Source organism: Synchiropus splendidus, chromosome 1 (assembly GCF_027744825.2).
Source record: "Synchiropus splendidus isolate RoL2022-P1 chromosome 1, RoL_Sspl_1.0, whole genome shotgun sequence".
NCBI lineage: Eukaryota > Metazoa > Chordata > Actinopteri > Syngnathiformes > Callionymidae > Synchiropus > Synchiropus splendidus.
In genome coordinates, this window is record NC_071334.1 from 60,871,981 (window position 1) to 60,998,072 (window position 126,092).

Consider the following 126,092-nt stretch of genomic DNA (forward strand, 5'->3'; position numbering starts at 1 on the left):
GGTCCATTTTAAGCAATAGGGGTCAATAAACTACAACATGGATGCATGGATGGTTGCTTTACAATGGGCTGGTGCTGAATCCACAATGTGAGGTATGAGGCAGCAGACAGAGTCAGAGACGACCAGAGCGCCAGTGATACCAGGGAGCCTGGGTCACACCGACTAGACAGACTAAAGGCCAGATAAATTGTTATTATTATTATTATTATTATTGTATAGAGTTAAAAATGTACAGTGGAAAATGGTATTTTATTTAAGGACATTGCAATTTTACTCAAGTTTAAACTTGTAAAACAACATAAATTAACAATAAAAATGTGAAAAAACAAGTTACAAGACACTAACCTGAAGATGGCCAAGTGAAAATGGGAAAAGTGTTGAGAGGCAGACACGAAAATCACACGAACAAGGTTTATTAAAAAAAATGGCGGAGCCAAAACAAATGGGGCGCAGCCCAAGTCCAAAATGAATAACTAAGCAAACCAAATGGATTAAGCACAACCAAAGTCCAAAGAACAGTCAAAAAGGTCCAGTAACACACAAACAACATGTGGGGCACACGTGACAAAGAACTACGACACACGAGAGCATACATTAAAATAAAGGTGCAAAAGTTCTTGGGCAAAAACAGGGCAAACAAGGAAGTAAAAACACGACAAAAAATTCAAAATGTTCCCAATGGGAGTCCAAAGCATACTATGCTGCAGAAACATTCACGATCAGGTTCAATCAGTCGGTTTGGTTGCAGCTGCCGATCGTGAGCAGACACCGTCAAGGTACATAAAACTCAAAGAGGGGCAGAAAGTAGCTGACAAAATTCAAAGCATGGCGGGATGACCGTGACACAGTCGGACATGCTTTGTCCAAGTGATTTATTTGGTCAGCATTCACTTATACAAAGGCATATACTGTAATAAAGATCCTTCATTTAACTAGCAAACATAGTTTCAAAACAAGTTTCAGAATCAGAATCAGATTTATTGCCATGGTCAGTGGGGAGCCCACTGACTAGGAAAGTGTCTTGGAATAAAGTGCAACAAAAAACAAATAACAAATAAAATAAAATAAATAGAACAAGGCTGTATATGAATTCACTGTCAATTGAACAAGTTCCAGAGCGACTTGAAACTGCTCAAAACTTTTACGTTTCTACCTTCTGTGATGTCCAGGAAACATGGTGTTGGTTATCAGTATACAGGATGTAAATGTTCTCCTTTTCTTGGAGGTTGCCACTCGAAATACAAGTGCTACAGTCTTTGACCACGGAGCTCTGAATTTCTATCATCGTAAGATTCATTCTCTTTTTTTGAGGACTTTTTGAGCACTCCGGGTCTGTGATATCGTCAGATGCGGCCACTTTGGAAGACAAAATTCCAAAATAGGAGCCACCAACAAGAATGTGGAGAAAACAGGGAGCGATAAAATTAATTTGTCAGTGAAACCAACATAAATTCTCAACTTTTTCCACACGTATTAGGGGAAGTGAGATAGGAAAGAACAGTGCTTCAATAATTCACAACTCGCAACACAGTCCCTGAAGTAACAGTCAACCGCTGCGATAAATTCTGGATGAGTGTTGGCCTTTGATCGCATATGTCTGCCCAAAATCTTTGCTCACACGCATATGCATAACATGAGCACACAGGTTTCTCTTGTGAATGATTCAACACTATATTGATGACTTCATGCCACTGCCCACCTTGGATATAACACCAAAAAATATTGCCTTTGATGTGGATGTGTGAACTGCTGAAGCATGGCAACTAGTATTGAGACTTTATTTTTGATCAGTTAGTAGTTGTATATACCTGTAGATATGTGTCAGCAAACAGATTTCACATTTGAATGGAATAGTTCTTGTTTACTGTGCAGTCTGGAGTTCAGCTCCACACACTGAGAGCAAAGTCTCCACACCTGGTCCTGGGTCCGTCCCACAGTCCGAGCCTGTCACGTCTGCGGGGTAGGTCACAACCTTTCAAGACCTTTCTTTCCGTGAGAAAACTTGTTTTTTTTTTTCTTTTTCTTTCAATATTTATTTCATAAAGTAGACTGATGCACTAATGCTTTTCAGACCAGCTTCCTGGAATAGCACTTACTCACGAGTTGCAAATGAATATTTCACATTTTGCTTTCCTCTTTTAACATTTGCTCTAACCAAGGTTAAGTCAGAACAAACATGAAGAAACAAATGATTTTCTTGGCATAATTATGTTAAATAAACACAGGAGCTCAGTGGTGCTTAAAAAATAATGAAGCCAGAGTGCATTGTCTTGTTGTCTCGCTATTAAATCGATGCTCCTAATTGCTCGCTTGGAGTGTGTTGTTGGCTGCTGCAGCGCATCTTGAGGACTAACAATGTCATGTGACTATCTTATATTTAACATATATTCCAAAGCCATCCTGGTCAAAGAATCACTGAGTTCATTTAACTGAGTTCAAACAAAGGTCTTGACAACGGACACGCAGAGGTTTAACAATATTTATCAATAACATGTACAAGACTGTCTTTTTTATGACCAAGCACAGAAGAGGGATCAACTTAACTGGACCAGTCCACTGCAAGGACACACAAGGCCCATCCAAACGTCTGCACAAGGAACATCCTTTCTGTCTATTTTCAGGCAATAAGAGAACAATGCCCCAGAGACAGCAGGCCAACACAAAGATTTGGTGTGTTATTTGTTGCTCCTAGGCTGATTTCATGCTACAGACAGAAACAGGTGGGCAATGTCCACAAGAGCTGTGTAGCCACTGGGTGTTTTCGATATCATCTAGGGAAAACAGCCTTATGTGTTATCACAACTGATGTGTTATCTCGTGTGTTTTATCTATTTTTTTAAAATGTTTTATTATTCGATTGTTTCAGCTCAGTTTTATTCAGGTCATTGGCTTCAGAGGATTTTAATGAGGCCACTGAAGTTTGTTTTTGTTTGTTTGTTTGTTCATTTTCTTACTGCAAGTGAGGGCAGCGGAACCTTAAGCAGGTGCAATACAAAAGCAAACAACCGTGAAACTGAAAAAGGCGATCAATGTCATTTTCTCTCAGACATTGATTGTTCAGTTGCATAAGAAAGGCCTCTCACACTGTGTCGTTGCTGCCAAGGTTGGACCGAGCAAGACGGCCATCTTACACTTCTTAAAAGATCCCGAAGGTGATGGAACAAAATTGTAAAGCGGTCGGCTAAAAACATTTATTTTCACTGAATCGGAGCCTGGGGATTCACCGGGCGAACCTCTGCCCAGGTGGAGCTTATTACTGGAGTCCAGTGCAGTCCAATAATCATCTGCAGGATAAGGGTTTTAAGAATAAAAAAATAAAAAAAGATCATGTCTCCTCCAGTGCTACAAAATAGCATGAGACATGAGACACTGAAAGCGTAATTCTCTTATGAGAAAAAGAGTACCCCGAATATCCCGATGGTTTCCAGTGCTACTGGAATGACAAGATGTTTTTTTTACATGGCGGAGTGGAGGCGAGACCATCATGATCTGAGGTGCATCATTGGAAAAGTGGAGCTTCAGGTTGTGCATATGCTGCCTGTGAATGGCACTGCGTTGAATGCTGAACTTCTCTCTGACATTTGAACAAATGGAATTAAACAACTAATCTTTCTCAACCTTCCATCATGCTTTATACACGGCTATTAAAGTCCCAACTCAATGGACGGGTGGAAACCTGCGGTTTCCAAGGCAAAGCGGTTGTGCTGTTTGTGCTTTTTGCACTTTTCTGCAGGCAGCGCCTTGTCGAGATCAACCTGCTTTTTTCTTATTCTCTTCAAGTTTTCTATTTAAGTGTTAAGTGACTGTATTCTGCAAGCGGTATTACAGTTAAAAGTAGCATTCCATCTACAGCGCAGCTACAGAGGTCTGCTTTTTACATAAGATGTGAGTTTTCGCTCAAGGTAAAATTCTCACCTCTCATCCTGCTCATGTGCAGGACCCTACGGAGCGTTTTGCTTGTTATGTAACCAGAGATAATCACAGTGGCCTTTTCAGTGTTCAGGAAAAGTAACATCCTGACAGTGAGTTTATGAAGCTATTGCTGCTTGCCACCGCGTTAACCTCACTGGTCACCCTGTCCACAGATATGCACACGACTACATTTTTATCTTTCACCGCCGTGTTTTCTTTTAAATGAGTATGTGTTCACACAGACAGAAGAGTGACGTCACTGCCGTAACCAGAGCATTGTGACATACAATAAACTTAAAATAGTGAGCGAGGAGGCAGCAGTGACAGGATACAATAGGTGAGAGCTACACTAAATATAAAGCGTAACGTTTTGTGTGCCATGATAACACAATAAAATAACTTATGATTTAATATAATTTGCATTTGTGAATGGTCACGAGTTAGAAATCAGAGTTTCATTTCATTTTCATCATGTAAACAACACCAAAACTGTAATGAAATTTTCTGATTTTGCAATACAGAAAAATACAAAAAAAGTCTTTAAAAAAAATGACCATACCTGATTTTCCCCTCGAGTTGACCAAAGATCACTTTGTCATGTGGCGTTAGTCAAGAATGTGTATAAATAAATACTTTTAAAATCTGCCTAAGACGATGTGTGGAAAAGCGCTTTGTGCTCACAACAAAACCAACCCACAAGAAGTATCGATCCCAGTGTGTGGGACTCGAGGAGTGAGGATTAAGCAGCATTCATGTATAAATCTGCTTCTCCAAAACAAAGTTATGACTAAATAACCCAAGCATTTAACCTCTCTGATTTCAATTGAGATATTTTGGTGAGAAATCGGATGCACATCTTTGAAGACTTAATATAATATGCATATTTGAAAATGTGTTTTGTTGCACGTAGCAAACATTTCTCCAATAAGTCAGACAGGTTATCTAAATTTCAAACCCATGATTTGAAGAGGAACATCGACAGAGCTTGTCTTTGGAGTGATGCGTGGGCGGTTGCAGTTCTTCCTTCTAAGATGAGGGGCATCTAACAGCTTTGATTTGTGCCCTCAGGCCAAGAGCATTGTAGAGCAGGAGACGAGCACATAGGTACAAGTGCTAAATCATCACTAGGTTGATAATCGATACGTTCCGCTCGAAGCCAATTTCACCTCAGAAACTCTGACTCCTGCATCAAAGAAAACACATTATTTGACTTAATATAACCTCAATTATGAGGACCATGTTCTTGCCATTCAAAAAATTAAGTATTTTTATGAAACTTAATCAAAGGTACACGAACCAAAACACTCTTAAAGGTCAAATACAACAAACATGCAGAATAGTAGCTGGAAAACTGAAGGACATGTAGCAAGTGAAGTTCATTAGGTCCATCCAGTATAATAGTATAGAGCCATGTTAAATTGTGACGGTTTGATAAAACTATTGCATGTGTGAACATTTTACTGCATCCACAAAATTATTACATACTTTGCCAGGATTGACAACCAGTGAAACTGACGCCTATTCAACCTCCCTTAAATTGGAGGCTACAGAGCAGAATTATGTTTTTCTTTTTTTTTCTTTTTCTCCTGCCTTTATGAAACTCTCCTGAGTACAGCAGTGAAAATACACACGTGTTCAGTGAGCAAACCACTGCAGGCTGCTGGCGACCTGTTCACATCCCTGTTTCTACACCTTTTGTCAAGAGAATGCTCCAGGCAGCGTCGGAAAACAGGGCAGCGCTTGTTAATAGAGGAAAGTGCTGACTAATTCAGTGAACAGATTACAGCAGATATTCGATCCTGCCCAGCTGTGATAGCATGACTGAGGCTTGTTATTGAGACGTCAAAACAAAACACACACAAAATGATAACATTCCCGATCACATGCGATCACATTGTGCTTAATGTTTTGATCTGCTTCTCAATGAATCTACGACTTTTGTTGTTGTGTTTAATTTCCCTTCAGTGACCCGAGGGTGTCTCTCAATTGCTCTGTTTACATGGACCACTCCAGTCAGAATAAATGCCTGACCTGAGTGAAGATGATTTATGAAAATGCATCTTTCCGAAGGAAATGACCTCGTTCGGAGTTAACTTTCCTTCAGATTGAACGGGTTTGTTTATGCGTTTGTCATATGGGGGATGCTATATATATATATATATATATATATATATATATATATATATATATATATCTGTCTGTCTGTCTGTCATCCATCCATCCATCCATCCATCCATCCATCCATCCATCTATCTATCTATCTATCTATCTATCTATCTATCTATCTATCTATCTATCTATCTATCTATCTATCTATCTATCTGTCTATCTGTCTGTCTGTCTGTCTGTCTGTCTATCTATCTATCTATCTATCTATCTATCTATCTGTCTATCTATCTATCCGTCTATCTATCTGTCTATCTATCTATCTGTCTGTCTGTCTGTCTGTCTGTCTGTCTATCTATCTATCAGTGTGATCATTGGACCAGGAACTCCTGCACTTACAAAGGTTCCCAGTTGTCTGGAGAGCAAACTGTTCAATGAAATTAAATATAATATTTTTGTTATATATTTTATATATGCTCACCTGGTCCATTAAGGGTTTTTTTTTTTTTGACGATGTTGCGATATTTTGTTTTTGTTTTATCACGTGAGTACCCAAGATTGCTTTTTTTCTATGTGAGTGGACTCACATAGTGAGATTCAAAAATTCAGAAACCGATGCTCTGTGGACGTCTTTGATGTTCATTGTGTATCTTTAATGTCTTTGATATGCGTCAGTGTCTTTGTTGTCATTGGCTGTGGTCACATGTTGAATTTCCCCACTGCAGGACTAATAAAGGCAATCTAATCTCGTCTCGTCTGGTCTAATACAACAGAAGATTGTGGCTAATTCAGCAGCATAAAAATTCATTTTCAGTCAATCATCCCAAGTATTTTACCAGAGGTCCGCTATTCCGTCTTGGTTATGTTTTGCAGAAGAAGGTCTGTGCTCCCCGAGTGCTTCAGCCGAGTACTGGACAGTTAACTAGGCCAGAGATAAACACTGGATTTTTCAGTTACAAGCTGGACAGAACTGAATAATGAGGGGGAAAATAAGATGGATGTGCATGAAAAAGACAGAAAACCAGATGACCCACGGAGCAGATGCTGAAAGTACCTCACCAGGCTTCAGTGGAATCTTGCTGCTCTACTTCGACACTCGAGGGGAGTGTGCGAGATTCAGGCCACAGCTGTTCAGCCAAGAACATGAGCCAGCAACTTGAGTCTGTCGTCTTTTTGTAACAATTTCACAGACTAATATTCAGTCATTCGTAAGGTTGCCATCCTCACGTCAACCTATATCACAATACAGATTGTATTGATGGTGGAACTCCAGCTACTTTTGAGCTGTACAGTCCCGGTGTATTCAAACAAATGGGCTAATTGCAAAACTAACCTGCTGTTTACTTCCATCTGTGCAGGGCAGCTCATTCCAGGCATTTCCTCCACCAATTGGCTTTTCCGACTCTTTGCTTGGCAGCTAAGCCCAGCGACTCCTGGGGATGGGATCTTTCTCCCATTTTGAAATTGGCTTCTCTTGTCAAACTTTTCTCGTACCGGTTACACAGTCAACCATCCTTTCAAAGTCACTCAAAAGCCCCAATGATACAGGACTTATGTGTTTTACCACACTTCCTTAATAATACAACACAATGAGTCTTTTAAGTTTCAAGCTCATTTTGCGCATTACTCATTCAAACAAGGCGTTCATAAGCTGCCCGTAGCTCCAGCCTCACATCATTGACAAGTTGGAAACGCAGACCTGTGCTGATCATGATCATATTTTCAGCAATAACAGGCATATGTACTGCCATATGCATCATTTGTCTTTCTTTTCAATATGTCATTAATATTGTGAGGAAATTATTAACAGCTCGATTGATTTGTTGTGTTTGTTTAGAAAAAAAAAAAATCATAGACTGTTGGGTTTTGTGAGGCTGATGTGCATTGATTTCAATTTGTGCCTCATAAATATAAATTGATAATACAGCAATGCAAATTACTCCGAGGAATCTCCCAAATGCCTGCATTTTTGTTGACAAAGAAAAGTCTTTGAATGAGGTTTATTTTATTTTGTTTTCATTTGATTTCATTTTATTTTATTTTAGATTTGTTTCAGTCAGATTAGTTCAGTGTTAGGGTTTTTGTTTTCATGTTTATTTATTGTTTATTATTGTTTTTTGCAAACACCAGAATTTGGAAGAAGGAAGTTGTGACTCTGTTCCCATTTATGACATTCAGTTTATGTGTGTTACAAGAGCAAATTAAAATTTTGTATTCTACTGTGCATTGTTTTGTGTCTTTCAAATCTCAACGACCAAAAGTGTAGCTTTCCATCAACATAACATTTTAGTTTATTTTGTTTTTTCAAAGTTACATACAAAGCACTTGAAATGCAAGGAGTTCAATATATATATATATATATATATATATATATATATATATATATATATATATATATATATATATATATATATATATATATATATAAATGATGCGCTGTGCCTGAGACCCAGGTCCAGTTTTAACTGTTCAAAAATATCAATCATTGAAGTAAATCTTTCAAAGGGAGCAAAACAGAAACATACTGTTCTGCTCAGTTGGGCTTCAAAAGCATTTTGAAAGACACTCAAACCGCTAGGTTTGGTCTTCTTCTAACCAAACTGACTCACGTGTCATCTTGGCAAGACGTGAGTCGCTGAATTTCAGCACGTGAGTCTTGTAATGTTTTGCCACATTAAGTCAAACTCCCTGCTGAGTTGCAGGTTTGAGGAGCGCTGTCACTGCTTAAGTGTCACGATGTTCTCTCCCCCCCCTCAGCTCATGTTTACCCTCATTCTTGTGGACACCATTATTTTCAGTTCGCTCATTGAAAAGGAATTTCAGCATCCCTTCAGGATGACTGATGGACAGATTATGACCTGGCTATGAAAGTCCTGTTCAACTAGACGTCTTGGTGCATCATCTATCCCATGATCCATTCGGGGTTACATGAACAAGCTTCAGGCCAAGTGAAGTGATGAGTACTGTGGGAACAAGGCATCTTGTTTTGAGCAAGCCATATTTGTCATTTTTGGAAGTACATTGCTTAGAAATGGATGGACACTGTTCCTTCACTCTTCTGTATATGTGAAGGTTCTGACACTGCTGATCTTCTCATTGATCAAAAGTGAGTATTTGCAGGCAATTGTTTATATGGGAGATTAGCTGGCCAGATCATATGCATTGTCAGTGCACATGACTTCTTTGACCACAAATAAAAAATAGATTTGAATGAATAATTCAATGTATGACTGACACAGCCTTGTTGCCGTACACGGTCTCCAGGGATCGTCATTTTCATTCCAGGAACGCTACTTTCAGATTATTATTCCGTTCTCATTTGCAGGGTCATGAGTTGGAAAGGCGCGCAAACATGACATGACAGCGTGACAACAGCATCATTAATTTTTAGGGCTGTCACGAGGTAAGGATTATACCTGATGAAGTCCCAGGAGCTGAGAAGTCAGGTCACATCATCGCTAAATCTTTCGGTAATCTGACCCAGATAGAACAAGAAACTTTCTTTTCTCTCCCTTCAGCACTCATTAACAAATAAAACGGAGACATGAGGATAAACAGCGCGTCATAGCAACAAGCAAAGTCCTGACTTACTTTAAATGTCTCACTATGTTTGAATTGAACAGGACGCTGCATGCATGTATGTACGACAGGAACACAGAAAAGAGGCACCAGCTTCACACAGTTTGTACAACCTACTCACATTATATTCTGTATCATTTTGCATTGCTAATATCCTGAATAAGCTTCACTGACAGAGGAAATCGACAGTGGCTATAAGAGTGTCAGGAACTGTGCGAGAAAGGGACACAAGTGTGAGTGCTAGCCAGTCGCAAAGTGACTTGACAAGCGAGATGAAAATAAACGGACCTAAATTGATCCACACATACACCGGAGACTGAAAGAGGAAACACACACACGCTTGTGGTGTACGACAAATGAGTCCGGAAACACAAAATACACACAGCTGTCAAACTCAATTAATGAAAAAAATATGAAATCCAGTGAAATAGACAGTAAAGAGAGCAGTAACATGGTGGTCGAAAAAATGAAAATGTTCAAATTCAGGGAGAAGAAGACAATGGACCATAATGATCACGCCGATATGCCTTCATGGGTGCTAGGGTTACTGGAAGTCATATTCTCTGAAGAACAGAAGGAGAAGACTAGAAGTCAATGTTCAAAATAAAAGCAGAGTAAAACCTGAACATGACCACAATGTTACTGTAAATGAAGGAATACACTTATAGTCTACTACTGATCAGTACAGATAAATAAATATCCTCAATTGTCCAGTCAGTTTAAGTCGAATACATTGGTTTCATTTCATTTGGTTAAACAAATAAATTAAAAAAAAGACTCAAAAAAGAATCAAAATGAAAATAAATGTATGTTAAACATCTGTTGTAATGGTGTGCCATTTTGCATTAAGAGACACGGGAAACAGGGAAGAAGGGTTTCATTTTCCGAAGCAAACGTCTATTGACATTTAGGAGCTCCTGTTTCTTCTCTCTCAATGGGTGACATTGTCCACGAGCAGCACGGACGCCCTCTTACTTGAAACATGAAGTGGGCCCTGACAGAAGACCTGAAGAGAGAGTTGCAGCAGTGGTCGATTCATTGCTTGATGGTTCATTTAAAGAAGAATTAGAGCAAACTTTAATCCAGGTTATAAAGGACATCTAAGAGCGATAATGCTGTCCTCACATCCTTTACTGAACAATTAAAGGATTTGAATAATTTGCCTCACCGACTTTCTCATTGTTCATTTTCTTGGATGCTCCTGGAGAGAGAAACCTGAATCAGCAGATCTCCAGGAGGCTGTCAGTAAGATAAGCCTGCGCTTTCACCAGCATTAGCAAAGAACAAAACATGGGCGTGAATTCATGGATGGATGGATGGATGGCGAGATCTCCAGCGGAACATGCGAAAACGCTCCGTGACACCAGCCACGTGTCAATGCCAACCATCCTTGTCTGAGGTGGATTATTGCACACCTCGACATGTGTCTTTGTGTAGCGTCATGTCACAGGCAATACATGTGGAGGACGCTTCAAAGTCATGAATCTATTCCCTTCATTAAACGGCCTGGGAGGAGTTCAAGGAACCACCTCTGGAAAAGATTAAAAACACACCCTGAAGGGAAAAGGGCAGTGATTTCACGCTCACTCCTCCAAACTATGAATGACTGCCTTCAAATGAAAACAAAGATTACATAAATGCCTCCAACTTCGAAAGCATTTCCTTCGAAAAACAATTTCACAATTTAACGCAGCTGCAATAATAGGCTGCGGGAATATGTGGATGTTTTTTTCCGCTTGAGATGATATGAGGGCAGTCCAATTAAAACGTTATGTTCCCCCAATCTGCATTAGAGGGAAATAATGATGAAAACTGGAGGCTGAGAAATTAAGGTGTCACCTTTTACGGCTTCATATTTAAGCCATTGTGCTTACAGAAGCACAAGCTGAAGGACTTCTCACAAAACATCTATATTCAGTATATATATATATCAGCATTAAAATCCAGCCATTCACGAAGAATGTTTTTCTTTTTAACCCCTGCCTATATATATATATATATATATAAATAAAAGGAAAAAGATTCTTAGTGAGTGGCTGGATTTTAATCTCTTTAGACATGAAGTTCTGAGACAAGAAGTGGATGTGCATCGTTGCGTCTCCCGTAGCTAGTAATCTCATTCCAGATTCTGGACGTTCATGAGACTGGGGCAGAATGTAACACATGCAAAGTAAGAAAATGAGTTTCCTGAGCAGCAACCAAAAGGCACTGCCGCGGAGTGTTTGTATTCCCTAAAGTGCAGCCGGAACAATAAGAGCAGAGTTAAAAAAAAAAAAAAAAGATTCTCTTACTTGCTGGCCTTTTTGGGTCTGTATTTATGTTTTCACCTTGACAATTGTGACCTGAGGTTAGTGCAGATGTTTGAAAATTGAAAATTGAATTCCCCTCGAACGCTGGAGTGTCAACGGAAGTTGCCAGGGGCTGAGTTGTGGCCATGTTTATTCCAGAGCTGACAGGCCTAAGGGAAAGGAAAAGGCAGGCTACCAAGCAAACTCATCATCCCCCTTTAGCTCATATTTAGCCTCGGAAGGATCTGTGTGTGGCCACAAGCAGACCTAAAAGAAAAGCATGGTCAAGGCAGACATTTCTTGGACCAAAAGCCCAATTCTTTTCAAAGGAAGCTGAAATAATTGCTTGATCCGTCAGCCGGCGGCAAGGCCGTTCAGGAGTGCTATCATCTTTTAGTTGGGTGAAGTAAATCTGACTTCCCTGGAAAGAAGCCATCACCCGGAGATGTGCAAGCTGAGCTCAAGGAGATGAACGTGCACAGCAGTTGGAGTTCCACAGCAGCACATCATTGTCAAAAAGCAACTACAACTTTTTTCTTCACAATATAGATAATTCACGTGAACTAAATATTAGGATTATGATCTATGCTTTGACAGGTTCCTGCTCTCGCACCAAAGCTAGTTTGATGGGAGGAATGACGCGCTCTCTTACTCGCGAGGTGTCAAATAGCTACTATTTCCCAGTGAATTTTTGTGTCGAGTGTTGAGACCGAAGTCAGCCTTCTGTGTTGTGTTGACGCATCAGTGTGCCCAAGGAGTCCAGAGGTTACCCTTCCATGTGACGTTCCAAAAGGAAGGGTCGGGGTTTAAACTGCAATTCATGATCATTTCAGGTGCAGTTTATTATGCCACACATTCAAATTAGAGAGCGCCACCCCGTGGCTTAACCTTCGTCGTGGAGTCAGCCGGCTGACTTCTGCTCCACTCTGGGACGGGGTTTGACAGCAGTTTGACGCATTGGGCGAAACATTGCGGAGGTTCATGGGACGATGAGGTGAAGCCAACATAACTTTGGGTCATCTCTGTGTGGAGCGGTATGTTCTGGCCATTCTTGAATGGCTTCCATGCGACGGTGCTGGTTTATCAAATACCCAGGAGGTACGTGTGTGGGTCACCACCCAATTGTTGCTGGCTCACCAGGGACCTCTGTTTTGCTATTCGATTTTTTTTTTATATCTTTTTGTATCTTTTTCAGTATAAAACTGTCCTAAAGACAAGCTGTCGCTTGTGTTTATACTGGCATATCCGACTGGTCCACCAACGGGATCCCAATGGGACACGGAGGAGGGAGTATTTGACTATTTGCAATGAGAGTGTCATAGTCGCTGTCATTCCCAATGATTTCCATCAGACACTTTCAATAGCCAAGCCAGTGATTATTTCAAAGTGATGACAGTAATATTGGTGTCAAACCTAATTTACATACCAAAAAATGTGGCTTTTCAATGCAGAAATATCATTCGGGTAGAAAACCTCGAGCTGTCTGGCGTATGTGACCTATTTGGTTGTGACCCAAAGGTTTAAGACTTGAAAATAAAAGTGACCATCAATATTTGAGTTCAGCCCTCAGCTTGTTTTAAACAAAATTGTCCTGTTTCTGTACTGAAGCCAACGAACGATCTGTCCCCATCTTCAATATCACACATTCGTACCATTCAGTTTGAAGGTTGAAAGCCAGTCTCCATTCAGTTGCTCTTCACCTCAACATTGTCTCCGCTCTTCCTATTTACTTCAGCTTCATCCAAGGTTCCCAGATTCTTGCATACTGATCAGGAAGCAACAGCTTGATGTTACCTAGCAACAGAGACAGCCACCCTGCATTCTGCCAGTGGACAGACATTTGCAGAGATATACTCCAGTCAAAGCTGCCATTACCATTGTATGCTGGTCCAGACTGAAAACAGTCAGCATGCCGCCTGACAATGTTGTAAGCTAACATGTTTGTTTTCGATGGATTTTCCTTATTTGGGGCAGCCATACACCCAGGTCCTCACAAGGCTGTCTATGTGCTTGTATGGGTTTCCTCTGAACACTGCAGTTTAGCTGCCTATAGTTCGAAGATATCACTGACTCTGAAAAGACATATACTCCCTGATATGTTTAGAAGTGAAAACCTCCAACTGCATTCAGTTCAATCAGCACTGATGGACACAGTTCAAGACCGCAGCATAAAAAAATCTGTCCTCTTGATTGCTTGGAACAAGAACCTGCACCCACGACGGCCATTTGCGTAACTCATTTCCACCAGTCTTTAAATGTACAAAATAAACACTTGTGGATTCCAAGGTTCAGTAGACAGATTTATTCATTCAGCAGGCCTGAACAGCAATAAAAATAAATAAATAACTTCCATTTCTCTGGGTGGGCGACTCATTTTCCTCAGCAGCCACATTGTTTCCTGTGACTAACACGAGGGACACACAAAAGACGGATGAAAACTAAACTTCAATGAAACATTTTGTGCTTGCAATATTATGAAATAGGGGAAAGTGTTATTATGCCATGACATTATATGCTTGAAATAAATTATTCCATAATATAGTATTTAATTTTCCTTAAATATTCACAATATAAAAAAAATAAATAATGTTGAACAGTTTTTTTTGTGAAATTTTCTTTATTGTCGTTTATTTATTTGTTTTGGGGAAAAACAATTTTGATATTTTGTTTGTTTTATTTTGCCTTCACACTACTTCTGTCAGCTTGTTTGTTTTTTGTCCTCGTGTTGGCACCTGGAGGCAACCGGCAATCACCTGCTGAAATCGCTTGTCAAAGAGATTCGAGCATCCTTGAAGACTTTGCCAAAACATGACTCTTCCTCAAACGCAGTTTGTGTCTGGCTTCTATCATCTCTGCGCTTGTCTTAGGTTTAGCGGCCTTTCAGCTATTGCCAACGTCCTTGTGCAGCAACCCATCCTCAATCCCATTGCGTCCTATATTGACGTCATGAAAGTTGTCTTCTACAGCCTTCAGTGTTGCGCAGTGACGCATTGCCGGCGCGACACCTAAAAAAAGTCAAAGGCTGGGGTTAGCAAGGGGATGCTGCTCCATTCATTCAACATTTACTTATGTGTCAGAATGCTATTTATTTGAAGTCACTGTGAAGTTTTCGTCGATTGACTCAGAACCGTCACCCAGGAGTCACATCACGTAAGGGATTATAAATAATGGAAGTAAAACATTTTTTTTCCTCTCCCCAACACATGATGAAACAAAGCAGAATGAAACTTATGGATGACATTTCACACTGAAGGCTGAATCTTTAGTCAGTATAGGATGCAAAAGTCCCATTACGCCATGGGAGTGAGGATGAGCTGTGCTCAGTGCCTCCTCTAAGTTGCAGATCTCTGTTTGTTTTGCTTCCAAGTAATAGATTTATTGTTTCTTGGTTGACCGAAAACACGGGAGATTTATTATGTTTTGGATTGGGGCGCTGTTATTTGTAATTAACTGTTTAAACTGTGACTTCCACATTTGGGTTCACAGCAACACAAGACATGACAAAAAATACTTTTATTACTCCCCAAAACAATCTAATTTGTAAATTAAAATGAAAGAAAAAGTCAGTGAACTTTAGAAAATAGTGTTTTTAAAAAATGAATGGCGCATTTTTAAAATCCAAATTGTAATTGTACTTTAGCTCAGACCCTGTGAGGGCCAATCAAAGGGCAGTATCTGGCCCCCAGGCCATACTTTGTCCACCTCTAATCTAAAGCTTTTTGTGGGAACACCTGCAGTCACCACTGTTGAGATAACTTCTAGAGATTTTATTGGAATGTGAGTACCATCATCTGTGATCACTTTCATGTTTGCAGTGCATTGGAGCCAACAAATCCTGGAAGAATTCGAGAACCAACGCTGTTTTCCCTCAAAGAGAATCCACTACTGATGACATGAATGTCAATGAAGATATGGAATTCCTATGATAATGTTACTGACAAACCTCTGGAACATTGGCCGGGCTGTGGACACCGCCTTTAATCTTGTATCTCTGGATTAGCACATCGCTACAGCGAGGGCACTTTTGGGAAGCTACCCACTCACCTTTTTGATTTGATTTAAATTTGAGAATCTCATCCTCCATATACCAGATCACATAATACCTTACATAATATGTTGGTTATGTGACTTGGAGAAGACAGAATGGGATAAATCTGTCCACGTGTGGATAAGGTTTTTTTCTGTTTTCTCTCCAAAACAGTAGGGACTGTGGTGATACATCTTGAGGAGGCAGGCAGCTCATTCTCTTTGAGCTTATTCTGTCCTGTGGACGGAGCAGTGAATGTGTTCAACTTTCTTCAGTCACTTTCAGATATTTACATATATCTTATGAATACTCTGCGATGCATATCCTTGATAAAGAGTCATCTTATCGGTCTGATCGGAAACTAATCTGCCTGAATACAGCTTGACTACAGCGTTTTGCCTATGATCATATCTGCTACACAAATGTAATTATAGCTGCGTTTATCTCGTCGAACATCTTCAATGTGCATTTAGATTTGCTTCTCATAAAATAGCACACCAACCATCATCCTCGTCTTCTTGAACCTGGAACCTAGGTAACAAGGATTAAACAACAAAGGAGAGTGATGCTGGGGACCAACATATTTACATATATATATATATATATATATATATATATATATATATATATATATATATACCACAGAATTTCATCTCTGCTATTTGCGGACGATGTTGTTCTGTTGTTGTTGTTCGTCCTCATCGGACCGGGACCTTCAGCATGCGCAGAGGCGGTGTGCAGTGTGGGAAGCGGCCGGGATGAGGATCAGCACCTCCAAGTCTGAGGCCATGGTTCTCGACCGGAATAAGGGGGTTTGCTCTCTCCAGGTCGGTGGAGAGGTCTTGCCCCAAGTGGTGGAGTTTAAGTATCTCGGGGTCTTGTTCTCCAGTGAGGGAAAAGGGGAGCGTGAGATTGATAGACGGGTTGGTGCAGTGGCAGCAGTGATGCGGTCGCTGTATCGGACCGTCGTGGTGAAGAGGGAGCTGAGTCACAAGACGAAGGTGTCGATTTACCGATCGATCTACGTTCCCACCCTCACCTATGGTCACGAGCTTTGGGTAAAGACCGAAAGGATGAGATACAAGCGGCTGAGATGAGTTTCCTCCGCAGGGTGGCTGGGCGCACCCTTAGAGATAAGGTGAGGAGTTCGGTCATCCGGGAGGAGCTCGGGGTGGAGCCGCTGCTCCTCCACATCGAGAGGAACCAGTTGAGGTGGCTCGGGCATCTGATCTGGAGGCCCACTGGACGCCTCCCTGGGGAGGTGTTCCGGGCATGTCCTACCGGGAGGAGACCCCGGGGAAGACCCAGGACTCGCTGGAGAGATTATGTCTCTGGTCTGGCCTGGGAACGCTGGAGAGCTGGAGGAGGTTTGTGTGGATCGGGAAGTTTGGGCTTCCTTGCTCCGAATGCTGTATATATATATATATATATATATATATATATATATATATATACAGAGAGAGAGAGAGAGAGAGAGAGAGAGAGAGAGAGAGAGAAATCAATGAAATTTAAAGTTTAAAAACATATATGTTCATCCATCACATTAAATGATGAAACAAACCAAATGTTTCAGTGCTTCAGCTGTCGAAGACTTGCTTGTCCTTGACTATAGAGTCAAGATAAAAACGGTGAAAAGCAGCCAGCGAGGAGCAAAGCTTTGTGATGAATGCTGTTAATGACCAGTTTGTCATGATCCATTTGTGCGCGAGTCATTGCAGCTTTTAGCCTGTCAGGCAGACAGCGGTGCCTCAAACTGTTTAATCTTTATCACTGTGGAAAGGCATGGAATCGCTATGGTTCTGGTTGCAACTTTGGCCTGTGAGTTTGTCTGCAGGAAGACATGTGGATGTGTGTGTGTCGACTGTGTGACTGGATTATGATGGGTTGTCTCCCAGCAACAACCCAAACTGATCATTAATCTATCTCTCTGTTTGTGTAAACTGTTGAAGCAGACAGTGAAAAAAATAGAAATTCTGTGCTTTTTGATAGATTTAATAACTGTGGTTGGACCCATCTGAGCTTCTTTCCTCCCGACGGGGGGCTCTGAATTTACAGAGTAATTAGCTGAGTAGAAAGCTGCCTCTAATTCAGCCGACCCATCCTGCCTTCCTCTGCGGCAAAGTTTACATTTGGTAATGAATTAAAAGCCGTGGACTATTAAAGAGGCTTCTGCTGACATCTCTATAAGCTTAAGATAAGCCGGGCCTAAATCAAGAAATATGCCGAGCAAGCACTTAACCGCCCAAATAAATTGTAGCAAGGAGCGAGGGCTGACATAGGTGAGCGTGCCGCGCGGTGCATGACATGTGGAATATCAACTTCACTGTTGCTGTTCTACTGTAGGGCATGTCAATGTCACCGTTCCTGACAGGACATGTATTACAGTTTTCACTATGTTACTGTTGCCGTGCGGTGACCACATGTCGGTGTTATACAGTATACCCACCTTATTGTACAGTAGCTTATTTAAAAATAGATAGATGTTTGCCCTTTCATCCCCAAAGTTAGACAGGGATTCAAAAGCTGTTATCACTAACAATAATATAACTGTTTATGTGGCCCTCTTGGAGTAGTAAAACTAGTATGTGAAACTATGGAACTGTTTTTTTTGTCTTTTCAGTTCAGTCAATTTTAGGAGTATTCCTTGACCCTTAAAATACATTGGAATTCAAAATCTGAAATATATGAGACGCATCTTTGAAGAATCTTGAAGAAGCTTTGAGAATCTTTGAATTGAATGTGTATAAATGAAAGACACAAAAAAACAGCTTGTTTGCTTCTATTTTTATCATGTAATTTAATAGTTAAACAGTACGGTAGAGGATTAGGGCCAGTGAAGAAAAAAAAAAAAACAATTGGCACAATTCTGACTTTAATCTCAGAATTCTGACTTTAAAGTGAGAGTTCTGACTTTTTTCTCAGATTCATGACTTATTAAAGTCAGAATTCTGGAGAAACTTTGATGCCTAGTACAGGATTCAGTCCAGAAAAAGGAATTATTTTGTTGTCTGGCAAAAAGACCATTATCATTTTAGAAAGAATTTGGGAGATAAATTTGAATTTCTTTTCCTCTCACTACACCACCTGGTGCCGTTGGGCTCGACCACGATCGGCAGTTGATGTCCGTGACATCAATACACGAACCTGATATCAGAGGGTTGTGAATCACGATGACACAGATGTGTAGATTTGGGCTTCATTCAGGTCCAGTTTGGATCCTTTGTACTCCCGAGCACACTGGAGGACGGGACTTGGAAATGTGATTTGGATTATGTTGCTGCTGATTGATTCTGGGGTCATTCAGAGAAACAAAGGTTTTGAATGGAGGAGGTGAAATAAAATATAGGTTGACAGAGAGAATCCACAAAGTGTGTGGGTCATAAGAAAAGAGTACGCAGCAGCTGTAGCGGTATAATCCGCCACCCAATGAAGGCGACTAGGGCTATTTGGCAACATTTATAAAACATAAGGTCAAATGGAAACAGGTGGTTGTGTTGAGTTGTCAGGCTGGCGAGGATAGATGAAAGTCAAAACAAAATGATTTCTGGGAACAGGAAATGTTAAGGGCTGTCTGGAGACTGGCTGAAGAACACACACCGGTCTCGAACACAAACTGGCGAGTGTGTCCGTCAGGCTGAAGCATTGTTCCAGTGGTCGAATAGGCACATCTTTCACTCACATTTGAATAACACAACACTCTCTAGAAGGGATCGATGAGTTCAAAATAACATTTCACTGCAAACCAGGACAACCCAGACTTCCTCCATTCCTCCTTCAGACATCGACCAGGCTCTGACATCATCATGGTACATGCTAAAGATCAATCCAGTCGTCTACTCACTAGGTATCCACCTTGTCATCTGTGGTCCGAGAACAGTACATCGCTACTGCCTGAAACAGAATCTTCAAGATGAGAGAGGACATTCTCACATTCTCACAGGTGTAACACACATTAAGGACTACGATATCATTTAGGAATCTATTGTTCCTGCTAGTCGCTCTGTCTCCCCAGCCCCCACTCGTGAACAAGACCTCACTATACTTAAAATCCTTCACCGAGGGAAGGGTCTCGCCTGTAACCTGGTTAAAACATTGAACCTTTTTCCGACTGATAACTACGGACTAGATTGTGAGGAACTGATTTTCGGCTGTGAATCCTCCCACCAGAACTGAAGGTCTCACCGCTGATGAGATCTCAAGGACCCCAAACCAAAGACCAGGTCCACCCTGAAATTCTATCTGTTAAATTGAGAGCAGAATTATTATTGCCTGTTCAGACTCAAGATGAGACTCATACAAGGTTTAAGACATTCCGTTCTCCACATCCCATCAAAAGATGACCCTAATATCTGGTATATTTGAGGTGCTTTGCTGTTCCCGTCACAGTGAGTAAATCGGATCATATTTGACAACAAATATTTTCAGTTTCACCTGCTCCTTTCACCAACAGATCTCATGTCTTCTGCATGTAGCCCACAAGAGATTATGTGATTGATGACGCACTGCACTGACGGCAGTGACAGACTTGTGGATCATGGATAGTTACTCTCCTGTCTGAGGGAGGGAGTGAACAGCTTGAGAGAAACTCTGTGTGAAAATGCAACCGCTTGTGCAACATCTTACTGAGAGGACTTGAGAGGAGTTATTGCGGATCTATATTAGCTATTGAAACTCTCAAGGTCTTGTTCTTTTCCTTTCGGCTTCTCCCTTCAGGAGTCACCACAGCGGATCATCCTCCTCCATCTCACCCTGTCCTCTGCTTCCTCTTCTCTCAAACCTACAAACCTCATGTCCTCCTTCACCATCTCCATCAATATCCTCTTTGGCCTTCCTCTCCACCTTCTGCCTGGCAGTTCCAACCTCAACATCTTCCTACCAATGTAGTGGCTCTCTCTCCTCTGTACATGTCCAAACCATCTCAGTGTAACTTCTCTGACTTTGTCTCCTAAACACCTGACCACATGCGTTGTCCCTCTGCTCTACTGCTTCCTGATCCTATCCATCCTGCTCACTCCCAGAGAGAAGCTCAGCATCTTCATATCTGCTACCTCCAGCTCTGCCTCCTGTCTTTTCCTCAGTGCCACTGTTTCCAAACCATACAACATTGCTGGCCTGACACCCTTTTGTCACACATCACACCTGACACGTTTCTCCAATGATTCCACCCTGCCTGCACCCACTTCTTCACCTCTTTCTCACACTCTCCATCGCCCTGGACAGTTGAGCCTAAGTACTTCAAATCCTCTGCCTTCTTTATCTCTACATCCTGTAACTTCACCTGTCCACTTGGCTCCCTCTCATTCACACACACGTATTCCGTCTTACTGCGGCTAACCTTCATTCCTCTCCTTTCTAAGGCAAACCTCCACCTCTCTAGCTTATTGAAACTTTCAAGGTGCATCAACTTTTTTTGTAGTCTGTGTCGCTATTTTAATGTAAATTGGAGTGTTTACTCTAAGAAGGCATTTTCTAATCTAATTTACCTTCATAAGATTTTGAATTTTAAAATATTTTATAATTATTTTCATGCATATCAACTCTTTGTATAAGTTCGGTTTGATAAATAAAATAAACAGAATGAACAATCATGGATATAGTCTCAGTGTAAATATCGGCTCTAGAATGGAGTCATTCGAATCATTCCAATTCTTCTTCCACGTAGATTAGGTTTCAGGAAGGAAAGAAAAAAGTATGGAGGAAAATATTGACTTATTGATAGAGCTCCAATCATCTGTAATTGCAGGAAACCCTTACATAAAGTTCATGTGCTATTCTTAAGGTCAGCTCTGCTGAGACAGACAGTCGATGGCAACGTGCACTTTAATAACGATCACAGTCAATGGTTGAGTTTTGCAATGTTTGCTTTGCACAATGCCCACCACAAGCAATTACATTAAAAAGTAAGTTTTCTGTGTGCGTTCGTTGCTCCGACGCAAATGTCACCAGGTCACTCCTTTTGACAGAAGATAAATGTCAATGCACCAATCCAGTGTTATCACTCAAACCAGTGAGTGTCAGCAATGTTTCCGAAATTTTAAATTGAAATCTGAGGGTATTTTTCTCTCACAATAGCTCGATTTCACCCGGGGCACACTTGAAACAAGACAAGGTTCCACAGCTGGAAGCAGGAGATGGTCTCACATCTCCACCACATGGTTCAGGGAAACTAACTCAGCCTCTTCACGTCTTCATTTTCTTAATATACTATTCAGCAATGATCAGCAAGTCGAGCACTTTTCTTCTCCAAGCAGATAAAACTTTTTTTTTTTAATTTTATTCATTCATATTCATATTTTTCTAAACTATCTATGAGCTATTTTGCGTCTCATTTCGTCTCAAACAGTTGCAGTCTTGCTGGCTGTCAATAGTATATGCCCAAAATACGAATACATTTCACTAACCTTGCAGCTTTTACAATGATCCCTGAGTTAATCTTGGAAATAAGACTCACAGAACCCTGGTCTATTTTCCTGACTGATGGTGATATGAACAATGGAGCCTTGTGTCTAGAGTGGCATCTGACATTAAACTCATCTACTGAAGGAAAAATCATAATGCACAGAACTGCGTTTACGCCTGTTGAAGAATAGACCAAGTACAATAATGAATTCAAATCCGGACTTATAAATGTATTTAGAGATCACTTCCAACCATTTGTGCTAATGTGATGCAAGTCTGTTGAAGCAGTTAAGGGATTAGAGAGAGCATTAGCTTTGGAGATCCACATTACCAAAGTGTATTAATTCAGTATGGCGCAGGACATGCAGTTACATGCACACACATTAGTACGCACACACATTAGGCAAGATTAGTTCTGTGCACTATTGAATAATGAGGGCATCGATGCCTTGCCTTGAAAGAAAGTCCATGCGGTGAGGAAGAACAATGCTTACCACTGTTATTTTTACTTTCTATTTCATCTTTTTACTGTATCTTTAGTTTGTGTTTGGGCATCAATGAAAAGACAATTGCTGTGTGACTCCTTATTTTGGAAACCACGTGAGCTCCAAGTGTAGAAGTACCCTTCTACAGGAAAGAGAAATGAAACAGCAGTAGTGCACGTGTGTGCCTGCAGCCCTGGTAAACTGATCAACCCCTGCCAGAGTTGTGTGTTCTTCATCATTAGGGACGTGACCAGAGTCACACCTTCCTGTCAACCTTCTTAATCTAAAGTGTCAGAGTTGCTCCGTTTGATACAAAGCAATGTTTACTACATGAAAAAAGCCACAAGTCATTCAGAAAGGTGGAGATGCAGGAGATTGAGTGGTTTGGCTGCCCGGAGTCAAGATAAACAGAGCCACTGTCTAGACAGGCAAACAGAAAGAAAAGCTCCCGGGGATGAGTGAAAAGGGTTATGATGACCTGAGACCACGTTTGCTAGGGCTAAATAGACTGGACTGGGTTTGTGTGGAAAGTCAAGCACTCAGTCAATCACCATTTATTTATCGGCATTTAATGACAAAAAGTCCCCGATTAAATTCAAAGAAATTTTGAAGCAATTTTCCAACACCAAGACAGAAAGAACAAAAAGACAGGAAGATGCATATTTAAAACAACAAGTCAAAGTTTGATATCAAACATTTAAGATTTTTTCCACTGATTCCAAACACCCCGGAGTGAGAGCAGGAATAATTCAAAATTCGCCCTGCAGGCAGAGAAAGACTACAGTAGCTAGTGATTATCTTCAGTCTGCTGAAAATGGGCACTTTTTCCTCACAAAGGCAGACTCCGCATTTCAACAGGAGCACGTGTATTCATGTGGCTGGCTGTGCCACAGCACTCCATGGTTGACACTCAGATTACCAGTTCCCGTTCACGGGAAACGTGCCGGACACGTGCAAGCAACATGCCACTCACCATGGGGAAACAAAGAGAAAAATCGATCCCCAACAACCAGAGAGTCATGGATTTATTCATACTGTTTCAAAGATGTTTCATTTCGACCAATGACATTTTGTGTTCATCTCGGGTTTATTTGTCACTATCACTGCCATAGTGGGAGGCTACTTTCACTTTAGCCATGATGCTGTCGATTTAGAGATGGAGCCATCATCCTCGCTCAACATGAGTGTGTGCACCTCTCGCTGAGAGCAACGCTCTGTAATAAAGAGGTTAGAAAATGACTTCCATGCTCATTGTACATTGTTAGAGCAAAAGAAGGACAAACTTTTCGGTCAATCGAGGGCTGTAGAACTGAGGTGACAACAGTCAGATGCTGTCTTCTGTTGTCTGAGGTCTGCGATGTTAGTCACTAAAATGATCCAGCCCAGGAATTTTACTGACAGAAGGTGTCCTTGCAAGTGTGGTCATGTGGATGACTGCATTTGATGTCATTCAGCAACCCTGACATTAAGCTCTTAAGACACAAGCGAAGAAGGAATAAGGTATGACACAAGGAGCAAGGTATTGATTCCATTTGAGCAGTAAGCTGGTTACAGTCAGGCATTATCTGGGTTCATGTCAGCCATGTTGGGACGCACAGTTTTTGTGAACAACTCAAAGTCCTACTTAAAATTATGTTTGAAAATAATCTTTTTTTTTATTATTAATTCTTTGGCTTTTTGTTACAAATAAAGGTCGCCATTGTTTTGTGTTGTTGACCATTCCCTTAAGACGGGAGCCAATATTACTTGTCTGCCACAACACAAGTGTTCAAATATAATACATAAAAACAATTTAATAATTATTGTTTCGGTCATGATTCGCTTTTATTTTGCACCACTTCCGTTTCTGCCTCCTTCCTCTTCCCTGTTTTGTTGGAGCTTCCCTCCTGGATATGGCGCACAGCTGGAACTGACCTTGGTTCCAGCATGGGTGCCAGATCGGATCAACTCATCTGTAGGTAGTTGGCCTCCGCGTATCGTTCTCCTGTCTGTGTTTTTCTGATCTTTTGGTTTTTCCCTGGTACCTGAGTTTCTATTTCTTTGTTTGCTTCCGACCTATGTGTGTTTCCTGTTTCCTCTGATTTTAGTTTTGTCTCTTGTGAGTTTGTTTTGACGGCCACGTTTGTTATTTTGTTTTTCCCTGATCATCGTGTTTTGTATTTGTATTTTCAGATTCCTTGTTCGTGATCTCCCGGTTAGGTGATGCTTTTGGTTGGACTTATTTCTGTTTTTTGGGGACATCTCTCAGTTCGGTTACGTCCTCAGTTTTTGGACTATGTACTTTTTTTGATCTCCCGGTTAGGTGATGCTTTTGATTGGACTTGTTTCTCTTTTTGTGTACGTCTCTCGGTTCGGTTACGCCCTCAATTTTTGGACTATCTATTTTTTTGATCTCCCGGTTAGGTGATGCTTTTGGTTGGACTTATTTCTGTTTTTGTTTACATCTCTCGGTTCGGTTACGCCCTCAGTTTTTGGACTATGTACTTTTTTTGATCTCCCGGTTAGGTGATGCTTTTGATTGGACTTGTTTCTCTTTTTGTGTACGTCTCTCGGTTCGGTTACGCCCTCAGTTTTTGGACTATCCTTTTTTTGATCTCCCGGTTAGGTGATGCTTTTGGTTGGACTTATTTCTCTTTTTTGGGGCATCTCTCAGTTCGGTTACGTCCTCAGTTTTTGGACTATGTACTTTTTTTGATCTCCCGGTTAGGTGATGCTTTTGATTGGACTTGTTTCTCTTTTTGTGTACGTCTCTCGGTTCGGTTACGCCCTCAATTTTTGGACTATCTATTTTTTTGATCTCCCGGTTAGGTGATGCTTTTGGTTGGACTTATTTCTGTTTTTGTTTACATCTCTCGGTTCGGTTACGCCCTCAGTTTTTGGACTATCCTTTTTTTTTATCTCCCGGTTAGGTGATGCTTTTGGTTGGACTTATTTCACTTTTTGTGTACATCTCTCGGTTCAGTTACGTCCTCAGTTTTTGGACTATGTACTTTTTTTGATCTCCCGGTTAGGTGATGCTTTTGGTTGGACTTGTTTCTCTTTTTGTGTACGTCTCTCGGTTCGGTTACGCCCTCAGTTTTTGGACTATCTACTTTTTTTTGATCTCCCGGTTTCTGTGACGCTTTCTGTTTGGATTCTTCGACCTTATTTGATTATTGTGAGTTCTTTGCACAAATTAAATACTATACTTTTCTCTGGGATCTGTGAGTAAGGTATTTGTGTCCCGCTCGGCTTGAATCAGTACAGTTTCATTGCACTGACTGTACAATACAACAACAATACAAAGACTGAATAAATGTGATAAATGCAAAAACCTAATGGACCCAATTTATAAGTCACAACACCAGATAAAATCTTCAGCGCTCACTCAGATGCTAGGTGCCACCCATGCCGGTGAACAACAGCAGATGATGACAGCAGACTCCCCAGAATCTGACGCTAGACAGCTCATTACGTCGTCTCCATATTCTTGCCAAAAGTCCTGTCAGAGCTGCAGTAGTGTATTTTCATGTACCCATGGACTCCTACTTCCTGAAGAATACCGGGCTCATGGAAACATGATCCCACACAAATGAGTGGGTTCCTGTGAGCCAGAACGAGGGGCTGGCTGACGTCATATTCCCACACATGACTAAGTTGGTGTGACTACATGTGCTTGACTGAGAGTGATGAATCTCACACGTCTGACATGCTTCCAGAAACTTCTCAGCCACTCTGTAGTTCTGTCCACTCATTACTGACCACATCTTTGACGGACTTGTACCCTCAAGAATTAAGGACTTTCTGAACACCACAGCTCAATACAATACTGAAACATTGGGACGATGAGGTGCGATTGCTTTTGCCGCAGACTGGCTCAGCAAGCTCATGACATTGCCACCGCCAGCTGAACGACAAAGCACGTCCTCTCAGATCAGATGCTTGTATTATATTTATACATGTCAAGAGGTCAAGAAAAACATGTTGACAGTTCAAATTTTGTCTTTGCTCCGCTGGCCAGATCAGCCAGGCTTTTGATCTTAGGGGTTGTAAAGGCCTGCATTTTCTGGGCGTCGGTCCCACAGAAAATACCGAGTCATCAAGTGCACACCACCGTCGTGTCTGCACGTCAGCTCCCACTGTTGTGCACCTGCAGAGTTGAAACAGTGAAAAAACATCCGGACGGATTCCACTGCAAAGTAATAAGATGTGAGGAAACCACACAGGAGCTGACTGGCAGTATATAAAGTGACAGAGCCCGAGGAAGAACTGCATGTCACGCTGAAAATTAAACGCAGAGAGAGTGAAAGGGCAAGGTGCCATATATACATACAGACAGTATATATCATTCTCAGATGCTCGACGGACAGCAAAGCCTGTTGCATCATTTAGAACGGTGATTAACCGCCACCTTATCTTCAGCCTATTCACTTCTGTCATGGTCAGGCGCAGGTCAATACAGCGCCTCACCATACGCCATCAGTCACCATCAGAACGATGACCGAGATGCTTTCACGCCAGTGATGGTCCAACCGACGTCTGAGCGGAGAAACAAACTTCTTTGTGCTGTCAGTGAGAGAGTGGGAGTCAGTGGAAACTGCCTTGACCTTTTTAATGCATTTAGTCCGTCGATGGTGGACATCGACTTTTGAAGCAAGTCAGACACAACATAGCAATGTTGCTTTTGAAAATGAAACGCATTTACAGCAGAATTGATTTTAACTTCAAGATCTTAGGTAAGTACAGGCGGAGAAGTCTTGCGGCATATACATCAAAAGGCATTCTATATGAAGGTGTTTCGGACAAACAATATGTCAATATTCCATTTCAATGTCTGTATTAAAGCCACCACCATTAAACAATAACTGTGTGCAGCAGTAAGCAACAACTTTATTATAAAAATGAAGATGTGCTGATGCTGGCACAAGGCAAAATGCGCTCAACAGAGTGTGACTTGGTTTATGACTTTGTCACAGCCAAACTGCACAGAAGCGCACATTCAGAGCTGGACACGCACCGGGCACCTCTTCACTTCTGGAGAGACGTCACTCACTCGGCAACCCCTCCCACATGCAGCGGCCACACACATAGAGGAACAGCCACCTGCAGCAGACACTCTACATTCACTCCTACAAAAGACTATTTTAAGGCTTGGAACGCATTATTTCTTTTTCCATTCATTGTAATGGGAAAAATCCATTCAGATTTCAAACAAATCGCTTCTCGAACGGCCGTCTGGAACGGATTGTGGTCGAGAACCGAGGTACCACTGTATTTCAAACCAAGCTGATCCCGACTCTTGGAAAGGCACAGAGGTAACAGGAAGCAGGTACTGTACAGAAATACAGTAAAAGCACATCGGAAACAAAAACGTGACACAATCTACGATAGACTGCACAGGCTTTCACAATGATACAAGCATTGAGACAATGGGTCGGTGCTATAAAAGCCAGACTTGCCTGTTTATTTTGCCAATCTCTGAGCTGAGTGCTTTACCAGGTGTGGAAGTGGACCCCCATCGACTCACTCCTCACTGTGCACTCACTCATCTGTTTGTTGAGGGAAAATGATCAACAGGGATTTGGCCCTATTTTGAGTGGACTTGTACTGCGAAATTGCAGCCGTGATTTGTTTCAGGGAAGCACTCTTGAGGGCAACTTGGGCAGTGAGCTGAGTGGCAAACACTGATGAATGAATGACATGCAGTGACTCACTGAGGACAACTGGAGTCAAAGGTTAAAACAGCACGATCACTCCATTTTGGCGGGAACAAGTGAGGCTGACAAATATAACCTGGGCAATCTATATGTTTATCAAATCCTGCCCGACGGAAGCAGTGATTCATCAGACTCACAGTCAAAAAATAATAAAATAATTAAATGACTTCATTTTAACCATTAGTGAGCACCGCATTTTAATAATGTAATATATTAATGAGCTGCAAATGTATGTAAATTACAGAGAGAAGGGGGGCAGGAAGAAAATGAAAATCACCTACCTTTCTTTGGCATGAACATTTTTACAGCTGACATATATACATTTTCCATATTTCATGAATTAAATATGGGACGCAGTTAATAAAAGTGGCTTCTATCTAATCTCTGCGCTGCTGCTTTCTGTTTTGAAAGGAGTCAGGAACAGAGACTTAATGCATCGCTGCCATATGTTCAACAAATCCAGCTGAATATTTTTTACCATATTTAATTCAAACACCGACTGAAGGCAATATGCTTTGAAAATGAATGGGTATAAGCAAAAGTAACACAGTTGTAGTTGTGCGCCGCAGTCATTGCACACGACATTTATATATAATCCAGTAATATAAAAAATACTGGATTATTACTAACCCAATGAGACTGGAGCCGTCGTTTTAATATTGCATATTTATTTTGATCTTGTTTTCTTTTTTTTTTTTTTATGACAAAAAATGCTGCTCTTAGTGCGACCTCTTCCTGAGAAGGTGTCCTGTGACTTACCTTCACTGTGCAGATGCCCCAGCGAAGTTCAGTGCAACTGATAGATTCTGAGATTCACAAATACATTTACGATTTAATCCATCAAAGTACTGAGTCGAAACACACTTCATAGTGTTACGGTGTTAGCTTGGAAGAAAAGAGCTCTGTCGCTCATTAACAGTACACATTTGCCAGAACACAACCGATTGTAGATTTAAACAAATTATATTTCTGTGTTTAACATTTCTGTGAAGACATTTCACGCATACGTATATAAAAGCATGACAAATATGGTATTCTATGGGTTCAGTACAAACAGGCAAAAGTGTGCAGTGCAACAAATATTGCAACATTATGTCGATGACGATTTCCTGCGACTGCTGCTTTTGTCACTTGGCTGCTATCCCCAGCCACCGCCACCTTAATACAACCACGCAAAAAAAAAGTATTCACTTTGACAGCCGGTATCCGGCCTTGAGTCTCTCTCCCACTCGTACTGTCTGCTGCCTGTGGTTACATGCATTGTCCATTTGCTTTTTACTTTTCTTTCACAAAAATAAAAATATTCTCCCCCTGTGGCTTGAGTGAAACATTTATTTCCCCCCAAAATAAACCTCTGTCAGTTGCAATATTTTCTGCAACTGGAGTTAATGTATGAGTTACACTGAGGGAGGGAAAACACCAAGATAGCCCCGTGTTCGTACAAGATAGTTTTGAATGGAGGACAGAATGCTTTGGCTTATTATAAATGTAAAAAGAAATCAAAAGCAATGTTCTCTTGTTCTCATTGTTCTCAACAGAAATGTTTTGTGAAAACCTTTCCAGCTTCAGTACAGTTTTATCTTGTATGTTTCTTGTGTATTTGAGAGAATGCTGCGCAGGCTCACGAGGATCAGTGCCAAGTGAGATGACAAGTGTGAGCTCTGTGGCGCCTGCACTGTTCCCAGTGGAGCGTTTACACAGTGGCAAAAACAGCATCTGCGCCATCGAAAGCTCCCACTCTGGACCCAGTTGGATTCAAACAGCACCGACACAATCGTCATGTTAGCAAACACTTGACCTGATACAAAACGGCGGCAGAGTGGATGGTTCAGAAGATGTTAGTCAGTAATATTACTGCAACAGATACTGCTCCAGTGCAATTTGACGGGGCAGGATTTGGGACGGCTGGCTGGTTGGTTTTCCAGACTGTCACAGTGTAAGGACCAAATCTGTCTGCTTACCAAATGTGTTCTACCTGCGACGAGACAGTGACGTCACATCCGGTTTTAGTTTTTATGACTCTTTTAATGAGGAAATGAAAATTGAAATGAAGGATTTGATGGCACTTCGTACCACATGTGTCATATTTAAATCTTCGGGTTGTTTGCGAAGTATGTGTCACTTCATCTCCACGGCCTGCGTAGCAACACGTCGTGACAGACTGACATCTATTAGTCATTGCTTTCATTTCATAGAGTACCAAAACCAGAATCAAGACAATTATACACCTCTGAAAATTGGTTATTCATTTGCCAGCGGAGAATGTGCTTCCATGAAGGAGTTTTCACCTTCAGCGAATCGGTCCTAACACTTCCGGGGCTTAAATCAGGCCAGTCAGTAGAGGCCGATGAGATCTTTGAGGCTGTAATATATACATATTTTTAGATATTCGGCTTTATATTTGAAAAATGAGATCTCCAGTGAATATTTTTTTTAGTTCTGCCTTTGTTTTGACAATTTCCTCCCTTTGTTTCTTCTCTGTATTCCCCAGCTGGACTATAGTCTCTTGCTGACTTTAAATTTGATTTCCATGTTTAGCACAATATTCACAATATACTTCTTCCTTCATTTATGAATTACTCTGATCAACTTTGGATAAAATGATTGGTAAGAATTTGAAAGAGTTTTGCCATTACCACATTACTCCCCTGCCAAACATGCAGCGGTTTCTTCTGTGGCTTATTTCTACGTCTGTGTCAGACGGCGGTCGGGAGTTAGCGGTTGATTCTCATTTCTTCAACAACTCACGGTGGTCAGATCAATTGTCTCAAACGTTTCGACAGACTCTCCTTTCGCAGTCCTCGAAAATGGTTGTGTCACACCTTCATTTTTGTCCCATCACGCACTCAGCACTCCAGAGCTCAGGCTTTTGCCACTGTCCCGTCTGATGGCATAGTGTTTTTTCGAATGCAGGTATTGTGAATTAAACACTTGAAAAAGACACTGAGTTGTGCCTAGCCCCTACACTTTTGACATATTTCAGCAACAAACCACCACGACTCATTTTTTATTATCCACCAATGTCATCATTTTACCCCGTAACACTGCTTAGCTTCAATATAAGATCTCAAGGCTGTACAATAATCCTGAGTGAAATATTAAAGCCATCACCTGCTGAATATATGTAACAAATGGTCCAATAAATGCTGTGACATTAAAAAAAAAAAAGAGTTATGCGCAAAAGATTAACATTGTTCTCAGAACGTCCTCCCTCGGCAGACATTTGATGAATTATTTCTGATTGACAAGGAATGGCGGTGAATAAATGTCTCATACACGTAAGTTAAAAAAAAAAAAGTCATGTTACCATTAGTTTGACATCCAGTCACATTCACAAAAGGTAGTTAAAGGGAAAGAGGATTTAGCACGATCAAATATTTATGTGAAATATAGAGAAAATTGTTAGAATTGAGGAGTGGAGCTGAACAGTAGAATAAACATTGCAGTAATAGGCTTCACAGAGTTTGAATTCTGCAGCAGATTTACTGGTTCACAAGTCTTAAATCTCAGTTCAAATATCACAAAGTAAACCTGAAGCAGGTGGTCATCAGGAGTCCTGTGGTTTCACTTCATTCATGCATACGTGTCAGTCATTGCCGAATTTCCAAGTGAGCTGCCTCTCTTACTAAAGGGGATAAACATGTATGTTCACTTCATTTAATTCAGTTTTTGTCTCAAAACATCCCCGGACCAGAATTATTGCTGTTTACAGAGGGCGTTCCTTTCATCTCTGCGAATCTGGGGAGATACTGGAGGACTCACAGGAGAAGTCAGATAAAGGTGAAAATAACTAACTGGAAATGAAAACATTCAGTGCGAATTATAGAGCAGTTCATGCTGCCAGTGAAGTATTCTTTATCTGGTTGTGGTATTCGTTAATGTGAATTGAAGCACATAGCGAAAGGTCACTCCTTGGAAAAACTGTCTTGTTATTCAGCAACTCTCACCGCAGCGAGGTGACTAATCCTGATTTATAGATATCACATCACATCATTTCTTTGCTGAAGTCTTTGCTTAAATGTCAAGGTACACACAAAGAAATGGGGTGTTGTGTTTATCTGTCCACAACTGGGCGACTCAAGGAGTTGAACATGTGAGACCAAGAGCTGCTTCATGAAAATGAATCTGTCAGTTCCAGGAAGTACTGACATCCAACAAATCGCTTCTCGAACGGCCGTCTGGAACGAATTGTGGTCGAGAACCGAGGTACCACTGTAATTCCTAGAGCTACAAGACTGGGGCGGCAGTGCATTTCCCTTCTTTTATGGCATCTTCTAAGGGGAATGTAAACCTGGTCAGGGTGTCCCCCACCTCTCGCTCAGTGCCGGCGATGTGCCAGGTGTTTGTGTTTGAAAGTGCCAAGTCATTAGCGAGCAGGCGTGAGCGGCAGTCGAATTAGATGTGTTCAAACAATTGATCGCTGTTGGTTGCAATTTATCTGAAAGCAATTTGATAGTTCTTGGATAAGTGGCGTCGGCCTGATGACTTCAGCGCCGTCACTAATGATTCAAGCGCTATTGTCGCTTCGCCCCGCGCGCACACCTGCCTCTCGCACATCCTTCCTCACATCATTTGGCAACTTTTGTGGAGAGAGAATTTGAGGAAAGTTCTTACTTGTGTGAATCCAGATTTTTTTGTCTCTGTTTTTTGGCAGGTGAATTGGCTGAACTTTCCAGCGTGCTGCCTTGGCTTTTGTCAACCAAGGCAACAGGTCAGCTTCCTGCCAATGCTGCCCTTCTACTGACCAGGCTGATCCATGCCATATTTGTAATGAAACAAACTGAAGAAAGAAACAGGGTGATGTTTGCTGTAATAGTCAACACTGTCAGTAGCAGCTTCAGAACACTTTGAAACAACAAGATTCCTTTAACCTCGGGGTTTCTGAGTTTCCAGCACCTGGAATACAAGCCTTAATGTCAACACACCTCAACCTCACCAAGCTTCTGATACTGTCAGCCTCTAGGTTCAGATGGATTTCTCTTACTGAGCTCCAGCCGTCACAGAGTGTTGGAAGTATCTTACATTGATTCTCTTTAACCGACTACGTAATTGTACGCTTCCATCTCACTTTAATAATAGCAGAAATCTGTTGCTTGACTTTAATTAATTGCTCCTAATTTTATCTTGTAAGAGTGCGACACCACATAAATTGTCTGTGAGCCGTGCCAAATGGCTTCAGTTCAGACACTGGTGCCAGCTACTCTGCAGATAATGGCGCTTTGGAATTTAAGGACCACAATTTATTTAGCCAACATTTCTTTTTTTTTTTCTTTTTTCCACTGAGGGTGTCGATGTCATTTTGATTTTAAATCTGCTGTGTTGTTATTTGGACTCAGTTTATGGAGAAAGCATGATAAACAGGAAAGTGCAGCGACTGAAGAAACTGCTGTGTGAATGCTCTTTGTCGCCCTTGTGGTCTTCGTGCTGCTGTGTGTAGTTGTGCAACACATCCTCACTCCCGCAGCGTAATGTATAGACGTTGGGAAAGTTGCCTTTGGCTTCTTATACTGACGAAAAACGGTAGGCTTCAGTGCCGCATATGGGTGCACTGGCAGAGCGATGCTCCCCGCGCTCACGCATTTTTTGCACCTCCACATGGGCTGCTCCTCGCGATCCTCACCTGCGTCTGGAGCTATTTGGTAGAAAAACTTTTTTTTTTCTCGCGCACACGTGATGCTCCATGCAGCCCTGTGCCACCCGCCAGGAACACTATGGAAGGAAACCACTCTTTCAGTCCATTGAAACACCTACAGGGGTTGGTCAAAATAACAGAAACACCTTAAAGAAAAAAAAGTTTCAAGGTGTTTCTATTATTTTGTCCAACATTTTATGCTGAAGGCTGCCTTTTTTGTCAGTATAGAGCCTTGCCTGTTGAAGGCTTTGATTAAATATACACTGCTGTTCTTGAAAATGTTGAAAATGAGTAACATTTCATTTAGTTTTTTCTAAAAAAAAAAAGCATCTACTTCTTTATAATGGCAGTCAATGGAGGTGACAGCTGGACATTTGTGAGTCTCACACAAGGCAAAGACCTGTCTGTGCTGCCCAGTCCGTGACATTTGGACAGGAGTTAAAGCAACTCAATATGATCAATAAGCCTCACTGGTGAATTTGAATTGCATGGTGTTTGAGTTGACTGGAAAAGCTAAGTTCATCCAATAAATTTGAGGCAACCATCTTGAGACAGTCACTCGCTCATGCGCTCCGTGATTCAGTTATGCTCTTGATGTAAGGGCCTCACCTGCCTTACTCACCAGGACAGGAAGTTTGGCCAGACTCCCGATCGACACATTTTGAGCCCTGTGAAACAAGTGTGAGGACGCAATCTGGAAGAGCACATTTCTGTTTTCAGCGCACACTTTCCTGTCCATGCCTTCGATCATCCATTTTAGGCTCCCTCTTTATCATGTCTGTCGCTCCTTATTTTCACTCTCCCTCAATAGCTCAGGGGCCCCCAGCTTCTTTGTTAAAAAAATATAATGTGGCTCAGGTCAGAAGGTGAGGAAAACTCAAGTGATGAATATATTGGAATTCTTGAGCCATATTGTAAACGTAAGAACATATTACATTTAAGGTCCTTGCACAACAACGGTGACATGAAAAAGGGGAAGAAAGTTGTTAACAGTTTGGCCAAATGACGTGCCTGTCAATAGGCTCCAATGGTTTTGTGTGGAAGGGGCTTGTGTGTTTAAGGATAATTGTGCGCAGGGAAGCTACTCTGGAGGCAGAGCTCTGCCTGTCAGTGAGAGGGCTGCTCCCTCTGTTTAGATGGAGCAAGTGGCTGCTTGTATTTATCCATTTTTCAGTGCCGACCCGGACCTCTGCACAACGCCCGCAATTGTTATCAGTATGAGCTTGGTCATGCACGCACCAACATCATATTTAATTTACGCAGCAGTTTTCCTTCAAACGTATTAATAATTGTTGTTTTTGCATTTTTTTTTTTTTTTTTTTTTTTTTTTTTTTTGCTGGGATATGAACACAGTCAAGCGCACATTCAACGTTTTGGTATGTGACGTGTCAAGAACAAGAGTTTTGATTGGTCGACTGTGAGCTTGTCCCAAGTGAAACGTCGGAAAAAAATAGACCTTGAATCCCCCCCAAAATATAAGCTGGAATTTTGTTAACGTTGCTGCTGAACAAGCTCGCATTGATTGGTTGAAAACAAACACACAAAAAAAAGTTCTCATGAAAAATACACGTCTGACGTTGTCGATCAGTATCATTTTTTTTGTTTGTTTAATATAAACCATCTAGCCTCAATAAGAGATACTGTCGTATCTTCCTGCAATGATCTGACCAGGGACGTGCACAGACAGAACCCTATAGGTGCTCACCCACTTTTTTCCTGCATGAGAAAAACACCCATCCTTTAATTCTAGAGAGAAAAAAGTAACATCAATTCCGCCAAACTGTAGTTTGATATCTGACGCAGCATTTATTTGAGAAACAGTTCGAAAGCCAAAACATGTGGCTTGGTTTGTTATGGTTCAACATGCGGAGCGGGCCCCAAGTGCAGTGAGTAACTTACAGGAGGCAAGGTACAATATTTAATAATTCACGACAATAAAACCAGAACAGAAAGCCTCACCGAACCGGGAGGAACAAAGCAAAGTCTCAATGTCCAAAATCAAAGCCTGACCAAACCGAGAGGATCAAGCGAACTTAAATCTGTAAACACAGAGAGAAAACACAATGAACAGAAACAATAAATCACAGAACAAACCAGGAAACATGCGGAAACACAGCAAGGAACAAAACACTAACTCGGGCACCAGGGATGATCAAAAAGTAATCAAACAATGAAACGGGCGAGCAAAAAGCGAGGACGAACGAGGACAGCCAATTTACCACAAGGGACAAGATGAGTCAATCTGGCACACGATGATGCTGATGAGAAGATTGACTCCAGCCGTGTGCCATTAATCGGGAAACAGAAAACCAAAGTCACAAAAACCAAGATGAAAGTGAATCATGACATGGTTAGTATGACGTGCTCAGAAAAACTATGTAGCTATATCCAAAATCCAGTCATCCAAAATCCAATACCCAAAATTGGTTGGACAAAATAATGGAAGCTAAAAAAGCTTTAAGGTGTTTCCATTATTTTGTCCAAGCCCTGATGGTAGAGGAAATAGAAATGAATGGCAACATTCTTAGAACATTTGTAAATTCAAACAGACTCAAAAGAACCGTAATAATAATAATAATATTTGTAGCCAAAGTGACCTTTTTTCTGGTTTGAAAAAAATGGTGAGAAATCGAATGTCAGCAAGAGACTACTTTTCCTGCAGCGCAGTGAGAGGAATGAGACAAACTCCTCATATGACACTGAAATTTGACATATTTTGCAGCGGTAGTGTATTAGCAGTAATGATAATCGTTCATCTAGGACTTTATTTTCCAACTTCCTATACAAAGGATCTCCAACTATGTTGTCCTCTACCTTGAATGGAAAAAAGAAAAACTCATCAAAAGCCCACGTCTTAAAGTCTTAAAGGTTAAAGCCTGCTGTAGAGTGAGAGCAAGCGATTGAAAAACTGGAAGCACAAGGTGAAGTGAGAAGCAAAGAAAGCAAACTTGTGCTCAGAAACATTTGACAGCCTTTGTTTTAATCTCCTCAGGTACGTGACGCCACACTCTTTTGATCCCTCACACTGCTGCATTCATACATTAAGCACATTTCACATAGATTGAACAAACTCATGTCAATGTTTTACTTTAATGGATGCAAACAGGAACTGTTCTCGCAAGACAAATGCTTATTGTCACTTGACTTTCACCTTTTGAAGCCACATGACACGTGGTTGCTTTTGTTTTTGGTGTTTTTTGTTGTTTGTTTTTTGTCGTATATGAAGCAAAGTAGGGGCTCAATAAACCCCTCCTTTCACCTTCAACTACAATGAGATGCATACAGAGTTGTTCAATCTGCTTTATGACCATTCTCTGGAGGTTTTTCGAAGTGCAATAATATTAGGTTGGAGTTGGTGTGCGGACAGTGTGTCAGACACACGCCACTCAAGACAAAATACTCAGAACTCATAAAATGTTGGCGGCAAAACAAGCTAATACTCTTGTTGGTTTAGCACCAAAGTCATCTGAAGGTACAATAGAGGAGGAAGTGAAGGCTGACTTTGTATTTTATGATACACAGATCTGGATTTATGTTGCGGGGCAGAAAAGGGGGATGGAAAGGAGGAGTGAGATGAGTGGCAGCAGGAGACAGAGACAGACAAGAAGAAGACAAGATTTAAGGATGAGAAAAAGGTCACTGGGCAACATTACCCAGAGAAGTGTCCGGGCCGAGGCTCTGAAGGTGGGATTATCCACTCTGAGTGATGGAGTGATGGGACGGCAGAGCAGAGGATAAGTTGCAAAGTTAAGTTACCAGACACTGTATTTTGTTTTCTGATCTTCCTTGTACGGTGCTCGGACATGAGGTGAGCAGCGATGTGGCTATTACAGTACATTATTGTGCTGTGACTTGAAGTTGCCGTCAGCAGCACATTGTAAACACAGGCACATCACAGCATGTGAGGTGCCGTCACTCTTAACAATAAACCCAGTTCAGGTGACTTGAAATTAACCTGAACAGTTCCCACGATGCCTTGCAGCCCACTTAGCCAATCACAGTGGTTGATCATTGCACTGCGGCGACAAGCGTCATGCTGCCGTGGGAAGGTCATTGGTGCATGAGGATCAACTAGTTCTGAAAACGGCGTCCAAGACTCTTGAAACAAACTCTGCTGTGTTCTGAACTTGACTCAGGAACTCCTCACAGCTTTCAAGAATTGTTGAAGTCAGATTCCTCTTCTCTTTCATAAATTCACAAAAAATATCTTTGGTTCAATTGCATTTTATTTGTCTGACATCTTCAGAACTATTCAGCAGTGTGAAAATGTGTCTCTGCCAACAAATTGTAGCCTTTTTCTGAACCTGCTGCAGAGAGAGAAAGAATATAAATTCATATTTGTCTTGCATTTTTATGATCGGTAGATCTTTGTGACTTGGCAATTTATAAATAGCTTACAGACTGAACGAAGTGTGGATACCCCCGGTTTGGACCATCACATGACTGAGAAAAGAAACGTGACTCATTCCAAACTTGGTATATATATATATATATATATATATATATATATATATATATATATATATATATATATATATATATATATATATATATATATATATATATATATATATATATATGCGCTTTGTTATTGTGTATAACGCAGCCTCTGTATGCAGACGTCTCCCGTTAGCTACATTTACTGACTGTTTTTTCTTCATATTGAGGTGTAAAACCTTTCCTGTCTCCACACTGGACCGTGGTAGAGTGTCACAGGGGAGGTGCTCGCTCTCCACACCTCCGAGGCTGGAGCGCTCACTCCAGGGTTTGATGTCCTGTTGTGGGCTGGAGCTGGGACAGGGATGAGGCGAGTCTGGGACAGAGCGTGACTTGGTTTATGACTTTGTCACAGCCAAACTGCACAGAAGCGCACATTCAGAGCTGGACACGCACCGGGCACCTCTTCACTTCTGGAGAGACGTCACTCACTCGGCAACCCCTCCCACATGCAGCGGCCACACACATAGAGGAACAGCGCACCTGCAGCAGACACTCTACATTCACTCCTACAAAAGCCTATTTTAAGGCTTGGAACACATTATTTCTTTTTCCATTCATTGTAACGGGAAAAATCGATTCAGATTTCAAACAATTCACTTCTCGAATGGCCGTCTGGGACAGATTGTCGAGGTCGAGGAACTATGGTCGAGGTACAGGTAGATATATATATATATATATATATATATATATATATATGTACACCATGGTCTTCTTTTGCAGTGCGTTTGCATCTTGAAGCTGAAGAGCCTTGCTCTAACTTTGCTGTAGAGATCAATAAAACAAAAGGTTCCAACACATTTTTCCTAAAGGTGAACTAAACAAGTGGCTGGCCAAGGTCATTGGCCAGCCAGAACCATAACACACTGGGGGTGTGATTTGCTCAAATATAATAAATAAATATAGATTTTTAAATCCAATTATTTGGGGCTTGTATAAGCCATGAGGGTGTCATATATTTGACCGTAATTAATTCACAATGAGAAAACATTGCATTTATGTGTGGAATTTACACAGGACTGTACAAAGGATTAATTTCTGTTAAATGGATCTGGATTTTCTTCCTATGATTAATCAAAATGAATCTCTCAAAGTTCCCTCTTGAAATTGAAACTTGAGAAAGCCAAAGCCACAGGAAGACGAAAGCAAGTTAACGCTGTTGCAGCAACAAGGCTGAATTTATCCCACCATGGAACAAAGCAAATGGTCTCTTGGAGGCTGAAGTAAGCAGCGGCGCTTGATAAACAGAAGTTAATGAGGCTTGATCCAAGCTGATGAGATGTAGTGAGACTGACAAAAAAACAAGGGCACGGAGAAAAACACCAAGCGACAGACGATCAGGATGTGGGAAGAGTACGGAGTTGGTGCTGTTGCAGCCTCCAGTCAGAGACGCAAGGTGTGATGTCATGACTGGTTATTTCATGACATTGAAAGTTCAACCGGAGAACACTCCAACTGGGATCCTGTAAAACTCATCCTCAACGTAGCACTGTCGGCAGCTGCGACAAAAGCCCACGTGAAATTTCAAAGCCAACCTTTAACCTGCTCGAGAATTTGACCAAAGTCATTAGTGTTGCTTGTCTGCAGTGATGCTTGTACCACCACAGAGCCGTCAGAGGAAGATTAGATTTCAAAACCCTTTCATGAAAATGATGAGAAGAGAGCTAACTGAGAAATAAAAGGGAGGAAAACAGGAACTTTTAATCATAAAAGTATGATTAAAAGTATTTATTGTGAGTAGATTTTCTGGTGGAGTTTCTTTATTTCAGGTCACTTCAGGCCAGTGTGGGTGAGGAGGTGAACCCCTGATGTTTGTCAGTTATGTCAAACTGATACGGCGGTCAGGGACAGCGCAGTCGCCCAAACGTAAATTTGATACGAGGAGTCTGTTGATGGAACTTCTACTATCACTTTGCTTTGTGTGATATGAGAAGTTGTCTCATCTGAATAGTTGCAGGCCTGAAGAAGATAAGACAGTTGGGACAGTGGACACTGAAACAGCTAAAAATGCCTGCCTAACTCAAAAAACTTTTCCATTGAAAGAGTAATATCTACTACAAAAATGTCCAATGGACCAAATATTACTCACTGAACCATTTAAGGCAGTATCCAGTTCATGAAAGACAAAACAGACACACATTAAGATGTGAGCGTGGAACCATGTGGCGTCACGACTGGCTGAGACCCTGTTCTGATGGGTGCTGTGTTTCTGTGACTTGTCACCAGATTTAAATATGCTGTATCAATGAGCCACTGAACAACTCCCCAAACAATCCTTACCTTTACCTCTCAGACTCCACTCATCCAAATGTCCGTCAGTCTTGTGAGGAGCTCCGTAACAAAACAACAGGCTCTCACTACATGCCGTCACCCAGGAAACTACTCGCAGAACATCCCAATAACAAAACATGTACTAATTTTATTCAATTTTTTTTGCATGTATTTATTTACTGTGTGTGTTGCTTGTACTTGTTGCTTAAATAAATCATATTTTGTTAAAATCATTGCAGCTTTGACCCTTGAATAGGTAAAAACTGACACTATTTTCTACAAACTAATTTGCAAAGATCTTCATGTTAATCCAGAACTATAAATAAAACTTTTACCACAAAAGTCATCAGTCATTTTTGGTCTCAACAATAATACATTGAAATCCTGGGGCGAATGATCAGATCCTACTGAGGCGTTATCTGGGCCCTTTGTTTGTATAGATGAGGCACTCAAGAGGTCAGAGAAAAACAAAACCAGAAATTGTTTGATTCATCATCATTACTATTTCATAACCCATCAGTTATTTTTTAGGTCCCTGTTTGAAGTACCCCAGAACTCTCAATACCAAGTGCTTATTTGCAAAGTATACAATAAAAAGCATATAGACAAGTTACACAATCATATATCTCCCAAACTAGTCAACGGAGGCAGCAGTATAGTATAGTATAGTATAGTATAGTATAGTATAGTATAGTACAGGTAACATCCGACTTGTTGTACACGTTGCCAGGCAGCTATGTGCTGCAGTGCCAGACATTGAATGAAAAAAAAAAACACAAGACCAATGCTACTCGTATCGTATCGTATCGTATCGTATCGTATCGTATCGTATCGTATCGTATCGTATCGTATCGTAAACAAATGAAAACAGCAGGCAGTGATAGGAATTTAAAATAGAGCTGAAGAACCACATGGTGTAATTACATGATAATATTTGACATTTCTGTTGCAGTTTTGGGAAAGTGGTTGGTACATATAACTGGAGGAAAAACTTAGAGGTTTAATCGTGTCTATCATAAGGGCTGCTTTCACTTTCTAGACAAGCCCACTAAAGGCACCCGGCGACAATGAAGACTTGCCAGACTTCAAATGAAGCGAAAAATGACAACAAGCACGGCCTGCGCCAGATAACAGGCCAGCAACACACATTTATCTGGAGAAACAAACAACCGTTTCTGAGACCTGTCTTGGGGTTTGGGAGACATTTAATGACATTGAAGTTGGTTTATGCCACTGAAGAGTGTTCAGAAGAAAATGGCAGATTAAAGCGTAAAGCTAAGTTTGATGATCAAAACGTCGCACTGTTTAAAGACATCTGATGACCACAACGTCCACAGAGCTGTGACTTCTCCTGACAAAGTGGAGGTGTTAAGGCGAGAACATGCGCAGGCTTGGAAGTCAGCGACCACATGCAGTTAGATCAGTGGACGTGGTTGCCAGAGAAACACGCGTGCAACGGTGTTGACGCACCTGACAGCAAGTGTGACCACACACAAGGAGGAGGTGTTGGAAATGTTTCCGTCACATGTTTTGAGTAATTGTAAAAGGGTCATCTATACGACTTGACAGAATATAACACCCCGGAAGTGAGATGAAGAGGAGGAGGTGGAGGAGGAGGGGCAGAATGGAGGAAGAAGACGCGCAGGGGAAATCCAGCGCAGACCTCTGCCGCCCATAATATCATTTTTGTTTCATTAAAAGCGGAAGCCTGCAGGCGAAGCAACCTGTCAGTGACTCATCCTTCAAATGTTCACAGTCTCCAGTTGTTCTACAAAATCCAACCCAAAATAATCTTGTTCTGTTGTCAACATTTCCTGAAAGATTCATTTTGCTAACAGACTGAGAGAAGAACATCACCTCACGGGGAACAACCACAGGACAATGATCAGGACTGCTGCGGTGTTTGTAATGTTTCTAGTCAGTTCCATTAACTCTTGTCCATAGTGTTTGTGGAAAACAAATGGTTCTGTAAAATAATTCATCGCCCACAGAGCCTTTCACCCGGTCACGTTCTGCTTCTGGAAGCGGTGTTGTGTCGATTTCCCAGAACCTTGGAGTTAACTATTGAGCCAGCCAGCGTTCAGACTGGTTCAAGTGGAACTGAAGAGGGAAGGCTCTAAAAAGTGTCACTCAGGCGGAAGCAAACAACAGACGGGCAAAAGGACAAGTCCCGCTAATATTTGTTGCATTATTGAGAGTTTGTTTTCAATCCAACGATCAAGCATGCGGTGACTTATGATGATGAGGAGATGTGGAAGACGATTCTGTCAGGCACATCTGGTATGGAGGTGGGAAAAAAACAGCGATATTGCAATATATTGCTGTGTTCTCTGTCACAATAAATAATCCATACACTGACGGCAAATATCAATAATTTAGTAGAACGCACATAGTGAATTACCCAGGATTTTTAGTTGTTCAAATTTAAAGTCTGTCTTTCTCCTTCAGGACAGTTTCCCTGTTTGCTCGGAATCCTATGTTTGCATAGATGCTCCATAGTCCCTATATAGTGACTATGGTCGACATCTGCCTGTCACTTGCCTTGATATTCATACAGTAAGCTAACTAGAGTGCTGCTACTACGTGACACTTTGGTGGGTACTAGTGGAATTACTCATGAATCAGTAGCACGCATGCTTGGATTCAGAGCTTGTTTATTTAAACTTTACAAAACTGCTGTGAAGAAGGGGTGAATGATTCAGTCTAGCTGATGTTTGGGCATCTCGCGGCTGCTATTCGGGGCATGCTGCGCATCACTGTTACTTCCGGGACTGATGTCCTTGCCTCTTTCTCCATTAAAGAAAAGGCAACAATCGTGAACAGACGTTTTTGGGAAGCGATTCTGGGATCAAGTTTGGCTGTTAATAACAGCATGTTTCCAACAAGACCAAAGTTTAACAGACAGACTTCAACAAACGAACAGCACAGAGAACTGGCGACTGTGTTGTAAACAAGCAGGTGACCTACAATGCATTGCAGTTTTCCACTGCGACGTCATACTTTCAAGCCTCATAGCTAACTATGTGGATGGCATCTTGGCTTCTAGAAACATGAAGGATGTGGAAGCTGTTTTCTGTTTTTTGAACTGCAAGGGTCACGGGAGTTGACTGCAATATCTGAACTTAACATTACATGTGAGAACCACTGCTAAACACTTTTGTCATGTTATTAATGTTCATGCACTTTAACTGGTCCTGCTGTACACTGCTTACATTATCAAGGAGGCAGTAAGGCACTTTGCAAATGCAGGTCTCTTTGAGCTCAATTTTCTTTGTACATTGAATAAATGCGTTTATAGGGTATTTTTCTTTCAATCACTCATATTGTGACATATCTTTGCACACCATTGGGTGATATTCAGCAGACACTGAGATCATGAGCGAACTGAGCACATACTTAATTTAATAAAATAAAATATACCAGTTCTTTTCTTTGTGTGAACATACTGTCAGGTTCAAAATTGCATTCAGGAACTGGAAGTGGTGTTGGTGTGAGACAGCTCTGAAAGGTTTTACAGACCCAATTTGTGCCTTCATTCTTTTTCTGTATTCATCTAAAATTTTCCCTACATAGACTGAGTACCAATGAAAACACAACACTTTAATTTTGTAATTTTTTCAGGACTGCTCCACGGTGTTTTAGCTCAAGTTGTAAAATATGAGTTCAAACCAGAATTCAACCAATTTTGTTGCTTTGGTTGGTTTTCACGCTGGACTGAACTTGCCTGCGCTCTTAAGTTGTTTTTCTCATTGCTCTCCATTGAAGTGCTCATGGCTGAGATTTTTTGCACAGTTAAGGATTGGCATTTTTCTGTGTATAAAGACAAGCTAAAAAGCAAGTCAGAGAGAAATTCCAACGATGCCGCGACGAACACTTGACGAAAGATGGCGTGCGATCGATCTTTTGGACGCTGGAACTTCAGCTCAACAAGTGGCGCGCTGTTTCGGTTGTAATGTGTCGACCATAGTTCGGTTACAACAACGGAACGAAGAAACTGGCTCTGTCACTGACAGACCTGGACGAGCACGTGTGGCAACCCCGCAGCAAGACCGTTACATCAAGATGCAGCACCTCTGGGATCGGTTCCGTACTGCAAACTGCTTGAGAGACTCCAGGGCGAAACCAGCCACAAATTTCAGCCAACACTGTCTGAAGGCGCCTGCGCAGTCACAACCATCACAGACCAAGGGAATGTCCTGACTGCAGAGCGCCGAGCCAGGTGGAACAATGTCTCTTGCTCATAGATGAGTTTGCTTCAGGGAGTCATTGTGTTTCTTTCATATTCATTCATTATTGTTCTGCAAAACTGAGTTTAATTCTGCTGGTTATTGTTGAGAAATGGTCCACGATTCATTCTAAAAAAGTCCAATAAAAATATCCTGATGAAACAAGAATTATTTAAAAAAAATCTGGTGTTTTCATTGGCACTGAGTATAGTAGATATTCAGTTCAATATAAACAATAAAGACATACAGATCTTCCTGCTGCTGACCTCTACCTTCGCCCGTTTCTTCAACACTATATAACATATTACTACATGGCAATTTTAACCACAGTGAGAGAGAAATCCAGTTGCCGACCACAACGACATGCTATCAATATTTGACCACTGGAGACGTGTTGGCTCTGACGTTGAGCAGTCAGTGTGTCTGTACTTTTTTATTAGATTATTTAAATCTGAACACTACACATAAAACAAAGAAATACATTTTAGGACTCTGTACACAGCTTCATATTTCATAAAACCCAAAGTAAAAAATACAATTTAATCAATGTCACACGGGGGGAAATAAATATGAGCCTGTTCATTCAAACTGAAGCCCAGAAGGGCGCAGATCCCTTTTAAACCATTTGTGTCTCAGAAAAAAAACAAAAAAAAAACATCAGCATTGTATTAAAAAGACAATGCAGGAAACAATTCAACATTTTTATACCACTATTAAAAGCAGGTGCACATGTATATCCTTCTGATCGATGAGCCATTTTATTCAGTCGGATAGCAGAGACGCTTGTAAACGCCGATGGAGCCACAGTGAAAAGGTGAATTTATTCATTTTTCAAAAATCAACATCGTTTTGCATCATTTAGCCTGTGCTTCTGCATGTTCCATATCTATGAAAGCGCTCCACAGTGGATTTATTCATCACCCACAGCCCTCCCACTTGAGATTAAGAATCCAAACCTTCGGAGGAGAACTGTTCTTTTTAATGCTCAACCCAACCACGGCTAATTTAACCTCAATTGAGTTTGCATAACGCTGCGGTTACCATGGTTACTGCTCATTCCCGACACAATGGAGGTCCTTAAATGACATTAAACAAGATTACGGTGATACTTTTTAATGTCATATCTGTGGGTTTCAAGAAACAATACTCAGCTTGTCTTACTCAGTTTTATTCCGTTTGGCTGCCTCCTGTTTTGCGAGAGCGCTACTCTTTTTCTTGAAAGGAGCTTGGCTCTTCAAAAGTCAGTGGCAGCATTTGCATCCTCCACTTTAAAGGAGTTAGGATTTGTACATCGCCCCACTTCAAATCTCCATGATACACTCCTGGCCAGCTCACACTCTTTTTTTTCCTGTGAGCTTTCTCTCGACAAGCTCTTTTAGATTTTATTTCACTCCGACGTACAATTGATTCAAGCACCTCACTTTTCATTTGTCTTCTCCAAGCCTGTATTAGATGTCAGACAGTGCTCATGTTATCTTGGACTCTCTCACCTTGGCTCACCGCATTCTTGTTATATATAAAAACAACACTCTTTTCCTGTGTTGCTGATGTTATTGGACAAACATGTGCTTCTAGGTAAGTGTTTTTGTGTGCGTGTGTGTGAAACAAACAAACAAATTATGGTGATCACCAAAAGGTCTACGTAGATTTATCATTCTTCTATTTTTTTATCGATTTATTTTTTTGTTCATGACATCTCAGGTCATGTTTTATTTACCGGTCCAAATTTTTAGAACCAAATACATTTCCTTAAGTAAACAAAAACCTCACGTAAACATTGAAATTCTGGTTACACTAAAGATTCGGAAACATGAATACTATGAATAAACTACTTATTCATAGGTGCATTAGCAATATGAAGTACTGAAGCAAGTAATTATTTTATTAACATGAATTGTCTGTTACCAAAGTTATTTTTCAGGTCCAGAATGAATTCTTGGTGGTGAACAGGAAGACAGATGATCCACAGAGGAGGGTTAAAAAAAAGGCATGGACATTGCTATAGTATATTCAATACAATATTTACACAACCAGAACTCCTCTTTAGATTGACGTCTCATCTCTACTCTGCGATAAAATAGCGCCGCTCATTGAACGTTGACTGAATGCAGCGGCGTGCCGGTCAGTAACCTGCCATCATCATCTGCGAGCCTTCATTTCGCCGAGTGCTGTTTTGGGGACAGCGACCTTGGGGGCGCCGCCAGCCGGTGTAACAACTGCTGGATGCCATTGTTCCGTCCCTCCTGCAAGATGAACGCAAGGTTTTAATCACAGACGCAACACGGGGGTTTGTGCCTCCTGGGATGGCAGGAAGACAGATGTTTGAGAAACACTCCAGTTCTAATTAACACCAAACAAGGGGTCGTGGCGGACTCTGGGCGGAAGCACAAGGAATACAAGGAAAAGGTAAAGCACTTCCTGCTGATGTTATTATGCCGCAGCCCGCTGGGAGGCTTTCACTGAGGTAATTAACTCCATGACATGTTGCGAATTCTTCGCCGTGGCTGCTGGACGGGCTGATTATAAACTCCCTCTGAGATCTCAATCTATACATGATGCCGCTTGAATGTGAAAAAACTCATGTTTCCAAAAGACTGTTTTGGTCCTGCCATGCTTACTAATAAGAGGCTCTGCAAAAACACACTTGACATTGATTATCAACGCACGCGTCACAACAGTAACAGTAATCCATCCATCGTCGTCCGCTTATCCGTTGCTGGGTCGCGGGGGCAGCAGATTCAGGAGGTCACGCCAAACACCCTTCTCCCGAGCGACATCCACCAGCTCCGACTGGGGGATCCCGAGACGCTCCCAGGCCTGCGTAGAGATATAATCTCTCCACCTGGTCCTGGGTCAAAACCTCGGTTTCCTCCCAGCTGGACGTGCCTTCTGGCTCAGTGCGGCGAAGGGATTGCAATACCGCCCCTGCTGCCCCAATTCGCCGACCAATCTCCAAATCCCCTTACATGAGAACAACACCCCAAGATACTTAAACGTCTCCACTTGAGGCAAGATCTCAGTCCCTCAGTCCCCATCCGTGGCTTCATCATCGCGTGACCTACAGCTCACGCCGGATCGGTTTGCGTCTGAGTGTGAAGCGGCTGGGATGAGGATCAGCACCTCTAAGTCCGAGACCATGGTTCTCAACCGGAAACGGATGGATTGCTCTCTCCGGGTAACTGATAGATGTTTCGAACAATTTGGCTTGAAGAGGAGATGGCCACCAAGAGAGACCATGGCAAGTGACATCCAGCTTTACCACTGAATTCCCGCAGCTCACTGACGTAGGTGGTGAAGTAACAGGCACCAGAACCCTGAATACCTCGGGTCACACTGAAGCCCACCCAGACTTCTTCAATCATAGACGACATGTCCCATTGTCACTATCTCAAGAGCTTCCTCTGGTCACCACCCGCATACAAAAGGATTCGATCCGTAGCCCGAGGGTGGCTCCCGCCGCCTTTGTTCATATAAGACAACATCACGATCGCCGACGCTCGACTGTGAACATCCACTGGGTTCTTGCCATTTGACTGCCAGTCACTCATGCCACGTTCATGCTTCCGACCTCTTGCACTCCCCACTGGTACAATCAGCGCCTCAGACCCCCCACCTCCACCCCAGCAGGCTTCTCTCACTGTGGAGAGAGCCATGATTGGCCTCCTGGCCGCGCCCAGCAGGAGGGCTATTTCTCACAGACCCAGACCACAGGCCGGGGTTCAACCATTCATCAAACGGTAAACGGTGAACTTCTACCTCGGGCTCCACCTGTCACTCTCTGGGCAGTTGGACACAACAGTGGCGTGATCCTGTCAATAAGGATCAGGTTATGAAGGGAAAGCCTTCAGTACCGGTTTGTCGCTCGGCTTATTTATACAGGGCCTCTTTTATCTTCAATACATAAAAAATGCCAGAAATAAAGCACAAATTAACAGATAATTTCCATGTTTCCATATTTTCATTTTCATGAATGCATTTATTTCTTCACCTAAGAATGCATTTTTTAAATGAATTAGGGGTGGGATTCGATTAGAAAAACTAATCTAGTTAATTAAAGAATATGTGAAGAATTATTCTCAATCGCAGTTTAATGGTATCAGAATATTTGCCACAAGAAGCCACATTTTTCTATTTGAATGACTCTGGTATATCACTGAATCAAATGATGGACCCATACATACATTTAAACAACAAAATATTGTTTATTTTGCATCAGCACAATAAACCAGGATGGTGGCTATATTTAAGTTTTTACATCACCTTATTTAAACAAAAGCTCTTTTGATGTCTGGAAAATATTTGTTTAAGAATTTCAATTTTATGAGAATGTCAAGTACATTCAGAGTAGTGGAAACCCTGGCCATTGTGTAGCGAAAAACATCCCTGAACAAAAGCAAACAGATGCTTTTGTTTGCTTTTGTTCAGGGATTCCTCCATGTTTGTTGTTGTTGTTATCATCCTAGCTGCCACGGGTCTTGTGCCTCAGAATTAAATTAAATTAAATTAAATTATTATTTATTTCTGATTTTCCTTCTCCACTTATTCGGAGGAAATATGAGTAAGTGGCAGTCATACAATAAATAATAAATGTTAAAAACTTCAGCATTTTTGAGATCATTTATTTATTATTATCTGATTCCTCCCCCCACAGTTGCCTATACATTAACATGAGAACTGACATGTACACAGTTATGATGGCTCATGTTTTACAGCTACAAGGGGCAAATTAAATACATCACATAGAACCCAGCAAACATTTTGTGTCTGACTCTTCTGATTTTCAAACAGTGTAACACAAATCCAAAGTAGTTGCTGTCTGGTAGATATTTTATTTATTTATTTATTTATTCGGGGAACCTTCACTTGACCGCATAGACAAACTGCTGCTGAATCATGGCCCATTAAAAACTACCTGTCACTCAGCCGTGCGGATGTGAGACTGACTGGAGATGATGAAACTGCTTAATATTCCAACACAGTTTGATCTGGAGCCGGCGAAGGAAGAACTTTCTCAAGTTTTCCTCTGTATAATTTTCTTTTGATAATATCTGGAGCTAATGCAGGATTTGGTGAGAAATGGGCATCAAGTCGGGCTCCTCACTGAGGCGTTCCTCTCATCTTCAACCAGGCACAGGGGAGAGGATTCAGCAGGGCGCCTAACACTCTCCCCTTTCTTGATAAATTCTGCCAGTTTTCACGGGCAGATGACATCGCAGGATATTTCCCCTCTTTCAATAAATGATTATGTTCCTATATGAGACGCTGAAAGCCGATAAAGCCAGCATTTGGAAAGTAGATTATTTAAGCTTGACAGTGTGTCATCTCCTCAGCAGGGTTAAATAGGGCTAAGTTGATCCCTGACTTTTAAGTGAAAACGTGGATGACTTGTGAAATACTTAATACTCAGTTACTGAAACAACCAAGCCAACATTTTAAAGACAGAGCTGCTCAGTGACCGGCTTGTGGGCCACATCTGCACCTGCAAAACCGTCACCTAAATGACACAAATTATTGAGTAAAGCACTGGTTTATGAAGTGGAGTATCTCCTCTGCTACAGCAGGTGGGCAGTAGCGGGCTCACCGATGTAGTAGAAAAAGACCACAAGGGTAAACATTAATAAGTGCACGATAAAATATGCATTTACTGAAAACAGTCTGGGGATGCTGTTGTGTTTTGGTGTGAACAATGTACTAATACCTATGGACACAGGTTTGCTTGAAAAAAATTGAAAAAACTGTGATGAGCACTTCTGAGTTTGTTTAAATTCCGGTGTGGAACTAAAAATGTCTTGTTAACTTGTTGACTTTGCAGTGTCCCATTTCTCACCCAAACACTAGCACTTGGTTTTGAGTGCCCACCACCATGAAGTGCCCTCTGTGGACAAAGTGAAGTGATTGACGTCCCTGAGAATTGGGACAACACTTCAAGACGTCACGCGACGAGTCATTGGCTGCCGTGCCAGCTCCAACGTTTTAGCAACCTCTTGCATTGGCGCTGATAACGTCACTCAGTTTAGTGAACCAACGGAGAGTGATAGATCTGTTAGCGGTATGAGGATGTTACCGTTAGCCTGGATGCTAGCCGACTGTTGTTTGTTAAGAAGAAATAAAAACGTACTGTTGTACAAACATGTTGTATTGTTCATGTTGTCGGACGCAGTAGACCATTTGGGTCGCTAACGTGTGATACGAGAGATAGTAAACAAACGGAAGAGTAGTCCTTGTTACTAACATGTCCCTGTTGTCTTATCCAACATTATTTTTAAATAAAGTACTTTGGTATCCTGGAAATCTATCCAGACTTCCTATTCCCACTTGGTTTCAATTCAGCTCCAGAGCTCCCTCAGTTTGAAGGGATCATTCCAAGTGGTGAATGGCGAGCAACCTAGGTCTTAGGAGTATTGGGACACACTTCACCAACACGTGAACACGCAAAAATGAGTGTTCAGGGTGAGAAATGGGACACAGCCAACATACAGTGTTCCATCACCATGCTATGATGTTTGAAGGTGGTTATCGATATATCAAAAATATTGAGAGTATATAATGACCCCAGCATGTGTGGGTTTTAGATTTGTGAATAAGCAGCCACATTAATTTAGTGCAACAAGATAGTACAACATTTTCCAATATGCAATCCCTATGTGATGATCACAAATAAAAAGACATGGCAAGGATGATTCAAATATGATGTCATAAAGAGCACATTCCAGAGACAAGGATTCAGTCGAGGTTGTCTATGAACATATTTGACTATCAAACTCCAGTAAATTGCTTCAATCCAGTTAAAATGTGACATTCATTAGTCCTTTAAATCACTTTTATTGCTCTGCAAAAACACAGGTTCCTGTTTTACTGTTCCGTTTTTCTGCCAAAGCATCAGTTCATGGAGCTGAATACGAATAAATCTTAGTTTACAAGGGTCCAGAATCCGACAAACTTAAGAGTTTAATAGGGGAAGCAATGTGAGAGTAAGAGCTGGATCCTAGAAACTGAGCAAAAATGTGCACACAATAGCAACTGTTGTACTGTTGATGAAAGGCTACTTGTCTTTTTGTAAAGCAGTCATTTCTTCATATCTTGTCCCAGATATTTTTCGGGCCTCCATGTTACTAGCGATTTCGTACCAAAATATGTGCGACCATGTGCAGCAAAAAGCAAGGCCACTAATCGCTCAGTAATTTCGGATGAAAACGCACACATCACTTTTACAAAGTGCCAGTTAAATGCAAGTCTTTGGAGGAGCCGAAGCTTCTGGGGAGCAGAGCTGTTGACGAATCAGAGGTGACAGATAATGCTTCTTCAAATGTATCCCTGCAATTCAAAATGATGCACTTGACAGAAGAGTGCATCGGGGAATCATTCAGAAAATTACAGAGCGATGGTGTCCAATCCATCAGGGGTAAAAGAAGCAACAGTAAAAAAGATGGGTAAACTAACTGTTAAATGTTAGTTCACGCTGACATGACCAAAGAGCAAACAGAAATATGTCCATGATCCGCCCCGATTTCCAAGCGGAAAACACAACACATACCATGGAAGAGGACTCGGTTATGGTGGTTTTTGGAGTCTTCAAATGCAAAATCCTGAGAGAAACATCATAATAACAAAATGGCAGGAACACTTGTTCTGCTTGCATTGCATCATGGACTCCACACAGTCTATCAGTCACTGCGCTTTGATCACGCACGGAAACAGATGACGTGGTTTAATGTAAGACGTGATCCATCAGCATTCGGACGGACATTGACTAATGTCATTCGAGATGCGCAGACATAAATTGTCCATTATGATTTGTTGTGAACACAGAGAATTAATCATTGGCTGAAATAAATGTCTCCCTTGAAGAATAACAGCACTTTAGGATTAGAGTAGCAATCCAGGTTGACAGATGGAATTACGAAAAGCGCCAAGGCACCAGCACCTGGCTTTAAGCGCTGGGGAAAAACAAAACAAATCCAATATCAATGTGAAGCGCTGTTTATTCATTCCAACACAGCAGGGCTTCAAAATACAGCAGTGAAGTTGACAAGTTCACGCAGAAATGTGCTTATGGTTCAGCAGTCTTCGTGAAATCCGGCTCACCAACACAGATCTTAAATCTTGGTCATCTGTTACAGCGTTGGGCATCACTGTCATTCCCCAACTTCAAGATTTTACCCAGAACATATCCACCGCCTACACTTCCCTCCCATGACCCGAGCCGACCCGAGGCGAGCGCACGCAACACCGATCAGCGCTGATTTATGAGCCTTTTCTTTTTGAGCTGAGTAGTGAAGCAGCGAGAGACGAGACAAGCTACATTTCAGACTTCATCTGAGTGTAGGTGGGTGGCTGCAGTGTGCGCACATCTACATTTATGCAGCACAGACTTCTACCTCACATGCTGCTCAAAGTAATTTCATGAAAATTCAATACAAATGTTACAGTAAATGCTCCAAAATCCTGACCACCTGTCCATATTGTGGCACCTGAGACAAACCATTCGAAAGGTAGTGTTGGTGGTGGATGTCGGAAGATCGCTCCTGGACTGCAGAGGTTTTGGAACCTCAGCCAGTTCTCCCCTCACAGAAGATTGTGCTAGGCTGCGGGACACGCATGGAAAAGAGACTGACCGCATCACGACTAGTCAATTCAGGACCCATGTCAGGGACTAATTTAGCAGGTGATTATTGTGTTGGCTAGACGTTACTCGCTAATCTACAGGACAATTATTTTCAGACCAGCAAGGTAAAAACGTCCAGCCATTCCTGATATTTCCTTTTAGGATTATTCTTAAAGTAGAGTTGAATTAGTATTTGTCATGTCCGTGTTTCCCCATGTATGTATTGTTATTGTCATGTCCGCGTTTGTCCATGCTTTTATTTTTGTGATTCCCGGTGGTTCCTTCGTTTCAGTGTCCTGTTCTCTCGCCAGCTTTCCGAGTGACACAGCTTTCGTGCATTTGATCATCACGGATATCAACTCCCCGACGCAGCTCGTGTTGCCAGATGGTTTCTACGCTTCCAATGGTAAACTCTCCCAAGACTTCTCTCTCTCTATCAATCTCCTTCGAATTTTCTGCGCACTTGATTTCCTTTTCAGTCGCCTTCATAGTTCTCGTTTCTTCTCACTTCCTCTCTGCTTTCATTTTTAATCTCCAGAAGATTTCAGCTTGTGAGTATTTTGTAGATCTCACTTTTGGTTTTCTCATTGATATAGTTATTTCCTTGTCTGTGTGTGTCTGTGTGTTTTCCACCACCCAGCGTTTTATGTTAATATAATTTGCCTCTCTTTTGTTCCAGGATTTTCCCCAGCCCTTTCGTGCTGTTCCCAGTCCATGTTCTGGTTCCGGCGCCTTTCGTTCATCGTTCTTGTTCGTTTGTGTATAACCTTGTCTTTTGTCTATTAATTCAATCTTTTCTCCGTGCCTTCTGGAGTCCAGCACTTATTTGCACTTGGGTCTAACCTCAGACAGCCACGACAGTATTGCTCCTAAAGTAACAGGTCACCCCCTGAACATCAGTTGAGTTTGCCTGTTAAAAAGCCTCCTCAGCCAGGAGGTCTTGGTCCCATGACTAGGTTTAACTTGGACCCCATGATGACGAGATACGCCTCTGCTTGTAGGTCACGCACTCCACAGCAACTAAATCTGAGACTATTTCAGCTTCTGAGCTTGGATTTATACACTGTACTTAATGGATATAAAAATTATTGAACAAAAATTGAAACACAAAGACTGTGTGAAAACCAAGAATATTCAAAAAGATACTCTGTGCAATTATAACTCAGTATTAAATGAGCCATGAACAGCCTTCTCCAAACATCTATACAAATATTAACACAGAATGCATTAACTCTCTTCAGTGTTTACTTCAGATGACTATTCCCGGCCACCCACTAACATGAACTTTAAAAAGTTATGCCCAGCTTTGAGTGTCAAACATTTTTAAAAACTCATAACAGACACGATGGAATAGGGTTTAACATATGAAAGATGTGGTTCACTATGCCTCACACTGCCTTGAGAAAACCAATATGCACAATGGCCAAGCATAGCGTACTATAGGTCCTCTATGGCACCCTGTGGAGTTTCTGTCATTTCTGGGCAATAAATGTAGCAGCAAATAAATGTGTTTTCCAGCTGAGAACATTGATGTGGAGCACACATTGCCTCTGTGGGTGAATTCTAATTACAGTCTGGAAACCAAGGAGTGGTCTCACATGCTGCAGAATTCTTAGTTAATTATTTGCTTGACTGATATGAAAGCCTTCAGCCAGAGCAGTTAGCCTGCAGATCTGTCTCCCATTTTCATGCATTATGTGGGAATGAAGGGCAACCTCAGGTTCATACTTAGATTTTATGCCGGTTATATACGTCTGGAAAAGCTCGAGTGGAACATTTTTTGTCACCACGAGCACATGAATGTTGAACATGAATGGTGACTGATTCATATTAGTGATTTAATTGTATTCTGGGTTTTAAACAGTAAAGTCCAGGTTTCAGTTTTTATTTTTCTTCTGAATGATAGTAACACAAGCGAATGAGGAATCCTTTAAAACACTATAAAATCCAGATGGAATTCTAGAACTAAACCAAAATTAAATAATCTGCGCGTCGTCGCTTATTTAGCAAACCGACAGAAAAACAGAAGAAGTTTAGATTTCTTGACTATTTACACATACATCCTTATTTATGCAGCATTGCACTTATCACTGATGTGGGAAGTTGTAGCCAGGTTTGAAATCGCAGCTGAGTTTAGCATGTTTTCATTGAAGTCAGACAACAAGACAGCGACGATCACAAGTGCTATTCTAGATATGAGCGCCAGATGACGAAGAAAAGCTGATTCACAGAAAATGTTTCTTTTGTTTGAAAAATTGGGGGGGAAATATGGAATTTTGGATCAGTAAAATACGGAAGATAAAAAAAAACCCATAGAACTTCTACTTCATGTTTACGTTCAGTGAAGTCTTTTTGAATTGCATACTCATGGGTGGTGAGGATTCTCTGACTTTCAGATTCGGAAAGCCTACATCCAAAGTGCATCTCACAGAAACAACAGTATTGGCTGATTTTGTAACTTCTTGGGCACAGGAGTGTTGCTGCTTAGACAGTTCCAGTTGCAATGAAAGACGAAGCTTTCATATGTCGCCACTTTTGATCTGTGACAAAAGAGAGCAGCTACATGTAGCGGCTACATCCGAAGTCATGTTCAGTCATGTGCAACAACCACATCCTCAGGCTACTTTCCTCGCCATAACACACGGGTTTGATGTCTGCCAGTCACCACTTAAGACACCACTTGAGATTCAAATGCAATCATTCTCATGTTTCTTTCCTCATTACAGAAAAGCGATGATGGAAGAAGGCTGTTGACAAATAATGTGGCTGAACATGGTCCCCAGTTCTGGTCTCAGGGCTTGGTTAAAAATTCATTGAGACGGGACTTGGATAATAAGAAAACCTTTGAGAGACAACACTATTTCATGAAACAAGTGAAGACCAAAATATGTAGTCTCATATTAAACCTCCACCTAAACCCTTTCCTGACGTTACACTGAAAAACGATACCTAAAAACTTCATCACAAACACCTCATGGAAGGGAGCTGAGACCTTCCTTCCCCTATGTGTCCACTGAGTCATCCCTGAATGATGAATGCAGATGGAAGCACACCACAGAACAGGCGGAATCAATCAGCAGAGTGAAATGCATTAAAATTAGCATTTTGGCAGGGTCTAATCAGAAAACATCAAGGGCATGGTGGTGTTTTGTGTAAAGGCGCCACACATGTCTGTCATTTATTAGTGTGGAAGGGTGGGTGACTCCTGCTTGTATTGGCTCGCTGACATTAGAGCTTGTCATTCACAGAGCGATAAATATAGATGACAATGAATTCCGAGTAAATCTCAGTAGATGAAAGGCCGTGATCATCTTCTGTCTGTTCTGTCTCTTAGGTGGCTACCTATTTTGTTCAAGCTTATTTTGGCTTTTTTAAACAAGAGCTCGTAATGATGCTGTGCTGCGATGGCAACATAGATAACAGCTTTTAGTCCTGGTGATATAAGTAGATAAGCGGAATGACGTACCAGGTGAGATGGGCCTCAAGCTGCCGCTGTCAGAACAGCACAGTGTCCAGTTCGGGTTCAGCAGAGCGGCTGCTCTGATGCCCAGGGAGGATGGAGAACCGACTGCAATTTTCCAGCGCTTTGGTGGAAAACGGCATGCTGGGAAGGCTGGAGCACAGTGTCGACTTCTGAAGATTCAATAGAGGAAGGAGCCCTGTGGGTGAGGAAGAGACGTGTGAAATTATACTCCTTAAGTTTCCTCATTCGATTTCCCAATTTAAATGTCTTCCAATCCTCTGAATGCCTCGCATTTAGTACTCTCTGCCAACAGACGACGACACCTGGAAAAACACAGCCTCTGAAAGAATCATCCTCATTGTGGGAATACAATCGTCACAAGGGAAGCAACAGCCTCATTTACGTTCACAAGGCTGTCAGAAGATCAACTGATGATTGTCTCTAAAACAAGCGCATAGCAATAACAATTAGCAAAGCACTTTGAGAGCACAGAGCTCCACTTGTACATGGTGGTTTCATTAACTCAGTGTATTGCTAAAATATACTTTAGCAATACACTTTCACTCCCCTTTTTTTGCATTCAAAATTTTTGCTGACAGCAAGGAACACAAGAGGACAGCAGGTGGCAGTAGCCTTTATCCCAGAGTAACATGTCAGCCTTCCGCTGCACGAGCAGGAGGTAAGGCCAAAGGCATGGAATGGCACTTCTTATCACTTTCTTATGTCTACTGGTATAGTAACAGTCTCAAAGGACCATGCACTTCAGTCACAGAGACGTCCACATTACAGTAGTGGTGAGATCTTTGTCAACCACACTTGGGAGGGGCATATTTTGACACCAGTGAAGACAGACTAGAGACACAATGAAGTCCACTGAGCAGGAAGAGGTGCCATCCCATGGCTTAACCTCAACCTCAGTCACGCACTGTCAACAGTACAACAATATTGTTGGGTTGACGTTAACTCTCTTCAGTCAGGTGGTGAGTTTCATTATCAATGTCTGTCCTGGCCTTGAGGGAAAACACCAACAGGGTTTGCCTCAGCGCTTTAGCAGCGCAGGGGTCCCCTCTGCCAAGATTTCCCTTTTTACCCTATGTGTCGTGAAGTTGACAAGATCTTCACGAGTAATTGCAACCCTGAACACAACTGCTGAGGAAACCTGTGTTTTCAAAACACAAATCACGAAGTGGTACTGACTGAACTCAGTTAAAAGAATTCATTTCAACCAGTGCTGCACAAGTTTAAAAATACTATGTCTGCCACTGTTTTTTCGTGGCTTGTCTTGGAACCCTGAACCTTGTTGTACATTGTAGCAATTAAAAAAAACAGTAAACTTAATGCAACATTTGTGTATTAAAACAGTATCGTTATTGTGATCAATCAATTTGACAATTCTACAGTATAGAACATTTTGAGGCTTGACACTGATCCAAGTGCTACCAATGTTGTCTGTGTTGTGAGGATACAAATTGCTGAGTTTGTGAATTCTGCACTTCAGCACTGGTGAATATTTCTACGTGCCATTAAATTCCCTTCACGAATTAAAGAATAACATGTTTACCATCTTTTGCGTCCTTGGACTGAGCGAGGGAGTCTGTGTCGTCCCATTCATAGTTTTCATCAACAGAACGTTTCCTATAGAGGGGTGAGAAAAAAAAAAAAGATTACAGAAGCCTGTCTTGATCTCACCGCTTCTTTGTGTGTCTGCAGTTGTCAAGACAGTCGTACATTTAACAAAATGTAAATACATAATAGCTTGTTTATATACCAAAATACTTTATTCAGATTACAGAAAAACCGTTGAAAACTGTAAATGGTATTCAGTGTGTCTTCATTTCAACATGAGGTTGAAACAATGGGATTTTTTTTCTCACATTCTTTTTGTTTATTCATTTTGATTTCTATTGAATTATTTTACTATTTTACTAGTTTATTTTACTATTTTTAAATTCAATCATCTTAAGATAAATCTGACCACAACTTGCATCAGCATGAATCAAGGAGCCACTGAGAGGCAAATGCAAAGTAGTAGTGATTGTCTAATAATTACATTTAGCAAACCAAACCACTTTTTCATTTGTTTTACTGATAATCCCTGGAAGTTAGAAACACACCTGGCCCTCCATCGATCTAGCTAATGGTCTGATATACTCAGTGAGTCAGTGGAGAGAAGAAAACGTGTTTAAAGCACAGTTAAGTAAAACTGAAGGTAAGAACCTTTGTTTATAGGAAAACTTTTTACAGCCACATCGATGAGCAATTCTGACTGAAACTTCTGAGGAGTTCTGTGCTCTCTGAATGTGCCCACAACCCTCGGGTCCTAATGTCCTAATACCTTTGGCTTTGCTGTGCCTGATGCCTGTACTTGTCCTCAGTGTTTTGCTGGCTCTCTTCCACAGTCACTGGGGAACTGGTGGAGGATGTCGGAAGATTGCAGATGGACAAGCGACCGTTAGTGGGCGCCATGCTGCCTCGACCACTGCTGGCATAGCTGCTGTAACTGCTTCCTGACTCGGCCACGTCATAGCCTCCCTCCTCAACTTGCAGTGCTTTCTGTTCAGAGTTCAGGACATTGTCCTCAAGAAGAGATCTGGCGGATTCTTCGGTGTCCTCAAGGTAACAAATAGCCTTGTTCTGATGAAGAGCAGATTTTGCTGGATTAGGAACGATGAATGCCTCTCTTGGAAGCTGGTAGCTGCAAACCTCAGGAATTTCAGTAGGCCTTTCCATGCTACCCATTAAGGATTGGTCATCTTCATTGGGGGAACATATGACTTTGGCGTTCGAGGGGGTGGAGAATCTTTGCGATTCCATGTATGCATTGTCCAGATGACATACAGACCTGGCACATGCTTGGTTAAGAGAATCTATCCATGCATCAGGAGTCAAGAAATGCTGCCCTTTTTTTCTCCGCAAATCTAAACTATGACTCCTATGCTTAGAGTCATAAGCTCCACACACACCTCTGCCTACATCTCGGAGAAGGGAACAATCCACAGATACAGGGGCATCAGAGTGACAACTCTTGCTCCTCTTCACGTCCTTAAAGTGGCCTCTTCGACTCAGAGGATGGCCATGTTGCACATGAGAGGCAATTCTTTGGTGCAACATGTGCTTGTTAGGTTGCAGTTCCTCAAATTCTGGTTCATCGACACTCATTTCAACGAACACCTCATCACTGTTTTGCCCAGGCGTCTCTCCATCTAAGGTGCCTGACACGGTATCAAGAGCTGACTTGGGTCTTCCCGTACTTGCACTGTCATGGAAACACAATGCTGAGTTACTGTCACCGTATGCATAGTTCTGTCTCCACACTTCAGTGCATGAATCACTCGTTTGCATTTCCGAGGATGTGGATTGCTGTGAGTTATCATGCAGCACTGCCTCCTCACTTTCATGTCTTGGGTGCTTTGAAGAGACACGAGGGAGAGTTAATGTGTCTTTGGAAAAACTGTGCGCCTCCTCCGAACGGAGAGGTGTCTGTTTGATAAAAGCCGGGGCGCGCTGGTGTTTACCAGGGTGAACGCGTGTGGGACTAGACGTTGTCCTGACAGGGATCACAGAAGGAGAGGAGACATGAGCACTGGCATCCCAGGGGACAGCAGGTGAAGAAAAGGTAGTCTCATTGGTGCAAGGCTGGTATCTCTGAGGTAATGTGCTGCTTTTATATTCCCACACAGGCCTCCGAACTTCATCTTCTCCTGACTCTGCCTCCTCATTTATTTCTCTCTCTGCACCGTGATGCAGATTCAGCCTCTGGAGTTCCCTCTCTAGTTCCTCTCTTTCCTGGGCAAGTTTAAGGCAGCGGCTTAGGTTCCCTCTCTCACGCTCGTGCTCCATTTGGAGCACCAGGGCACTTGCGGTTGTTGACTGCTGTCCAAAGCCAGATCGAATGTGTGGCAGCACTGGAAAACTGGGAGCAAACTCTGGAGCTTTTGGGGGAAAGTTGGACAAACTTGAGCGCATACTGTTAATGCTGGTGTAGTCATCCCTCTGCTCCGAAAAATCTGGGCTACAGCAGGACTGACGCAAGGAAACTTGATCCGCCTGGCTTGTCGAATGCTTCCCAGTGGATTTACATGGTGGCAGGTCAACAGAGAGGACGAACGGCAGATCTTTCTGTTCCCGCCACTCTGATGACACCGATATGGACCTCCTGATGCTTGCCGACTTTTTTCTGTGAATGCTCAATGTATCCTCATATGGCGGGAGTACAAAGCGTCCATCAGGGCCACGGGAGATCAGCTCAACCGAGGGAGATAGAGGGGTGGAGGACGTCCTAGAGAGACACCCATGGCTGTGTTTGAGCTGGTGATTCTTCCTCTGGTGACAATCCTCTGCACTGAAAGAGGAACAATCAGTCTTTGAGGAGGTGGACGAGGAGGCAGTGGATGATATGGTGGGATAGAGAGGGCTGGCTGGGAGTAGGCTTTTCTTCAACACACTGTCTGCACTGCCAAAGCCCGACGTCTTCCTGTGTGTGAGAGAATAGAACAACATAGGGGACAATCAGCCAATCTGATATTATTAAAGAGAAAGCAAAGATGAAGCTTCGTACAGAAGCCTCAGGCAACCAGTAGAAAATGAGACGGGGGTGATAATGTCCTGATGGAGGCGTACTTACATGGATGGAGAGCAATTGTAGATGACGCGAGGGGTATCTGAAATGGATGAAAAGGGGGAGATGGTGTCTTCTAGTTCACATCCACAAATGTAATGGAAAATCATCTAAATGAGACAATACTGGTCCAGTGAGATTATGAAGCATGCATATATTCGCAGCTAATGAGAACTTTCCCAGGTGATCAGACGTGCCGGGCAAAGATCAGCTCTGCGAAGACGCAGTTCATAGAATGAGATTCCCTTGAAGTTTTTATTCAATGAGAGGAAGATGTTCACAGGCAGCTCATCTCACTGAGTGTCTGCTGTCTCCCGAGGACAGGAGGAAAAAAAAAAAACAGTGGTTACCATCTTTTTTCTTTCTGCGTCGGTCCCGCTTGTGGTTGATGATGCAGGCTGAACCCAGAAGTAAGAACAGTGCCAAACACATGAAGCCAACGCCGCCAAGAACACCGGCAAGTAATGGCTCTGGGACAAACTCCAGCAGCCTTGATGTGGAGGGGTTCATCTCGATGCCTGTGGCACAATAAATCAATGAGACATTCATTAACGCTAATTAAGGCCAGTTAAAAGTCAATATACTAGTGGAATACAAATATGTAGATTAGCACGGCGTATACAGGACGTATCATGTCAATCATTATTGATAGCTTTTCTCCTCATTATTTATTGTTTTTCTAATTTCTATACGACTATGATTTGTCTCTTCCTTACACAGTGACTTTAACACAAAAAAAAAAAAAACTGTAACCAATGATGTTTGAGTATGACCCCACACATCACATCTCTATAGTGTTCCAACTACCTGTTCAAATCAACAGCTCCAAGTTGAGGGCAGTATTGGACATAGTTTAACAAAAGGAAATGTTCAGAGAGTCAGTTGAGATTGATCAATCCTGAGGAAATAACTGTGCAGTACAGATCACTTTAATAATAGCATGCACCAACATAGACTCTACAAAGTGACGCTTGAATGACAGCATACATTTATTTTTAAATAAAAAGCATCCCAATTGAAAATTACAAGAATAGACTAATTTGCTTTCATTTTCTTTTGTTTTGTACAGTTGTGATAGAAGTGGACCAGCAACCACTGGTGTGTGTATATATATATATATATATATATATATATATATATATATATATATATATATATATATATATACAAAGCTTGGTTTCTTCCTTTAACGTGGAATGCAGCATCACATTAGATTCCTTACGTAACAGGTGGCCCGGCCTCAAACTATCATGATGCCCAAGTCAAGCTTTAAAGGTGTTAAAAAGAACTCTGGATCCTACAGCTAAATCAGTGCTTTCATTCTAAGCCACACTTTAGGTAATGAATATACCGCTTTATCCATCAAAAGTCAAATGACAAGTACAAGAGAAAAATGTAGGCTAGTGTTGAAACCATATTTGGTATAATATAGCATTAGAATGCTATATAATGTGGCATTATATAACAATATAATGCCACATTATAATGCTATAATGTGGCATTATAGATCCCCCAAGCTGTTGCAGATATCTGATGAAACATTCATGCAAAACAAATTGCAAAAATACATCTTTGAAATTAGTTTGCTGTGAGAATAAACCCTATTTCTATCACTCGGGCTTCAAACAGACCATGTTCTCGAGGGACGTGCTCTAATTTGAGTCCAACAGTGACAACACAGGGGAAAAAAAAAGAGAACAAATAAGTGAGATGGGGAGGGGTTGAGAAAAAGGAGAGCAGGGGCAAAGTTGCTCTGGAACACCTACCCATGGTTGAGACATTGACTGATGGACTGGGCTCACTCAGCAACTCCCCGCAACGAGATAGAAGCCGCAGCTCATACACGCTGTCCTGGGACCAGACGGACATAAATTCATAAAGATTTTCCATCAAGGGACAGCAAGCACACGCCAACATGTTTGTGCACACCCATCAATACACCCTCGGTTACACAACAGTGCAGCGTAATTAAATGTAATATTGTAAATTGTGTTCACAGATTTGTATTTCAATACCAACTGCCTGCTCACAGTCGCCAAAAAATACAGGCACAAGGGATCAATGTTATTATCATCAGTTCTGTGGTTTCCTAGCTAGCTTGGCAATTGGCTCTTGTTGAAGCCCTGAGCAAATCCTTCAAAGATTTTATCAATAGTTCATGAAAATTACATTGCAATTCATGCATCTGTTTGTGAGTTATTTATCAACGCAGATATGATATAAAAGCACCTGCGCAACTACACTCACATATTAAATAGTAATGCACATTATGTGTTTCAATGGAGGGACACAAGCATAACACACCTGCCGAGACAAACAAAAGCCCAAACACATACAAAGGGCCTGACACACAGTGAGAATTCATGTATTCGTATAGGCATGACGACAAAATCACACCCACAGACGGAAATGAGGACAGGGGGCAGAAATGCACTGTGGTGACATAGGTCTGTGCCTGAAATGCAAATGAGATTCATTTGAATGTGTGTACGCCTGTGAACCAGAGATGGGGATGGAACAGTGACATAAAAAAAGACGAAGATTGATAGATGGCGGGAAAGCGGCGCTTGCCATGCATGTGCATAAGGTAGTCCACAAGAAGCCTGCATGAAGAACACTTGCTCATCTCTCAAGTGACAAGCAATAAGTTTCAAAGGGAGAAGAAGTGCAGGCTTATTACCTTGTGCAACCCTGGAACAATTATCTCACTAGTGTTGGCACTGATGTCCTCATCCACATTAAACCATTCCCCTTGGATGGTGCGAGTCTGAAGGAGGAAGCCTGTGACGGGAGGGTGAAGGGCTGGAGGCGGGGACCACTGCAGAACTACACCTGCTGCACTCATCGAAGCAGTCAGCGAAGTGGGTGGCTTGAGTTTACTTATTTTCATTGGGTTATCTGATGGAAAGGGAAGAGAAAAGGATGACATTTAAACAAACCAGTAAATAATAGTAGAACAAAAAATGTAGATATTGCTATACATTCAATCATACACAAATGGGGAAATTATTACAGCTGTTGTGGTGAAAATAAATCATTTTCTTTTACCACCATATAAGAAAATCAATGTCTTCTAAACATGGAAAATGTAGGCAGAAATAAATACCAGGATCGTTTTCATTCCAAGTGAGGGCAAATACTATTTTGTTGGTTTCAATTACAGAACATTGAATTTAACTTCTTGGCAGATATAAACCGGAGATAAATCTGCCTCACATGTATGAGTCTTGAGAGGATGTGAATGCAAGAAAATATTTGATACAGTCCACTGAAATTCTGAGTGCCTTCCATTAGCTTTTGTACTTGAAGCCTTCACTCAGCACTGGCAAGTAATATTTGGTGCAGTACAATTTACAGCATCAGCACAAGATTGTCACGTCCATCAGTACTGTTTTTTAAACTTTGGCAAAGGGACAACATGATATCCCTTTATTTTTGTTTATCTTACTTCTCCAATGACCTCACAGTCATAAGACACATGCGTGTTAATAAACAGACGTCACTGACCCAGGGTGCGGAGGGATGCTATTTCGCTGAAAGGTCCGGTTCCCATTTTGTTTTGAGACAGGACGCTGAACTGATAGACAGTGGAGGGAGACAAGCCTGTCACGAGAAGTTTGGTGGACTGCAAAGCAGGCACAGAGAACCACTCCGGCTTCTCATCATTATCCCCGCTCTCTGAAATCTTCTTCACCCTGCAGGGGGTAGGAAGCAGAGGAGACATAAGAACAAAGAAGTGGGAAAAGTAGTCAAACTGTGGAGTTATGAGATGGAAAGAGGGTTTCATTTATCATTCAGACTCATCAGCAGCAGCAAATTCTGGTGCAGAGACAAAAGTGATGGATCTTTTTTGCGCGGCAGCAATTAAGGTGATTCTGATGTTTAAGGCAAGGTTCCACATATCTCTTCTCTAGTGAGCAAATTACTTGACGCTGAAGGCAAAAGGAGATATCTCACCGATTTATAAGGATGAGAAATCTTAAAGACGCTTGATGTCAGGCTTTTCACTCCAGAAAAGTGTAAAAAGAGAACGTTGTTAATTGAAATGTCATGATTCCATCAACCAGTTTACGGTCATGAAGTTAAAAAAATCCATGGGTTGGAAATAAAAGACAAAAACTGGACAAAACATTGTCTATCTGTGGTCATCCATATTCAATGTAAATGCTGTAGTGCGTCTGGGACGGCCGTCTAATGGAAGCCAATGACAGTGTATGTGACCCAAGGGTGTTCTCTTGCTGACTTATTCTGAAAGAGTGCGACGGGCCAGATTGATGGGTTGGATGTATTATTTCATTTAATCTAATTAAGCCCCTTAAAATGCCACCGCTGACCGTTAAGTGCCCGAGTGCAGCAGTGTCACCCAGGTTCAGAACATCACAGATATTACTTTGAAAAGACAGAACAGTCCCTGATTCAGCCGCGGCGAAGCAAACCATTGATATGGACAAGATGAGAATTACAGCGACACAGCTGTACACCAGACCAAGAGCAAGTGTGATTTTCGTCAACTAAATATTGATGGACAATAACTGCCTACAGCGGACAGTTTATTGAGCTACACAACTGGAACAAAACGGCAAAGAGGAGACAGAAAATCAACTGTCCAAGAAGAATTGTGATGTTCTCAGTTTATGTGACCACATGGCGAGTGAGAGCTCAGATGGGGACTGAACATGTACAGGGTTGAATGGATTTTTTTTTTCTTTTTTGCCGCTCTTGATTGAAAGCGCACCGTAGCAACTCTGCAGTATTGACAGGGTGGTCTAATACAGTGGATCAGATGTAAACAGGACAGAAAAAAAATAGTTTTGAGCCAGGAAACAGCAAAACTAAAAGGACACGACATAAAAGGGAAGAAAAATGTCAGTAGAGAAAGAGAGAGGATTGGAAAAACTAGACAGGCAAAGATAGAGAAGACATCAAGGGCAACTAACTTTTATTAGCCAACGCAAAAATACACACCAAAAACATTTTATATTTCATCGTAACTTCTCTCATCTACACTTTACCAGTGTCGGTAAAATGCACCTCCAGTAACATTCTCTGTCCAGCAACCTTCCTCAAGTCAGATTTTAATTCTTTGCAGTCTATGTTTTTAGTTTTACCTTTTTATTTCCACACCATCACGTGCTTGTACTATAATGACTGGGCGAAAAAGAATGTAATCACTTAAAAGCAGGTTACTTTTTAGTTATTTTCAGGAAGCAAAATTAATCCATCCACACTTTTCTGAATTATTTTGTAGCATTTGAGTCACTTAAGTGCAGCTACTGCCACCAGGTGGCCAACAGGAGACGTGAAACACAGGCTTTGTATACATGTCTTGTAGTAGACAGGGATGTCATCAAAAACAGGAAAGCGCAGAGAATAAATAAGGAGAGAGTGAGGAAACTGCTCAGATATAAAAACACCACCTCAAAATGGCCCTTGCATTTTTGTCTAGATGATGAGGGCTGTTGTCGGCTGCTAAATGTAACTTGCAAAGTAACTTAACTCAGTTGCTTTTAAATTAAAGTCATCATAAAACTATGAAAACTATAAAACTAAATTATGTTACTTCTTGAGGGAGTAATCGGTACTCAGCAGTTGGATTACTATTTCGAAGAAACTGTGGCAACACTATTATGAATAGACTAAAATAGAATTTTTGTCGGACGAAAACAGCTATACATAATAATAATGGCTTTGATTTATATACTCAAAGCACTTAACGGAAACCATACCTCAGTCATACCAGTGATGATAAACTACATTTGTACCCACAGATGCCCCGGGGCTCACTGACAGCAGCATGGCTGCCAATGTGCGCCGAACGCCTCCGCCAACCACCACCATGATTCATACACTTTAACATGGCAACGTGGGTTAAATGTGTTGCCCAAGGACACCATGACAGCAAGTGGGATGGAGTGGGATTCGAACCGCCAGTCTATTATTACATGTCCCACTCAACACCGGACATGACAAAAGCATATAAAAAATACAAAATGGCAGCTTGGCGCGAAGACTACACTAAAGCTAAAATCAAAACAGGCTGCCAAATACAACACCAACAGCAACCCTTGATGGGAAATGGAGTTAGAAAGATGTATCTGGTGGTTTTATATTGCTTAAGCAAGACGGACATAAGAATGCGATTCAGTGGAATCTGAGGCCACAACAAGAGATGGATGAATTGTTTCTCAAAGCCAGCAAAGTGGGAGGCTAAACACCTACCAAACTGAAAATGTCTGAGCGGATCCTCCATCAAAGCCAGCCACCCAAGAAATGTTGGCCTGTCTGACTCCAGGAGAGACAGACAAAGATGTTGCAGCATGGGGGCTGGTTCCTGCAATTGAAAGTGGAGCGGATTGAAATCAGTCATCTCTTTAATTGCCTGGTACCTGTTAAAGTAGAGAGGCCGAAAGACCAATGTAAGTCCGCCGGGGATTGACGCTCAAGTTAATGGCAGGGTCAAAACGTAATGTCAATAGCATGCAGCAGTGCTCACCGACTTTTCATAACACTCACCCAGAACCAACACTTGTGTGCTGGATTTCACAGAGGCCACGCGGTTGGCGGCGGAACACTCCCACAGGCCATGGTGCTCTTTCATGAGAGGCTGCAGCAGGAGTGAGCCATTTTGTTCAATGGAATAAGAAACGGGACGGTTCACATCCACCTACAGACGACAGCATCCAGGAATTAAACACTTAATTATGTATGCTTTAGATATTCATGTCCGGAATCAGAAAGAGCTGGTTTAAAAACATTTCTCTGACAAAAATAAAATTTGAAATGAAATTAGTCCTTATATAATAACACAGTGGTAATGCAAGAATGAAAGCAGATATGTGGAGGTCACAGACAGGAGGGAATTCACACCTTAAGAGCACCGATCTGCTCTGCTGAGCCTGAAATCATGTTACGCAAGTATGAGTCCAGACAAGTCTGTTGCTCATCCCAAACCTTGGTATTTTAGAGGTCAGCAGAACAACTGACCCTTTTGTAACGACCAAACCTATGTGTGGTTGAAGTGTGCTCACTTATTAATATATATTTTAATAATAATGATCTAATATACATATTCATGCATGATTGAGCTATTTATTTACCCGTAGTTGCCTTGAAGAACACAATAAACAACAATTGTTCGTTCTTTGTTCTCTTTTTAAAACTCTGCTACATGGAGTCTTTATTATCTGCACTATGGTCAACTTATTTTGGCTCAGTATGCACATATTAATACATGCTCTAGGCCACAATGCAATTTAAGTCACAAAGAAGTCTAATGCATAAACATTAATTGAAACATTCCAGAGTGAAACACACATCCTCCAGCAGCACAACACTGGATTTCATTGTTTTGAATTTCCCTGCTTGAACTATTTTGGTTGTTTGCTGAATCTCTGGCTTCCAGAGAATGATGTCCTTAACATCTCCGCTCTCACTTTTGCATTTGTTTTTCCCCCCTTGGGACATGTTGTGATATGTAGATTCCTCTATTGCTTCGCTCTGCTTTTATTTTCATGTGGCTTCTACACTGCAGCGGATGGAGTTTCACAGAAATATAGAATGAGGTTGACAGCACAGCGTAAGACTATACTTTTTCTGAGTTATGATGCAATTTTCTCTCCTGTCACTTAACTCTGACTCTCAATGCCATGATTGAAATGCCCTTGGTAAAGCAGAACTGTTCAAGACAAATACGCTTTTTGAAAAATTGAAACCTTTTAGAATTGATTTCGAAAGCATGTTGGCATCTTACCACTTTGCAAATGTAAAGCTCACAACAGATGAAGCAGAGCAGCCCATGAGATTGTTTACTGTTTCCTGAAAAACTGGGCTTTTCTTTTCCTGAGCTACGCACAAAAGCTCTGTTGGATGAGCAGATGGCCACCATAAAAAAAAGAACACATAACATTGTATTGCGCTTTGGTAAAGGCACACATCCCTTATCATTTATTTTCAGTATAGCATTCAGCTTTCTTAGGAGAGTTTTGGATGGGAGAGTCTGACCCCTGTACAAAACACGTCCCAAAGGTTCTCAATGGGCTCAAGGTCTGGACTCTGGTCTGGTCTTGCATCCATGTATGAAAGCTCTTCATAATTCAAGAAATGGCAATTTTGTAATAAAAGCATGCCACCACAGAAGAAAAAAATCAAACAATCTGGTCATTCATGTGACCTCACTTTTTAGGCTCATGACATTGCTGAACATTAAACCTAAGCATGGAGGGTTTTCAGCGACGTACATACATAGCCATATTAAAAACACAGGGATGGATAAACAATGTGGTGGAGAAAATCTCCGGAACACTCCTTGAAACAAGTTTCGACATGAAGACAGAGAGGGAAGGAAGGTCCACACAAGTTGGTTCCCTTGCTTTGGACCCACCACTACCCCAAAATAAAAAAAAAAAAAAAAAACTGCCTCAGTTCCTGCTGAAAAAGGGAACGAAAGCTCAGAGGTCATGAAACAAAACATTTTTATATCGTTGGAGAATCATGTTTAGTTCTTTTAAAAATGTGTCGTGTTCTTTGACTATTTTAAACATTCGATTTCGATTCATTCCGGGGCCACTTTCAGTGAGTCTGAATTATTCTCTTACCTTAATCCAGCTGATTTTTGTAGTGGGGTCCTGGCTTCCCTGACATGTGATGAGCAAGGTCCTGCCTGCCTCCTCTCTGTACTCTTTCTTGGGAGGGGTTCTGAATGTTGGGGGATCCTGCGAATTCCCAAAGCAACATAAACTGCGTTTAGACAATTGCAGTCAGGCCAACAATGAAGGCTGGATTATGGTGATTTTGGACAGGATTATTCAAACAACAGAAGGATTAGCTGCACAATATACTCCCTAATTGTGGCAGCAGCTAGTGTCGCACGGATTTGCTAATGAATGGCTCCACGGTTGTCTCAGTGAAGGTCATTACAATATTATTTAATTACGGTTTCATAATGACAAAATGTTGCGTGACGTTCTTCCTGTGTGGCAGACAGTCAGTGATTTTTTTGCGGTCATACAATGAGATAAAAAGAGAAGGAGAGCAACGTCTACTGAACTTGATTTTGGCTGAAAAAAACAGCGATGCTTTCATATCATCTTTGATTCTTAGAATAGAATCATCCAAATCGTCCAAATCATCCATACGGTGCACCAGAATTTTTTTTTCCTTGATAACCGATTTTAAGCCCCATACATGTACTAAGGTTGAATACTGAATATTGAGTATTAATTTCTAGAGATACAGCATACTCTTTGACAAACAGAGAAAGTTCCAAAAAAATGAGATGTCTCAATCGCATATCATTTATTATCTCAACTTGGAACCAGTTCATTTCAGTGCAGACCCACTAGAGTTTTGCTTGTGAGAGAAACACATTTGAATCCTACAGCAGGTGTCCAAACATATTTCAAATGGGATGGAATTGGCCAACTGCTGTACCTGCAAACTTCACCATGCTGATTAAATTTAAATGAGCTATTTAATTAAAATGAAATATAAACAGAACAAGCTGTCTGAGAGACCATCACGTTTCTCATCATTTTTTTCCCCACTTGCTAAAGGACCTTGTTATGCATATCATACTTTTAATACTCAGAATTTCCACAGCATGATTCAGCAAAGTGAAAATTACAAGGTTAAGGTTCGGGCTGGCAGTGTTTTCTTCCCCTGTGAGACTGCACTTACCTGCAGGATGACTTTAGTTGGTCCTGATGGCCCCATGCTGCCATAGCTATTGTACGGTGTGCAGGTGTAAATACCTTCCGCGTCATCGTTCACTGTGGCCATGATCAGGGAGCCTTTGGAGGTCACAGACCACCCTGGGTACTGAAGGGGAAAAGCCTTCACATTAGGAGCTACTCACTGAGAAACGTTTGGTAATGAGCAAGATATAAACAAATGTCAAAACCAACTTTCCAAACCTTGAAAATTCCATTCAGATGGAAGCCAGCAACATTAAACTGTAATATTTCATGTAGTTAACAGTGGCACCCCAAATGATCTTTATAGCTTATATACTTGATTTTAATGTCACAACCATAAGAGCTGACATTTCCTTGTCACACAATGCATCGAAACATTATGGATCTATATATATATCACAGCGAAAGGAAGCAAATGAAAGCTTTTTAACACTGTGAATCTTAGAGAAGAAAGGAGTTGTTATACTAAGACAAATGTCATTCCCTGCTGCTGACTGGATGTCAAAAGGATATACACAGCAGCAAACACTATGTGAAGAGTGTTTTCTAAATGTACATCACAACATCTGTACATCTGGAAATATCTTTGGATGTGTGAATATCTTGGTAAATAATGATGCTGATTAAAAGAATATAACATTCCAACACAATTATTAATAGCTGTGGGGCAAGAAATACCAGAAATAAAGGGTGAAATTTTACATTTAGAATTCAATGAGTAATGTATGATGGCACTTGATGTCAGTGACCTTTTTGCCACTTCTGCTCAGACTTCATTTGGACCGCATAAGGAAATGTGTCCCATGGAGTGTACTTTGTTCTAAAGTGTTAACAATCACTATATATGCTCATTTACTAGTGATGGGTTGATGAGGTTTCATGAAACACTGTCCTCATTTTCAGAGCTCAGTAGGTGGCGCTCTTGCTTTAAAAATGAAGTGACAGTTCATTGCAAGAGTTGCTCAAGTCTATCCAGCAGACAGTGCCATCTAGTGGCCTCTGAAAATTAGGACATTGTTTTATGAACCCCAATCAAACATGGCTGTTATTTATCATGTAACAGAAACACTTTCAGATAATAAATTAAAACAACATTTTAAAATAATTCTACAAATCAATGTGGTTCAGTTATTAAAAAAAAAAGAAAATCTGGAATGTGACGCTGTGGCGCCAATGTATCGTCCCTGCACTGAGTGAATTACAGCCTGCGACTTTCACAGTGAGATCGGAATAATTGGTGGAAAAACAGGAGGACTACCCACTGTATTACAGCCATCTAACAACTCTCCTGTGGTGTCAACAGTCCGGCTGGTTCCTCTAATAGAAGGTTGAGGGGAGGGAGAGGGCATGAGTGCAAGAGGATGCAGCAGGAGGAATCAGTGGCAATTTGATTTTTCTTTTCTCTTTTTTTTGGGGGGGAGGGTGTTTCACTTGTAATTTTTGCGCCAAAAGAAAAGGTTTTAGCAAACGAAATAAAAGGCAGCAATGTAAAGCTTGCCGTCACTCATCTGCAACCCATACCCCCAAATACGGCAAGACAAAACGGGAGTAGAAGAGCGAGGAAGTAGAGAGCAGGAGTCAGAGAGGCATCAGGGATTGCTTAAAAAGGGATGAGGTTGAATATGTCTGCCCTGCCTATTAGCATATATGTCAGAGAATAACATTTAAAAGGCTAAAAGAGAAATTCCCGTTGCAGTCAGAAAATGTGCTGCTTAAACGCTTCAAAACTCCTCTGCCTCAGTCTCCGCGCCATAATAGCGGAAAACCATTGCTCTGCAGCTCTAGTGGCAAGCACAGTGGCCTAAAATGGTTTTTCAGAAGAGGCTGCTGACAGATGAAGTTCCTTTTGCCTGCAGTCAGCAGCGTCTGCCATTATTCTGCAAAAAGTATGATAACAAATAATAATTCTCTGCTGGTTTGGGGGGATCAAAGTCAAACAAACAGCCCTGTCTTAGTGGCAGGAAATGTTCAGATACAGTTCTGATGATGACATAGTTAATGCGGTTTGACTTTCAGTACCATGGACAGATCAAGAGGTTCTCCATCCTTGGTCCACAGCACACGGAGCAGCGGAGGCTGGGCCACCGCAGGACAGTGGATCCTCCCATCCATTCCGGCAGGTAAATACGTTTCCTCTGGCATTCCAGAAGCCTGAGCTGGGTCTGCATGAGAGAGCAGTGACATGTATGACATGGAATGATCCTTTGGATTGCAAAACATTGTTCTTTCTCAACCCCTCAGGTGATTAGACAAAAACAATGAATAAAATCCTCAATATAAACAATTTTCTTCATATTAATCACACTATCATACATTGTTTGAAATAATACATTGTATTTATGAGTGTCTTTCAATAAACTCAGGGTCACTTCATAATAAGCACACAAATGAATGAAAAATATATAAAAATATATTGTGCATTCTGGTGTCGCAGGAGTGAGCTCTCATTCAATGTCTCATAGTAAGATTGAGTACATTTCTATTGGACTATTTGGTGGTATTTTGGTGATTTTTGCTGAAGAGGTCAGGACCAAGCTGACCAGTTCAGTTCATTGCCGCAGTTTGGGCAACTGCGGCAATGAGCTGAGTGGAGATTGTTCATACGTTATGCTATTTCCTTCTTTGTTGTGAGTGTAAATTTTTTTGTCTCTATAATTTTCATTACAGATTCTTCATCAACTGGAATTTTGGGCCAATTTTAGAGTGTCCAATTAACCTAGTGAGCATGTCTTTGGGTTGTGGAAGGAAACCGGCGAAAACCCACGAAAGACATGCAAACTCCATTCAGATAGGTGGTCCGACCCGGCCATTGTCTCCGCAACCACCTCGGTCCACAGCAAGAGTGTGACAGAACGACTAGGCCGCCGTGTGGTTTCAGCATATTTGTTTCGCTTTTTTGTTTTTGCCAACCAATCTAGTCAGAATTCACAAAATTCTAGAAGAAAAAAATCTGGAACGCAACATCCTGAATTCAGTACGCAGCCGGCAGCAAGAACAGCAGCCATTAAATGAAATGTACGGCATTTGGAGTGTCTATATTGTGCATTGTCACGTGGAGCTGGAAGCTCGTGCGCTCAATTGGGTGGGCACAGGAGAGGTTACAAGAGGGGATGAATTTTCAATATGTTTCAATATGTCTTATTCGCGTGCGAATGCAACATATGAGTTCTGAGGTAGGGCCCTTGAAAATCCAATCTCAGGTCCAGTGAACAGAATTTGATCATGTATACCACATGTAGTGTCTATACAAAGCAAATCTGAACCTCCATATTGTCAACCCTTCGCCTTTCATTTATGATTGCCTGTCAGTCGTTTTCCCACAATGTGCATAAACCAAATACGCTTGTGTGTGTGGGATCCCCGAGCGACCACACAGAGACTTACGCATGACAGTCAGGATTGCCGAGGCAGTCGGCGGTGTCATCAGACCGTTGGTCGGCATGCATGTGTAGTTCCCAGAGTCCTCCGGAGTGAGTCTTGAGATTAGTAAGGTTCCATCCACCAGGATTTTCACCCGTGACTTCAGAGACCTGGAAATGAATGAGCAAAACAAAGGCCATTGAAGACAAAGCTTCAATCTTCAGCCAAAAGAACCGCTCAGCGCATCATCAATGTCGGTGTGTTTTTTGTACAGGGACCTTCAGCAAATGGAGGTTAAAGGAAATGTGTTTATTTAATCCTTGAAGGTGGAGAAGTGCACAACCTATTTAGACGTATTGCACATAGAATCGCGAGGCCATTCACTTGATCGGCATGAAAGTACGCTTCTGTTGGCATAGGTAAGGACGTTAATTCTTTAAACTTATATGACAGCCTAACTGAAGCAAGCACAAAACCAAATGCTGTATAACTGTGATAAGCTCCTGAAAAGGCCCCGTGGAAAATGGTAATTCACACAAGTGCATCAATATGAGGTTCAAAATACCATTCTAGCCTATTCAATGTTAATGACTTTACCTATGGTGTATCATAACCTCATTGCTTGGAAACACAAATCAGTCAATGCAATGGCAGCAACCAAAGACATTTAAGCTCCTACATATGGCTTGTGGAGTTCAAACAGAAAAAGGGTTTTAGTTACTTTGAATGTGGCATGGGCAGACGGTCTCAGGATGACAGACAGAAACGCAACAGTTACTCAAAAAAACAGTCATTTACAGCACAATCTCTGAAAGCACACCATGTCGAACCCTTAAGTAGATGGAACAGAGCCGCTGAGGAAATAGTCACACAGTCACACACAAATAAATCAATAAAAAATCGCCTAGTGTCAATTGCTGGTGTGACATTGAGAGTAGAGTTGGAATTTTAGCACAGAACTACATGAACGCACAGATCATTGGTTTTCAAACATGACCTGCGCCTGTCACATTGTTAACAAAAATCCAGCAAAGATATTGAAAAAATATTAAAAGGGTTAAAGAAAAAAATAAAAACTTAAATGTGTTTCCATGACCATAATGATATGACAACACAAGGTATGTGTGAAGTGTGAAAAGAGAGTAGAAAGGGAAAAAAAACAAATCCATGTTGGTAGATGGTCAAACACTGTCCTACACAACACAGCATTCATCAAACACGGATATTTAGAGAGGTACAGTAGTGGAGGAAGAAGACTGCAGCAGTTTCAGCAGCAGCTGATCCAAAGTCTGTCCGCTCTTATTTTTTGAAATATTTTGAAATATTTCAACTTTTTGAGTAAGTGGTCTTGTTATCAATACAAGCATAATTAAATGAGATGGGTGAAAGGGCCCCAAGATATGATTTATTCATCACTCCCATTGAATTAATCCATTAATCAAGGCCATCTTCTATCCACAAATAAACGAGTGAATTTAGTTTATTTTTTAACTTGTTTGAAACGATCAACGAAGCTCATTCCGATCCTGACGTGCAGCACACCTCTCTTCAGTTAAACTATAATGTAGTGCCACAACCAGTGACTGTAACTTATCACACATGAAAGTCAAATTGAGAAATATGTCAGGGCTGCGGCTGCACTAGTACCAGCAAAGAATTCTCCATATTTTAATGCGAGTAATCCTCATGCGCTCGCTGCATATGCCAACAGGCTCATGCATCAGCTCTGAAAAGTCTCTATAACTTTCTCCTCATCAACGATGTGGCGGAGCATTAAGCCGAGTGTAACAGTGATGCATAATCACATAGTGGCTGGAGAAATGGTTTGGAAGGAAAGTAATGCAAATTGAGTGCTCCACCTGCTGAGGCAACTAGATCCCCTCCAGTATTTCAAGTGTCCAATTGGCTGATGGATGATACGCTCGCAACACTGAGTGTTCTGGCTCACTCATGCGCGATTAGACAGACCCTTCATCCTGAAAGAGAATGGAGTGGTTCTCAGCTGTTGAGCAAAATGTGTGCCCATTTTGAAGAAAAGTCATCGGCGCTGACACATATAGTTTATTTGCTATGATCATCAGTTTCATCAAATTCTACAGAACTTATTTCACTGATCGATAGAAAACCCAATCTTGCATTATGATGCCCGTGTAATTGAACAAAAATGATGCTGCAATTGAGGCGCAAAGTCAGATGAACACTGCAATGGGTGGATCTGTTTGTTAGCGGCGGAGCAACAGATCTGCATCCACTTTTTTGAAGCACTGGTCACATTGTTTAGACAGAGCGCTGCATCCTGAGCTCCATTCAACTTTCTTCCTTGTTTACTTTGTGTGTTTGGTCCGCACTTAGTCCACTCACTTTTGTTTTTGCTAATGATAAGCACTTGTACAGAAACTGTTGTTAAAACCTAATGTCTCAGAGGCAGCAGAAGCATAAAAAGGTAGAAACATTCTTTTTTTTCCATGTCTCTACAGCCATGATGTAAACAAAACAGCATCATTAACGACACCGCCAAATGAACCCTGCTGTGCTGATAAAACATAGGCTTCATAAATACAATAGCACTCTTCCATATTTCATCACATCTTTCTCTCTGGTGCTTTCCGTCCCTCTCTGTGGGCTCCTAGCCTGGGGCGTTCTCTGTAGCAGGGCCACCTACTCTGAAGGGCCAACTGCGGGACACCTCCAGCTGTCACCGACCCAATACAGAGCAAGTCAGGTAGACACTCCAGGTGTATGTGTGTCCATGTACAGAGAGGGCGTCTACATAATGCATGTAAAACTGGAAGGAGAGAGCAGGTCAATACGGCAAAAAGATAGAAGGCTGAATAAATAGGTGGAAGAGGCATGACCACATGGTGCTTCAACAAACTTCAGGATTGCAACTGACAGACCAGGTTTGTGTGGCTTTTTAATGTACAAGGGATTGAAAAGGGATTGTGCGTACAAGTCTTTGCTGCATTGAACTTGTCGCCTCATTTCATTTGATATTAGCCTTCACAGAAGCATGTGAACCTGTTTGAGTTGCCTTCAGAATGTGAGATGCAACAGCATACCCACCATTGAATGGCTCAAGAAAAGAGGCTCAGGAATGACAGTCCAGCTGCAAATCGTACACGATAACATTCTTTCCTGTCCATTCACGTCGGACGTTTTTCCTGCCATTTGAAAAACGGATTTTTTTTTCCAAATTTTTACAGCAGGTTCTTGCTCTTCTCACTCTCTGAGACAGTTTTCTGGATGATGGGATGTTGTCCACAAGTTCAATGCGGACAAATGGTTGCAAGGCAAACGCATCAATATATGCATGCACAAAGACTGAAAACAGAGAAGGGCAGGAGGCTAAGATGTGTGGGTGTTGAACTTGAGAGCACTCTGGCTGGAATTTAATTTTCATAAACAAATGATTAATGCAGATGGGTTTAAAACATGTTGGTGCTTCAAATGCATTATGTGTTGTGCGGTGACAAAATGAACTGCATTATGCATAAATGTTTCCCTGTAATCTTTCATTTGTTTATCAGCTCGACTGCAATGCACACTTGGACAAATCAAAGAGCTACAAAAATAATCCAGACCACCAATCAGTCAAACCACCTACTTAACAGCCTTAGCTCCCACCAACTTCAGTAGCCTGAGCTCAGTGTTGCAGGGAGGCTCTGGGACACTGGGGTCTTGCAGTGGCTCACGGCAAAACAAATACAAATGAAAAAAGTGATGTATGTCAGTTACATTCAAATGTGTTATGGAGAGAATGTGTTTTTGAACGGACAAACGCAAAATTGACAAAACAGGCCCAGACCAACCGTTGCCTTGACATACATACATTCCACAAGTCTGCGCTTTACAAAACGCAACCCAAAATGAACACACATTTTATATGTTCAAGGATATGGGAAATGCACTTTCTCTCATTCAGTTTAGAATTTTGTTACTGGCTGAATCAATTTGAAGAAGTTGTTTTGTTTTCTGCTCCTTCAGAGAAAAGGAGTAAGCCTCAGTCAGATCGTTAAGTGGAGCAACTGTGATACAGAGCGGCAGTAAATGAATCTTAAGCCTTGTTACACTAATGAACTCTGAGACTCCTGAATGGCACCTGCCTTCCTTGGGATAACAAGGATCGCACAATCAATAGCAATGTCAAGCAATCTGACAGGGAGCCACCCAACTGACTTCACTTCTCTGGATGAGCAAGTAGAGTAAAGACCTTTTTGTCAACCATTTTTAGCAGTTAAATCTATCAGCTGTAAGAATTAGCTGGACAGATGTGGGGTAGCAGGTGAGCATTAGCAACAGCATTATCTGTAAATGAATTGACTAATACTTAAATTTTCACTATTTCTCGCCACTCATTCTTGGCTGATTTGACGCAGCAACATGGACTGGAGCTTTTGGGGCAAAAATGGGTGAAAATTGAAGTTGACAACAATCACAAAAGGGCAAAAGAAGAAAAGAAAGTCAAGGGAATTGGTTAAAGTTACAAAACATTAATTATCATGGTCTTCAACAACATGCCAAGAATTGAAACAAGATGGAAGGTGGAATGAATTGAACTGAAATATCTACAAGAATATGTCACAAATTTAAATATATGGAAGGAGCTCAATTGGAAAGTAGTCACAAGATTTTTCCGGACACCTGAGTTAGTAGCAAAAATGAATAAGGCATGCTCAAATCTCGGCTGGAGAAACTGCCGACCGTGTATTGGAGATCACACTCATATATTACAGGCATGCTAGAAGGCCCAGAGAGATGTTTGGTTGGTTCTTACCAAGGAATTCTAAAAAGCAAATTTAGGTGTCATTCCTGAAGGAGTTGAGAGAAGGGGAAATCTGTAACCTGTCTATAAAGCCTGTGGAATACATTCCTAGCCCCTGCTATTATCAAGTGGCAAAAACAGCCTGTATCGTAAGATGGCTGGTCAAAGTGAAGGAGATTCATCATACGGAACACGTGACCGACTCACTTGCGCTTTAAAAACACACTGTGTTAAGAGATGGAGGCCATTTCTTGAAGCCAGGATGAATTAGGCAGATTCACCCCATGCAAAGTGCTAGAAACATCCTTGCATTCCCTTGTATACACATAACAGCATGAACATTCTAATCTAAGCTGATCACGATGTCTACGCTTGGCTCCCTCACGCCTTTTCTTTTTATTTTATGACTTTCTCTTTGCCGGGCAGCGTAACAACATATGACTACTTTTTGTTAAGTGCGCATTAGCATTGATGTAAACATTTCACAGCTGTGAGCTGCAGCATGGTGATATAATGTTGAAGATTGCTGACTAAAAAACTGCAATGATAAGAAGAAAGGAGTTTGAAATAACAGTTTTGGGAATGCAATAACCATTAGAGAACAAGGACGCTGCTTCAGATTAATTTCTGTTCTTACCTCATTTTAATCCCCAGTTTCTGAAACACACATATACAGAAGCAGATACAGGAAGTATTGTGTTGGACCCAGCCATCATTTGTTCCTGGACTTGGATAGAGTCTATCTTTTAACTAGGCACAAGGCAGATATACCATATCAGTTATGTCACCCTACAGGCGAACGCTTTGTAATGATGCATGAATGTGGAACTCTTACCAGAGGTCTTTAAGCACCTTCGGTGACAAAGAGCTTGCCATCACACAGCCCTAAGCTTTCAAAGTGAAGAGCTGAGTCAGGCAGAAGACTGAAGTGGAAAAAGGATGCTTTATATTCAGCTATATCTGCCAGCTTCAGGTGTTGTGGGTCGTTCACAGAGGCACCTTATTGTAAGACTCAAAAGATAAGGGGGACATATTGAGGTTCTGTCACCATTATAGAAGCTCAAATGGCTCTTAAAACTGACCTCTTTCTCCTCTAGATGCATATTCAATGTGTTCTTGTGTAGCAAAAACCATACATAGGTGTCTGCTCATGAATATTGATGCTATTATTATATGATGCACCAGTTACTTTCCTAATGAGTAGCAATATTATTTTAGTTACAGCCAGGCCAAGCGAGCGGAATTATTTTTGGTGCAGTGCCATTTTGATTCCAACATTTGGAGTTGTGAGTACAAGGCTGGTGGCTAGCGTTGACCTTTGAGATAGCAATGGGAGACCAGGTATCCAGAATTGGTTGTTCTCTGAGGAAGGAGTCAGTCGAGGTCATTCTGTCTAGGAAAGGTGTTACAAAGTTTAAATGGATAGACGGATGCATCCACATCGTGTTTGTGTGCTCGGTGACCTGTCCCCATGCATCTGCCCTGATGATAGTTTGGAATACTTGTTGACTTGCAGAACAAGCTTTTAAAAAGTGTATACTATTATGAGTATTATTATTCACATCCCAGGCTCCCCAGATGTAGATGTGAGCTACAATTAAATTTTTATGTTTATTTGTACTTACCACCTTTCATATTCTCCCACATCTTCAGAGTTAGATTAGATTGTGTTAGATTACCACCTATGCTAGCAAGATGATGAGTTGCCTTATACGGTGGATGAAAGAACCTTCCATTTCCAGGATACGCAATCAGTTCGCTACCATACTACAGCAGAATGAGAGATTTAATTTGGACAACTGCCCCCCTTTTACTGCAAATGCAATATCCCCAAGCAACAGACACTACTTTGCTCAGCATGTTTGGGCCATCGGTGACCTACCAGGCATAGTAAGCACTGTAAGGTATAAGAAGCAACCCAAAGTTAACAGAAAGGAAAAAATCACAGTTAAAACAGAGACTCTTTCCATCCCTGCGCATCCTAATTGAAAGAGACCAAGCCCAACAACAAACAGTTGTGTTGGCATGCATGAATGGGGCCTAGCTCTAGTGCCTAGTGAATTTCTGAGTCACATCAAGTTTATCACAGGAAACTTGTGTCTCTTCCCTGCCAACGTACTTGATGCCAGATCAAAGAATGAAGTGACAACTGGCACTACAGGGGGCATGAAAAGCCTGGACGGAGAGACGATTTAAGTGCTTTGTGTGGTAAGCCAGCTTGAGGCATAAAAAAAGACCCCTACATCGCCGGGGTAAGTGACTCGGCCTGTTTCCTGGAATTTTGTGACTTCATTTAATAATTCATTATCTTATCAGTCACATGTCAGAAAGGCTTTTAGCCTTGCGGGCAAGCTGAATTTGCTTTCTAACAATTATTTATACCGTGTTTGGGCATTACCAAGATTACAGTGTGCTGGAAAGTTACCACTTTCTCCAGCTGCTAAATACATTAACCATGAAGTATAAAAAAGGGAAAGAATAATAGGGTGCAAAAATAAAATGTAACAAGAGCACTCACTCTCTGTGATACACATTTTCTCGTTCCTTCTGCCACACGTAGGTCATGTTCGGAGGATCAGCGACTGCCTGGCACTGGAGCTGGGCATCCTGCGATATGTTGAGGGAGGTGTTCCTGGGAGGGATGAGGATGACTGGTGGTCCTGGAGAACAAGAAGCCAAAAAAATAGTGAAGACATGTGGGATAGTTTGTTTCGTTTCCTTTTTTAATTAGTTTGGAAGCATTGTTCATGTTAAATGTCAAATCTCTACCAATCTTCAAATGGATATTCTGCTTAAATAAAAGTTCCATAAACTCCTCTATTTGCATTTTAATAATTTGGTATTCAGAGCTAATACCAAAACACCCAACAACAACAACACATGAGCTGGATTACGGATGTTTTCAATTATAGTTATCTCCTTTAAGAAAGACTGCATTTGCAGACACTTGCAGTCAAATTAAAGCTCAGACTTTTTAACAAAACTCTTTCCAAGATGATGGAAGTTGGGCATGTGGCGGCAGTCAGAGTAACTGGTCGACATTAAACTGTGCTTCGAGAGAGCTAGACGACGCTGGGAAGCACACAATTCATACACTGCCGTATAAATGAACTGCCTATAGAGTCATATGTTTTCTCTTGAATTTAAAGCTACAAGGGTCAATGCCTAAAAGAAGAAAAAAGCTTTTGGCCTCTTAAAAACTGTGCTTTTGGTGAGTTTTTCTTTTGAGCATTTGAGCTCAAGAAAGGTTTTTGATATATTTTTTTGTGTGTTTTGCAAAACAAAAATAATTCTTGGTAATTTAGGTAATATTTGCAAGCACGCCTGAAAAACTAAGTGCTCAAAAATTAATTTCCCCTCCACGTGTTCCCTACCCCGACTCGGAAAAGAGAAAAATTGAGCACGTTTACATGACGGCTCATAAAACCGAATATTTACCTGACTAAGTTTGGACTTTTAAAATGCATATGAACAGCCTAGTTCAACTACTCAAGAGAAATTTGAATTTCTCCCAGTCGGACTACACGACGTGGATAATACGGTTAATAGCTGTACTAAGCTAGCATTTAGCTGGACAATGACCGGACTGGGTGAAGCTTCAGCTATTCAGAGGAAGTAAACAAACTGGTACTAATCACGCTGTCATAACCTTCTATACAACAGAGAAGTCGTGCGCGTATGTGAGATGTGCAGTATGTGTGTTCCTCCGTCTCAGTCGATGTATGCTGTGAACTCATACTGGAGCAAACCTGATATCTGCAGTGTTTTGGGTTTGCCGATGTCAGCAACATTCTCACAGGTCATTTTTAATCGTGAATATTGAATTTTATTCAGAAACTTGCTAGTTTAATCCAGTGATTTGCCAAAGGAAGCGTGTTGATGATGATGACAGCTCCATGACAGGGACAGTTTTGAGCCATCACTTCAAATCGCTGATTCTGGACTTCTAGAGTTAAGCTTGTTTAGCAGTCAGCACGATCACTGTCTTCAGAGTTCAGTCGGCTGCTCGCTACCTGTCAACTTTTATTGTTCTTTCTCTGCGGTCATAGGAACCGGAACGACTGAAGAGCTCACAGCGCCACCCCTTGTCACAGAGGTGAACTACTCTTAGTTTGATTTTGCTGTCATTCTAACAATCTATACTCATCAAAATGATTCCATATCTCTTAGTTTTCCAGCAGAGGTGAAAACACACAGCACCAGGATATCCATCACAGCTGCATTCCATGCTATATGAAAGCTAATAAAGGTCAGTTGACATGCCATACGTCTTAAATAACCACATTCTCTCCCCAGTGGTCATTACTGATCTGGTTTATAACCCTAAATTGACCACAGATAGTTTAGAGATTACTAAAGGCTTTTAGACGGACTTCATCCTGGCAGCTATTAAGCAGGAGTAATCCATCCACGTGGCATGAATTCTCAAAATGGAGCCAAAGTGCAGATAATGTGCCTAAAGAGCTTTGGTGATGATCATTATTAAAATATTTAAAATGTAACCAATGAGTTGGAATTATTACTCATGAGTATGATGTAAAAAAGACTTTATCCTGTGCTGTCGCGGGGATGCAAGAGTGTGGAGAAGGTTGAGGATAAAAAAAAATATCTAAATTCTGTTTCTGTGTAGCTGTAATTCAACATACTATTTTAAATACATAGATGAGTGTTATGAAATGGATGTTCTTGTTTGTTCAGTAGGAGCACATGAAGTGAGCATCATCTTCTCTCAGCGAATATAATGAACGCACGACTCTTGAGTCTTGCTCACAGCCGCAATCGTTGAATACAGTTGCAGGCAGCACATAGAATTCATTAGTTGGGTCTCTGAAGTGCTCCGTTTCTGGAGTTGTTTGTTCGCCTTCCTCAGGCAAAAATAGAACCAGTCTGACCACATTTCAGGTAATTTGTTTGTTATGATTTCAGCAGAAAAGGTGTCGACAGACAACAACAGTCTGTGATCAATAATGTGAAAATAGCCGGACATAAGTGAAAATTCAAGTTTTAAGTACAGTACTCTTTGGCTCCCATTGACTCTGGATCAAGACATTCATCACTCAAGGAACCAAAATGTCTCTGCAGCGAGCATGTTGACAGACTTCATCAGGACAGTTGATGGAGAAGTTCTGGTGTGCTCTCAATGAGGCAATGATGGCAGCTCAGCATTGAGACGTGCATGAGATGAATACGACTCTATGAGTCAGTGATTCATTTACAGTAGTTCAATCAAAAATCTTGAGAATGAAAAACTCGATTGGACGACCAGTGGACGATTTAAATCATGCAATAACTGATCAGCTCATTGTGGTGGGTCAGTAACACACTATTTTACATGTTCGTCTCCTGTACTTATTTACCTTGGAAAACTGTGATGATTTATTTTCAGGAAAGTAAATCCCCAAACCTAAAGTCAATTGCGATAAAGGGGTGGCTTCTAAATTACTGATAAATTTGTGTCCCACGGTTTGATGTCAAACTTATCTACATGAGGACAGAGCCGAGTCTGCTCTCGTAAGAGATATGTTTTTCCACTCTTATCAGATGATGTAAGATGGTGAAACAAAAAAGGGGGATGACAGTGGTTTCCAGCAGGTCAGACACAAAGACATCAGAGGGGATTTAAGAAAATGGAAAGGCACGCCAGCACACATGCACTCGCACTGACACTAACCTTTGATCTTCACTTTTGTAACGGCAGTCGTGCTTCCCTCCGAGTTGGAAGCTTGGCAGCTATACTGTCCTGCCGACTGCATGTTCACGGCTTTAAGAAGTAACACACCGTTCTGGAAAACCACCAAAAGGAGCCAGTGTTAACATCATGCAACACGTGATTTAAAATATTTATTTCCACACAAAATAGTAAAATATTCAGCACAAAACCAATGGCATTAAGCCAAAATAATTTGCATATATATTATAATTTCACTTTGTACATCTGAAGGCAAAAAAACAATAAAGAGCACACACAATGAGAAACTTACAATGATAGTTTGAAAGAGAAAAAGAATTTCATGATCATGAGTGACATTAGAAATAGCTTATTTAAGTTTCAATTCCATATAAATAAATAGGTAAAATTAACATACAAATCTGATGATGAATACATTTATTCGGAAAACAGTTCAAATTTCACAACAGAGGCTGTTAGACCTTTTTACACTAGGACCACGTGAGGGTGGGATGCATTAGATTTTGCGGCTGCATTAAGAAAGAATTTTGGGGGTTTGATAGTATAATCAGTTGACTATTGTCCTCGCAGAGATATAAGTTGGTTCTACAGGTAATCCGCAAACTGGTCGCTCAATGCTTCAATGTGAAGACTGCAAACACATTTTGACAATACATTTTTTTTTGCAGACCAACCTCAGGGCGACTGTCGATGATGCTGCCATCCTTGCTCCAGCTGATTGTAGGTGGAGGGTTGCCAGTTGCTTCACACTCTAGAGACAGGTCACTTCCAACAACACCCTCAATGGCAGGGGGTGGAGCTTTAGAAAAAGTGGGTGGGGCTGTAGAATAAAAAATAAATGGGTAAAAGAAATATTGAAAATGCAACAAAAGAAATAAAGCCTTCATTTGTAGCAACTCGCACACACATGTCCCATCATACGTTTGAATTATACTTGAGAGATTCTTTGACCTGATGGTGGCGAACACTCTCCACTACTCTGTCTCACCTCACTTTGATATGCTCCCAATTTGTCAGGAGAATCAGTGCAATGTTTTTCTTTCCACATGCAGAGGGAACTTCAAAGCAAACGAATAATAATGATGCAGATTTCATTTTTAGATCTATTATTCAAAACACCAATACAAAACAGTGGAGTTGAAAAGTTTCGTTTGGCTGCTCCTCTGCACCTTTTTAAACTTACGAGGATCTTGGCGCAGGAGAGGCAAAAATAGTAGAGACAAATGAGGACTGCTCAGAATAAGGATATAATGGACTCAAGGGGAGTGTTTTTAAACCTTTAGAAAACTTCTGTATAATAATGCAAAAATGTACTTCAGACAGCAAAGAGTTCCCTTGTCACTGGAGCACTTCCACCCTCATGTGTACAGACTCAACCTAAATGTGATCTGATGTCAAACATTAGAATGAGATTAAGTCAATATAAAACCTCTTTATCAACTTGATTTGCTATTTTTTGTTATTATTGTTTTTTAATCGAGTCCCACTTCTCATGAAAATCCAGGTGACAAAATGTCAACGTGGGAAATGAAATGAGCATGTCCTTAGTGAAATTCCACCATGACGTATTCAGTGGACGAGTTAAGTGTCTTCCTCAATTTAAACCATTTTAAACAAAAGTCCAGTTTTTATATTCAGTGATTGAGAGAAAAAAAAGAGACTAATACCGGTTGTTCATACAAATTTCTTCTCTTCTGCCATCTGGTCACATGCTTTTTGGTCGCAAACAGCTCATGTGCACAGAGCAAAATTTGTCTGCTGTGCACTAGACTATAAATAAAACAGTTCTTTCCCGTGGAAAACATGAGGGTGACAATGGACACACACACACACACAGGCTAGCTGCGCTCTTTGCTGGGTCAGTTCACTGACAAAAGGCTTTCCCCAGCATCTTACCCCAAAGCTAACCATCCAAAACAAATGTCCAAACTTCAACACTGATTGTAACTAAAGTAAAACCCAATTATAATAGCCTAATTATTTTGAAGTTTTAACTCTCAAAATGAGGATTAGTGCAGTGAGGACCAGCCAAACATTGCAAAAATCATCCACAAATCCAAAACACAAGAATTAACTGGTCAGGTCACCGTGCTGCTTTCATACATTACTTGGTCCACCACCCAATAAAACCGCAGTTCAACATTCCATTTTCAATGCAAAACTAAATGAGACATTTGCAGGGCGGCATATTTGCCCTACACCTCTCCATTTTGCCTCACTGACAATTATCGAGTGTAACTCAAAGCAGAAGTGGCCCTGCGCTCAAGGCTGTCAGGCTTTGTCACCCAGCAGCATCAGACTCACCACTCTAGTTTCAACACTATTTATTTTGGCCACAAGGTTATCCACTGCTTGATATTTGGTGTGAATAAAGGCTCCAAGTCCCACCCACTCTGCAACTCCAAACATAATTCTGTTTCCAAAGAAGCAAACCCATGTTTTCAGTGCCACATCCTGCAGTGAAACACTATCACGTCTTCAGTTTTCATGCCAATTATTGAGGAACAAGCCCCATGTGGCCATTGAGCTGCCTGGAAAACAGGTAGAAAGTGGTTTTGAAAGGCGAGTGACAAAAACATCAATCTATATCAGCAAGCATGAAAGCCTCCAGCTAGACTATTATATCTGCTTTTTCTCTCAACACCCAGTGCCTTCATTCATCCATTGCCATCCACTCAACACTAACAATTAAGGCACTATTCTGGCAACCAGTGTTGAGGCTGTCAGTTTATCACAGAGTGGAAGAGAGACGCTCAAAATGAGTTTTGTTTGGACTAATGAGCTCTGCTTTTATTACATTATATCTGACATTTTCTATATTTTTCCACTTGCATATTGTGTCTCAGCCTCCAGATTGTTGCCTCTTTTAACTGAAAGTGCTGCAGAGAGGGAAAGAATAACAAACAAGACCAATATAGAATACATCATATATTCATAAATAAATGGCCTTCTGTTGACATTATGAGCCTATTATCGAATGAAATCATCATTATATCGAATCAACATTATTTGAAAAGCAGCAAGTCTGAAATACAAAAAAATAGTGAAATATTCAGTCATCTCAACATATCTTTGAAAAACGTATACAACTGTGTTCTCGACTATAGTTTCAAAGTTTAAACACATTGGATATTCAGCATCTGTCTGTATTCGGCCAAGCATTTAAAAAATTTTTGGGAATTCAGCCATTTTAATTTTGGTGCATCCCTAATATTAGCAATTTAAAAATGAATCTCTGTACAGGCACTACAGGCTGAGGAGCAACAAAACACAAATGTGAAGCTTCATTTTCAAACTTTTTCTTTTTTTTAATCCTAGTATTGGATTTCCTTTTCTTTTCTTTTCAGCAAACATGCTTTTGAAACAAAGAGCTCCCTCTGTTGGCTAATGACGCTGCATCACTATTTAATCTATGACAAATGCAAATTTTTTTAATTCATCATTGTATCTTTCTCTATAATTAATTTAAATGTATTTAGCTAATTCTCTTAAATGGGTCACAGGGACCGGTGGCTAAAATTAGGACTGGGTTTATAAAGAAATGCAAGATTAATGTGGCAACCGCATCTTCCACTTGAAAGTACTGTACATGTATTAACAACATGATTAACAGAGGCAGAAGATATTGTAGCTCTAAATATAATGGTGAGATGTGCACGCTCGTGTTATCTGAAGAGACACGTGAATATATTGGGGGCATTTCACTCTACACACTCTGTCTCGAGACAAAGTGCGTTCGGCTCAAAAGTCCGACATGTGAACAAAAGCAAGTCGGGTTTTGGCCGTGCGCTTGATACCATCTCGAGAGTTGCCCCTTGTGTCGGGAAGCTCTCCACGAGGGTTGAGCTTCTCACCTCAGGTGACTCAGCACTAGATGACGGAAACTACGTGAACAGCAGGACTCCACACAAACATGATAAATGCCTGGGCAGTAAAGCTTCCGATCGCTGTCTAGGCGGAGAACAACTCCCTGAACACTGTGGTGTGCAGCCACAGCAGCGAGAGACTGGTGCTGGAAAGAAGTGCAGCGCAGCAGTCCGGGACTCACAATGTGTGCAGGTGTTTGATAACTCACGTGTTTCCGCCTTTATTAGGCTGATAAACATCAGATATTATTGACAGACAGATTTACTTTAATGAATAATGCTGCGCTCAATAGTAACTGTTTTCACTGCTGTAATCTCACAGCTGCGGAGCAGTCTGCATGAACACTGCAAAGAGGAAAGACGTTGGTTTTTCCCAAGTTATTGAAGATTACCAGACTATTGATTGATCATTTCTGACGTCAGGATCTGTACTTCGCAGTTAAAAATCTTATTGATGGCCAGTAATCTCTCTCACTTAGTTCAACGTGTTGTGAGAGCAGCGTGGATAAATCAAGACGTCCATATTACGCATCTTGTTTGCACTATTTCCTAACGCCACATCCTGTTACAGCCGTGGTGCGGGTCTGTCATCAGTAAATAAATGAGTTGACGATGACTTGTAGTATTAAGAAGTGATAGAGAAATAAGGTGGTCAAGCTGATGGTCATAAATAGGTTCGGGCTCAAGACCCTAGAATTGATGATGACAGTCTTGAGACATGCTTCATCGTAGGTCACACACCAGCTATTTTGCTCAGAGCACCACCAGCTGAGAAATAGCCTGAGGCACAGTGGTGCGAGGCTGCACAGCGAATTGAACTCAGGCCACCTGAGACAGAGTCCAGTGTGAAAAGCCCCTTGGATGAATTAAAAAACAGAAACACAAACTCCGTGATGCTCACCAGTCACAGAGAGACGTATCCAAGTACTGTTTTGTGGCTCATCTGTGGACTTATCCAGCCGGAGGATCTGACATTGGTAGAGGCCCTGGTCCTCCAGCTGCAAGGCCTCCAACCTGAGATTGGCATTTTTCACCAGAGACACTCGGCCTGTCAGGGACAAAGAAGAGGCCAGTTTTTACAGTGACATATACAGAAGCTTTCGAAGCACAGGGCTTGCCAGGAGGGGAAAAAACATAATGCATCACAAACTCACTAATGAAACGTGAACACCATAGTTAGGAAACGTGATCTCCTGGTTGCCAGGTGACAGTTCCCCTGAGATATGACCCAGATCACCACGTCAACTGTTTATGCTTTCCACTCTGCAGCCCTGGGTTTTTCACAGTTCAAATGTTTCGTACACACTGCCAGGAAGCCAATTGTACAGTGACCCCACAATAGGTCGCAGTTTGGCTGAAAAGGAACACAGTCTATGTAATAACTGCATAATGACATTTGTATAGATTTATAATCTCCAGAGAGGTCTCAATTATCGACAACAGGTTTAAACATGGACAAAAGTCAGAATACGTTGGTAATGATTAACTTAAGTGCCGACCATTGTGACCATTCCAAAAGTTCAGGATGTGAAGGTAAACATGTTGGCAGTGACAACACGCCTTATTTGCTTTTCCAAGCCGGCAACAGGGAATTCATCCACAGGGAGGAACGGGTGTGAAAAAATACATCAACACACACACACAGGATTAGAACATTTTCCCAATCCTACCCCTTGACCCCTGGCATTTTTCCCTCTCCCCTGTTTACCAGCTCAGCGTGAGTTAGGTCAAGCCACCACCTCAGAGGAAGAGCGTCACTGCAGTTGGAAACGTGACCGGGACCTTTCTGATAAAGCAGAAAGGGGAGGGTGTGTAGTGGCGCCTGACCTGATAGCACAACGACAGTGATTTGAAAAATGCACGGCTGCAACGGATTCGAATGTGAAGTCAATTGGCTGTGAGTAAAGATAAGAGGTCGACATGAGAAGGGCAGAAACCAAAGGGAAATGCGGTTCTTCACTCACAGTGTCCTTCAAAATGTAGAAACACAATAAGCAGTGAAAAAAAAATAAGTAAATTAAGATTTGCATTTCACATATAGCTAGACAACCTCTGTGATGACCTCGGTTTTTCAATTGACTCCTTAAAACGCAAGCTCCTGTTACACAAATACCCCCAAGGCACAGAGTTTGAGTCACAGAGCGGGTTGGGCATTTACTTCCATGACTGTGACAAAGAGCACTATCATCCAGTAGAAGTCAGGTGACGTTGGAGACGGCAGATATTTTCCACCAGGAAACAGAATATTTATGTGAGTTTACAGCTCATAAATAAACCATCATCTGTCTTTTTCCTTTTCCTTGAGAGTCTGAAGGAGATATGATGAGCTTGGAGAAAAAAAAATACAGCCAGAATCGACAAATGCTGTCAGTGCTGCATTTCCTTGTTTGCTGAGCATCGAGTGCAATATTAATAGTGATAAGAAGCGCAGGAGTGATTGAAAAGCTCATTGGATTGTTTTGCTTTTTGGGCTGAGAGGACTCAGCTTCAATAGCAAATTTTACGTCCATTTAATGGTTTGCAACAGTCTTATTTTGGACTTCCATAGGTGCAATTTGCAGGTGCTCCCGCTTCAACCGATTAAAGGCTTGATCTACTGCGCTTCTCCTTATAAGGTGATCTCATTAAAACCAGCAGGCTCCGACTAGAACCGTGTAAGACAGCCATTTGGTTAACCGGAGGGGGTCACACACATAATGATAACAAGGCTTTTTTTGCCCCGACTTTGCTCCTTCCAGACCAAGGATCATCCAGCTAATGGAACTATTAAAAGATTCAACTATAACTGAATCCTTGTCTGTGGGGTGTGTTAATACAGTTGGCTTGGAAAATGGATGGGGCTGACAATCCTAGATGTTTAACATGTTTAATATTTACAACCAAAAATCTTAGTGTGGTGACAGCCCATTGCTCCAGACTTGAAGTGTAACGTGGAATGGAATGTAGCCAGTCCAGAGGCAGACTGATAAAGAAACTAAGTTTTGACATTTATTGAATTGATGGAAATAAACATTATAGTTTTCCGTCATGACAATCTCACTCCAATCTGAAGCTGTCCTCACCCGGTCTGCACAAACTCTAGTTCCGTGAGCAGCATACGCGTATCTGTCATTTAGTTATTTAGTTATAGTTTCCTTTGAGACAAAAAAAAAAAAGTAAATAAAATCATCATGATTTCTGACTTGGAGGATGAGCTTCTCACTCACTGCTGTGACAGAATCTTGCCATGCGTGGTGTGCTGCATAGAGGCATTTATTATTAAGATCTATTTTTTTGTTTTTATGTGCGGTCTGTAACAGATTTACTTAAAATTAGAAAAAAAATCCCCATTAGTGTGGCCCCCATAAGGAGCAGAACCAGAAGTTAACTGATACAATAGTTACAAAACAGTCAAATAACAAGTAACGTTTGAAATGTCTGTAATGCATCTGTAATGTATCAGAGAATGGAAATAAACATTTATTCATTTTAAGATTTGGCCATTTCACCAACAGGTGGCTGTTATAATGTAGTTCACAGTGCTGTTATTGGGTGTCAATTTGTTTGGGGGCGGGGGGTTTCCATTGTTTTTGTTTTGTCATTTCATTATCCATGAATATATGGTACAGTAACAATTTCAAAATTCAGATAAAGAATGAATAAATTGTGTATCATGGCAACAATAATAAGAAGCATTATCTAAAAAATAATATTTTGAGATCATAAATACAAATATCGAAAAACTAGATAGGAATTTAAACAATAATCATGATGTGTAATAATATGCATAAATCTATAAAAATGTGTTCTCAGCTGAGTGCAGAAGGATTTGACAGAAAGCCCATAACTAACCCAGTCTAACACCTCTGGGATGAGCGAGGACACTCTAATCTAAGTCTTATCAGCAGGCATTAGAGGTCGACCTCACCGGTTGCACTCGCAGCTGATTGGTAGCAAGGCAACCCCTGCAGCAAGGTTCTGACAGCGTGAGGCATGTCTGGGGAGCCGCAGAGAGCACGACAGCAGCCTATATCGTCTTAATAAAATTATTTTAAAAAACAATAGTCTGAGAACATACATTTTCTTCACTTGGAAAGGATGCATCAGGATTCACATGAACTTGAAAAAGCAACTCTTGACTCAGTTGATGATTTTCATAAGTTGCACAGCTCTGCTGCTCTTGTTTTCAAGCCAGTCAATCCTCCTCTTCTCGGACCACACACCAACACCTTTCTTGCTACGTGACTATATTTGATACACCCACTGTTGCTGGACACTCTTCACATGTGTAACAGCATGTATGCACAAACAAAGAGCCCAAGTGACAAAAACAAAGTGCTTCCAATAAAGCACAAAATGTCGTTCCATTCATCCAAGAGGACGGTGACCACATTAAAACAAAGCTTTGCCAGAGAACTTCAGTGTTTATCAAGCTATTTGTGCGTTACTGAGAGAAAACACTGAAAATTATGGGAATTTATAAAGTTTATACATTATTTAATTTCACCACTGAATTACTGAAAGTCACCAACCAGACTGTATTGTTTTTTGACTGATTTAAAGGGTTTGATTCTGTTATATTTTCATAAGATTAAAAGTAATGACATTTATTAATAAGACGCATAACACTTATTAATAGTAAATTGTGAAAAATGAAACCTGTTATTTTATCTATTTTGTAAATGCTATGTATACATAGCCTGAACTAAGATGCAATGATCCACTTCCACTGCACATAAGTTTAAGGATCACAGTGTTGCACTTAAATAAGCTTACAACGATGCACCGCTGGGATCTGATAACAATTTGAAAAACCCAGAAAAAGAATAGGCAGTGAGCACAGACAAAGAAATTCATAAAGAAAGAAATTCAAAAAGTAAATCCCAAGACAGTATGTGAGTAAATTCACTCCAGTGCTTTCACAAAGACGATAGCCCGAAGACATCCATTAAGGATTCTGATACAACCTCAACGGTTCAAATACTAACAAAGAAATGAAACCAATTTTAGCCTCTGGTTGTAATTGATATGCTTCAGCTGCTCTCATTTGGCCAAATTACTAAGTACAGCGGATGCATTCAAAATGGCTTTTTTATCAGTACTCAGGAAAAGGAGCAACACAGAAAATTCGACGTACATTGATAATATTATTTAGCTACAACATAGTTAAATATGTTGAAAAAACCCTTTGCGTGAAAATGCTTAGGTTTGTAACATGCTTTTCCATTTCAGAGGTGAAACAATCGAGGGAGTTCACTCCTTTGAATCAAAACAAGGAAACGCTTAACAGGTGGAATTCGGGATGTTTACGCTACGCAGTTAGAAACTTGAGAGTAGCAGTGGCCTGAGGAGGTGAAATTTGAACCAGTGGCCCTCAGTGTGAGTCCCATAGTACACCTGTTACTCCCACAACAGGTAAGCACCTGTGAGAAAGGCTAAGCTCAGCAACAGACCATACAAAGAATCCTTTTTCTTACAGCCTTTTAAATGGCAGAAGAGCAGTAGTTTCTGTTTGTTACTCGAGATGGGGACTTTCTGAGTCATGCAACGGTAGAAGGAGGCGCACAAAAACTAGTCAATTCACCGTGCAGCTATTTTTCTCACCCTCAATATATCACCTTGTGTATCATGAAACCAACAACGAGAGTAATAAAACATCAATGTCTGCAGCAAATAAGGCCTCAGTCCTGGCACAGGGTGATTTGTCGGCCAAGGTTCACGCTGACTTTATTGCTATGCAAATGACTATATTGAATTTCCCTGTCTGGTCAGGGAGTGGCATCTCAAACACACACACACACACACACACACTGTATTCACTTGAACTAGAAGCAGGACCTTGAACAAACAAATGACCCAAGCGCTGATTTTGACTGAACATTAGGGCCACGGTTCAATCTGTGATTTGTTTTTTGAGCTGATGTCAAAATCATTTGTATTTATAGATTCTTTTGTATTTGAGAAAAAGGAGATCACCTTCATGCAATACATAAATAAATGCAACCTCAACAGCTACAAAGCCTTTTGTTGTTTGAAAGAAAAAAAAAAGATATTATTTTTATATTCTTTTTTCACGTTTTGATTGGCAGAAATGACGCAGCGTCATATCCGTTTCTAGGTTAACAGATGAAGAAATGAGCACATCTCTTCAGAAATATGCTTCACATAGCAGCCAATCACATACACAGGTTTATTGTTTCAGGCAAATGTAGAGCAAGGACATATTCCTGGAGACACTAGATCATTTAGTGTGTATGCTGCTGATTATCGCTCCACTGACATAAAAGTGTCATGCATGTAACACACACAATTGTGATGCATCAGGCAATTTAAAATAGATAAGTCCCATTATTCATTCAATCACATCTAGAATGCAACCAGGGAATTCAGAGGGTGGAAGGCAGCTGCCATTCCCAACAGAGGTGAATAGACAAAGGTGTGTTTTGTCAGAACCACCACAGATCAAGAGGAAATAGATGACGTTATTTTATTCACTTGTGAGGGTTGTGACAGTGGCGGAGCAGCAACCGCCCTATGCAAAAAAAAAAAAAAAAAGCCAATAAAGCAATAAAGATGATGACTGAATGTTGACGATAAAAACGTTAATCATGAGCAGTAAATCTCTCTCTCAATTAGCAGGCGCTCATCTCTTCATATGTCCAATCAGAATGCACGACTTGAGTTCCAGGCTCTCATTTAAGCCATGGCAGTGCACCACTCTCGTGACCATGTCGCGTAAATCCTGCCATAGTCGCAAAGACTTCCATAGTTTCAGAAACAACACAGCTGACATCGTGGGAATACATTAAGTTAAAGAAGTATTACAAACATACTCCACGACTTCACAAAATACATTTGATTATAGCTGTAATGTGAGCCACTGGATGTAGCCACAAGAACTATCAACACAAAGAAACACAAAAATAACATTCAGGTTTAAGACCAACTGGATTGAGGACAAAGCTTTGGCTCACATATTGAAGAACTCTTCTGAGTTGACACTATATTTGTCCAAACAACAAGCACACTAAAAACCTTTAAATAAATATTTAAACCTGTTTCACTGTAAAGTCAATCAATAATACGTTTCATATTGAGCTGTTTTTTTAAGTCAATGAAAAAAAATTAAATAACAATTTAAAATAGCATTAAGATGCTGCTCACTTGAGGTGGTTAAGAATGTAAGCCCAAATATTTTATTAATATTGGGTTTGTGATCTGCACATAAATCCTTATTGCTGATTTATCTCTCAAATAGACAACATGTGTAGGCAGAATGTCAATGGATCAAAAGCACCGGTACCTGACACAATTCAACCCCCAAACATCTTGAATCTCAAGCTTCTGATGGCTGAGACAACATTTCATAATGCATCTGTTGTGACACATGCAAGGAAGGTGACTGACAGCCATCCCACTTCTCTCATGGTGATTTGACCTGCCTCAAAGGAGAACCCCGATCTTCATTGTCATAAGTGTTGACGTTGCCTCCAAGTAAACTAAGTAAAAAGCATGGTTCGCTTAAAAAAAGTGAGATAAATAACAATAAAGAAAAGCAAGTACTGTACATGTAGATTCTGAATGTGTGTTTTTTTTCTGCAACAGTGTTGAGTGAAAACTCTCCAGAAGGTTGGAGGGTTGGATTACACTACACCCAAAGAAAAGGAGGCTGAATCATTGAGAGATCTAAGCCACTCTACTGTCTACCACGATCCCATTATGGAGGGGAGAGCAACAGGAGGTACACAAAAGTAGCCTTGGTCGATTGAGGTCGCTTCTTTTCTTGCTCATTCAAAATGCTTTTAGTGCTGCAGGGCAAAACGTGAACAATGGGCGATGTGGATTCAGATTGCAGGCTACCATTGAAGTAAAACGAACAAAAGGCCATGAAGGTGTGGTGCTGACCAGACCAGCGAGGAACCACTTGAAAGCTGTAGATTCTTTTCATGACCCAGGGTGGTTGGGGAGGGAAAGGCGCACAGCTATTTTGATATGCCAAAAGAGGTGTGGCAAGAGTTAAATGATGATTGCTAATATTCTATAATGCCAGCCATTCATCGAACATAAACCTGTCGAAAGGTAAACAACACTGATGAAGAGCACAATAGCAGCATAATAGGTGGCCTTGAACAAGCATGAAACCCACAATAACATCATTGAAGACATAACTGTTGGCTGTCAAACAATAACACAACGTTAACACAGCTTATTGAGAAATGTAAACTTTTTTCAATAATAACACATTTTCACAAAAAAGATGAAACAGCAATGACAGGTTATTGAACCTGACTATGGAAAATCATGAAGCTTTAGAACACATTACTATTTGGACATGTTCTTATTGTTTTCATCTCTTTCTGATTCATATCGCAGACTGTACTTAAGCTTCATAATAAAGAATGATAGTAATCTTTCTTTTTGTGTTCACATTTTGGGGCACATTTATTTGGTAGGGAATTGAGTTCAACAATGAGAAGAAAAACCTTGATGCTCTATGAGTGTCAATAAAGGTTTGAAGTGACGTGTGATGTGAGCCATTAGATCCATTAGCTTTGTGGGTCACATAAGAAACACGCTATCTTTCTGGTGTGAATGTGTGCAGCTGAGTTAGAGGCACTTCACCTTAAAGAACAAGTCAAAAGTTTTGCTTTGTTCAGCTTGTTTGCTCCAGCAGTGAATGTGTTTGGGAGGACGACATGGGCAAGTGACGGGTATCAGTGTGTGTCAGCATGGAACTATAGAGTATAGAATGTGACCGAGACGATCAACAAGATCTCTTCACTTTAGCAGGTCATCATTGCACACACCTATGATCAACTGAACCAGAGCAGTTGAAACAAGATAAGAATTACAGCTTGATTGCAGTCACGTCATGATACAAACAGGTTGCAAAGTAACAAGAATTACCGGAAACCAGGAAATGACTCATGCGAATCAATATAAAAGCAGTGCCAGTTATTGGACACAGACAAAATGGTGGTATGACAATAGTTTTTACCTTCATATTTGGGATGGACACGGGGAGCGTGGGAGCCAAACTTCATAAGCACAGGGTTGTCAAGTCCCTCTCTGACCCACTCCACCACATGCTTCAACTCTGGAGCACGAAGACTGCACTCCAACTGTACTGCGTCTCCAATAGTTCCACGGACCTCTGCTCCTTCTGAGATCACTGCTACTGTGAAATAAGTAAGGACAAGATTTAATCTAAAACGATGCAATCTGTCAAATTGGGATTGAATCAATGATATGAAAACTCACACAGGAGGCAGAAAGCAGCCAACAAAGTGACGGACTGGCGGTTTGATTCTGATGACCCCATCGCTGTCACTTATTCAACCTGCTGCATACTCCGTCTGTTGGCAAAGGAACAAACAATTGTCACAATCTCATCACTCACTCACTTGGCCGCGCACAGGAGGACAGCCATCTGTGACACATTTGCGAGCTTTAAGTGCAACAGCAGAGCAGCTCCTTCTGTCATAATTCTGAAGACACAGAGTGCAGTGCTCCGTTAAGATTTTTATAAAGCTTTCCAATACCTGGATTTAATCCCATGTCATTATATAAATGGGTATGGCTGCCTCAACCGCCAGAAAACACGGTGGACCCGGATCCATTTTGTGGAAGTAAATGTCATAAATGTCGTATAAATCTTGAAAGGAGTCACGTGCAGAGTGACATCCAAGTGTTTTATTTAAAGCACGTGAGGGAAGATTTTTGGCTCCAGCAGACCAGAGAGTCAGCACTCAAGGACAGCGATAAGCTGGTCAGAGTGAAGAGCAATTGAATGTCAAGACACAATAATGATGCCTTTCAATTTGCAACTCATAAAAAGTAGTGCGTAAATCCACACACTATGTCAGATTTGGGGGAATCACTTTCAGTCATGTGGTCGTCTTGTACTGTCGGTATTGCTAAAGAGGAAATGTCACGAAGAAGTTTATGCTGGGAGGGATTTTGAGTGAAGTTAGCCCCCCGGCACCAGTTTGATACAGTACCCCTGAGGCACATACAAATTTTTCCTAAAAACAACGATACATGGTAAAAAAAAAAAAAAAGAAAAGAAAACATAAAAGCTTAAAACTAACACTCAACACTAAAGTGGTGAGCACTTATTCACTTATGGTGAACACTTGTTAACAAATTAATTCCTTGCTTATTTACTGATAACAATGACAGCGAGAAGTACACTTCAGTGATTAATAAATGGCTAAAATTCACAATTGAATAAGTAGTTTATTTATGGTATTTCAATTTTAAGTGTAATCTTACTTCTTTAATTGCTATAATAAATATCTTATCAGTCAATTCATATTTTTCCAAAAGTAACAAAAGCTAAACAAAGGTCAACAAGACAAACTTAAAAAATGTTTAACATATTAATGGTTCATAGAAACATACACAATCCCACCCAACAAACAAGCTTTTTCATCATTCATTTGTGTACACCTTATTCATATCATTTTTTTAAACTGTAGACAAAGACAGCAAGTAAACTCCTGTAACAGAAACCCATCTCTGTTTTTCATTCTTTTTCTGTTACTGTGTGCAACAGCTCTCTCTCTGACTTCAAGCAGGATTAACTTTTTACAAAAACAACAATCAAACAAGAAAGTGTTGAAAGAAATATTCCAATAGCCATTGAACATTACTAATCTTTTTCTTTTTTCTCAAAACAACAATGAATGAGCCAGTCGGACATTAGAGGAGCGGCTCAGTGTCTCATGTAAAGAGCGGGACGGGAACATGCTCTTGTCTCTCACTGCCTCTACTCAGTTGAGAAAACAGACAGAATCAGAACCTTATTTTCTTCAATAGTTTATTCTTGTAAACAGTTCTTTAAAGTAAACACATACAGCCCTAAGAATTCAATGGAGATATTTGGTAGAAATCTAAATTAGGATGTAGGAACTTGCGCGATCAACAACCATCGTTTTTTACAGCAACAGTTTATCTATTAGAAACAAATATTCACACCTTGATTTTTCTAATCGTGTTGTATTTCGTTTGGTAAACGGCTACAGCGTCCCGTTGTGAATAAACATTTGGAAGGAGAATGTTTGGATGCATTTTCAGAGTGAGTTATTTCCATCATATTTCTTCTCAGTCTCTCACTCAACTGGGTAATGAGTGGCATCGGATCCGAAACCAGGCACCCGCCAAAAGGCTTTGAACTTCTCCTTCAAATTTCATTGAATTTTGCTCAAAGGCTTACATCATCCAATATTTAGACTGGAAAAACAGCATTTTCACACATAGCACAACAGTTAAAGGATGCAATGGGGTCTGTTTTTTTACCTAAGACAAAGACAGAATCCTGAATGCCAGAACGTTTACCAACTATTGTGGTGCGTTCTTAAACGTCCAAACATTCTGACTCACGACGTCTTCAGCAATGACCATATATGGGCGATGGAGAGTGACTGGCACCAGCTGCTGCCCAAATCAGTTCTCCCTGACCGAAACACTTTTCATGGGCCTTTTCATTTCATGGCTGGAGCAAAGTCTGATATGGTGGAAAACAATTACACAGACTGTCAACAGACACAGCACTTGTTTCAACACACTGCCATGCTTCGGCAAACAGACGCAGCGGCGCCCTCGGATTTCAAACATAGTCAAAGCGAAACTTAAAAGTATGAGTCAATCACGTCCACTGATGTGTCACTCTTCTCCAAGCATCATTATTCTGCTATATCCACTCTCCACTGGTGCACTGCCATGCAGCAGTGTATCCACTCTAAATGGATTCAAATGCCACTCAGACAGCTGAAAACATTTTCAGTGCAAAAAAGTGTGGCTGCTTGTAACTTCCAAAACTGAGAGAAGTGTCAGATAGAAAGAGGAAAATATGTTTAAATAAATCTCTAAAAACAGCTGGAAGCAAAGAAAGATTCAACATGTGTACCCTCAACCCACCAGTGTTGCTACAATGCTACATCACGATACATACCATATATATATATAATATAATGTTACTGCAACTTCCTCAGACCATCGTGCACTTGAGAATGAACAGGCAGAAGATCACCAAGCAGGACAACAATGAAATGGCTACATGCTGGTTTAGTTGAGATATTAACTGGGTTATCTAGGTAGCTTCCTCCAACTACAAGGAATCTTCAAGGTCCAGTCTGTCTCAATACACAACAAAAAAACCCAGTGACTTGGTCGATTTCTATATACTGTACACGAGGATGAGTACTGACTATTACCATCCTGCCTGGTTTTGTTGGGTAACCGTCAGACATATTTAGAGGTCAAGGCCAAACTGATACAGAAATTATGGAATTATTACAGTGAGTGGTGTGTAACTGACACATGCACTTGAGATAATGTAATGCCTGGGTCTTGCTCTGATTCAGAGAACTGTAGAGAAAACAGGAAAATGCATCTGCCTGGAATAATTAAGACCTGTAGCATTCCTAACCTGAGAATTCGACGTACAGAGGATAGGACAGGGACCTTCAGTTACCCTTGTTCCATGACGTATATAAACTCTAAAGAGCAGCCTTGCTCAAGCCACTTCCATTCTACTGTTAATTTGGCCTGGATATGTTTGAGTCTGCTGTAAATTGACTCTTGAGCGACATATTTGGTATTGATTTCTACAAAGCCCGCAGGTCTCAAGTGGAGACGGTGAGCGCAGTCTGTTTGCTTAGTGGGTTAGGAAGAGCTGCGAGGCTGCTTTTATCAGGCAGCAAGCACAATTGGACATTAACCTCTGAAGCGATGGAGAGAAGAGAAACAAATCCACGTGTGACATGGCCTACATACAGGTGGAATTATTTAAAACCTCCATGGGAGAATGGAGAAACCACGCACAACTCTGACTCAACCCACGAGAGAAATACCTGATGCTGAAAACATTATGGTTGAGGACCGCTGGAGTAGAGCTACGACTTCAAACTGACTGTTGTAGTCGTGGTTACAATTCACAGTAATTCTGCACTATAATACAGTTGAAACCAAGCAAGTGATCAGGCTAAAAAAAAACACTGGACTGAGCCTCTCGATGAATACAAAAAAATATCTGGCTAACAAAGTCATCCATGTTACGCAGTGCATTATGGAACTGTGGTCAAATAAACTTAGAAAATAGACAGAAAACACATGATGAAATGACGCAATATTTGGTTCTAGCATAGCTGATGTGCGTTCAGTTTAAGCAAACGCACTACACTTCATTCCAAAAGGTCATCGGGACGTCAATTAATAATATCAAAGAATCACTGTAGAGTTGAACAGGAAAGGCCACAAACGATAAGCACCACTGACTCCATCAATAGTGACATAAAAGTTAGTGAATAATTAAAAGCCAGGCGGCGCCCAATTTCAAACCACTTTTTGCTTTAAAATGTATTATATTTCTAACAGTATTATGACAATAATAAACTGTTCCTAACATTCGCCACTCTGATGAGCAACGTACTTGTTCCAAACTAAACAAAACAAGTGATCAAAAAAAAAATTGACCGCCTGATCAGCGTCTCTTTCAACACACAGTGGATGACCCAGCATTTTTAGTGGTTCAGATTTAAAATCTGTCTTTCTCTTTCATGAATGTATCCTAGATGGCTCGGAATCTTATGTTTGCATAGATGCTCCATAGTCACGCTCCATATTGAAAGACACTCCCCGGTGAGGAGCATGAAACTACTGTGCCTTTCACACTGTCATGTGATAAACACCGGCACTGCTCATGGCTATGGTCGCTACACCAGACCCAGCAAGTGTGAGAAGGATACATGAAGTAGTAATGAGAAGAGCAGGAGACCGAGATGAAATGAAGAACATGGACTGACTGCTTCAATTTTCTGTGTACGTTGTACATTGAATAAATGCATCAATACCTGACGTTTCCTTTTAAAGGCTATTTTTTGTTTGTTTACTTCGTTTTGCTTTGTTTTTCAGTAAACTAATTACTGAAAACAAAAGTACCACATAGTGCAAAATGAACAAATGCACCATAGGCAATAACAGGAGCATTAAGTCACATGACACATATACGTCTAACTGCAAATAAACGTTTTCTTTTCTTAGTGAAGCATTTTATTCCCTCATACGCCAGTACACTTGTGGAAAAAATAACTTTGCATTGTAGCATTTTTACAGTGAAAGAAAGGATTTTTTTTCTGATATTTATGGTCCTACAAAGTTACTCATTTATAATTTTCCATCTCTTCAACAGTAGCGCAATGTCATACGTCATCTTTATGTTTATTTCCTTCTCAACAATGTTCATGCCATTACAACAGCATCGCTTTTAAATTCATTTAGTAACCGTCTCCATTAGGCTTCATGAATGCACTCTTTTCTTCATCATTCATGTATATTTAAGTTTCATTTTGCAATTAAAGCAAAAATGTCTTCATTATTTTTTAAAGCAAATAAATAAAAATACCTGATTTTATTACTATGAATAACAATGATTCATAATTGTGATTACAACATCAATATAACCGTGTTAATCATCACCGTGCAACTCGAATCTAAAACATGGAAAACTCTTACATGAAGAAGTAGAGGTTCGACAGCAGGGTGGAAAAAGTACCTTTTTAGAATGAATGAATTAGTTGTACCCTGGCATATAGCGCTGTATTGTGATTTCATTATTCTCAATAACCACTCCATCAGAAACACATCATACCTGTCACATCGTAAAGAATGATTTTTAATCTACCTTTGTTATTGTTGCTTGAGAAACAAGTGTTTACTAATTTCCAGTTCATGTCATCCATACCAAAAAACACCACATGGATAAATCAATTTCCAACATTGGGATGAGCAATGCTCATGTCACTAAAATGGAAAGTTGTCCTTATACTGTTCAACTGCTTTCATGCCAAACACACATCCGAAGACAGTATAACAGTCAATTGCTGCTGGTCTTACTGGACAAACATTCTAGATAATGACAATGTAAACATGTCTATAGCGCACGCTGACAATGACATGGGCTCAGCAGTTAATTATGAGCCTGTTCACGTCAAACAACAATTATCCATCATGGGCATGGAATGGCTCAGCGTTGTGAATTATGAGTCGATACAATAAGACATCGCACAATAGGAAACCCCACAAGTTATAAACATGTGTGTATATATAAGCGCGCATCCTTTTGAAATCAGCAAAGTGAAGCGGACAAAAGCCGTTTTGGTGCCGAGACCATGGGCAGGTGCCTCTTAGCTCAGCTCTACCAGGCAGAACATGGGCCAGCTTTGCGTCTGGGTGAAATTGAAACTTTACTCTGGCGTCAGTAGGAAAAACTGGGAGCTGAATCCATGGCATTCATGCTCATTTTCACCACTGCCATTGGATTGCACCTAACTAAATGTGAACCACTCAATGACGTAGTTGCTCAGGTCAGGTTGCACTTTTTACCTTATTAAAACAAACAAACAAACAAAAAAGCGTCTCCAGTCAAACACTTATCCGCTATCACTTAAAAAACAAATTAAGAAATGCATTATTCTTCGGAAAAACGGGCGGTCAACAGGATCAACAGGCTGAGCTTTAATAATAAAAGGTTGAAGCGGAATTTAATCGGAGCGTGAAAACATACAGGTCGAGGTAGCAATCCTCCTCCGTCCAATTTGGAATATAAGCTGCTGTCAGTTTTCTTCTTCTGGTCTCCACAACGAAACTTCATTACTGGCGTTTGAATGCATGAGAGGCTTGAGAGGACGTTTCTCTCTCAGCTATCATCCGGAGCCTGCTGCAAGTTTGGGACGCGCTCGGAATCGTTCATGAGGGAGAAGAGAAAAACTCGTCTTCCTACCTGGAGCGGCGCGAGCGACACTTTTCCTGAAAAAGTTTCCCTTAAAAACACATCCCCAGGACTGGGAGCAGCGTGACAACGGGCCTCGCTTCTTCCAGGACTCGGGAGGAAACTTGAGCGCCAGGAAGCCGCAGGTGTTGAGTTGCAGTCCGGAGCACCTGGAGCCACCGATGGCGTCCAGCCCTGCCCCTCCCGCCTGCACCCTCCCCCACCCGGGCGGCTGCTAACGTGTCCCAGAGGACAGATACATTCAACTAGTCTGAAAAAAGACACTTCTAATTTAAAAACTTGTACCAAGTATTTGTTTAAGTGTACCGTCGGTTGCAGAGGTTTTGTTGACACCCTGCTGATGTCTCTTCAAAAGGTGGCCACTAGGGGGTGACATTTACCTGGTGTTACTGGCGAAGGCGTCACGGAAGAAGAGTAACTTCACCCAACGCATGGTATCAGTAGTTGTACTAATGGCAGTATTAGTAGTAATGATAGTAGCAGTAGCAGGAAGAGACTTTTAGTAATATTCACATGAGTAGTTAGTATTTTTATTATAAAACTTTCCACTTTTTCAATCATTTTTATTTGTGTTTATTTTATTATTTTGTATTTTGTATCACATAATTTCAATGTATATCAATATAAATGTATGTATATGAATCGTGTTTCATTGAGTAGCCTTGTTAGATTGTAGAAGCAACATTAGTAATAGTATTTAGTTGAGTCACTATTGCAGTCAATAATAGTTGGCTGTTATATTTATACACTGCCTGGCCAAAAAAAAAAAGTCGCCTCCTGGATTTAACTCAGCAAATAGGTATGACGTTGCTGCAGTTGGACTGGTCTAGGTTCAGCATCATTATGTGTTCAAGGAATGAGGCCGGCTGAATATACTGAATGAGCAGGTTATTCCATCAATGGATTTTTTCTTCCCTGATGGCACGGGCATATTCCAAGATGATAATGCCAGGATTCATCGGGCTTGTGAAAGACTGGTTCAGGGAGCATGAGACATCATTTTCACACATGGATTGGCCACCACAGAGTCCAGACCTTCACCCCATTGAGAATGTTTGGGATGTGCTGGAGAAGGCTTTGCGCAGTGCTCAGACTCTACCATCATCCATGCAAGATCTTGGTGAAAAATTAATGCAACACTGGATGGAAATAAATCTTGTGACGTTGCAGAAACATATCGAAACAATGCCACAGCGAATGCGTGCTGTAGTCAAAGCTAAAGGAGGTCCAACGAAATATTAGAGTGTATGACTCTTTTTTTTTGGTGGCGACTGTTGTTGTTATAGTTACATTTATTTAACTCCTCATTAAGGGGCTGGGTGTGCAAATGCCCACTTTTTTTCGCTGACAAAACTCAATGCTTTTCATTCAATCAAACGCATCATTACATAAATCATAGCGGACAAGGTGGCCCTTCGCTTGTATAAGACCCTTGTACAGTCCCAGCAACCACAATCCTCACATAGTACATCATGTAACCCCTAAGGAAATGACCCAATTCATTATGTTATTTATGAAATAATACAACCAATTCATTGGGCTTTTTACATGCAAAGAAAAACCAGACTGACCCTTTTTTATAAGATGCAACCCCTGGATTCTATTTTCATGAGTAGAGATAACAAAAAAAACAATTTGCTAGAGGCACTAGCTCAGATTACTTACACCACACATTTCATTTCCACTTGAAATGCTCTGTGAAAATACCACAATGTAGTAAAAATATTTTTGCCATTAACTATATGCTCCTGAATGAAGGTAAATGCTCAGAATAAAAGGGTTTTCTCCCTTGAATTGGTTGATGCCGCCTGTGATTGAATTTTGTGTTGGTTTTGTACACCATAGAGCACTAGTGGGAAATATATCACATTATTATTCATGTACTAGTAATACAGGTTATTAAGAAAAATGAGTGGTCAGGAGACGACTGTCCGCATCTCTCAGTTGTCATCACTACTATGACCACTGCTCATTTTGTCAGCTTTCCAGCAGCCAGTTGACTAACTGAAGCTAGTGCGACGGCACATTTGCTCCTCTGCTTTGTGTACTTCACATACTGTCAGCCCCCTAAAGGATATCAAGAAAGAGGTGTTCATCCCAGGCTAAATCACTTTGAAGACTTGTTCCTGTATTGTATCACATGCTTTAAAAGACTGTGCATGCAAATAATAATAATAATGTGGCATTTTTAAAATGGTGGGAGAGCTGGTCAAGAGGACAGGGAATCACGCCATGCTTTTACTGATTGGATAGGAGCAGTTGAAGTGCTTATCATTTCTGCCCCGCAGTCTGGCATTCCTTCCCAAAAAGTGAATAAATGTTAGTCTATGTAATGTTTTGTTTTCAGTTTCTTAGATGTCACTACATTTGTGTCAGTGTAATTTCCAATTTGACCATTTACCTTTGATGCCACCGCTCTTCTCTAAGGCATCATTCTGTGTTTGTTTGTTTGTTTTTTATCAGATTCATTTTTTTACCAGCTCTGCATTTTTACACTGATTATTATCAGTGTGGTTCTCAATGCATATGGATGGTAGAAGTTCCCTCTTACTCTCCTTGCCTCCTCACCAGGAGTTTAACAGTCTTTGTTGTGATGTTTTGGCTCCAAACATATCCGTCTCTCATCTCAGTGCTCTTGTTTAAACAGTTTGCTTGGACTGTGCAGTCTAGCGTCTAAATCCTTTTTTGTAGTACAAATGGTGCGTTACTTTGTAAGCTACCCTAAACCTCCACACCATTGCATAGTACAGAAGTTGGTTGCATGATGTTTCCAACTATGCCCAGAAATTTCGCCACTGATCCACTTTCTAGCACATTTCCATTTATTCTCACGGATATGGTTTTTCCTGTGATCTGTCCTGTAATCTTGATGTAAAACATTTGACAAACCGATGGTTTCTGTCATTTTCAGGGTGGTATCATGTGTGTCCACTCTTCTGTATTGTAGTCCACCAGTGTCTCAAAATTGTGTTTGTTTATTGGTGATTGAGTTTCATGAGTTCAAGCAAAGATACCACAGACTAAGACGACGACAGAAGGGATGTTGATGCTGAAATATTTAGCATATTAACAAAGAATAACAATTATTTTCAACCAGAAGTAAGCACTTAGCAAAACAAGAGTATAATAGATGCTTATACCATGGTTTTGCTGTGGGCTGACATTAAAAAAACAGCAGTTTTCAAGCCGATTTCAGGGAACTCTGGGTGAAGAAAGACCTCGGGTCCTTTTTGTCATGCGTATTCTCCTCTTACTTGTGTGAGAACAAGTATGAGTGGTGATCCGTCTTTATGTGCTCATCGACTGGCAACCTGTCCACGGTGCATCTCAAGCGAGGAAAACTGAGATGGATGTCATCTCCATGACCCCACCTAGGGTGAGATTCAAATTAAATTTCACAAGGGGCCAAAGTATTAAAGACAGGTTATGTCACAAAATGTGAATTATTCTATCAAAGGCATTTAACTAGCCAAGTTCATTAAGGCTAAATATAGCACAAGGAACAGTATCTGTCACCGCCTCCAAACACTGTTTATTTTTCCTCCTCACCGCACCAACTTGCATCTACATTCCTCTCTTTTAGCTTTGAGGAAATTTGTGCCGATGTTTATACAAATAAAGTTTCATCCATCTCAATTTTTGCAAACGTGTGGTGCAGTTGACATTGCCTTCAACTCCACTTAGAACTTTTCTAACACAGTTTTCACATTGCAACTTGTCAGCTTCCGGAGGTGGAAAATATCAAAAGCCTCAATTACAATGGAGCAAGTGCAGCCACCTGCCTACTGCTTAATTCGTGACAATTAAATAGTTGAATGTGTTGTTTATGACAATTTTAAAAACAATGTTGAGGCAGGTCTGAACCCACATGCAGGCCCACCCCACAGACCGGCCGGTTCCTCACTCCAGGTGTGTGGCCAGTGAGTCGTCACCACAAAACAGGAAAAAGACTCAATGGCATCATCTAGTGGGTCACCACATGTCTGCATGTTTGTTAAGTTAAACTTTATATTTACATAAAGAAAGAAAGAAAAACATGTCTCAAGAGTGAATAAATCAAATGCACCAGGCAGGCCAGAGTTTCAAGATATCAGTGAGAAGATGTTATGCCACAGCTGAAGATTAATGTTTGCTGTGAAGTTACTTGTAATTCGACTGGCAATTTTCACTCTAATCTTCTCACCCGACATGAATGTATAAGAGTGGATGAGGGGTTTTAGCTAAGATAATGCATATGCACCAGCCTCAAGTGTTGGGGTTGAATCAATATACAATTACAAATGTATATATTTACACCAGAAACCATAGAAACGTTTCAGCGGAAAGAGGGGTCGACCCAGCATCAAACGGGATTTCTTTTTCTTTCTTTTTAATGTATCTATTTTAAAGAAATATTTGAGAAAAATGTCAACGTTTTAGATCTGTCAATTGTCGTTGAAGCAAGATCCTCGTGGGGACTAGCAGCCTCACCAGCGTGGCCGACCTTTGTGTGGGCGTGTTTCTTAAAACACACACTTGGGATCAGAAAGTGCACCAAGACACAGCTTTGAAAGTCAACTGCATTTTGGCTCCAGTTGTGACCTTGCAGGCAAGTTGTTTCTCTCCAGACTGAGGTGAAGTAAAACTTCAGCTGCCTCTGTGCTTACGTGCACAGTGAAATTGTTCACAATGGCTCCCCATATGAAGAGCAGGGTAACTGCAAATAAGTATTCAACTGTTGGTGGGGCAGCCTCCCCACTCAGTTACGGTCAGTTGCAAGTTCATTGCAGCAAAACTCTCTTCAGTAAATCATCCCCATTGTGTTCAGGGTGCAAAACGGGGACTGTCGCACGTGGCCCGCAGGCCATGCACCAACTAGGATGAAAGACATGAGTGGATTTGAAAGTGGCAACCTGTGAGTTGAACCGAAAAATACAATTGCAACTAACCTGAAAGGTCAGGTGAATAGAAGGCGCATGCCACAAACTGCCAATATGATGCCACAGCTAAGATGGCACAGGGAAGAAGATGGCTCAAATGAGCAGCTTTGGTGGAGAGTTAAGGGAAGTGAAGTATTGGGGTCACAGTTATCTCTCTCTGTTGACATGCTGTACTGTATATGCTGACTCAAATCATCCGTTTATTCAATGTGAAAGCTCAACAAGCACGTGAGACAAGTGGGTCAGCACTGAAGAGACTAAATAAATAGGATTTAAAGATTCCTTAAGGCCACTAAATCACAAAATTTTCCATTGATGGACACTCACATTTTAGAAAGCCTATGCACATGGCATGCGTTCTATCATCTTGGCAAAAGAAAATGCAGAGAAAACAAATTGGAGGACACAACAATTACGCCAGACACCAAGGAGCTCTGAGATGAAGTGCCTGTCAAGTGATATCTAAACGGTGCACCAGAGGACAACCGAATGTTGCAGCGTACACAAACTTCTCAAAACTTCAAATGTTAAACTTCTGTTGTCAGGCCCAGAGATGGCTTCGATTAATAGCCTTGTGGATGCAGTTATTTTATCTGGAGATTATACTTTTCTCTCCTCAGGCTTTCTTCTAATGTTCTCAACAACCTCAACAAAATGAGCCAAAATAGATAAAAGCTCAGACTCATAAGACTTGTGTGAACAAAGTGGATTAAGAAGTATCACAGTGATTTACTTATCCCTTCAATCTTGGATAATAAATGTGCCTTTACGGACTTTGGAGCAAGAAAAACGAATCGAAACTTATCTCCTGTGCTCCATTTTCTTTGATAGCGCATTCTCGGCTTGAGTTGCGGCTTAAGTGGCTGTTAAAATGGAACGTGGGCCACATTTTTTTACATTTTATTTTAATAATCATATATTTTAAAAGGCCATGTAACAAAAACACAGGAGCGTTCCTTGTTTAAAACATGTGCAGCACTTCAGACTGAACCTGGACTTTTAATTTCAGTAGCTTTATACATGTATAATCATTTTTCTAATACAATGGCACTACACTCTTCTGCCAGGACACAAAAATATGTTAAGTTCCAAGGCTCCATTTTCACAGGGCTGGAGCCAAGCCCAGCTGGACTGGTCAAGAGGTGGGGGACACCGTGTGCCGACCTCGAGTCCATCCAAGATTATACGTTTTTTTTTTGTTTGTTTTTTTTTTAATCAGTAATATGGGCATGACTCATGAATTGCCTGTCACTCAATGTGATGAAAAACATTTTCACTCCGTTTTTCATTTTATTGATGGAATTTTCAAGATCGGAGAACACATATTCACCACTCATAAACTTATTACTTGCTTATTGACTGTTATGGTGTTGTTATGAGTTGGTGACCATTCCAGGGCAAAATATTGTCAGGCTTAACCAAACACTAATCTATACTTTGTAATGATAAATTGCTAGCTAGAATGTTGTAAACATATTTAATCTAATATATGTTCCCTAATTTAAAGTGTAACCATATATTTTTTACCACGTTCGAACTGAATTTATCATATCATAAATCCAAATATTCCACCAACATTTGGGTTTTAGATTGCGTTCTTTATAAACAAAATGAAAATTTCCAAAAATAACCAAAACCCATTAGTACAAGTAATGGACGTCAGAATTATATAAGAAAAGCAATGTGTCATTTTATATCAATTATTGGTTGAAGAAACAGAAAATATTATTTTTATTATCATTTTTTTTTAATGCTCATTATGACATGTTAGGGGTACAATCGCTTAAGAACATTTAGAAGCACTTCCAGTCACTGAGGCATCAGGTCTTTTCGATGTTAGAAATAAAAAATACAAAACCACACGCAACAATATGACAACAAAAGACATGAGGACCGCCGTGGTGAAAGCAGGGCTTCTTATGTTGGATGACTGCAATGAAAATGACAGGAAAATACAAGTAAACTTTCCAGAGAAGTTACAATGCATGACTTTTTCTCCCTCCACCTAGTTGTTTTTCTTTAATTTTAGTCATTGGGAGATTTTTTGGGGTTGGAGGTTTGTGCCCTTAGAGCAGGCCTGGCCAACCTGCGGCTCCTGTTTCTTTCTCCAGTTTCATGCGGCTCTTCACCAAATGAGCCGCCAAACTGGCTGCTATTTTGGTCAAGTTGAGATTTCGTTTCTGCAGGAAATGAGACAACAAAGTAAGCGCTATTCCACTGAAGTGTCACAATATTGTTCAAAGACGTCAATGACTTGAGTTTAACTTTGAAACATAAACAACAAACCTTGCCGCACATGCTCCAAGCACTTTCCTTTCCCACTTCACTTTCACCTATGATTCATTGTTGATAGTGGTGGAGTCTGTTTGATTCAGTGGAGTGAAGATGAGACGCTCCAGTCTGCAGCGTCGCTCACACACACAGACCGGGGCCACATTATTGGTGGCATGAGTCACGTATAGAAATATACAAGTCAAATAAATGGCGCACACATTTCTATCTACGCCTCTTGATATTTCCAGGAGGATCACAGTAAAATGTATGCATTTTAAAAATGCATGCACAAGAGACATACGCCGGCGCGACCCAGCAACCTTGTGACACACACAGGGATGTGCTTTAACCGCTGTACTGCCGCTGAGTCACGTGACCAGCTGCTCAGGTGAGCCTTACAGCCTGACATATTTGTAGGATGTGGCTCTTTTCAGCAGCATAGTAAAACAATGTGGCTCTTAACCTCTGACTGGTTGGTCAGCCCTGCCTTCGAGTACTTTTCTAGTTTCATTATGTGGGCTTCATAGATACTTATACTATTTTCTTACTAATACTAATGCTATTTTGTACTCCAGAAAATTCACTTCATGTCTTCCCTGTTCGGCCCACAACTTAGACGTCAACAAAGGCACCAAAGAAGTCAATTCGAGCGGCACGCTAGGTCGAGTTTGTGGAATCATGAATCACCTATTTTTTTGTCGCTGGGGTCTTTGGTGGAAGTCCATACTGAACACTTGCTGCCTGACACACCCAGCATTTTCTTTCCTCTTGCTTTCTGTGAGGCACTTCAACTCAAACAGGATCTTGAGAAAAAAAAAATCACTGTTTACAGAGCAGAACAATGCAACTACCTTCTTATCTGAGCGAGACAAACCACGTTATCGGTAGTGTTGGTTTGTTTGTCAGCAGAATAACACACAGACGGATGAACATTTGAATGTATGTTTTAAGGATAGCTTTGCAAGGGCTATCAAATGCCTTGATGGTGTCCTGTGGTGTCATCTGAATTTACGATCGTTTGAAGATTTCCTGATTCTGCCACATGCCGTCTAATCACATTCAATTCCGTTTTAAATGGCTCCACTATGTGGGTGGAAATGAGCAGTTTGGTGGAGGAATGTGAGGCCTTTCAAGCGTAGTCAAGTCACTGCAAGGTTTTTGTGCACGTGGATCATCATAGCAAAGCAATGTAACTACAACAAAGACAGTTGGGCAGCCAGTAGAAAAATAGTGGTCACAACAAATAATAATAATATATAATAAACATATCACATGTCACATCACATATGCATCCATGGCAGGACTAAAAATAACACGTATACACAAACATATGCATCATATGCAGTTGCAAACTCAATAAAGTGCACATTATTAAACCAAGAGAACTGTGGTGTGAGCGCTTGGCCGCTGTGTTGGAGCATGCCACCATGTTGGCCAACGAACAGAACAGATTATGACAACATTTCCAGGACTTGGTAATGAGCTGAGGAGCAAGGGACTCGAATTTGGGCATGTTACTATGGCTCCTTTGAGATAAACATTCAGCCCGAAGCTCAACAATACCCTTGTTTGTTGGATTAAATATCCAAGGAATGTCATTGACATGTCAGATTCCATCTGAAAATGTAGAACAACATCCGTGTGTGAGACGCAGAAAAAGAGACATCTCATCTTTGTGATTTTGAAGGTACCTTGCAAAGCTAAAAGCTGCCTCACACCACTATGCTGTGGAGTACTTGAACAGCTTCAACAGACTTAAACCATTCATTGTGTTTGCACTTCGTCCTTGAGCATCAACTTAAAGTCTCTCAGAAGAAGACATCCACAGATTGATCACAAGTGCTGCAAGTGGTCCATTTTCGGATGGAAAAAAGTTTTGTTTCTCCCTTCATTCTTTAACATCAGAGAAAAAAAGTTCCTCTTCAGTCACTTCCGGCCAAGCTCGAGTGAGAATCATTCCCTGTCCTACACCATGAAGCTTGTCTTCATGCTGCGCAGTGCTGCAGTCCAGCAGCTGTTCCTCACCCGCCGCATCGGACAGGTGAGCTCTGTGTTAGAGTGAATGAATGAAGGCTCTCTGACCACGATGCCACCACAGGAATCAAACCAGCAACTAGCAGATGTCTGTGTTTAGTAGATGCAGTTCAAGGCCTTACTGATGGATGGGTAAGATACTCAGTCCAGCAATTACTAAATGCTTCAGTATCACTGCGGAAGAGCTTTTATTGTGTGTTCCACAACTTTAATGGCTTTTGTCTGACAGCACACGCAACAAAGTCATCGCCAATAGCAATTTGTCATTGTTGTGTAGAACTAGCTGCTGAATGACGTGGTAAAAGCGACGCTCAGAAGATGAGATTGTCCTTTATTAAAAACTTCCCACAGTGAGGAACCTTCGACAGCAGTCTGCTGAAAGGCAGATCTTTAATATGATCTTTAATACTTTTCAGGTGTAATGCCGTGTAATTTGCTGTGGTAAATTATATGTTGAACTTTTAATCACATCCCATTTATATTTTGTAAGAAAACAAATTAATTGGAGGCCATTACTGCGATGAGGACTTTTGCCGAAGCTGTGCATTTATGACACATCATGAAGGGTGGTTATTGTTCAGCTGCTGTGAGTACACAGCTCTAAAATGGCTTCTAAATGTCTCGACGAGTTGTACATAGAATAAAAGCTTGTTTGGTGTCGTGAGAATCTGCCTGGTGAACAGAAATGCAGGGGTTTTGTTTTGTTACAATGGCATTAAAAGCCTTCTTCCCAGTCCACACTAAACTTACATGAATCAACATGAATTAACATGAATCTTGGTATTTAAAATTATAACTACAGCCATGTAGAAGAGATTTTATTTGGGGGAAAAAAAGATGAATACATCCAGAGACCCTCTGTGACATCAGAAATGAAAGCTTAGAAGGTGAAAAAGTATTGTCAAAGTAATTTAAAAACTGTTCTGTGAATTGTTGTCTAGTCAAAAACAGTTCAATGCTATCAATTCATTTCGATCCAAAGTTGTAAAATATTTTACATTAAAATGTATTACATTAATTGTAGCCTATCAGACATGTAGAATAAAATACTGAAAAAAGTTATGCTGTATGGCATGTGAAGGTCGTGAAACTGCATTGTTGGTGGATGATTGACACTGACAGTACCACATTATATCTTTCCATTCCTTATCATATGTCTGTATCTTTTCACCAGAAATTATTACATTCCATACGTCTATACGCAGGTCCCTAAAATCACTTGTCATGATGGGAAATTTATTCATATCAGGTGCCAGCACACATCTCATCTTAATATTGGAACTGACTCTGAAATAACCCTGCCATAAAAAAAGAAAAGTGTCATCTTCATGAGAAAAGAGAGAGATAAATGTCTCATGGAAAATAACAGGAACAGTGGTGGACGTGTAATTGAAACAGACTATGCAGTATTGGAATTAAAATAATAAAACATAAAAATGAAGCTGTTACATTGACGTTGGTTAAATGTTTTGGTTAAAATTGATGAAATGTAAAGGTTGGGTTGATAAGAAATTTCTTCCCTGTAAAAAATAAATCAGACGTCACCTTTAAAACCTTCCACCAGCATGTGAGTGGTTCAGTATTAATATGATGCAAACAGGGCAGGAAGGTGTTGAATAATACAAGCATTTTATTAATTGAATTTTACAATACGGACACTTTATAATAATGGATACCTTGGAAGACAGGCAATTAAGAAATGTAATTTTACTGATGCCCATTTGACCTTTAGAATCCTCCTTCCATTAGCAATAATGACTGCAGGGTCACCGAGCCTCTTCAGAGATTGAGCCGCTATTTAATGTTAGTCTTTTGATTTGGCGCTCAAGAGGCGGTGGAGCTTTGTTTCTCTTTCAGTGTTTCTCATCTCTCTCTAACCATTTTTTCATCTGTGATTATTTGCTGTTGTATACCAGATAGATTTATGTGGACAGCAAATGTCTAGCACTGCAACTGCCGAGGGACACGGCTAAGTCAGTGCTTATTGCGATAAGCTGTGCGATGGATTCTCGTGATAAAGGGACATTTTTGTGCGCGGCAAAGGTCAACAAAGGGTCACTCCGCTCACAAGCATACTTGTGATTACACAGATGATCCGAAAGCTATTACATTTCCTCTTTTTTTTCTTTTTCCTTCCATTATTTTCTCCAGATTGCTGTGTGACAGCCTGAAGGAGTTTTTCAGATGTACTGTATTTGCTTTGGCCAGCTGAAAGGTGAGCGTGTGCTTTCCTTGAATCTACACCTGTGAATGGAGAACACATTTGGTTTAAAAAAAATAAATTAATTTAAAAAAAAACAACTATATTTACATATATATATATATATATATATATATATATATATATATATATATATATATATATGGAGAGAGAGAGAGAGAGAGAGAGAGAGAGAGAGAGACTGTTTTTTTTTCATTAGTTTTGTTTTTTACTGTCTTTCAAATTCAGTAAAATTACATTTTTAGTTATTTGTTTCAGTGGTAGTTTTAATTATTTGTTGTTTTCCTTCAGTATGGGTATTGGACAAGATTGAAATAGGTCACACAAAAAGACATCAAAAGACACCATGTAAAAAAATGCATCAGGTTTGCAAATATGATGCTTTTGCCCAACAACCACCATGGCGCTAGTCACCATTGTCAGGTCGTCGACACAAGAGGCGTCACGGACTTGAAATGCCATCAACAGCTGTCGTAAAACCAGCCGAGCCAAAATGACAAAATTTTAAATAATCTCAAAATGTAAAATTAATTAACCGAAACTGAAGGAGAATTTCACTATAATTTCAGTTTGCTTTGATTCGTTTTGTCAACATGAAATGTAGTGTCAGTTAGTTAGCTTTTCATGAAAAACTTTCATTTTTATTTCAGTCACCAAAAATTATTTACAGGAGTAGTTTTCATTAACTATAGTGAACTTGCCTCAGACCAAAATTGTTTTATTTACAATCACTTTTCCAAAGGTTTTAATTGATAGCTCCATACATTATTGACAGACCAAAGGCCATTGGACTGGGATTTTTTTTGTTTGATGCACATTTTTTCGCAGACAGCGTATCACTGCCATAGAATAGTTTTGTTTACAGTCTGCTAATGAGACAGAGTGAGCTGTAGTCTGAGTCGGTAAACATGGCAGTCAAAACAGCACTAATGATGGAGCTGTTGTACTGTGGCACTTTGATGCTCTGAAATATTGTAGGCTGCTTTTTACCACTTACCGTTGGTGTTGATGCGAAGATGATGATGGAGGAGGACGGTCACCATTATGCAGGAAGATACATCGAAGAATACATCATTTTCATTGCTTTTAGAACGGGACGTTCCCCAGCTGTTCCACTTTCAGTCGTGCACTGACATGTCTATTCTTCTCAGGATGATGATTTCCTGGAGTGTGAATCTTTGCAGATTCATCATTCAATTACCCATTTAAATTTTGGATTGAAACTTGGTCTAGTTAGAGATTGAGTTCAGGTCCTTGTGTTGGCTCCATGAGCATCAAATCTATGCCTTTCTTGCCAATAGCTTGAGATGTTGCTACTTCCACATGATCTTCTATTCTGTGAAGCAGCAAACCAACGGCACAACATCTTCTTGCCAGCACATTATGTGGTTGTGGATGGTGTTATTTGGTCTGCAAGCTCCCTGCTTCTTTCCTCTGAACGTTTCACAGTTCCTCTCCAGTACGCACCTCACATCTCCTACTACTGTGTTCTGATGACTGGACTACCAGTGCACATACTTGCATACGACCATTTAAACAGGCGACTGTGGCACCTTTAGGCTTCTGGGACTTTAATCCAGAACTTCCTTCCTAATATATTGTCAGAATATATTATTTTTATTATTATTATTATTATGTTATTTATTTTTATTTGACCTTCTTTGGTGCTATGTGTATTTCCAGCGTGCCTTAGAATTCTTCATTTTTTGCCATTTGACAAATGATTTAACACCTAAGTGCACACACCTCAAACAGAATATGAAAAAAAGTTGATTCAGTAGTGTATATTAACTCTGGGTTTGTGCTGTAGATTTAACTTATAACAGACTAAGTGGATGTTTGACTCCATCTACACCCACTTTTCCCACTTCTTGTGTCCCTGTTTGCTCGTGTCAGCTCAGGCCGTATCACTAATAATTCATCCCCCACATCACCCTGCCTGTGATCACATACTTCCGCCCCAGGATCGACTGTGCGAGTATTTGCATAACATCAAAGGAAATGGCACCATAGTTTTGGGATTAAAGTAGATTTACCTGTCATGGCTGTCAGCGTGAGGCAGATAACTTATTTTAGTGTGCAAAAATAAAACGTCCACAGATTGAGTTCATTCATTTTGCTTTATTTTTGACAGTTATATGATTAGTTTGACGCAGAACTTGCATCAACACGGCGGGTCTCCTCAGTTTAGCAGCTGTTGTTTGCAGTCCGGGTCAATGCAAATCATGTTAGCTGAAAACAAATGGAGAAAATGGGGAAAATGCATCAGAATCTAAGGAGCAAATACAAGACATGACACATGAGGTTGAAAGGTGAGAATATTATACTGTACGAAAGTGAAGTTCACAGGAGGTGGTTGTTGGCTGAACAAAAGGGAGATCAATGAAGGACTTCGGTTCCAGACTTTAAAACGTTGATATTGGATTGGATCCAGCTGATAAGAGAGGGCTTTGGTTGGACAGCCAGGAACCTGTAAATCTGTGGAAGAAAAAAAGCTACAATTTATTATGATGCAGCACAAAGAATATCAGGAGGGCAACTTCAGGGCTACCAATTGATGAGAATTCTATTGCGTTCATGTGCAACTGGGCAGGTGTGTAGCTCCGTCGAAGGGAGGCTGCGCTGACAGACCTGGATGCGTCGCTGTCACTCCCCATTGCAAATGATGCTTCAAAGATAAACTGATATTTTATTTATTATTGGTGCTTCTGTTTTTCATGTTAATAAATATATTTCATAATCCTTTGAAAATATTTGTCATTTTTTTACTGCTGTGGTATCGAAAATGGCATCAAGTATCAAATATCTCTCCAGCGAGTCCTGGGTCTTCCCCGGGGTCTCCTCCCGGTAGGACATGCCCGGAACACCTCCCCAGGGAGGCGTCCAGTGGGCCTCCGGATCAGATGCCTGAGCCACCTCAACTGGTTCCTCTGGATGTGGAGGAGCAGCGGTTCCACCCCGAGTTCCTCCCGGATGACCGAACTCCTCACCCTATCTCTAAGGGTGCGCCCAGCCACCCTGCGGAGGAAACTCATCTCAGCCGCTTGTATCCACGATCTGATCCTTTCGGTCATTACCATAGGTCATGAGCTTTGGGTAATGGCCTGGGAACGCCTCGGGATCCCCCAGGAAGAGCTGGAGGAGGTTTGTGCGGATCGGGAAGTTTGGGTTTCCTTGCTTCGAATGCTGCCTCCACGAAAGGACAGCGCATCCTCACTCCTTTGGAGTCATATGCCGCATTTCCTGATGTGTGCGGCACATCACGTAAAATGGGATCAGAGCTAACGCCACTCTGAACAATTTATGGTGTCACCTGCAATATGTGTTTCAGTCAGTACCTCCATGTTTGATTCCACTGAAAAACCTATATGTGCACCAAAAGTCCACTTGATTTTTCATCCATACATACATAAAAACATACATCTTCAGTTAACCAGCGCTTAGTCCTTCGCAAGGTTGTGGGGAGTGTTGGAGCCTATCCCAGCAGTCACTGGGCGAGAGGCAGGAATACACCCTGGAAGGTGGCCGGTCCATCGCAAGGCACACACACACATAGAGGCAATTTTACAGTGTCCAATTAAGCTAGTGAGCATGTCTTTGACTGCGGGAGGAAACCTGAGTACCCGTGCAGGCACAGGGAGGACATGCAAACTCCACCCAGAAAAGGACCAGAGCCGAACCTTCTTGCTGAGAGGCACCATTGCTTACCATTGCCCCACTATGCATCACCAGGTTTTAGCATTTAGTATTTATCAATTAGCAATGGCACTTGAACTTTCTGACATGAACGCTTTTTTTTTTTAACTTGTTGCTGCTTAGGATGTATTTCACAGTCTCTGAAAGATGTTAGAAAATGGTCCCTGTGCCGTGGGTGAAGTAACTTTCCCCCCTTCATCCACCAACATGTGCCTCCAACCTTTTACCAGCTCCCTCCTTTCCAAGACTGGTCGTAAAACATTTCTGATACCTGATAATTACACAAAAGACAAAACACTGCAGGTTGACTGCTCGGATAGCTCTTGCTCCAGGCAAGCAGATGTTTGTCTTGGCAAAAACGTCGGACCAGACGGTTCTTCGCACATTTGAAGCGACTTGAAGCTTTTGAAATATTGGGGAATTTTGGCCACAGTGACTACTACACAGAACAGCACACGCATGCTTACGATCATGAGAAATTAGCAGCATCTTAGGACGTGTCTGAACAGATATTTCTCCGCTGAATTATTAACCAACAACATCCTCTGGTGTTGAGTGGCACCATCAGGTTTAATCTGAATGGAGCTGGATTTCTTTTTTTCCTCTTCCCTGATGTCATAAAATATTTACTCAGAACTGTGATCTGAACTTTCTGCTGTCATAGATAAGAAAACAGCTACACACGAACCATAAAAAGATTTGAACAGCTACATTTTGAATGCAGTGAAGCCTACACTACAAATGAACTGTCTGAGGACAATGCTCTCCTCCTCGTATTACCTCTAATAGCAGACTTATCTTGACAACTATGAAATGTGTTAATCCCCAACTACTTGGCTCTGATAATATGTTCAGAGGAGAATGTTTTGCCTAACTCTGATTAAAGACTCCCTGGTGGATCTTTGTGTTTCATTCGGAAGGTCACAGCACTTCTAATGCCACAAACATTTTACCACTGCTGGATCAAATAACCGAAAGGTCTGCACAATTAAATGTGAGTTACTGACAGTTAAAGTCCTATAGGATTTAATAGTTGGGGCTCAGTTGAGGACATCAAAGTGTCTTAGTGTGAATGAACACCGGCTCTGACAGTGAAAGTGCTTTGTGGGAAATGTGATGCCCTGCAAGAGATTACAATGCACGTCCTCTAAATACAAAGTTTGCTATTCCAGTGAGTTTGGAAAAACAGACCTCTCTGCTATGGGAACGCAGCAGGATGCTGTCGAGTGTCTATTGTGAATATGTGATGGTGATATTTATATGCTCCCCATTGTGGGGGAGAAATATTGACCACTTATTCTCTGCTGCTGCTGATACGTACTGTCACTTCTCTGATTTTTGGACTGCAAAATAAGGTGCTGGTGGAAAGCCAGAACAAGAACCAGGACAGCATGCAAGACCCAAACCACCATGCTGCTGTCAATCGAATAGCTTTGATGAAAGCTGAGTAGTAATGGTAGTCAAAATATACACAACAAGCTGATAATATGAAGCCCATATTCAATTCAAATCATATTCATATTCAATGGCAAATTCCATATGTAAGACAACATGGCAAGTACATACAGTTATTTCTTTTCCATCCACCTTCTGACGCCAAACCTGCTAGAAGCGGAAACCAATATTTTCGCTTCAACTCCAACAGACTTTTACTCTCTGTTCCCATATATTGTCTTTTATTGAGTTCTACAGATTCTTGGCAGGAACGACAAAACAATTAGAAGTAGATCAATGAGATAGTAATGCAAAGAAAAAGATCTCTCTCTATTACAAATGACAGAAGATAAACCCCAAATTTAAAGGAAAACATGAATAAATAACTCTCCCAAGGACGAGCCCTAGTGGTGCTCCAGCACCAGCCGTGTTTCCTTGCATTAGAAAAGTGCCCCTTCAGTTCTTTATAGTTGAGAAAAAAACTTGTGATTGGCCTATATTTAAGTTTGTGTGAGAATCTATAACCACTGTGGCAATTTTGGTAGTGACCCGAATCACTGTTCAGCTCCAGGATTTTTTTAAAGGATTTAGTTAAAAAATGTTTGCCTGACCTGCAACGTGAAGTTCCTCTGTCAAATTTGCTCTGGAGTTGTCGTTAAGTGATGCTACGTGAACGTGGACAGCATATTTTTGTCACAATGGGCATATTTAAGTTGATTATTTCAGTGATCTGATTTCATGTTGTACTTTATAATGTCAAAGTTTTAGCTGCAGTCAGATAACCGGAACTAATGTAAATGAATGAGGATACCTTTAGAACATTTGATTTATTGTTGTTGCGACGGGGCGGAGATGAAAACTCCATTTAAGACACTCAGACTCTAGTCGCTCAAAGTTCATTCAAATTTAAATGTAATTTGGCCCTTGAGTGCTCATGTTTAACCACAAAACTGAATGTCCGATGATTGATGTTTAGCAACATTGTTTTGCTACGCTACATGAATTTTCCAAACGTTGTTCTGATTTCTTATCAGGGAAAACGTTCGGAGTAGATTAAAGCTAGTGGAAGCAGAGTGGGTTTCTGCTGCTGTACTTTGAACGATTTGGGAGGCTAATCTCTCGAGGGCCAGCACTTACAAGTCTATGAATAATTTAGCATTCAGCCAAATCAAGGTGATCAAAAACCAAATGCACTTCATTTGGCTGAGTAGATTCAGAGGGGTAATGTTCCTGCTTTCACTGACATTGAAAGAGTAGAGCAGGTTCTCCCACCCGGAATGTAATCATCGTAATGTTGGCAAATGCAGAATAACACTGAATTCTGAATGACTCAGTGCGAGTTCAGTCAAAAAAGTCCTGTGATGCGGCACTTATCACAGGGAGAATGAATGGATCAGTATTCAATAAGGCTTGGTATCTGGAATTCGTAGGTATTTTCAAGCAAAGAAAAAATGACACCGCTAGTAGAACCCAAATTTATCATCAAAATAGTGCGTTGCAGAGAGCGGTCATGTTCCAGGTGGGATGTCACGATTATATTTCCTCCTGTTATTGAAATGGAGGGGAGTTTGTTGGTATCTTTGGTCTTCATATTTTGTGCAAAGAAAAGGAAAATAGTTTCATGTTGATTTCAGCATTGAATGGACGTTGACTCAGGAGACATGAATCCCTGGTACTGGACAACCTCTTCACTGTTAAATGCAAGAAGAGCAAGAAGGTTGATCCTTTCCAGAGACTCTAAGCCACACTAAGGTGATAGCTGTTCTGTGTTTATGATGCACAATGTGGTGGTGAGTCCTAACTTTACACAAATGCAGAGGAATATATGGTGGGAAACTGATGACGACTTAGCACCGCTCTGTCTTCAAAGCAACTCAGTATCTTTCACTTTAAGTATGTGTTAAGTGATATCATTTTCATTCAGATCATAACCAGGAACATATGGAGATAGAGTATAATAATGAAAAGGGATTTAATACTGTTATTACTGCCAATACACTAATCTTGATTTCTAGAGTCTGAAGTACTGAGGAATCACTTAATACCTTAGTCAGTTATGAATTAAAACAAAAAAAATAAAACTGTGGGAACAGTCAAAACGTCCCCACAAACAACATGTCCGCACTGCTGTAGGTGTGTTTCCAAGACAAGCACAGCTGTGCAAGCTACACACACACAGGTTTGTCTCACCATTTTTGTGGGGTTGCCATAACCCTTTCCCCAGCCTCTCACCCTAAACCTAACCATCCAAAACATGGGGCTAAACTTAACCAGGACTCTTTACCAAGTCTAAACCCTATGATAATGACCAAGTTATTTTGAAGCCATCATCCTCAAATTGAGGCTTAACCATGTGGGGTCAGATAAAAGGGCCCCACAAGTGGGATTAAGTTGGACCTCACTTTTGAGATATGCTTAAACACACTCACAAACTCACTCAATCGACCCCTGTATGTGTTTGGACTGGTAGAAGGAAGTGAACCTGCAACCTTCTTGCTGTGAGGCGCTCACCACCGTGTACCGCCTCTTATTTATGTTTCATTCAACAGAATGAAGTCTAACTTCTGTTGTCATCAGCTTCCCTTCTGCATTAGACACACTGAAGTCAGAAATACTTTTCAGACGCCAATTGTCTATACGAGTGGAAGAAACAAAGCTCCTTTGTTTGATCAATACAGTCGCCAGGAGCAAACCTAAAGGGACCGTCAACAGTGATGAATGCAACTACGCAGGTGGAAACACAACCTGAGAGCAACATTGGGATTCACAGCTGCAGATGCACCAGAGGTGGCCATGCCCTCGCCTCTATCTTTAATAAATCAGACCAAAAACAATTATCTTTTCACACAAGTAATCAGTCAAGATGATGTACTGGAGCAGAACTACCTACGCATCTTGGTCATCAGGAGTTTACACACCGTCCCCTGGAGTTTTTCCACGCAGTGGCACAATGATGTATTTTTGACTTCGATTTTACCTAATGTTCTATTGGTGAAAGCTTCTGCTGAAAACCTTGTTGCAGGCGTTCATCATCAGGACCAGTCTTGTTGTTCTTTGAGCTCTTTTGCTCAAGCTTTTCAATTGAGAATGATGTTTTTATTAAGCACCCGGGGGAAAAATGAACAAAATACATTAAGGGGTTGGACCCACGGAGGCTGGAGGAGGAGCTTCCTGCAGTCAGGTGGGGTAGTCTATCGTGACTTTTCTCAGTTGTGGTGCCAGCAGGATGACAGGAGGAGGGAAGGACTTAACTCTGCCACTGCGCTGACTGAGAGAGCAGCGTGGCAGAGCCGGACACTAGACTGGAACGAACAAAGGTAAGACTCCATCCATCGTCTCTCCGTTGTTTCCAGCTGAGTAGCTTCTCTGGTAGATTAGTCTCAGGTGGCTGATGTGCTAATAATAATTGTGATTTGATGCTGTTGACAAACATGCAAATGTCTCTGCACTGATACTAGAGAAGTGCTCGAGCGTGATATCAGCCATTACTTCCATGAAGAGTTATGACACAGACAGCATTTCAACAAGTTGCATCTTCAGTAGAGACGGCTGCTTCTAGAATCAATGAAAATCTAGCGGCCGCAAGTTCATTTAAAGAACGCCGGCGTCCTCTGACATGCGGGAGCCATTTTTGGATTCCAGGGGCTCAAGGGATGAATGGAAGCAGAAGAGAAAATTGTTATTGTCCTTCCCTCAGAGGATGTTTGTTGCCAAGGGTCCAGGCTGACAGGAGTTCTGTGATGAATGTCACGAGGAAATTGAATTATGAACTTCAGGCGAGTGACTGCTGTCCTCAGAGAGTGCAGCATTTCAGAAACCCCCAATCCTATTCATCATGGTGGTGCAGTGCTCCCGCCAGAGAAGGTTACTGTTGAAGGGATTATAATAGCAATTGCATCCAGGCAGGGGCCTCACATGAAGATGTAGAGCCAGTCCAACTCAAGGCAGAGGGGCTGAATACAAGCCACCAAGCCATTTCATGTGGGTCACGGGTTGGTTGGTTCAAGATTGAACTGAAAGCAGATTCGCGTGAGGTTCAACCTATAAAGATCCCAGTGTTAAAACAAAGCCAGCAAGCATAGGTGCCATTGTAAAAAACACAAAACAAAACAATGTGGCGGGAAGGGAGTTTAATGGGGAAAAAAAGATGTCACTAGAACTTTGACAACTATGAGTGATAGTGAAAAATGTAGTTCCGTTAAATTAAAAGGGAATTTGATTCTGCCTTCTGTGTCTAAGATTCTGGGCTCTTTTGTGATTGACTGGGTCGCTGCTTTTCAATAAACATATTGGTTGATTTGTTTATGTTTGGTCACTGCCTGTTTAGCAGTTTTAATTCCACCTATATTGCTATCTACTGTGACCAACAACAGATCAATTCCACTTTCATTTCATTGTCCAACTCAAGGTGAGCTCACATGCCTTGTTCGATTGGTAAAAGAACTTTCAAGATTCAATGTCCCTTCTTTTCATCGTTTCAGTGTTCCAGGGCCATTTAGTGTCCATGAGAACAATTCTGAAAAGTCCAAACCGAAGATAACAGATTTAATTCTGGCACCTGTTGGAGTC

At 41.0% G+C, this 126,092-nt stretch overlaps 1 protein-coding gene across 4 annotated transcripts; it reads right to left on the minus strand.

Moving 5' to 3' along the window:
- Window positions 1–45,536: 45,536 nt before the first annotated feature.
- On the minus strand, window positions 45,537–105,086 carry igsf9a (immunoglobulin superfamily, member 9a). 4 transcript variants are annotated; one of them, XM_053850405.1, is made up of 22 exons: window positions 104,937–105,086; window positions 98,414–98,508; window positions 98,151–98,327; window positions 90,075–90,221; window positions 85,982–86,127; window positions 85,290–85,401; window positions 82,137–82,278; window positions 74,881–75,026; window positions 73,516–73,658; window positions 71,480–71,620; window positions 70,399–70,515; window positions 68,318–68,468; window positions 68,024–68,135; window positions 65,312–65,499; window positions 64,485–64,702; window positions 63,571–63,655; window positions 62,155–62,322; window positions 61,811–61,847; window positions 59,522–61,660; window positions 58,748–58,821; window positions 57,190–57,382; window positions 45,537–47,361 (listed from the first exon to the last, which is right to left on the minus strand). In XM_053850405.1, the coding sequence occupies exons 2-21, from the start codon at window positions 98,472–98,474 to the stop codon at window positions 57,219–57,221; spliced, it is 4,668 nt and encodes a 1,555-aa protein (XP_053706380.1). In that variant the 5' UTR covers window positions 98,475–98,508; window positions 104,937–105,086; the 3' UTR covers window positions 45,537–47,361; window positions 57,190–57,218. The 4 variants fall into 4 exon arrangements, with proteins under 4 accessions (XP_053706380.1, XP_053706362.1, XP_053706385.1 ...); XM_053850387.1 differs by having other exon boundaries at window positions 98,151–98,330; XM_053850410.1 differs by lacking the exon at window positions 104,937–105,086 and adding an exon at window positions 104,721–104,929.
- Window positions 105,087–126,092: the final 21,006 nt, after the last annotated feature.

Coding starts and splice junctions, on each gene's coding strand:
- igsf9a (XM_053850387.1), bottom strand. CDS start 98,474: ATGGGGTCATCAGAATCAAACCGCCAGTCCGTCACTTTGTTGGCTGCT. Junction 86,128..90,074: donor GATACGTCTCTCTGTGACTG/GTGAGCATCACG, acceptor TTTATTCTACAG/CCCCACCCACTTTTTCTAAA. Junction 75,027..82,136: donor GAAAATGTGTATCACAGAGA/GTGAGTGCTCTT, acceptor ATTCATTTCCAG/GTCTCTGAAGTCACGGGTGA.